The 128175-nt window shown below is 43.9% G+C and overlaps 4 protein-coding genes across 8 annotated transcripts; all 4 read left to right on the top strand.

The window, feature by feature from the left end:
• The first annotated feature begins 20812 nt into the window (after window positions 1-20812).
• MED6 (mediator complex subunit 6) lies at window positions 20813-30827 on the top strand. Its single transcript, XM_035329248.1, has 8 exons — window positions 20813-20834; window positions 23580-23739; window positions 24759-24850; window positions 27417-27499; window positions 28195-28303; window positions 28790-28905; window positions 29695-29722; window positions 30331-30827. The coding sequence occupies exons 1-8, from the start codon at window positions 20813-20815 to the stop codon at window positions 30459-30461; spliced, it is 741 nt and encodes a 246-aa protein (XP_035185139.1). The 3' UTR covers window positions 30462-30827.
• A 657-nt stretch (window positions 30828-31484) lies between these two features.
• Window positions 31485-38848, top strand: LOC118168680 (disintegrin and metalloproteinase domain-containing protein 20-like). The gene has a single exon (XM_035329242.1). It carries the CDS (start codon window positions 36170-36172, stop codon window positions 38501-38503), a length of 2334 nt encoding a protein of 777 aa, XP_035185133.1. The 5' UTR covers window positions 31485-36169; the 3' UTR covers window positions 38504-38848.
• A 1705-nt stretch (window positions 38849-40553) lies between these two features.
• SYNJ2BP (synaptojanin 2 binding protein) lies at window positions 40554-48982 on the top strand. The gene is made up of 4 exons (XM_035329250.1): window positions 40554-40710; window positions 44864-45000; window positions 46544-46639; window positions 47529-48982. The coding sequence occupies exons 1-4, from the start codon at window positions 40641-40643 to the stop codon at window positions 47667-47669; spliced, it is 444 nt and encodes a 147-aa protein (XP_035185141.1). The 5' UTR covers window positions 40554-40640; the 3' UTR covers window positions 47670-48982.
• Window positions 48983-74322: 25340 nt separating this feature from the next.
• On the top strand, window positions 74323-127090 carry LOC118168681 (deubiquitinase DESI2-like). 5 transcript variants are annotated; one of them, XM_035329243.1, is made up of 7 exons: window positions 74323-74856; window positions 87199-87321; window positions 104551-104687; window positions 107662-107734; window positions 109110-109203; window positions 110245-110386; window positions 123978-127090. In XM_035329243.1, exons 2-7 carry the CDS (start codon window positions 87267-87269, stop codon window positions 124218-124220), a joined length of 744 nt encoding a protein of 247 aa, XP_035185134.1. In that variant the 5' UTR covers window positions 74323-74856; window positions 87199-87266; the 3' UTR covers window positions 124221-127090. The 5 variants fall into 5 exon arrangements, with proteins under 5 accessions (XP_035185134.1, XP_035185137.1, XP_035185135.1 ...); XM_035329244.1 differs by lacking the exon at window positions 74323-74856 and adding an exon at window positions 79575-79656; XM_035329245.1 differs by lacking the exon at window positions 74323-74856 and adding an exon at window positions 79585-79666 and having other exon boundaries at window positions 87196-87321.
• The last annotated feature ends 1085 nt before the right edge of the window (window positions 127091-128175 follow it).

Here is a 128175-nt window from a genome sequence, read left to right as displayed (position 1 = left end):
GCGTATTGGAGAGGTTCAATGCAGTTTGGGTGCATTGGTGCACCAAGATGCTTTGTAGGTCACACCTCATGCCTAAAAGTCAATGGACAGATGAAAATACAGTGAGATTTTTTTCCTTAATAGTGTACTGGGAGGCGTCTTTTCATTAGCCACGTAACTTTCACGTGTTAAAGCTGCAGATGTGGTACGGTGTGTTCGTTCAAGTTGCCCTTCACAGCCATGAGGACATTTTAAAATGGAGACCTGAGCTTCTCTTTGACACATGCCCAGCCTGCTGTGGCTGGTGGTGCAGTGCTGGCTAAACAGCTCCGTGTAAAGGCACTCAATGCACTGGAACGGGTGTCTGGATAATTCCTCATTAGCAGGGCTAATAAGTCACGCTTTATGCCTCAGTGTTGTGAGTCCGCTGCTGCTAGGCTTCTGGGCCTCACCAAAGCTGTGGATGCTGTGGGGTACAGACATCTACTCGAATCCAAGGGCAAGAGCCTCAAGGAGAAGCAAATAGAGCTGCCATACTTGTGGTAAAAGCATAATCTTGAAAACACTTGCATGAGAGAAATAAGATATTCAGACGTGATTAAATGATTTCAAGTGTTTTGATTTTCAGGTGCCTACTAGACACATCTTTGTGAAGCCTTCCTTTCGGAAAATGGATGCTCAGCATTTTCAGGTACCTCAAGGCAAGAATAAGATAAGTCATTTACAAATCTCGCTCAAAGTACGTGTGGTCTAGAAATCAGGAAATCCTGGGAGGCAGGGAGGGGGGATGTTAGTCACGGAAGCTAGGGTGGAATTTGTGTGTGGAACCCAGAAATTCAGGAAGGAAAATTCCTGCTGGGTAATTTTTGTGTGTGTCTGCTAGACATATTGCACAATGTAAGTTTGAGTAACTGCAGAGGTTTCATCTTACTGATATTGATTCCTGTTCAGGAGAATTCACAAGGACAATGTGTGTCTAATGCTGGAACTCTGACTTTGCCAGAGGAAAGGAGAATGGTACAGACGTTTGGTTCCTCAGATTTGAGAAGCCGCAGAAGCAGAGAAATGACTGGTCTCTTGGTGGGTGTGCGGCAAAGTGGGATTGGGAGCTGATGTTGGTGCCTTCTTTCAGAGTTTGCGTGAACCCATGAACATATGCAGTCTAGAGGGCACTGAGACATGCATGACTGTTCCTTCTCTTCCTCCCTACCCATTAATCTTTAAGGAAATCTTTGAGGTTTCTTCCTTTGGTCATCAGTGGATGGCTGAAGCAAGCTGTACAAAGCTGAATCATTTCTTACATAAAAGTCTGATGGTGGTCACTGCCACTACGGGTGCGGGTGTGATTGGCAAAGCTCACAAAATGTTAATGAAATGGAGCTCTCCTCTCATTATGAGCTGTACTGGGTATCCTGAGCTGTGGCTTAGTCCCGAATGTTGCCTAAGCACCCAAACGAGTTTTCTGTCCTGTAGTTCTTCCAGAAATGTCCAAGCTCTCTTCCTGACAGATTGCTGGTGAATATGAAGAGGGATGTCATAACTGTGTAAATCCCAAAATAGACAGTGACAGAAGTGTCTGAATGATTGCTATTTGTTGTCCAACTTAGACTCTGTGTTGATACCAAACAGTGTCCCTCAGCTGAGAGCTGGATCTCTCAGCCAGATAATTTAAAGCTGCCGTAAGATTTGTGTAGGATGACTGGCAAAGGTCATTCTAGCCCATCAGCTCTTTCCTCCCAGAGAGGAGCTAAGTAATGCACTGGCTGCACTAAAATACCTGAGAAACACCGCGCTGTCAGTCAGAGGGTCACCACACAGACCGTTCTTGGGAGGGGCTGTTTTTGCTAGTTTCTATTTCAAGGGCAATGTGGTCCTCGAGGGAAAACACGAGAAGCTATCACCTTCCCCAGTCAGGCATGATTTGTGCATGAGAGATGCCTCGCATTTCATTTAATATAGGCCGTGATGTCCAGATCCCGACTTCAGCTGCCTGGATCCCATTAGACTCCCCGTACAGCCTCAGGGATGGTCAACACCCCTACTGATAATCAGCTTGCAAGTCTGACAGGGGCCTGGAAGCACCAGGAAGAGTGTCACCTAGATGCACTGCGCTGCAAAAGGAGGCATGCTTTCAGATAAAATGGAGCCGGTTCGTACTCATTAGTGGTGTGCTGTGAGACGAGGTCATGGCTCTGGTCAGTATCTGCTCCTGTGCCCGTCTTTTGTCCATCGGTGGGGTTTTTGGTAGGAGCAGAACATGCTTATCTGTCTCGTGCTGTGAGCTGGGGCGTGCCTGTCTGCCTGGATGCCCCTAGGTGCCGCGAGTGTCTGCGACTGCCTGGGTGTGCCTGTCTCTCCTCCTCCACACCGTGGAGGATTTCCTTAGCACATTCCAAAAGCGTACGCTCGCATCGCTCTATTATTATTATTATTATGCAGCAGTCACATGCTCCATAGTGATATTTTAGGCTCTCTGACTCACTAAACCGTAATTTCCAGCTCACAGCTCACCTGAAGAAAATCATCTTTGTGGGGTCCCGTTCATAGCGGGGAGATGTGTTCTTTTTAAGTGAAACTGTAAATACTGAGAAAGGAACTGGACACATAGCCATGAGATCTCCAGACCCTCCTCTAGCTGTGAAATTTTGTCTCTGGCCAACTGGATGGTTAATTTACATGCAGATGTAGGACAGATTCCTCACATTTCAGGACAGAGCTATAAAGAACCAGGAGGGCTTCTGAGGAGAGCTATGCAGGCAGGGCACCTGGGCTTTGTGGAGGCGTTACTCTAGCTGGATGTGAATTTCCCATATCATTTCTGGTGTTGGGTTACATTTTTACCAATTACAACTTTAAGGGCTTCTACGAGGGCTCGAGTCTATATACATTTGAAAACGGGTATCAGTTTGGAGGGTAGTACAGGCTGTACGGCTTCAGTCCAGCTCTCCTTGGGCATTCACTGACTTTGATGGGACTGCTGGCTGTGCAGGGGTTGTTTCATCAAGTCCTTTATGAATAGCTACAGAGGCAACCCAGAAGCTTCACCCCCTTCCAAATGGGCCAAAACCAGATTGTGCTGAAAATGGTGTGAAGCCCTTGTGCAAGGGAGAAGAGATTCCTGACTGCCTCCATTCAGCTGGAAAGAGAATTCCCAAGCTGCAGCTAGCTTCCAGCACACACAGCTGCTGCTGCTGCAGTCTGTCACCAGCTTAGTCAATCATCCATTATTTATTTCCAAATCGTATGTAAAGCTCTAGCCATAGCCTTCAGTCCATCTATGGGGAAAAGAAGAGACAGAGCTTTTGAAAGACCTGGGAAAACAAAAGCAGAGAAGCCTCTGAAATCGCTTGCTTGGGAGATTGTCACATGTAGTTACAACTAAGGAAGAGAGGAAAGGGAAATAAAATCATATGCAAGAAGAGGTTGCCACCTTCGTATGTATTCCTTTGATGTCTCCAAGTCATTTGTTGTAGTCAATTTCTTTTAGCACAAGAGGTCCTTTGTTTACAAGTGCTCATCAGATGCAAGGCACTTCACTCAGAGTGCATTTATTGTGCATGTGTTTTCTCCCACAGCCTGGGCTGTGTGGTTGGTCAGTTGATCCTGCTGGGCTGTTTGATGCCTGCTGATTGCCTGCTCGAGAACAGTTCATCAGGACGGCAGTGAATTTCCCAGCATTAGTATACAGTCAGGGAAGAATAGCGAGCAGCAATGTTTGCAGGCAAACAGGAGCGTCTCTGTGACGAGCCATTCCTTGGGCGTGTGTATGAGCCGCATCTTTGTCACAGAAATGTTTGCTGATAAAAGATATTAAGAGGTAGATGGTTAAACAGAACAGCTGCTCAGAGTGAAGATGAGCGTTCCAAATTCTGCTTTAACATACTGGATTCTTTCTGTCTTTTTCAGAAAGATGATGGCAAAGTGCTAACTAAGAGCCTTAGCTATGGAGCCTAAAGGAGCCAGGATGGGCCAAATCAAACTCTGTATCATCATTCCGAGTGTTTTGTTTTGCACTTTAATAATAAATGAGTACTCTGATTTGTAGAATTGTTCAGTTGCACGGGAAGAGAGGGGAATGTTGCTGACAAAGTTTGAGGAAGGCTTTTAATCTCTTAAAAACTGTTGTTGACAGCCCATCTGCAGGCTGCAGTTATAGTCTGCCAAGCCAGCCCCCGTGTTCTGGGAAAGCTCTTGCACTGTACTCAGACTGGACTGAAGGGTGGCGAGGTTGATTCCTCTGTTGTGTGTAAAAAGTGCAGATTTGGGGGGTAAAAAAACACACACATCTGTCTTATCAGATGGATATTGAGAATTACAGAGTAGGCGCTCCTATATCTTTCAGCTCTCATTTTTCCTTCACCTTATCTAGCAGCATCCGAGACTGTCCTAATTCTGAAGGTACATCCACGCCAGACAAAAGAGCATGGTGTGAGGCTTTTGAACTGGCAGTGACCTAGATCTGAGTTAAGAACAAAGGTTTATTGAGACCCTAAGGAAGCAGACCCTCTTTCTGATAGCTATTACTGCCCCAGGAAGACCTGCAGAACTGCTGGATGTTACACCATGGAGTACGGATGCTCGTCACCATGCATCAGCTGCTCCGCCACAACTGGCGGGGTGCCTGCGTGGGCCCTTCACGAAGGTGAAGTTGCTCACCCCTTGTTCCTGCAAGGCTGAATGACTGTGTACTGTGCAGCGTTAATGGGGAATAAGAGGCTGTTCCTGCAGGGCTGCTCTTGTCAGGCATCCTCTGACTGCCCCAGTAAATGGTGGTTCAGTGCTGGTAAAGATCACGTCACTGTAAGAGGTGGACCAGGTGGCACTTGGCATTCAACTCTGTACGGGAGTGAGGAGTGAGGCACTCCAGTGCATCACACTGAGTATGTGAGAATAACTGGAGTTTGAATGACTGAGCAACACAAAAAGCATCCTAAAATTCACTGACACCCCCTAAACCTTGACCTGCTGGCACTCAGAGGAGAGATGCCATCCAGTGACCACCAGCAGTAAAGCCGACTTTACACATCTATGTTGGGACTGTCTCCTGGCCTTTACATTGTGCTCACACCTCCGGGACGAAGCAGTGATTGCAAGTGCAGGATATGCGTGTATTTTTCATTACTTGCCTGTTACAAACATAACTAACACCAGAACCACTGGGCTTAGCGTGCAAGTCTGGCTGTAACTCTCATTCAGCTGAATTCTTCCACAGTAACATACAGGCAGGAATCAAGTGTACATCAAGCTACCCCTAAGCTTGAAAAAAGGTCCCTCTCACTTTTGTGGCTCAATCCTATCTCTGTTTATGAGATTGAAAATGAAGCGTGGGAGCAAATGGGGACGTTTGTGCTTCTAATTGCCTGCTTTGTGCGGCAGCCAGATAGTGCGAGGCACAGCTATTCAGAGCTATCTTACAGCTGAACTGCAAGAGGAAAACTGTGAGTGCTAATTTTACGGAGCAAGCAGACCTGCTGGGAAAGCGACCGCCTTTTTAATATCTGTCCCAGCAACGTGCAAAGGAGTTAAGATCTCACAACAAGCAGAGTTGTCTGGAAAGTTCCTAGTTTAGATAAGTCTTTAAAAAAACGGGGTTTACGTGAATTGTCTCACCCGTGGCCTCTGTTTTTATTGTTGTATGCCGTGGGGCGATCCTTGCTAAGGTGAAGATGCAGTAGCTAGTCACTTGGTCGTGCCTGACTGCAAGCAGAGCAGTGGCCTCCGGGAAGGCTGTTGCTGTGCTAACCGTAGCTGGCTGGACTGATGGCAACGGGAGGGGCTCCCCTGCTTCCCCGTCTGTTCTCAGAAGTCCCTGCAGGTCGGAGATGGTGATCAAACGAGCAGCCTCCAAGGAAACACAGGCTATTTCAGGAAGTGTGGCTGACGACGCAGTAAATGGTAGTCTCCCCTAAGTGAGTACTTAGCCAGTCTATCAGCAGATCAGGAGGCCCTGCAGTTCAGTTAGCTATGCTATCTTTGGGAGAGAGGTGAGATTAAGGTGTTTTATGCTCCTACCTTTAATGCACTTGTGCTGTTACCGAGTTTGAAGTGTAGGCTGCAGGGCCTGGGTCAAATTTCAGTGTAATTGCATTGCCATTTGCTTCTCCAATTGGATACAGTTAGTCTGCTTGCTTTCCTCTCTATCCTAACATGCTGAGGGTGCTGCAGTGCACAGCTAAGCAGATGGCTCACTTCAGCCTAGAGACAGATCCGTTTCTGAGCATGGAGATTCTTGCATCTAAAGAAGTGCTTGAGTGAAACCACTTGAGTGTAAGCTACAGTATAAACTGAAGGTATTTAAGGTCATTTGCCACATCACATGTATAGGTGATCTGCTAACAGGAAAGCAGCAGAGATAGGGAGATAGGCTCCAAAAAAATAAAATAAAATAAAAAAAATAAATCATTCATCATCCTGCATCAGCATCTGGGGTCTTCCTGAGGACATACAGATTTGCTAGTAACAAATTTGTGAGGTCTGGGGAGCGCAAAGCCCCAGACAGCATGGTGACAAGCTTACCATCTCTGCAGTTCACAGGTGAGGTTCTCAACTTTGTTCTTCTGTTGCAAAAAGAGTTCTGTTCCCCACCCAGGCAGCTTTCCAGGCCAGACCCCATCTCCCAGCACACTGCAGTGATGGAAGGTGGCCAGTGCAGTGTGGTATCAGTTTAATTCTGTGCACAGCAGGAGCTTAAGTGAACATTAAGTGAGGTAAGATCATTGCTTCATCTTGCAAAGAGGAGAGAAGTTCTAATGGGCCTTGGTCTATGAAAGGCTTTCAGACTCATTTAGAGGCGCCACGTGATATTGCAGATGTAAGGTCCCAGTTGTGGGCATGTAGAGATTATCACTGTCACTACTTAAGCAAAGCTCACCGAGGATTTCAGTGCAGAAAATTAGCGTTTATTTTGTGAATCCTGCAGCACGCTGCTGTTGCATTGTTATACTGATGTAAAAGGTATTTCTCCTCCCATTAGCTACTGGGCACAGTTTATATACGCAGGAATGCCCTGAGGAGAGTCTGAAGAGCAGCCTTTATGGCCCTGCTTGTCTGAGCCTGGCTGTCACAAGAACTTCTTAGCCCTGAGCAGGAATGTCCTGGCAGCTCAGGAAAGGAAGGCTTCCAGTTGTTGAGAAGATTTTGGCTGCCGTCTTGGCTTTTGCATTTTCTCTAGTGTTTTGAGATTTTTCCTTGTTGCTGCCTGCCTTGGGACTATTACCTATGATTTCCTCAGCTAATCCGTGTTTCCCAGCATCCTGATTTTCCTCTGCCTTGCCTCAGAATTCCCCAGTCCCATCCATTGCTGAATTGCTTGTTAGCTAAATTCCTGATGACAGACACTAGTCCTCTTCTTCTCAGTCCTTTCAGTGGTCCATGGATCCTCAGTTCTGCATTTTCTAGGGCACTGAAATGATCCTTGACCTGGTGGTTTGGTTCCCAGGAGTCACTCACAGGCAATATGAATGTCTTTGGTGAACGTAGGGAAACAAGTCTGTGTATGTACATGTGTATGTGTACCTACATGCACAGGAATTACGAGTCCTTAGCTAAACTGGCAGCAATAGGATTACAGTCCAAAAACTTTGGTTCCAACTATAAATGATTGCCATTATAGAGCGTCATTTTTCAGCATTACTCTCATGCAGCTCTATCCGGGCTGTTTCTAAATTAAGGAGCATAGAAAAGTCATGTAAAATGTGGGCAAACTGTAGCAAGAATCAGTTTTTCTCTGGAAAAACTATCTCGTACTTACTTTAAGAAAGTATCTTAATATTTCAGATATTAAAAGGTTAAATGGCACAAGCTTTGGAATACTGTATGATTGCTAGGGCAGTATGAAAATATTTGATCAGAATATGCCAGGTAAAACAAGGTAATTTCAATGCAATGTTTCCAAATTTCTCAAAAAAAAAAAAAAAAAAAAAAAAAAAAAAAAAAAAAGATGACCATTGTAAGATATATTCACGATCCTCTTTTCCTGCCCTGCACTTGCCTTGGAGGATAGGAGTATGAAAATCCTTAAAAATATAGCACATGCTGTCAGAGGACTATGGGAAGTTGTTGCTATGAGCATCTCAAGCTGGAAATTCCTTTGTCTTGGACTGCAGCTGTAAGCTTCCTGTCTCAAAACATCAATAACATGTTTCCTTCTTCATAATGTCACATTTTAAAACTTTAATATATACAACTTCTACTAGAAACAGAGATATAGTCCTGGTATATACTGGATGTGGAGGATGGAAGTAATTTTTTATTCCAAGCTTCCAATGTTTGTTTAAAATACTGCATGGTATCAAGGCAGACAGCCTTCCCTAGCTAGGGAAAGGAGCAAATATATTTCCAGCAGGGATTTTAAAAGCAGGAAATCAATGGTCTCAAGAGCATCAGATGCTCCAGTGAAGGAGTTGAACAGGTGCTCTGAAATCAGAGGCAGTGAGAATAGGGAAGAACAAAGATAGAGTGGAAAAAGGAAAAGAAGAAGCGAAAGGATGTCTTGGATGAGGAAATGAAAGGAAAATTCTACAATAAAAACAGTACCTGTTCACTTCAGGGAGGAGGCCATGGATGTTTGAAGATGGAGATGGTGCAACTTCTTGAAAGACAAGCTGGTGGCTGGATCCCTTGTGCAAATTCTAGTATCTAGAGCAGGGCCACAGCAGCATGGGTGCAAGGAAGCAAAGCTGAGCATGAGTGGCAGTGAAAAATCCATGTTGAGCCAGCCATAAGTGGGCAAAACGTGCAAAACCCTTTTATCTGTCATTCTACAGGTAGCATTTGGTATCTAGACAACTGTTATCTGGGGAAGCCAATTTAATCCCAAGTTAAAAAGTAAAAAAAAAAAAAAAAGGCCAGCCTTTTTTAGTAATCCTTGTGATAGGAATAGCAAGCGGAATTTCTGAGCCCTGACTCACTGTTTTCTTCAGACAAATCTGTGAAATTATGTAGAATGATTGTTTTCCAGATTGTACCAGTGGTGAATTGTCGTCAAGACTCCAAAGGCATGGATCACTGAAAATAAAAGTAAAAATAAAAATAAAAATTGGTACTATTCCCAAATAAGTAGCCAAATTTTCCAAGACGGGTACAGTGCAGAGAGGTGGTTAAGGAGAAAACCCATTTTCCAAATGGTGACAAAGAGCTTTAGGGACCAAAAGGATCTTTGATTGCCTTTTTGGAAAACCATGAATACGTGTAAGCAGAAGTACAAATACCTATTTTTCTTCTGCTGCATATGTTCTGAAGTAGCAGAATAAGAAAAGCACAGTAATAGCAGTCCTCTAGTTCCACCACATCTGATCCTGAACACATGTAGAGAATGGAGTAGCATGCAGCCTGCTTGTTCATTACTGTGGCTTGATCTGCTCCAGCTCAAGTCAATAGGACACTACTTCTACAAAAAACGGACCTGCAAAATCCTTCCTGCATACATTCAGAGGTCTGTGCGTATGACAGGGAAGGTTGTGGACATATGGGACAGACTTCCTGGGAGCCTGTCTGCAAACCTGCCAAATCTACAGCAGATAAAGGACTTTGCAGCTTTCTAGGATTTTCTCATGCCAAGGTCAGGCACAGCTTATGAGGAATTCATCTAAAATCAGACTGTAAGCCAAGAACAGGCCTGACATTAAAACGTGACCTTTTCTAGTTCTCATTATTCCCAAAATTTATATTAACCAAATATACATTGACTGAACAGAGAAAAAGTGGACACTTATCTGCTAAAATGAAAATATATATGCCAATGTAGATTATAAAATTGCTTGTAAGACCTCCTCAAAATTTGTAATGCAGAGTCTTTGGGCTGATTTGGCACTTGTCAGATCTTGGAGATCAAAAGGCAAATGATGTCACTAAAACACCCCGGACAATAAGCAATGGGTAAGCAATGGGTAAATAAGCAATGGATTCCTCATTTTTCAGCACACAACTGGAACTTTGTTTGCAAGTGGCAGTATTACTCAAGGTACTGCATTTCATATTCACAGTTATAAAAGAGAGAATACACTATTGTGGTCATCTGCTCTGATTTCCTTTGTAGCACAGGTAATATAATGTTAACTGGTAATCTGTGATTAGTTTCTTACTTTCATTTGAGCTCTGACATGTATTTATGAAGACATTGGGTCCTGACAAAATCTTCAAGGAATGGAAAGTCTTCAGGGGTTCTTGATGGCTTATTCTAGCTGCTGATTATCATCATTTTATTTTACCTACTTTGTCTTCTTTCAGCTTCTAGTCATCAGATCTTGACGTATTTTTTTCTGCTAGATTGCACAGTCAACTGCTGTAACAAAAAATCTTTTGTCTTAACAGCTATTTGTTGATTCATTGTGGTATACTTGTGGCTTCTTTTGGTTAAACTGAATAGACCAAATTACTCTTGCTGAAATCCCTTGCTGAAAACGGAGGTTTTCTAAATTACTGATCAATTCTGTAGCTCTTTTCTGAACTCCTTTTCAAACACCCTTCAAGTGCAAATACTCAAACTAAGCTCAGTTTTCACCTATGGTCTCATTATTCCCCAATTCTTCCCAACAATCCTGGCTTCAAAATCAGGTTTTACACTCACATTTTAAAACATAACTGACTTGTTCTTTGTTTCTTTTTAATTATTCTAAAATTCTGAGGATATGTTAAGTTTTTCCAAGGAAATATATCTGTTTCTTGATGACTGGCAGAGATAATGAATTTCACTGACCCAATATCAGAATTTTGGAGGACAATATTAGAATGCCCTCTGTGTGAAGGCTCTTCCTCACCTACCATCATTTTTCTGTATTTGGTCAATGAAACATTTTTTGTTTCAATGATCCTGGACAGCACTGCTTTTTGCATAGTGTTTTTGTTGTTGTTGTTGATGTTGTTGTTTTTTAAGTTAGAATTTCATAAAGGACAAACATAAGTGCCATACCAGAATATACATGTGTTAAATAAGACTGATCTCATTTCTCAGCCGATTTAGCAGCTTCTTTAAGAATCATACTAAGTTTGTCTGGAGAGATTTCTTTTGCAACAAACCAAGTTGATTGGTATTGACCATGCCTCTGTTTGTTTCTCTGATTTCATCTTCCGTCAGCTAGCCCCTGATTCCGCTGGGATCAGGGTCAATCTAACTAGTCTAGAGTCACTCTGATACTTATGTCTGTCCTTTTTAAGAACAGACAAAACAAGACTATTCTTCAATATCTAAACACTGTAGAAATTCAAAAAGATCTCAAAAGAAAAAAAAAAAAAGGAAAAAAAGGAAAAAAAATCAATAGTACTAGTGCTACTAGCTCTTAAGTCAACTCACATAATAATCTCTTTTGATAGCTTGGAGAGTAATGAAATCAGACAGGAAGAAATACAGGCTTATGCCATAAAATACCTTGTTAGGACTTGCCACTGTGACAATGAGTCGAGTTGCTATTATCAAAGGTATGAGTTGGAAACACATCCGTTTTCATTTTTGATTCTTAGACTGGTGGCATTCACTGAAATCTCAAGGATTTCCACAATTCCAGTCATTTGTGTGTGTTTTGGCTATGTGGCACCACAGCTTTAAAATGAAAAGAAAGGTCATTCCAGTGACTTCAGGGAGTTTCTGCAATATGTGGAAATATATATTAATTTAGGAGCATAGGACAGGCAGGATTGGTATGAGTAATAGCTTCAGTGTCCAGATTTCATTTAATTCTTAATCCATTGGTTTTCAATTAAGGACTGTTTGCACATGAAGACCAGCCTAGAAAAATCTCTCACTGGGCTGTTGCCTTTCTTTATGAAATTTCATAATTATTTAAGAGCATTGTAATCACAATGCTAAGCTGAGAAACACCAGTACTGAAAAATGTAGAGCCATTAGAAGAATAAGCTATGCTTAACCTTATTAGCAATATCACTCCTTCTGTATTGCGAGGCTTTGGGGATGGTGGGAATTGGGCCAGTCTGCCAGGAGTCATGGGACGTGCTGCAACTCTCTTCTGGTTGTTTACTTGCAATGCCATTTAATACTTAGTTTAGTTTATTGATTATTTTTCTTTCTGTTTAAGTGTTCTTCCTACAGTAACTCATCTACTTATCTATCTATATATATATATCTTTGGGAATGTGATCTAAGTCAGGTCACAGAGGTGCAAAATTAAAGTCCAGCCTCTTAGCAACACCCCTGTGTTTCTCAGCCAAATTATCTTCTCCACTTCTCTCCCCTGACTCCCACTTTTCCCAGCAGACCCAACCCGTCTTACATATCCCGTAGCACCACCTACTGGGATCAGGATTCCCAGAGGAATCTGGTTCAGGAGGCTGGGGATAAGGTCCACCATCAGCGTACATACGAAGCTACCTTATAAATGTATAATGTGTTTTTAGCATTTTACTAGTAAGCGATGGAATGAAGAGATGACAGGCACAAAGTACTTAGAAACTTCCCTCTAACTATTTACCGTATGCATTAAGAGTGCTTTATAGTACGATGGATGCTGAAATGAGATATTTGAGCTGCATTAAGGATATAGGAATTGATACAATCACTTAGTGTCAAGCTCACATTACAAAGCGGATCATTGTGAAACACGGTCTTCTACAGATTGAAGGTGAGCAGGCCACTTTTATATCACAGCAAATATTTTATGAAACAGTTGATTTGTGTAGACTGGATAAGCAGCAATGACTGTGTAGCTTTGTGGATATATATTTTTTTCTTTTATTTGATGGGTGATATTCTGACATGCCCTTGTACCAACGAAAACAGTGCTTATCTTCCCACCTGACTGAGTTCTCAGGGTTATAGAAATGAGCAACACAGCTCCCAGAAAGGACTAGGTTCTGGTTGTCACTGAGACAAAAGACAAACATTGGAAATCGGTATGGGAGATGATACAGTTAGTGTCTGGAAAACAAATGCCCTATGTAGTCACTTCCACTGAAGGTAGTCAGGCTTCAGAAAAGTACTCACAAAAGGGAAAGTCAACATTTCCTAGCTTGAAAAATCTGAGATCGTTGGAGTGAAAAACAAGAATTTACATAATTTAACATATTCTCTATTTTTCCTGTAGACAAACTGAAATAAATTTTAAAATATGTTGATAAATCTGACAAATAATGACCATGAAGGATAGGTAGACATGACTTTTAACAAGTAAGACTCACAGAGAGAGAGAAATGTGTGATGAATACAGCTTTCCATGTCTACTTTTGTAAATGTTCAAAGACAGAGGAGACATTTGATCTGCCATAAAAGCCACTGTGGATGAGAAAAAAAAAAAAAAAAAAACTATGAGCAATATAAAAATTCAGTCTACAGCTTCTGTATCCTTGATACTCGCCTGAGATACAGTTTGAAAAGATTGGTTAGTCTGCCAAGAACAGAGCCCAGAGTTTCATCTCAAGGCTAGTAAGTCATAAGCCACAAAATGTTTCTCTCTACTCACCCTTCCCTTTTAGGAAAGAACAGCCATATTGAGTTGCATAGGTGGATAATGCACATAGAAAAGATACTGCAGTCAACCTGGAGCTCAAGTCTGAAGGGTATTGCTCTCACCACAGCTCTGATAAGGATTTAAAAAGGGAAAAAAACTCATTTAGCTCAACCTTAAATCCAAATCCTGTTATAACATAGAATCAAAAAAGCCATTTAACACGACTGAGAGATTTGATAAAGAGGTGGAGAGCAAACAAGGATTAATTTTATATTTTGGGAATGGGTGGAGAAGACAGTATGGCTTGGTAAGGCTCATAGTGCCATTTTTCAGAGCCCAGGTTGATTATTTCAATATGTGAATGAACACTTTGCTGAAGATTTATCCTGTAACGGGGAAATCTGTCCTGGAGAAACAGCCCTATTGATGGAGGGTGCTCATTGCCCTGCTCTACTTTCTGTTCCCTCAGACAACAGTCTGCACTTCATGGCACTGAATCAAGCTATGAAGGTCAGTCATGTGCTGTATTTCTGATGGTAAATGCTAATTTTGGACAGATTTGTAGGATGTATAACATGTCTGCATTCGTCTCCTGATGTTCGTATTATTATTTATCACTGGATCATGATAGCTTTAGAGTCCCAGTGGAGCCCCACTGTGCTAAGTACTATAGAAACACATGCCCAGCTTTCTCGCTTTGGCTTCACTCCAGTAGATCAGCTCTATTTGTGTATCTCCTGCCTTGCTATCTTGGTATTTTTCTTCTTCAACAGAGAGGATATTTAAAATACTGGGGAGAAGGGAGCATGGGGGAATGATCACTTAAGATCTTTTGCTTGTTAACCTGTAAGGACCTTTGCTCTATTCTCCATTGCACTGACAGAAAAATGTGACTAGTTCTTTGCTAGATGTGCAAGTCTCGCAGCATATTCTGTAAGTTGCCACATATCTACTGACTCTAATACAATGTGCAAGGCAGGGAGCTGCTGTGGTGCTTACAGGTGAAGCTCTGGTATAAAAGCAGGTTTGTCATTTGCTTGGAGCACATGGTGAATCTCTGCAATGTGAGCTTAATTGAACTTAACTCTTTCCTATCAAAGTCTTATGCAAAACACTCACAACTGGACCACTCTTTGCTGATCTGGTCAAGATGATATCCCCAGAAGGAGGTTTCTCTTATGTGCAGGATGTACTGGAAAGTGTCCTCTGGCCAAGCTAGGTGGTTTCCATCATTATACGTTGTGAGGGCAGGGTCACACATACAGCCTCCTAAGGTGCTGTGGAGTGGCAGAGCAAGGCTAATACCTCATTCTCTGATGATGGGGAGTGCAGCACCAGTGTGCTGGTTTGACATTTTTCTGATACCCAAGGGACCAGCCTTGCTTCCATGGGAACATACTGAAGCCAAGTTGAGATTATCTGTATTTGAGAAGGAAAACCCATCATTTTTTAAACGCAGCTTATGATAGGAAGTATGTTACTCCTGCAGGAGAAGGGATGGATGCTCCTGAAAATGGAATTCCTCTTGAAACTGCAGTCCAGAACATTTGAGCTGACTTCATGAGCATCTGTAATAGTTCCAAGAGCCCACGCTGAGCACTCAGCAGTTCTCCACCACATCGAGGACCTGCTAACTTAGAGCTCAGAGGGTGATAAGGTGAGGCTGATAGCAGTGCTCTCTGCAGCACCTTCTGAATGGAAAGGACAAGGAATCCATACTTTCTCAGACACACCTGAAGTGACCAGGTGAATCCCCTCTCTGAAACCACCTTGTACAAACTAAGCAGCCAAATGCTCCCATGAACTCGTGCCCTGTCATGCCACCTGTATACTGACCTGGAACTTTTCTCTGTCCAGAGCTATATCCAGTTACCTGACAAACAAATCTTCGATGATGCAATATTACCTGACAGAGGGGAACACTTTACTGTAGTGCCTTCGTGCAGAGACCTGCAGCCCGGGAGTCAGACCTGACTGGGTGGTAGCAACCAGGTCGAGTCATCTGCTCAACCTACTGTACCAGCTTTGTTCATCCTCACAGAAAGGATGGAGGGCAAGGATCCTAATCCAACTCGGGCACTAGAAAAACAGCCTGGGATCAACATCTGGGCAACTTGTCTGTCTTCGGTATTGTGTGGTGTGAACGCACAGATGAAGGAGCAACATACCGGTCAGGACAGAAATAATGTTTTTTATCGCTACCTGCAGGGGGAAACTTGTAAAAATACTGGGAAGGAAGCACAGGTGTTAGGGTTTCCAGGCAACCAACACCAGTAAAAAATAACGTGAAAGGAGAGCGGGGAAGAAGCAATCCAATCAAAGACCTGCCCGGCCAATTAGGCGCCTGAGACAGTGATGAAGTGAGCACACTAAGATTTCATAGCAGGTGAAGAAATCTGCTTTAGGTGGACAGAAGGTGCAGAAAAAAAATTATGTGACTAAACAGACATGGTAGAGATGAAAACCATTTCACTGGAATAAAATCCTTTATTTTAATTATTATAAAACCTGGAGTTGTTCAAGCAGAGAGATTATTAGCAGTTTCATTTATATTCTGCCCCTGATGTTGCTTGTTTGCTTTTGCAGCTCTTTTGGAACAATGAAATTAAGCTTTTCTTTTTCGCTTCCTGATCTGGTCAGCCCCTCTGTGTTTTGCTTCCTCCCACCGGGCTGCAATAAGCGCTGCCACTGTGTAACCCAGGGCTCGCTGCCAAACCAGAGCCCTGTTTTTAGCAGAAAATACAGTTAACCAAGAAAGCAAATCCTGATTTTGTTCATCAGATGAGAGAGACTCTGTATTTTTCTAAAACCTTCTTTCAGATCAGCCAAATGCCTGACTAAGGGCATAAAAATCGAGGACTTCACAATCTGGCCATATTATGTTTATAAAGCACTGCAAAACATTGCTATTCAGGCTTCCTGAATGATATTCTATGTCTGTGGCTGTCTCCAAACCCGTGCATTTTTCAGGATGTGGGGCAACTTCTGGTTTGTCCATCAGTCCTGCCTGCCCCGGGAGGTGACCCCACACCTGCAGATCATGTCTGTTGCTTTCTTCTCTGTCGTAGGCTCCTGTGCTGACGATCTCAGTGCAGCACCAGAGACATGCTGACATTACAGATGTCTGCAGAAACAAGAAGGCCAGCATCCTGAGTTTCGGTCATGCTTTAATAAGAGATGGTGCGCTAGAGGACATAGCTGGTGCTTCTTTGCTTAGGATCTGATTTCCTCTCCTGCCTGCAGTTGTTGGCAGCCATGTGACATCCTGACACTAGACATTATTAATGTCTTGACAGATAGCCTTCTGGGGTTTATTATGAGATTAATTGTTTTCAAGAAGCCTTTAGGATGTTAGCAAGGTTTTATCTTTTTTTTTTTTTTTTTCCTGTGCCTTTGAACACGTGACTCTATAAAGCACTGTGAGGTGTGTTAAAACGCTGTGAGGATGCCAGCAGTAGTCCTCGTACCATCCCTCCGCTTCCCTGCTGTTTGCAGCAAAGAGCTGATAGCAGTGAGGGGGACCCAGTTTTGAAGAGGGCTCCAGCTGCACCCATCATTGCAGCCACTTCAGTTAGATCTTCCCTGTGGCATTTTTCCAGTAGGAAAAAAAAAAAAAAAAAAAAAAAAAAAAAAAAGCACACAAGCCTGGCTATTTTTTTCTACAGTCAATGCATGTGATTAGCAGTATTTATAAAAACTGTGCATAAAACAGTAGCTCAGGAAAAGGAAAAGTACAGGCAGATGCGCTGAACAAAAGGAGAAATTAACAGACTTTGAAGTCAGCAGAAGTGCCTGATTAAGGATGTAAAGAACAGATTTTGCAGTTTGCCCATGTTATGGGTTTCTAAAGCATCGTTCCACAATGCATTTTGAGGCCTGTGGGAAGCTATGCCATAAAGGACTACATGTGTAGTATCATCTAAAGATACTGTGCACATTGTCACTCTTTTCAGGGCGGAAACAAGGAAATCTCACCAGCAAAAACACTAAAGCAAAATAAGGTGAAAAACCTCAGTCACTTAAGCCTTCCCCTTCTCCCTTTAAAATTTTGTGTTTTCAGCATTTTCTTTGCATTACCCATAATTTTCTAGCATTTTTTTTTCCCCAAAACAAAGATAAAAGCATTTAAAATAATATTTTCCCATTCCTATTTACTATAAAATTGGTAGCAACTCACTCATTTCATATGTAATTCAAGCCCTGCAATTTTGCATTAGCATAGGAATTTAAATTTCCCTTGCAATTCACATGAGAGCTAGGTTTGCACAGAACAGTTAATGGGACTTGGAGCTTGTTACTATCAAACTGTGAATTCAAACATAGGCTGGCAGAATCCAAAATGCTGTGATGATCTCGCTGTTCAGCAGCCTCTGATATGTTTTGGAAACTACCCAGAGTATAATGAGAAGGATACAGAGACAGTGCTTTTTACCTGATGGCATATAGCTAGTTTGTTTTTTCTGCCACTGCGGTCTGCTAGAGAGGTGCACAGAGACAGCTTTCCTGCCATTTGCAGATGCAGTTCTCTCAGTTTAGCTCTGTTTATTTGAGACAATAAAGGGAGTCCTTGCTAGTGTCCCTGTTGTACCCATAATGTGATCGGAGCGTTCAGCACTACCGATCCTGCATCCACTGGAGATACAGCATATTGTAAATTAGGAGCAGGCTCTTTTGTTGGATGTGTTCTATGTATAGATATGCCTAGCAGAGAGGGTCACATTAGGACACGATTCCTCATTAGCTCTGATGGGAGAAGTGCATAGAAATAATTCTGCTGGGGGGAGGATGATATTAAATGACATCCAAACAGTGGGGCATGAAAGGATGCCAATTTTTATCCAACTGTTTTATGCATTTTTAAAACACACAGATAAATCCCTTGTGATTACGTCTAGATATCCATTCCTTAAGGTGCCTTTCTTTGACAGTAAAAACAGCATGCATAAATTCCTCATTTTACCTACAGCATTCATCAGATCTCCATCCGTAATCCACACCTCCTGCTAACAAAGACAGAACAGAAATACTCATTAGGAGTCCCACTTCAAAGAAGGCTGAGAGAAAAAAAAAATCCTAGACCTTTATCCTGTGGTAGAAGGTGAAAATGTTACCAGATGAACAATTCTTTCCAGCAGTGCTTCAGCTAGTCTCACCATGTAATGGAAGATTTATTGTAAGCCATCAAACACCATTATTTCCAATACAGGAGTCTTTGCTTTTCAGCCCCTCACGCATCCGAAGCCATACTTGCTCAGGAGAGGTGCAGAGTCAGCAGGAAAGATGGACAACATGAATAATTTAAGTGGAAGTCAAGTTCCCATTTGCTACTTCAGAGAAATGGTTTGCACAAAAATGTAACGAGTCAGGGCGTCACAGGCACTCCAGAAAGGTGGCTACTATTTGGCATTTATACTCTCAAGGAGGACTGGTCACACCGGGGATAGTTAAATATGCAGTTTAGAATGGCAATCTATCATAATATTGTTTGTAAACACTCTGCTGTGGATAACTTTGGAGAGAAGTGTTTGACCAAGACAGAAACTGCTAACAATTAGCAGTTATCTGAGGAATGGGGGTCTGCAGTGCGTGTGCACATGAGAATGACATGGTGGGAAAGCATGTCTACAAAATATTATCTCAGTAACAAGGACTCAGAAATGACAAAGCTGAAAAATTAAGATTAGCTTTGATTTTTAATGTAATTAAAGACGATCATGTGCTGTTAAAGACTGTATCATGTGCAGGGTTTTCATGGTTTCTTTCTGCATTCAGAGTTCAGGAGAGATGATGCTTTTCTGTTCAATATTTTGTTTTCTGCCACTGTTTAATCATGTTTATTTATGCACATTATTTTTTGCACATTAAGCAAATCCTGCTTTGAAGAGGGAATTATTAATTTCCTCGTGACACTCACCACCCCAGCATCATGTTTTTTGAGACATTAATAAATTTACTTTCACAAACCACTCTGAGTTAAGGGACCTGATATCACTCTCCCCTTTCAGAGATGCAGCTTCAAGGCACAGAGATTACAAATATCTCATTTGGGGGTTTAAAATTAGATGGATTTCAGAGAATTCGACTTCTCAGAGAACGGAGAATTATAAAACATGCAAAGTATGACAACTATAACTTTATTTGCAGTGGCTGCTCAGCACATCTATAAGTCAGTTCTCTGGTGTCTGTCTCCAACAAATGATGAATGAGATTACTGGACAACTGTAAAAGTTAGTGCTTTGTTAATATAAGGTAAGACTATATCACTGGTAAGAATAGAGTCTAGCTCTCTAAGGCAGCATTATTTTGCCTTACCCATTTATCTTGTCACTTTCTGTAATGTTCACTTAGTACTTTGACATCTTGCAACTTTGGAAATTGGTAAAACAAATGATCTGCAGGCAGCTCTCCTTCACAGAAAACAATTTCAGTATATTTGCAAGTCATACATCAACTCCAACATATTGAACAAGACAGAAATCTTGGAGGGGAGGAATGTTTGTGTGATTCAGTCCATCTCATAATGCATCTGTACAAGAGGATCAGATAAAGAGCAAATAAGCAGCCTCAGTTCTGGTTTGTCCTAAGTACTGTGTTCAGTTTTGGCCCCCTCACTACAAAAAGGACATTGAGGCCCTGGAGTGTGGGGCTATGAAGGGCTGTGAAGCTGGTGCAGGGCCTGGAGCACAGGTCCTGTGAGGAGCAGCTGAGGGACCTGGGGTTGTTTAGTCTGGAGAAGAGGAGGCTCAGGGGAGACCTCATTGCTCTCTACAGCTACCTGAAAGGAAGCTGTGGGGAGCCGGGGTCGGCCTCTTCTCACAGGTAGTGATAGGACTAGAGGGAATGGCCTCAAGTTGCACCAGAGGAGGTTCAGCTTGGAAATGAGGAGACATTTCTTCTCAGGAAGAGCAGCCAGGCATTGGGACGGGTTGCCCAGGGAGGTGGTGGCGTCACCATCCCTGGGGGTGTTCAAGGAAAGGTTGGACGTGGTGCTTAGGGACATGGTTTAGTGGGTGACACTGGTGGTAGGATGATGGTTGATTACCAGAGGAAGGTCTTTGCCAACCTTTTCTATGATTCTATGATATTCTTCCACCTGCTGAATTTCACTCTTCACCCTGTAACCGCGGTAGCCCTTAGGATGGAAACGCGAGGCACCAGAACGCAGGGCAGGAGCTATTCCAGTGCTGTCACCTCCACGACAACATCACCCCGACACCCTCAGCAGCCAACCGCGCCGGCAGCGCCGTGACAGCCCTCGGGCAGGCGCGGGCCGCGTCCCCTCCCCGGGGCAGCCTCCAGCCCCGGCACCCAGCCGGGCTGCCCGCCGCCAGCACCGCCAGCACCGCCAGCACCGCCCGGCCTGGCGGGGCGCTCCTCCCGCGGCCGCTGCCCGGCGCCGCTCTGCGCCGCTTCCGGGCCTCGCTGGGGGCGGCGCCATGGCGGCAGTGGATGTGCGAGGTGCGGCGGGGACGGGTGTCGGGGGGATCGGGGGAGCCCTTGCGGAACGGGAAGGGTTTGGGTAGGGGTTCCGGCATGGGGACACAAAGAGAGCGCTTTGGGGAGCGGGAGGTTAAAACGTAGAAGAAGGGTTTCGTCCTAGGCAAAGCGCGGGTAAGTTGCTGAGGAGCTGTGAATTCGGGGGGGAAAGGGGTGTGAGGGCAGAAAGGGAAACGGGCTTCTCTGTAAGACCGTCACGTTCACCGGCACCATCTCCGTGAGACCATGTCGGGGTCACTCCAGAAGCCTGCGCGTGGTGAAGTTTGGGGAAGGACGAGGAGCAGACATCTAGGGAAAGCTTCTGAGAGGTTAAATTTCATAATGCTGTGGAGGTTTCCTGTTGTTTTTTTTTCTTCTTCTTTTTTTCAAGATCCTACTTAATAACTGGTGCAGTCCCGTTTGCTGCTCTGACTGCAGCGTGTGGGAGCTGCAGGCGCCGTGCAGGCAGTCTGTGGCTGGAGCTCTGCAGTGAGCCGCTGGTCGCTTTGAGAACTTGCTCTCGCAGTTCATGTGTTTTAAGGTCCCTCAGAGTTGTTTATTTTATGTAAGTCAGTACCTTTAGTAGGGCCAGCAGCATACTATTCCATACCATTACCATTCCTGTCAATTTGTCAAAGCCAAGTGGTGGGCAACCCAACCAAGGCCAGTCTTGCTGGGTCTGAGAGCAGTTACGATTTTTGGCTTTGAGCAGGTGCAGTATCCGAGCCTTAGAGCCCACCGGTATATTCAGTTTTACGACACAGTGATCGGTCTGTATCTGTCACTGTGAGCTCAACGGAGATCCCCTTTGAGAGCAATCCATGCAAGCAAGAGGAATATTTGAAATGTAGTATGAGAATGTATTACGGCAAGGATGTAAGTGCTTAAGGCTTTGATTTTGTTGGGAAGGAGCCTTTGTCTTCTGGTTTTAAAGGGCATTTAGGATAATCAACGCTACCACAACTGAAGTGCTTAATAAAGGCTCTTAATGCTATGTACTGAGGTTCTTTTTGTTTATTTTTTTAATAGGAGAGAGAATGGTGTATGTGAAAAAAACATAAACATGAATGTCCCCTGCTCAATGAAGTAGTTAGTCTGGCTGGTCTGAGATTGATAAGGCAAAGTGATTTACTTGTGGTTATTAGACTGCGTTTTTTCCTGGTTTGCAGGGCAGGTAATGTTACTTTAATAGCTGCTCCTCAGAGGAGCTGTCAATAGTATAAGAGCTGGCATTTTGAACCTGATCTGGCCATTCTTGAACGTGCAGAGTTCTTGCAGAAGTAAGAATATTTCACTTGCAGAAGTAAAATATTCACGGTGGAGTGTTGAGTAGGGTGTCAGGATTGGCAGATAATAGATGAAAGTGAAGGAGTGGTTCCTGTGAGAAGGGAGTTTCCATTCGTTATTCAGTCTGTGGTGGCTTCTCATCACTTAGTTTTTGTTGTTTTTTAATTCTAAGCAATGCATGCCTTTGTTGCCTGCTTTCTCATGTCTTGTGAATTGCTTGCTGTTACCAGAATTTAAATAGCTGAATTTCAGGGTGTCTTTCAGGGTGCCTCGTGGATCTTCAGCGTTAACAGATTTGTTGACTATAGCACCAGTTGTTGACTCTGATTTCTTTGGTCTGTCTTTAACTTTGACAATTCAAGTGCTGAGGAACGTAATTCTGCTACAGTGTGATCGTAAAATTCAAGGACTTAAATTCAGATGTCCCCACATGTATAGAAATTTACCTGGCTTGTAACAATTTCCATGTTACAGAGTGTATTTCAATTATAAAGCTTGCTTTTTTATATGATTGTGAATACCTGCATAGTTATATTTCTGTAAACCCCACTGAGATACAGAGTAAGTAATTTGCCACGGCGTATTTGGCAAATTACTGTAGAATCTGTTTTTTGTGAGTGCTGGGAAACATGGGACCAAAGTTAGCATATTTTTCTCTGTTGTGTTGTTTTGTTTTTTTTTGGTTTATTATAGATTTCACCAGCATCAAACATAATCATTTTTAAACATGATGGTGTCAGATGCTGTGATATCGCAGAGATTTATTTTAGTAGCATAACATTGCAGAAATGTTAACGCCACTATTTTGTTTCATTATATAGATCTTGGTAATGTTTTACTCTTCAGTACCATGGTTTAGGGCTTGGAAACTATTTTTTCTCAGAAATAATCTGTTTTAAATGTTACCGGGCTCAGATTTAGCGTAATGTTTCTCACTGTTTTCCTCCAGTAACAGATTCTAGCTGAGTTCAGTAAATTCAGCTTATCAAAGATCTAGGTTTCATCGGTGCCTTTGTTATTCTCTCTACTCAGCAAATGCTGTGGTTCCTAAAATAAATGTATAGGATACTACTAAGTAGGTTATATGCAATGTAAGTTAACCAACTCCCACCAACGTATGCATGCACGTGTTCACAGGGATGTGCACACACCTTGCTCCCATTCTTGAGACATCAAAGGCATACCGGCAGCTAGTAGTGAAGGAGAGCAAAATGCAATAATTAAACAAGACTACGTTTCTGTTGTGTACGTAGTGTAGAACTGCAGAAGGCTAAAGGATACCAGTTATGATTTGAACTCTGAAATTAATTTTTAATTAGAACTGGCTTGTGTGGGGCTGTGTTCCACCTGCTGTAATCATCAGCTGGTGGCAATTTACTCTTGGAGATGTTTGCAGTGTTCCTGGCTGCTTTGGTACTCATTGTAGGTTTCTCTTCCCAGATAACCTCTTGGGAATTTCCTGGGTGGACAGTTCCTGGATTCCAATCCTAAACAATGGGAGTGTGTTGGACTACTTCTCGGAGCGAAGTAACCCATTCTACGACCGAACATGTAATAATGAAGTTGTCAAAATGCAGAGGATGACCTTGGACCATCTGAAGTAAGTTGCAGTTTGGAACTTAGTGTCCTTTGTCCCTCCATCCAGAGATGTTGATGGCTGAATGGAAGTGTGCTGGAAACCTCCTGTTCTGTGCTTTGTAGTCCCACCGCTTGCCAGCGAGCCCAGCTTCTTTTTTAATTAGAGTACTTAGGTGCCTTCTACTTCCTCTCATGCCATCATGCCATCTCAAGGAGTATTGGGCGTGAAGGATTCTAGCTATATCCTGAGATTCTAGTAAATCACCTTTTAGAAATTTTCTAATTAGAAAAGCTGTCTGCTTTCATTGTCCCAGCTCAATGAAAACTGGGCAATGGTAGTGTCTTTAAGCGTTTTTTCTACGGTCAATAGGGTTTATGTTAGGAGATACTTTGTGTTCATAAGTACTTTGCGATTCCATGTCCCATTGGCTCTGTGCCATAATTAGTACAGAATTCCTCCAAGGAGCTGGCTTTTTAGTACGGATAATAAAAGTATCGAGTGTTGTAAATAAACTGATCACAGATGGTTGTGTAATGGGATTGCAGCAAGTGCAAGTGAACTTTCTTTGCAGTTTCCCATCTGTTACGCTGAGCACAAGTGAGATATTTGCGAACTATTTAAAGATGTGATAAGGAGTGTGCAAGCTGAGCTAAAGGTTCATTGGTAAAGCCACTTGTGTTTGGATGTGCTTGCAGAGAGGCTTTCAAGTGAGAGACACAGATGGTCACATCAAACACTGGTCCTTCGTTTCTGTGTTTAGATGACATCTTTGTGTTAATAGATAGTGTCATCTTTCTTGCTCGTTATTTGTCTTCTAATGTGTTCAGCTCAGATGTGTCAGGTGTTGCAATTTCCTTTTTATATGCAGGTAGGTCTTAATAGCTAGCTCAGGAAATCCTGTGCCTTTATTTACTGAGCATTATCAATAAGCTTCCAAAGCATGACAGCTTTATCCCTGTACTGCCAGGCCCTTGATAGCTCTTCACATCCCACAGATTTTACTTTGAGAAAGATACTTATTCTGGTTGTTTCTATTTCAGCCAGATGGTTGGAGTGGAGTACATTCTTCTTCATGCTCAAGAGCCCATTCTCTTCATTATCCGAAAGCAGCAAAGGCAATCTCCAACACAAGGTAAGGTCACTCGCTTCTTGCCACCCTTGAGAAGGCCAGTCAGTTAATACCTTTTTATCTGTTTCTAATTTGTTTGAGCACTTTTGGCTCCTCTTTTCTGTCATTATCTTATATCTAAGTAGAAGGTTAGGAGGCTTTGTATCGGAGGTGGGGTGGAGGTATTATGTCTAGCAGGGTGACCTCTGGTGTGTTCAGAGCAGGGATTGCCATCTCGTGGTGAAATGTGAAGAGTGCACTGAGAATGGGCTACCCTGCGGTGTGTGTGTTCATACCATGTCTTATTTACATGTTTGGCTAGCCAGGATTTTTTTGTTTTATTTAAATATAAGACTAATGATATCATTAGTCTAATTAGAGCTAATCATCCGAAGTGGCTAGTATGTGTTTTCTTTTTTTAATTATTTTTTAAATTTTTGTGGGCGGAGAGCCGTGATTTCCACTGGTTAGGGAGAGAGATCATTCATTCTTCTGTTTGTGTCATTTTTTCATTCTACACTGTTTCCACCTTCAGCTGTAGTTTGGGTAGACTGCTGAGTAGGATCTTGTCAGTGGAAGATGACCATTGAAAAATGACAACGAGGTGCTCCAGATACTTGTTGTTTTGATTGTTCTTCTGATACCTGAGTATTTTTGAAATCGTTAGACCTTTCCAAGTTCTGAATTAAATACTTTTGGTTTTTCTCCCCTTTGCAGGCAGCTGGATTCAGTATTCCCTTTTAACCTTAAATTTGTTAGTTTTGCATGGGCGATTAATTAAAAAAGGAAACACATTTCAATGGTTTTTGAAATGTCTTCTCTGTTTACTCCATATACGTGTAAAATACTCTGGGTTATTTCAGAGTAAACCTTACGGAAAAGAAGAGCAGGGTTAATGCTAGTTCTTTTCTAACATTTTGTTTAGTGACTTAGACTCTGCATTTGCATTTTACTCTTGTATAGGACTTTGAGTTATCTAGCAATGCTTCTTATTAGTGTGTATCAGATAATGGCCTCTTAACGTTGTAGTTCTGTACTGAAAAAGAACGTAGTTAATTCCTCCTGGAATGGATTTTCCAGTTGTTTCTTTAATAAAGGTTTTGAATCTAGCTTTCAAAAGGTACATATGGAAACATCACGTACCCCTTACTTTCCTGTTTAGACACTTCTTAAATCGAGAGTAGATTTGTGGCTTCCACAACAGAGGTGTTTAGACTTCTGCTGTAGTACTAATGTGCATATGGTGGAACTTAACTGGGACTTCAGTAATGTTTTTTTTTTTTTTTTTCCCCATTGTGATTGTACAGTTTGTGCTAGACACCTTGTTTGAGTCACATAGTTCCCTGGCTCAAATGTTACCCATATGTTTTATCGTGGTACAAATATTATTGTATTTGAGACATGGGAAACTAAATTGTAATGAGTTCACAGCTAGTGTTGAGTAATCAGCGAGGACTAGTGCAGGTCTGTCTTAGGATTTGTCTGTGTTTAAAAAAAAAAAAAAAAAAAACTTTTTAAAAATTCTTTGAGCCAAGACTTAGCCCATTTGAAGTGGTTAAAGTTTTTTTGGAAAAAAAAATAAATAGAACCACTGATTAGGGAGAGTTGTCTGACCAGGAAAGTAGGAGGCTTGGGTACCGAGCTGTGAGGTGGTAAAGCTGCTGTTCTGTGTCTTTCACCACTTCTAAGGAAACGCTGAGAAGGACCTCCTCTTTCTTTTTAAAAGTGGGTACTCGCTGAAATATGCACCCAGTTGTCTTGATCTGTTAATTAGGGCAGGTGTCCAAGTTTCATAAAATACATGTACTGGAGGAATTGGGTCCTGTCAGTAAAAAGGTTGTGACAGAATGAGTTAAAGCAGATGGAGGGACCGCAACAGACGTGAGCACAGGCAAGAGTCTTGGGAATGGGAAGCAGGCAGCATCATGATAGCTTCTCAACTGAAGAATGCTTGGCAGAACGTTATGGAGACAATTGCGACGTGTCTCTGCACTGCAGCTCTAATGAACAAGAATTTTTGGTCCGTTAATAGAGGTTGTCCTAAGCCTGATATAGCAAATGACTGTTGTGTGTTTTTTTTTTTTTTTTTTTTTTTTTACATCTTTTTTTTTTTTTTTTGGCAGAATGCTACTAATTTAGAAAGGTATGCTGTGCACATGCTTAGCTGCCATTGGGCTTGGGAAATTTAGCTAACAACATTGCACAGGCTGTAGAAAGCTGACCCCAGAAGAATGGGATTTTTCATTGTTGCGGGTTTCTGCCAGTACCAGAGACTGATGGAACTACTTCCAGTGCAATGCTGGTGCATTACCTCTGAAAATCCCAACTCTTGCAAGATCAGTTATTTGCTTGCAATGGGAGAGGGCTTAAATCTGATGCTTTTCTCTCTGTAAAGCAGATGTTGGGGTTTTTCCCCGTAGCCCCTTTGGGAGGGTTCATATAAAGCACCTTTGCGGAAAGACTTAAAAGACGAAACTTGTTGGTGAAATTGATATTGCAATTTCAGCTGTTACTACTGAAATTCAACAAATACATGGTCTTCAGCCAGAGCTTTAAACTAATCCTGCATATCTTTTTTTTCTCCCCACAGTTATTCCATTGGCTGACTACTACATTATTGCTGGAGTGATTTATCAGGCACCTGATCTAGGGTCTGTTATTAATTCCAGAGTTGTAAGTGTTCTGTACATTTGATATATCAATTTGTATCTGCTTTTATTTTTGGTCGTTCCCTAGGCTTTTCCAATCCTTCCTTCACTGTACTACAATACCACAGTATTCTCTCCCCCTCTCCTAAATAGTATGCAGTAAGTTAAAGCAAGTGTCACTGGGTAACATGGTGTATATTCTGTATGGAAATGTAAGATCTCGGAAGAGTGCAGTGTGGTCCAGAAGGCAGGATACATTCCTTAAGGATTAAGGAATCAGAATAACTGAAGGTAGACAACTGGCAGAACATGAGGTTCAAATAATCAAAAGAAAAATTAAGTGACAAATAAATTTGAAACAGTAATTAAACATGTTGAACTTCAGATGTTCATGTGAAATTTCTCTTTAAATGAGACTTTTAAAGTTAATGCATATTTCTCTTTAAATTAAACACTCAAGTTGGTTTTAATTTCTTCTTTTGTCCTGGTAAACTGCTGTTTTTGCAAGTTTTTATCTGTAAGTTAAGAAGAAAAGACACCAACCTCAGTCGTACAAGATGCTGTTATGAGGATTACATTCTTGGTCTGAAACTAGCCGTCCCAAGTTTCTTTCTCCGAACAAAAATTACTATAGAATACTAATTTTAAAATCTATACATAAAAAAAATGTACTTTCTTCCCAAATTCTGAAGACTGCCTTGTATTGTCTTGTTCTGAAAGCTCACTGCAGTGCATGGGATTCAGTCTGCTTTTGAAGAAGCAATGTCTTACTGTCGCTATCACCCATCAAAAGGCTATTGGTGGCATTTCAAAGATCAAGAGGAACGAGGTATGATTCCTGGTTGCTCCTGTGTGCCTTGGGAGAGAGGGAGGATAATACAGGGAAGGTGAGAAGGAAGAGTTTGAGGCAGTGTGTGGTGGTGGGGTAGGGATGACATTAAGTGTCTGTTCTGAGTGAAGGGTAAGTTGGTGCTCCCCACCAGGTGGAAGGCATCTTGCTATTCTGTGCTGGTGTGGATAGACATTGAGACATGGATGGGTGATGACAATGGTGAGCTATCTGTCAAGAAAATGGACTCAACTTCAACCCACTGGGAACAAAAGTAGGCTTTCAGAAGCCAAACCATTTTATTTTGAGGTAAAAAAAAAATAATTTTGTTTTCAAAAAAAAAAAAAAAAAAAAAAAAAAGCATATGTCAAAGAGAAAAATGGAGATGAGGTTCAGAGGAGAGGTTCAGAGACTTGTCCTACAACAGAGAGTTGCTAAGAGAACAGAACTTTTAACGTAGCTTCCTCTTACATTTTGTACTTGCAGAGAAAGCTAAACCAAAAGCCAAGAAGAAAGAAGAACCAAGTTCTATTTTCCAAAGGCAACGGGTAGATGCTTTGCTTCTAGACCTAAGACAAAAGTTTCCACCCAGATTTGTTCAGGTATGACACTTCAAAGCCACGGTATTACTGTAACTTACTCTCAACTTAATGCAGTCATAAGTACTTGAACAGCTGAAACTGACAGCGGGAATCTACTTGGCTTTCTATGACAGTAATGCAAACTAGGTAATAAATTTGACAAGGAAGCCTTTGATTTGTGTGTGGGATTCCCCTCTGTAATTACAGGAGTTACCAAGACCTTGGCAAAACTGTGAGGGCAAATTGTATTGTACAAATTCCTTATCTATTCATAGAAGGTCTGTTTTTCTCAGCTATCACATTTTGCTGCTGCTTCCACTTTCCTGCTTTGTGAGCTGAATCAAACCACCACAGCTATTGTGTTTTAGTTACTCCATTGTTCTGGATGCCCATTAATCAGCATGGAAATTCTCAGCATTCTGTGAGGCTGATGTGATTACGTCTGGTAATCTCTAATAGCCCTTTGTTCTATCAAGTCTTCTGGTTGGGAGCAATGAAAATGATTTTTACTACAAATTGGAAAACTGTTTGCTCTTCAGATATTGGGAAGGATGGACTAACTGAGCATACTTTGATTTAGTTCTTTTCAGCTGTCAGGAGAAATGATGTTAAAAAATGAATATTGATGTTTAAAAAAATAATTTGATTTTGTTTAAAGTGTATTTAGCGATGTGTTCAACAGCCCTCCCTTCTACCCTCAACTCCTGTGTAACAGGACATTGCTTGGTGTGTCCTTAAGTGAATACTAGGAAGGGTCAAGAACTATGGCTTTGATTCCACTGATCTGTTGTTTTTTTTCTTCCTCCACAGCAAAAGCCTGGAGAAAAACCTATCCCAGGTAAACTTCTAATATTACCACAAGATTATAAAAAGGCTATATGTAGCAGTTACTTTCAGTTGCTCTATTAGCTCCTCACCATTTCTACTGAGGTGCTTAGGGATTCTGGCATTGCCCTGCTGTGCAAAGTACTAGGTAAGAGCAGAGCTCTCTGCAACAGCCCAAGTGAAATTGAAGAAATGAGTATTCTGCTCCCTGTCTTGAAAATGGCTTGCCCTCGTCATCTGTACAAACTGTATTGCCTACCAGTCCAAAGGCAGGAAATGGTCTTTGAAAGCAGCAGGTAGGGAAAGGGTAAAAGAGGGAAGGAATAGTTTGGTCAGTCTGGCATCCTAGGGATTTTAGCAAAGTGCTACAAACTTAGGAAAGCATGTGAAGGCTTTTAGGTGATCTTAAGCAACCTCAAGACAGGAAAAGCATGAACTAGATCTCTTCAATCTATTCCACTTTTTAAAATCTTTATAGGTATGAGTTTAGTCCATGGTTGTTCTTAAGCCTTTGTAATTAATTTTGTCGCTCTGAAATCAACAATATTTTATAAATACTCTGAAGAATATTTTAGGAATGGGAATTGGAGGTTTAACACTGTTTTGCTGTTACTTCTTAAGTGGATCAAATCAAGAAGGAACCAGAACCAGCCCCTGAAGCTGTCAAGCAAGAGGAAAAAGAGACTGTAAAGAATGCTCAGCAGAGTGCTAGCGCTAAAGGACCACCTGAAAAACGGATGAGACTCCAGTGAAGGGAGAAGTTGTTACACGTCTGGATTAGTAGCTGGAAAACAGCAGATTCCTGCTTCCCTTTCTTCATATTTAAGCTCTTCAACTAAGACTGCCAATTCAGGGATTGAAGTCCCTGTAACAGCTTTTTCTGTAGAAGCCTGTCACAAAAATGTTAATGGCAGGATGTGACTTGCCTCAAAGAAGGTGTTTCCAGTTTTTGTCTTATTTTGAACGTTGACTCCTGGGAATGGGTCTTACAGGGATGTATTTTGTGGTCTCCTGAAAGCTACAAATTCCTTCATCCCTTGTGTCTTGGTTTCCTGTGTAAAAAGAAAAACTTTTATTAAAAAATCTGAATTCTCAGCAAATAAAATCTTGGCTGCTACAATGCCTTTCTTAAATACTTTGTTAGTAGCAAATATGCCATATGTGCTGGCATTATTTTTTTTTCCTGGATATCAGAATATATCATGCTATTTTGAGGAAGGCAAGTTCAACTAAAAGATTCAGGCTGTTTGCTATAAATTCCTGTGCCTTTAGTGTGCTTGGGATAAATATCAGAAATTTGATAGCTGGAGACTCAAGTCAGTGTTATTAGATACCAAATTGCTCTGAGCCTCTGATACATTCTTGGGCTCTTCTTTTACTTGAAGGCTTAGCTAGTGTTTTATAATAAAACCTAGACTTCTGAGGCAGACTTATGAGGGCATAAAACAGCATATATTGTCTTGTGGTTGCAAGCTCAGAGCGAGACTGTTTACATTTCTCCTTTTTACCACACTGTCACTCAAATATCAATTACATACCTCTTCATCTGTGCTTCTAGCACCTTCTTGCTGCATCTTACCACCTTGATTAGTCATCTGCCTTTTAGACCTGAGGAGGTAGGGCAGTGGAGGAGAAGGATTGCTAACAGTAACACACTTTGCTACTTAGGCATGCTGCTTACCGAAATCATTTTTTTGGCTTGCAGAATAAAAAAAAAAAATAATAATAATAATAATAAAAAAAAGAAGCCATTCATTGCAAAGAAATTACTGTTTTTTTTTGTTGTTTTTTGTTTTTTTTTGTCAAAGTAGCGGAGCAATCTTTGTTTTCTTTTCCCAAATCTGCTTTCTTGCAGTAAAAGACAAAAAGGGCTGTACATAACATATAGAATGTACATAGGAAGGAAGACTAAGATATGCTTAGATTGTTGCCTCAAATTTATTTTGAGGTCAGGAGAGAGACTTTATTTCTGTGTCAGTAACTAATGAAGAGTTCTGACTGGATAGCTATTGAATGATGGAAAGACCCACGTAATTTTTGTCCTGTAATCCACAGCTGTAACAGTAAAGAGAAACAAGCTCATAGGTGTTCACTGTTGGTGCAGGTATTAGACCTAGAACTGATACATCAGCATACTTAAGTGTGTATTAGCTTAATTTTGTATCACATGTGTGAAGTTTGAACAGCTATTGCTTGAAACATTGATGGAAGTAGATAATAAGGTAGTGTGAACTATTAAATCAATATAGATACAGAGAACAGTTATTCTGGAATGCTCAGAACAAGATGGAACTAATTGTTTAGGCTTGAATAATTACCAGGCAGCATGAATACACTAAGAAAAGGGTGTTGCTTCTTTCTTGTATTAAAGAAATTACCTGAAAGGAAGGAGCTCAAGAAGTGCCAAAACCAACACCTTGTCTACCCACATGGTGAAAAGGGGACATCTCCAGAAATGAGGCATGAGTGGTGAGGAAATTCAAGAGTCCCTACTGAGTTTTTGGTATTACTCCAGAAAATGAATTCTGCCAAAGTACAGGGTTTTGAAGAAGAGCAATAATATGAGTAGAAGAAAAAGTTCTTCTATGAAATCTCTGGTAAGACCAAGACTTCAGTTTCTTAGGAAAGAAAATACAAATATTGAGTCTTTATAAAATTAAATGAGTGCTGTGAAGCAAGTAGGAAAGTCGAGAGACCTTGTTCTGTCTTGTATTACAGGTATACAGGGACAAACTAATGAAGCTGAAAGGGATTACATTTAAAATGAACCATACTTCATGCTCAGTTCATGATTATTTAGAGATGAGGGTGAAACTTGAGGGGGCAGTCTGTCCTCATGTTTGCCTCCTGTAACAGTGTTTTTACTTTCTGCAGATGGCCAGGTATTGGCCAGTGTCAGATGGAGGGCATTAAGGAGGATGGACTTCTGGTCTGATCCAGTCTGAGTTAGTGCCAAGCTATTGAGAGAGTAGAAAATGGCTTCCATGCATGACAAAGTGAATTAGAATGTGATAAGCCTCTTTGAGAGGAATGATCTCCTTGAGAAACAAATGAAAATCAAGAACTGTAAAAAGCACAAATTATAATATAAAGCAATGGGGAGCATTATCAATGAATGTGTTGATTTCTTAGCTGTCTTTCAGTGCTGAAGGCTTACTGTATTTGGTAGTGAGGAATTGAAATCTTTTCTGATCTTGTTATTTTCTGATCTTGTTATATATTCTCAAGCAATTTTATCAGTTATATGAGCTTTGATATTAACTTGCTCAAGTGACATTATATCAGTTATTACTGCTGAACTCCAAGTAATTTACTGTCAAAAAGCTGTTAAACTGTTACCATCTAGTCAGTTACATTTCTCAGTGTATGAGATTCTAAGTTTTTTTTCTCTCTGATGTTTTTACAGTGTCTCTTGGTTGGAGCCTGAGCACTGAAGTCTAAAGTCCTTCAGAGGACAGTCAGTATTTGTAAGGCTTAGAGATGAAAGGGAAATAAGGAAGCAGTTCCAAAATATGTGCTGTGTGTCTCTTTCTTTTGCATAAAGGAGGTACTTGGTTGTACAATGGATCTATCATTTTTCTCTACTTTTAGGTTTCATCGGGTGGTTGCAGGAACTAAAAATGACCTAAAAATCTAATACATTCTCCTGAGAGCCTGAAGGTACATATTAATGTCTGCATACGTACCTGTATGAACAGATAGGCATACAAATGCATGTATACATATACACACACATTTGCAAAAATCTGGCCACATTATAGGAAGAGAAGGAGTCTTGCTATCTCAGTTCATTATGTAAAGCTAATGGTATCTGAAATGTGACAAATACTGTACTTTCTGCTCTTCACGAAGTAGAGTGTGACCAGGTAATGCATTTTGCTCATTCATTCCTCTTTGCCACCCTGCCTCCACACTTCGTATTTTGGTAACCTTTCGATAGTCAAAAAAGTTACCTGTCATTTGGACAGTCTGTACGTGTTGTTTGCCAAAGGTAGCTGTAGCTGGAGTAAGTTTAGAAGGATACAGGCAGTGGGAAGGACAAGACAAAGGGGTAGATATTAGCTTTATTTTGAGATTGGGTGTTCCCTGTGAAGAAAATGAAGATATTTTATGCAAATAGGTTGTGACTTCACTGAGCAGACAGATGGCTTCTGAACAAAAGCTGATGTGACGTATTTCTTTTTTTTTTTTTTTCCCAGTATTTTTAATGGTGATAATCAGGCATTCGAGACAGTTTTTCTTGGAGAAAGTGGTGAATTTTTGATCAAGTGTTATTTTGGTCCTGTATTCATGCACAGAACAAACCAGTGGTTACTTGATGAGTGTTCTTCTGCAGCCTAATGTGGCTCATGGATGGGAGAATGGTGGGGACAGGGTATGATGTAGTACTATTGACCTCAACAATCAGAAGGTTTCATTTCTTGCTGCCAGGACAGTGGATTTCAATGTGTGGTCTGCAAGACTGCTGGGGGTCTGTACCCTGTTCCTAAAGAACCAACAGCAGGTGAGAAAAGTAAACCTCTTGCTGACATTGTTTCATAGTAGCTTGCACCTCCACTGAAACTTTTAGGGGACTACAAGATGAAAAAAAAAGAAAACTGCAGAATACTGAGAAAGCCAGTTACACCTTCTCAGCAAATGTTTCTGCTCTTAGAGAAGGTATGGATTGATGCAGTCTTTCTTCCACGCTCTCTACTATAAGGTCAGTCACTTTTTTTTTCTTCCAACCTGTTCATTGTCATATAATGGGAATCTTTTTTTACCCTCCTATTTACTGTTCACTTAATAGGAGTACAGAAGTGCAAGGTTCTGCTAATCTGAATGCAAATGGCATCGCTTTTTATGTGCTCTTGATGTCAAAGGGCTTGCTTTAGATGCTCAGCACTGTGTCAAGCTGTTGACTTGTTCCTGCACCCAAAATAACTTGCTTATGAGTTCAACAGTTGAACCCAGATACTTTCAAGTCCTAACTGTGTAGTTATGTGTATATTAAAAGAGAAAAAATGTAGTAAGTACCTTCTGGGGGTAGGATGTACATCTAGCAAGTTGAGAGACTGATTTAATAGGGGCTGTCCTGTAATTTAAGGAATGGTCACACAGCAGAAGTATGAATTTAAAAATAGCACTGCACGCAGATTATGTAATAGGATTTTCCGTTACAGCTACTGTAGTCTGAATTACATTTATTTCAAGAGGCATAAAGTGACATAGTTCACAGCCCTGGAATGCAAAACCAGTGTGAAAAGTAGCGGACAATTATTCAACAGCTAACTGCACCTAAAAGACTTCACAGAAAATAATTTCTATAGTTTTAGATGTAACTCTAAGAAGAAAATTAATCTAAGGTTAACTTAGGCCATGAGTTTGTTTGCTTTTAGGTAAAGCAGTAATAAACAATTCCAAACAATGTACAATTACGGTTATCTATGGCTATCTAGAAAGATTCTGATAGAAGCAGACATCCTCCCATTTTCATTCCTGTAATCTAGTGTTTTATTACTGGGTGTGCACTACCAATGCTGGCCACACTCAAAATGAATATACGGAAATGTGTCTGGTGCTGAAAAGAAAGTGTGAAGAGTTCCTAAAAGATAACAGCTGTTTGTATGTTGAATCCCAGCACTACAGGTCAAAAAGCGTGCATAGCTGTGCTGTACTTAACCTGCCTTACCACAGTCCAGGTTGCTGTCTTAGGGCTGTATCTTGAGGGAGCAGTTCCCTAACATGGAGATGGCAGCCAGGTGGTAGATGTACATGAAGGCAGCCTCTTCCCTGTGTTCAACAAGCCAAAACATTTGAAAAGGCCGTGATGTAAGAAAACCACAGTTGCACTGGTGCTGTTTGTAATTGAGCATATTGCTATATGTACATAGCAACTGGTAGGCTTTATGGGTTTATACCTGGAGCTATGAGTTTGCTTCTCTGCTATGGAACCTAGTGGAATCAGATTCATCCCTTTTTCTGTTTTTCATGTGTGTGTGGATAGGTGTGGCACTAGCTATACACAGGCTATGAAAAGGCACCGAGGAGTGTTATGTCCTGCTATCCAGCATTTCTTTACTTTTCCATTTGAGGCCCTAAGCTCTTTTTACACTCTGAGTCGAAATTGACTGTTCCTGATCTTCACTCACAAATGATCTTTTAATAAAAAAGTGAACAAAGCCAAAGCCAACCTTTGAGCAATTTCAGCATATTTTTTCCCCTTGTGGTCTAACCAAATGATTTATTTGCTCTCTGCAGACATAAATGACTAGGAGTGTGAAACTCAGCTGGGGCTTCTCCTTGTGCAGAGCTCTTACACCTGCACAGGAGAAATACCCATCCATTTGAAAATGAGGATTATAAAAAGCTGGGAGCGTGCCTGTGTTGGACTAATTCTATTTATTCCTCCACAAGAGCCTACATACGTGCTGGCAGAGCAGGGGCTGGCTGTCTCGAGGCACACTGACAGCCCTCTGAGATGTACCCCGAGTGCTGGGGCGCCATTTCCCGATGCGGGAGGCGAGGGAGGCCGCCATGCCGCTGCTCTGCCTCAGTTCTTCACAGGGGGAGGGCAGGTGCTGAGGGGCAGTTGGGGACTTGGGGGTGGCTCCATTCCAGGCTCAGACCCCTCACAAAGTGGAGCATGGGACAGTGCAAGGCAGTGGCCATGGGGGCGCTACTGGTGCTGCTGCTGCTGGGCCTGGTGGGGTGCCCCACTGCCCAGGAGGACGAGCCCGGGACGCTGCACATCACCGGCATGTGGGTGACGGTGCCGCGGCAGTTGAGCCCCCGTACCGACACCAACCCCCTGACCATCTCCTACTGGCTGGAGGTGGACGGGCGGCCGCGGATCCTCCGCCTGCGGCCCAGGAGGGGCCTGGTTTCCCGGCCCTTCACCTTGGTCACGTATGGCGAGGATGGGGCGCGCTGGGAGGAGCACCCCTTCGTGCAGGATGACTGCTTCTACCAGGGCGAGGTGCAGGGAAGCCCCGGCTCCCTGGTGGCCCTCGGCACCTGTGGCAGGGGCCTCCGTGGAGTGCTGTGGGTGGAAGGTGGCACCTATGAGATTGAGCCCATCCCTGACGATCCGGCCTTTCGGCACGTCCTCTACCGCATGGAGGCGGCTGACAACCCCATGGTCCCCACGTGTGGGCTGACCCCAGAGGAACTGCAGCACCAAAAGTCTTTGCTGCCCTGGCTCCATGCCCCCTTGGTGGAAGAGGAGTACATGCTGAAGGAATGGTGGACACACATCAGGTATGCGAAGATAGTGGTGGTCGTGGACAATGTGCGGTTTGTGAGGTCGGGCAGGAATGAATCCGAAGTCTTGAGGCAAGTGATAGAAGTCATCAATATCGGTGACTCTCTGTATGAACAGCTTTCCGTTCAACTGTTCCTTGTGGGACTGGAGATCTGGACCAAGAGTAATTTTATAAACATTACTAACTCTGTAAACAAGGCACTTGGAGACTTCAACAAATGGCGAAAATCAGACCTGTATCCACGGATGCGCCACGATACCGCTCACTTATTTGCATATCAGAGCTTTGGAAAAAGCCTGGGGTTGGCATTTCTGGCGTCCATGTGTGATAGCCAGTGGTCAGCAGCAGTTGATTCCTTCACCAACAGGAAGTTGTCCTCATTTATTATCACGTTTGTACATGAGCTGGGCCATAATCTTGGGATGCGCCATGACGAACCGTTCTGCAAATGCAGGCGGAAGAAATGCATTATGTATGAAACCGAAGTCGACACTGATGCATTCAGTGACTGCAGTTACAAAAACTACTTTGACTTTCTTGGGAGTGGTGCTAGCTGCCTGCGTCAGCCACCGGCACCTGGCAGCTACTACACCTTGAAGCGTGAATACTGTGGGAATAAGATAGTAGAAAGTGGAGAGCAATGTGACTGTGGTTCACGGTCAAACTGCAGAAAGGATCCTTGCTGTCACCCTAACTGTACATTTACCGCAGGTTCAGTTTGTGCTTCTGGAAAATGTTGCAAGGGCTGTCAGGTCCGTCCAGCAGGAACACTGTGCAGAGCAAGTACTGGCATCTGTGACCTGCCAGAGTACTGCAACGGGACTTCCCCGTGGTGCCAGCCAGACTTGTACGTACAGGATGGAACCCCTTGCAAAGATAATTCCTATTGCTATCGAGGAAAATGTTCTTCCCACAGTGAACAATGCAAGCATCTCTTTGGCAAACAAGCCAGGGTTGCTCCTTTAGATTGTTTCAGAGTGAATACTCTAGGTGACCGGTTTGGAAATTGCGGTATTCGTAACAATGTTCATTTTATAAAATGCAGCACTGAGAATATGTTGTGTGGTAGGATACAGTGTGAAAACATAGCCAGGTTGCCTTTTTTGCAGAACCACATAACGGTAGTCCAAACCCCTGCTGATGGCAAAAAGTGCTGGGGCCTTGACTACCACATAGGGATGGCTACAGCTGACCTAGGGGCTGTGGAAGATGGCACGCCATGTGGTAGTGACATGCTTTGTATCAAAAGGACATGTACCAACATGTCCGTGCTGAACTACGACTGTAACATAACAAAGTGCCATAACAGAGGAGTGTGTAACAATCTTAAGAACTGTCACTGCAGGTATGGATGGGCTCCTCCAGATTGTGAGTGGGAAGGATTTGGAGGTAGCATTGACAGTGGACCTGCTCCATCCGAGGAGATTTTTCAGAGAGCAAAAATAGGAGTAACAGTATTTAGCTTTCTTTTTCTCTTTGTCATTGGAGTTGCCCTTACCATATATTATAAACAGGAAATAGTGGAATGGCTTAGGAGGGAAAAGGCCTGATTCTATGGAAGAAGATAGTAGTTCTTCCAAAGCTGTAGCTGTGGCTGCTCCTGGGAAAATCTCCAATTGCCCTTGAGCAGAGACAGCCAATAACTCATCAAAGTAATTCAACATGTTCTGAATAGTTATAATCTAATATAATTTTATTAAACACAGAGTAAATGTTATCTTTGTTTATTTTAAGTTAATAAATGCTGGCAGTAAGGTATGCTAGTTTTTTGATATGCACCTTGAGCTCTCAAAGTAGTTAGGCAAACAGTAGGTATACCTTTTATGCTTCATATCAACTGTTTACAAATGTAAACTTTTAAAAACAGGTGTAAATAAACGGTTTGCTCTACTTTACTCCTTCATCTGATGCTTTCTTCAATTCAGGGAGAGGTGTTTGTGAACATCTTGCTTCTATCAGTAATAGCCAAAGAGAAAAAAAAAAAAAAAATGCTCTTGCAGTCTCTTCACTGAAGATGCATCTGAAACACGCCGGAAGGCTAGAAATGGATATTCTGGTGAGATGCAGGTATATACCTGGCATAAAACCTTCCAGCTGTTTCCAGGGAGGAACCTTTCAGGAGGAAGGTAGGGAGTGGGTTCTTCATTTTGTGAGACAGTAGAGAAGTATTATCCAAATCACGCCAGTAAATGTTACACTTCTGAACCATCAGATACATGTCAAAAATACAGTGACACCAAACCTGACATTTCACAGGAAAAAGTCTGTTTTTTCTGGACACTTCACAGTACCTAGCCTGCAGGTTCATCTAAGAAGTGCTGTGTATTTTATTGTGAAAAAATAAAAAAAAGCTGTCTGTAAGACTGCGCAAGTTAACTGAATTTCTAAAATACTTGGAACTATTCTGCAAGCCCCCCACACCCAGAATTCCTGCAATATTTGATAGATATCTAACTGGCTCAGGAGCTTTCTCTTGCTTTACTATGTGATTGCTTTGTAAGCAGTTTCTGAATGTCATAGCTCTACAGCATGCTACACAGAAGCATATTTTCCGTTTTTTAACAAGATACAAATTAACAAGATACAAAAATTGACAAATTTATGAACAAGCATGGAAAAAGGATCTGAAAATACCAATCGATGATATTATTATTATGTATATAATAGCAATGTCTAGATTTTTCTACCAGATCAGCATAAAGAGGAATATGTAGTCCAGATTTACAGTGAGAATTTTATTCTAAAGAACGGGCATTTTTGCACTAAGGGCTATAATGCACTTGTCTGCTACCAGAATGATTATATGTCTTTGGAAAGCAAAACCCATATATTTAGCAAATGTTCTGTAAAGGCAGGATAAGTAATGCAGCACTCTCAACATTTGGGAAGCATGATGTGGTGACTCTACAGAGGACAATGGAAAACTCTTGCAGGCTCCCAGGTATGACACATGCTTTTTGAATATGCATTTTTCTACACATTTTTAAACAATTGTGTTTCTCATCCAAAAAGGCCTGGTTACGTTATGGTTGGATATGAAATACAAAGATGTGATTCAGAGCTTGTCATGGACCTCTGTCTAAAGCAAAGGGGTCCTTAAATTGTTACCTATATTTGCCTGGTGACCTGAGGTAATGCATTGTTTGTCCAGAATGCCACATCTTGGTACAACATGGATGGTTTGGGGAAGATGAAGAAAACAGTCCCTGCATTTATGCCAAGAGGTGAGATAACTCCTCTTTGACTAACCCACAACAGCCCTTACAATCAGACACGTTTCAATTTCTATTTTATTTATTTATCTATTTATTTTTAGTTTAGTTTTGTTTTCCCAGAGAACTAACGAGCATAACTCGGGGACAAGAAGCAAGGTGGATGTGACAAACGAGGGGCTGGGGGTGAGGCGAAAGAAGTAACGCAAGCGCTGCGGGCTGGCTGTGCGCTACTCGGAGCCCCGGTTGACTCTTAATTTCACTTTTTGAATCCAAAAGCATCAGTGGCAGTGGTCTGGGGGTGCCAGCCCGGCGCCGTGCCGCTGCTGACTTCCAGCACAGCTCCAAGGGTGCGCTCGAGCGCTTTTCCCTGGCGGAAAAACTACAACTCCCAGCGCTCCGCGGCGCGGCCCCGCGGCGGCCGAGGAAACGAAAGCGGCCGCCCCGGGAGCCGACTTCACCTTGGGGCTGCAGCATGAACGGCAGCGTGGCGGCCGGCGGCGGCCTTACCGAGGAGGTGATCAGGCTCACCCGGAGACCCTCGGGTACGGCCGGGGCGGCGGCCGCCCCTCGCCGGGCCCCGGCTCCTCCCGGGCCGGGGCAGCCGCGCCGAGGCCTGCGCTGCCCGGCGGGGAGCAGGGAGCGGGCGGGCAAGGGAGCGGGGGCAGCGGCGAGGTGGGGACCCGGCCCCGGGTTATGCTTTTGTCGCCGGGAGGTGGCGAGGAAGCCCCGGCGTGCCCGGAGTCCGGGACCCGTCTCCCGAGTGCCGCCGGCGGGCGGGTGGGCGATGCTTCGGCTGCTGGCGCTGCCGTGGCGAGTGCTCCCCTCTGGGGAGAGGCTGCGGGCTGTGTATGCGAGAGAGAACTCCGCCAGACTTTTGTCTTCTGCCGTAGCAGCGCTCTGAGGTGCCAGCTGCTGGCGGTCTCCCTCCGGGAAGCGGCTCAGAGCGGGTTTTCGGGAAGCCCGGAGCTCTTGCTGCCGTCTCCTGCCTCGCTCCTGTAGCTTTGGAGTGAAGCGGCAGGTGTGCCGCGCTCCGGTGTTGTTGGACACCCAAAACTGGGGGCATTTCTGCAAGTTTCAGTCAGTGACAGTACCCGTAGGGGCAGCTTTGCACTAGATGCTCAGTGAGGAGTTGGAGGGGATTTCGGGTGTCAAATGGAAGCGGTGCTGACTGAAGGGAAGGGGAGCAGGGACATCTGCGGGGCGTTTTTTTGGCTTTGTTTTCTCCCGTCACAGCAACATCCACTCTGATGGCAGCGACCAGGCCTTCAGACCCAAGTTGGCTGAGGTTCTTCTGTAGGATTTGTGCTGTGATAACGATGGCACTGTCAGAGTTGCAGCAAGTTGGCAACACACACACAGATCTGAAGGAAATTCCTGGATTTGAAGAGCTGCAAGGTCTGGGGAAGTTTTGAAGCCAGAGCTGTGCTTTGATGTGTGAGGCCTTCTCTTTAATTAAAACAGAGGCGGATGAGACCAGCCCTCCCCTCTGCACAGGTGCTGCGCGTGGCCGCGGGCCGGCTTTGCCTCCCTGTGCCTTGCTGGGAGCTCCGTGGCTGTGAGCCACATCCCCTGGCTGTTCCTGGGGAGGCCGTGCAGATGACACAGTTATGGCAGGTTCCCCCTGCCCTCATCCTCCTCTTCTGCCTCCGTGAGCGTGTGGTTGGCCAGCCTAGGTGGTGGTTTTGTATGTGCAGATGGCTAGGCTAGTGTCGCGGGCCTTCAGCAAGCGGAGTCTGGCCGCCTGCTTTGGGCAAGGTGCGACGCTGCGTTTCGCTGCTGCTTCTGATCTCTGGGCAGCGATTCACAGGGTCAGTCCTGGCCCTGACGCCAGGTGAGCCTGCAGACCATCGCGGGCAGGCACCTCTGCCTCGTGGCCGCAGGAATCCTACACAGCCACGTTGCAAGCCTCAGCTGATGAAGCCGTGCTTGTCGGCAGAAATGATTCGTAAAATGAAGCCCGTTCTGGCTCCAGGCTCTTTCTATATGTTTGGGAACACCTCGACCTGAAATCTTGAGGGGGAGGTAGGAGGCGTTGAAGGGCAGAGCTGGGAGGTCTTCACCATGGCTACTGGAATTTAAAGCTGATTCCTGAGAGCAGCATGTGTCCGGCCATTAAGATGGGCTGGCTGTTTTCTGCTGATAGGTTTCCAGCTACAGCAGTTGATCTGAAGGTCCTACAGCCCTTATGATCTGTAATGACTTATTGCTAAATTATTATTCATTTCTTTTGAAGGAACAAACTGCCCTTCCCTGTAAACCTGTGTGCAATCCCAACTCTAATGTGAGTTGTGGCTGCACAACTTTCTAAAAAAGGATGATGCCAAACACCTCCAGCAGACGTTTTCTGAGGGGGTGATTGTATTTAACTAGCAAAACTGCTTATGTAAGTCTCTTGTCTTTCTCAAATTGCCTTCTAATTTATTAGGTTGAAATTAGGCAGAAAAATGTGGTTGTACAAAATGTGGCTGTACAAAAAACTAAATAACCTTGTAGATTCAATTTGAGGTTTGTATTATTCAGGATCTCTTTTGCTAATTCTGTAAATCCTGATTTTTTTTTTTTTTTGAATGTTCTTAGAGGGACTTTTTGCATTTCAGGTGGGTAAAGGAGCAGTATTTGGGGGCCAAAAGCTAGGCCCAGGCATGCTTTCACAACTCTCTCCTTGCACTTCTGTCCCCTGTGGACGAGGGACTTAGTGTCCTGGGCTCTCTTCCCTTTCCTCTCTTTCTCCTGGTTATGCTCTGTCCCTTACTGAGGCTGCATGAGCTGGAGGGAGGAGAATAGCAGAAGAGTTGAAGGAATGATGGGGAAGATATTTTTAGCCAGACTGGAAGCTTAAGTGCTGGAAAGGAAAGACAGGGTGAAAAAGCCCAGCGGCAAGTCCTGCAGGTACTTAACTCGGTCTAGTGTGAGCTCCTGCTTCACGGGGCTTCTGCTGCTGGTAACTTTAGGTTATTTTTTTAATAATGGGTGAAGACTTGCAAAGTGTATACTTTTTCATCTTATGTATACACACACATATAAAAACTGAGAGACAGTCAACGTACTCTGAAACTTGGATTCCTTCTTTCTGGCTTTGTAATAAATATTGATTAAAACTAATTTTCTGTAGTATTGCTTCCCCTGGGGGTTTATGGCAAATCATTTTTAGGTTTGTGGGTGTTTTGATTTTTTTTAATTCCTATCAAAGGTGGGTTATTGTGCACAGGTGTTCCTTGGAATAGGTATGAGTCCAGCTGAAAAGTCAGCGTTTCTTCAGTCTGCTGCTCCTCCCATCTTCTTCCTCATTAGTCTGAAGCTGCCAGGAATGGGAGGGAAGAGAGGAGGAGAGGAGAGGAAAAAAAAAAAAATAAGTCAGGTGTGGCAAGATTGCTGTTAATATTTCTCCACTTCCCAGCTGTAGATGCACACTTGAAATACCATGACTCATCTCCTATATCCTTTGGTCCCCAGTAATAATTAAAAATGCTGCTTCCCAGCAGGCACAAGGTGTTTATACTCTTTCATTTGCAGCTCTGCTTCCCAGAGTTTCTAGTCCCAACTTTGTGAGAGAGAGAGGAAAAATAAATCAGCCTGGCTGACAATAGGTTTTGTGTGACTGGTTTATGTCATTTTTTTCCCTCTCTCTCTTTACTTTATTTATGTGCCTGATTTTTTTTTCTTGACTTTTCTTTCTTTTTTTCACGGCCAGCCTCTTCTTGAGGAATCTTTCCCATCCCATATTACTGACAGAAGCTTAGCGCCGTGTGCAGTGCACAACGTGCTCTTGTAACCCGGGGTTTTCCAGAGTTTGCATTCAGATTGTTCTTCTGGATTTTGATGGAACCACAAATATTAATCTTTAACTGTGCTTTAATCCAGCTGCTGGTTCCAGCTAGAGGTCTGTAATCAAGGGTTACTTTAAAGAACAATACAAAACATAACAAAAATGTGGACATCAGTTCTGTTTAATGCATATGTATTTCTTTTTGTTTTGCATGAAACTTTGCAGGAACTTTGTCTTTATTTTCTGTCGTGTTTTGAATTCCTGAAAGAGAACAAAGTGCAAAAAATCTGAACTAGCTGTGTCCGACTGATCTTACTTTACTCTTGGAGGCAAAGGTTGCCAGTTCCAGCTCCTCAAGGGTAGACACGGAGCCTTTGGAGCACCAGGTGGCCCTGAGCTGGCGGAGCAGCTCCTCTTGCCTGTTTCCTCACCTCTAGATGGGGTCTAATGCTCCTTGCCTTTCCTAGCTGTGATTCCCAGCTCATGAAACTCGTGAGGCACAATTCCTTTTTTCTCAAAGGTAATGGTTTACCGTAGCCTCCTGTGAAATGCAGAGTGCTTTCGTTTACTTTCATCCTGTGCTGAAGAGGCGTATTCCTGCTGTGGGTTGCGTTGGCATCTTAGAAATGATGGCATGCTTCTTAGTACTTCCCAGCACTCACCTGAAAACAGCTCCCAGAAGCTTTATGGAGTGAAGCATCTGCCCCCTCAGGCACTCAGGGTCTCTTCTCTGCTTTGAAGACCTGTTCGCTGAGAAATTTTAGTTTTTAGGCAGTGATGGTTGGGAAGGGTGGTGCAGATTTGTGTGCTGTGACCTTCAGCATGGTGGAGCAAACAGAAGGGCATGGGAGGGTGCAGTCCCCAACAGCAGCAAGAATGTTTGAAGCTCTGAGCATTTTCTCATCAGCTTTCTCTTTGGCTTACCTTAGGGCTTGGCTTCAACATTGTTGGTGGGACAGATCAGCAGTACGTTTCCAATGACAGCAGCATCTATGTCAGCCGGATCAAAAAGGATGGGGCAGCTTACCTTGATGGCCGATTACAAGAAGGAGATAAAATTTTAGCGGTAAGCCCTTTCTTCTGTCACCCCCTGTGATCTTGAAGTGCTGTGTTCAGTGCTGTGGTATGAGATGCAGGTTTGCCATCAGAGTGCACAGAGAAGGATGTGACGAATGCAATTACTTGATGCTGAGCTATGGAGGAGCTCTCCTGGGAATTTGGGGAGAGCTTTGAGCACTAGGGAGATGAGTGCCTCTACTCATGGGCCCATCTCTTCTGCCTTCTCGATTTGTTCTCAGAAGGGCTTTTTGGTGCAGCACTTGCATTCCTCCGTGACTTGCCTCTCTGAGGTTTTTGAATTCATCAGGCCTTCTCTTGCTCACAGTGGATTGTCATTTACCCACATGTAAATGCAGGAATTGATCTTCCACCTCCATGCTTCCCTTTTTTTGACTGGTAGTCAGTGATTACTGATCCTTTTGCTCAGGAGGATTTTTAGGCCATACCACTTCTGGTCCATAAAACTCTTCATTGCAACTCATCAGGAATAATACAGACTGCTTCTCCTTTTAGAAAAAGTGTTCTAAAGTGGCTGAGATTCAGTTCCCCTGGTTCTTCAGACGTTTGACAATCATACAAGACAAGATGCTTTAACAAGTGATGAGTGAAGAAGTAGCCTCTCCATACGTGCTACTTTAATATTCTTTAATTTTGTTTTATACTTGCTTATTATGTTCCACATGTAATCTTTTTAGCCTCTATAAATAAATCGAGTGCCTTATACTATCTAAAGCCTATTACTGGCTAAAATTATATTAAATTCAACTGCCGAATATTATACTATCTTTTCTTGACAGTTTAATATTTACATACATGTGTTCAGGAAGTCTGAGTGTCACAAGACAGGAGGAACTGGATGTGATCTCAGGGGATACAATTAGAGGTAATGGTGATGAAACAGTAAGAAAAATTAGGTTGAGTATCATTAGTTAGTGAATAAAATCAAGGAGGCTGTAAAACCTTCTGCCATGAGAAATTATTATTTGAAATGAAGAAAAATTCTAGCACTTCAAAGTGAATGCAAATATGTGTGTAAGTCTTTTTTTAACATCAATATGCTTTTAAATTTATGTTTACAACACTCTTTCAAAGAGAAAGAAGATTTCAAAGGTACGCCAATAGAGGATACAGTGTGGGAAATATACTCATTTAACTGTAGTAATAATTTTGCCATAGCTGCTCCTTTATTTTCATTAGCCGTCACACCTTTGATTTGTTTCCAGCAAGGCATCAACATAAAAAGCTGCTGTTGACACAACTGTCTTCTTACAGTCTGTTTTTGCTCCTAGGTAGTGTTTTTTTTTCCGATACCTCTGTTTTTTGATTTGAAGTTTCTCTTGTTAGCTCTCAACATAAAAACTCAGCAATATCCATATCCATCCATTCCTGTTATAGATAACTGTGGTGTCATGCCCCAAGGCAGACTTTTATTAAAGAGATTCTTATTTCCTATTCTTCTTTCCTATTCTATATTAGCCTGCATCAATGAAAATTTGCTTTTGCCCTTCAGCAACTGGTTCTCCTTTTCCTTTTTTTTTTTTTTTTGCTAGATCAATGGCAGAGACTTGAAGGATTTGCGGCACATGGATGCTGTGGAACTGTTCAGAAATGCAGGCTATGATGTGTCTCTGAAAATTCAGCGCAGGGTACGTTTAACCTGTTTCTTAGCTTATTCCTGGCTCCGTTTAGACTGGTTTCTGTGATTAATAGCTCTCTATTTTATGAGGCGGAAAAAATACAATGTCCAGGTGCTCAGTGTAAATTGTGCATGTAAAGAATTTGAACAATGGCCTCTTCTAGTTGATGACGGCTGTGTCTGTACCTTGTATTACTTGGTTATAAGAGTACCAGTGAATTGGTGAGGTTGGAGGAGTCCCTGGGTCTTTGTTTTGTTGGAGTGTGGTGTGTTTTCTCACGGATCTCCTCTCTCAGAGGCAGAGGTTTGTCTGCGAAGGCAAAATCTCAGGTTCTCTAGTTTTCTTTCAGATGCCAAAATTGTACTAGAGTCAAAACTCCCGTTGTGTCAGAGGTCATCACTCCTGTTAGTGCTGAGATGTGTATGTAGCCCAGCAAAAAGGAACGTTAGCTGCTGCATCTTGAGTATCTTGGCACTGTTTTGTATACAGAAAGAGAGGAATCCTTAATCCCCTGTTGTCAGTTCAACATCCCTGGCTAGCATTGCTGTTGACGAAGGAAATGCTTATCAGCCTGGAACATGCTGGTTGAGACAGGTGGGCTGAGGAGTAATTAATAAAATTAATAAATTAATAAAATTCTGGACCCTTAGACAGGGCAGGTGAGAAAAACAGGGAATTACTGACGTCCTTTCCTGGTAAAAACAGCAGGAAAGGGTGCCTGGCAGTGACTAGGTGCCCTATAGTGAAGCTCCATCCATGCAAAGCTGATCTGCCCCTCCCGTGGGTGAGTGCTCAGGGAGCTGGGGCAACCGTCTTGCATGTCCTTACAGAACCTGGTCCTGACACAGCCGGGGCTGCAGTGGGCTCTCTGACGCAAATACTTTTTTCTTCCTTGTAGTTGCAGCCACAAAATGGCCCCGTGGGTCATCGAGGTGATGGAGACTCAGGTGGGCTTCCTCTAGCAGCCGTTCTGGTGCCAGGCCTGGCGCTCGCTGCGGCAGCACTCTGGATCTTGCTGAGGTATCGACAGCGGATGTGAAGAGTTCACACTTTGGATATCACTGCGTATTTTACACAGCTATGATGTAATTTAAAGATAGAGAATTAACGATCTTATCACAGACTGATGCCAAAAAGGATCATTGTCTATCATAAAGCTGCTGCTGGTGTTCTTTATATACTGATTTTGTTGCAGGGTGGATGGAAGCAGAGACGAACAGGGAAAGGGAGATGGCTGTGTTCACGTATAGAGGGGATTGGTGTTTTTTGAGAAATTTTTAGCCATCCCCCTCTTTTTTGCACCATGAACTTTCAAACACGCTCATCTATTCCATGTTTTAAGATGTGACTCTTTATAAAGAGGTTAGGGGGGTGGGTCGGGTGGTTTTAAATCACAAACCTTTACTAAAGGCTTTGCCTTGTTCCCACTGAATTTTTCTTGAAAGTAATGAACCCTACCTAAACCACGAATAAAGAGAAGCAATGAAGAGGGTATATTATTTTTCTTTGTTGATTTTTTTTTTCGGTTGTACTAAATAAATGCCTTAAGAACAATGTATAAAATCTAATCTGTGGTTTCACAGGTAAAATCATCACTGTAGCTGCTGATTTAACACTAATATGCAGTATTGGTGAGGTGTCCTACCAGTTCTAGAAAGGTAGAAGATAGCCTGCTGCTAGAAAAAGACTCTGATTGTCAGAATGGCTGCTCATTCTTGAGTAAGAGTTATAAGAGGATGATTTCCACAAAATGCCAGCGTAGCAGAGAGAAATGGGCAGACAACTGAATCACAAGGATAAGTAATGGCAAGAGATTTGGTCACGCTGAAGCTGCAGAAGAGTCTTTAAAGTAGTAATGAAGCACTAGCCCTTCCATCCATCAAGCTGGGTGAAGTCTGCATTTCCAGGTAAAAGGTCTCTGTTATGGGTTGTTTTTTGTGGGGGAAATACTTTAGAAAGTCTTCTGTAGCTAACGTGCTTTCTACAGACAGAAAATCTTACAATGATTAAAAGAGGGAAAGCTGAGAGCAGTCTGGGATTGTCCTGGCTATTGCTTGTTTGTGAAGACTGATGTGATGTTCAGGAGATAGGCTGGCAGGCATCAAGGCAGGGTAGGGTTTAGAGAATGCAGGGGCTGAAGGGGCAGATCCTTACTCTGGAAAGCTTGTTGCTGAATTTATGTGCAGGGCCTCATCTCCTCACTGTGATTCGAATGGCTTCAGATACCCCAGCTGACCCAAACTCTGTGGGGTAAGACCTGTTTCTCTTGTCTCCAAGAAAGAATGTATTTTTTGTTGTTTTTGTAAAAGAAAAGCACAATGCATGGTCTGGTCTGTAAGATGCCAAAAAAAATCACAAATGCAATATACATATTCAAAGAAAAACTGGTGTCTCGGTGCTTTACTTTTCTCCATTCTTTGTTATTTTAGCAGGACGTGGTTGATGCATTTGAAGTTGTTGTGTGTGCTCAGGGCTGTACTCCTGCTGTCCACAGGAGATAGACATGTTAGGCTGTTACGCATGGTGTTCCTAAATCACCACAGAGTTTCAGAGCACTCAGGCCACCTGAAATCTTGCTTTGGCTTATCAGCTGCTCTAGCATAAAGAGGCAAGAAAACAGGAGGAACTTCAGGGACAGACCTGAGGTTCGGTGATCGTATTTTGGCATTGGATGGCCTGGGCCGATGTGTGCAGTGACTTGCTTTGGCCTGCAAACCAGCCATGTCTGATTGCGTAAGGGTGGCTGTTCAGGCTGAATTTTGCAGGTGCAGCATGAAGCAGCTCACTTGGCTGTGGCCTGCTCTGAACCTTTGGCTGTGGTGTCCATGTAGAGCACGCACCTGTAGTAAGGTGGATGACTACAGCTTGATGCTGCTGTGTTACGGCCATCAGAATAAAGATGCAGCAAGAAAAGGTCTGTCTGGGACAAATCTTCTCTCGTTAGCACTTGATTGAGTCTAGGTTCTCTGCAAGAGTGGAGTGTGTGGAACAGGCTAGGGAGGATGAGGAATTATAGAAAGGGGTAGTTATTTTTACTCCTTTCCCATTGAAGCAAGCAGGTAAAACACTTTCAGCTTTGGGATTTTGATACTGTTTAGGCATGATTGCCCTCTGTTTTGCAGGCAGTTTGTCAAATGATGGGGGGAGGATTATATCCAATGCCCAGGCATTTCATTTGGCTTACTGAGCAGGAAAAGGCCTTTCTGGTGCATGCTATTCCTTTGGATTTCTTTTTCACGGTTATTTGAATAACTTTAATACCATGGCATTAACTTGGTGACTTTTCAGGAAATCAGCATAAGAACTATTATGCAGAATTTAAACCAACCAGTGTAACCCTCAGGAGGTTACAACCCCAAGCACTCCTGTGAGCTGTGGGTTGCTTTTCTTTCTCTTAGCAGCTGGGCTGAGTCACCTAAACCTCCTCTGTTTTCCAAAGTCATCTCTTCCACTCAGTTTCTGTAGCGTTGAGTTGTATCTTTAGCCTGAACGCTGTATATGAATTTTCTGTCATTATCAAAAAAGTGAATTAAAAAAAAAAAAAGGTAATGAGGACAGTGTGTACATGTAAATATTTAGAGAGAATTTTAGCTTTTGTTACAATGTAATCCTGGGGGTTTGGGGAAAAAAAAAAGCTGAAATCTTGAACACAAGCATAAAAGCATCCTAACTGTATAATTTCTAAGTTTTCTTTCAAGAACTCATTTGCCATTAGTGCTTACAACAGCTGAAACTCCTAAATCTCCATTTCCCTCTTTCTCATCCATTCCCTCAACTTACTGTGAACTTACTGACCTGCTGAGGCTTGCATTTTCATATCCACTGTTTAAAGACAAATCCATCCAACTTGACTTCCTGTATGTTCCCAGCATTTCTGTCTCAGCAAGTTTCCTGAACTGTACGTGCTAGGAACGTGTGTTTGATTTAGGTGTAACAGTGAGAAGGAGCAGCCAGACGTGATTTGAAGATAGGGAGATGCACAACTTCTGGCACTTTTTAATTAAAATAAACTAAAGGGAAGTGTGTGGGAGGGAAAGGAGCCTTACTTTCAGTATGCCTTTAGGTTCCAGCAACTGGTTTGTTAGGTTGGTCTGTGCTAGATTAAAGAGGCCTCTAACAACCGATAGGTTCTCCCTGTGAGGGGATCTGTGTGTTGTAATTGCCTGACCTCTCACATAGTATTTTTAAGAAGTGAGCCAAGTGAGCTCTTTAAGATTCTCAGTATAAGATATTTTCTCTCTTGGAGTAGTTGTGGCTTTCTGCACCCTTCCCAGAGCAAGTAACTTAGTAGTGGAACTGTGTCCCACAGGCTGTGGTCTCGAGGGAACATTTACATGGAGAAATTCAGGAGGACCCGAACTGTACCCTTGTCCTCGGGGCTTTCCCCAGGACTAGCTTTAGGCAGATGGGTGCTGTACCCATGCTGCCTTCATAGTATGCTTCCCCTTAGGAGCTCTGTTCTGTCACCCCGCATGCAGCTGGGGGAGCCTCCCTGCCTTTCAAAACTTCCTTGAAGACGGACCCATGAGTGTGTGCACTGGTTTAAATGAAGAGCAATTCTGTGTGGGCTTGAAACTTGGCTTCCCTTCTCAAATTCGAGAGCTTTTGTCCTTGCTGCTGCAATTGTAACTGATTGTAGTGAACTTCACTGTAGAGAGAGCTGTGTCTATTGTACCTGGCTGCTAAACCAACTTTCCTAGGCCAGTGCTCTTATTAAAGGAGACTAAATTTCCTAAGTATGCAGGATAATTATTCAAGTTGCCTCGTGGTGATTGGTGATCTTTCACGAAGCTTTTGTGCTCGTGTTTGTTTGCCAAGTAAAACCTCTGTCGATGGGTGCAGTTTCTGCTTTCTCACTCAAGGTGCAGGTCCTCCAGCTGAGCTTCCCTTTGGTAAAGTTCTCTTCCTTCTCGTCCCTCTCCTCCACCTCTCAGCAGCCTAACATTTGTGCCTGTCTTGCATCTTTTGCCATGACACAAAAGCAATTGTCTTAGAAAAATTGCTGCTTTCACTTTGTGTCAGCAAATACTGATACTTGTTAATTCAGCGATGTCCCTTTAGGTGGGTAGAAGCTCTGTCAGATGCACTAGCAGATTTTGACTTGTGCTCTGAACTGTCAGACTTGCTGCTTCTCGCTCCTTTTCTTTTCTCTCCCTTTTGGAAATGGCTGGTGGCACTTAGCTGTGTGACAGCCCTCGTTCTAACTGGTGTGTCAGGTGTTGGAGGACGGATCCCCAGAACGCCAGGCATGAGCGGGCTTTCGTCTGATGTAGCTGAGGCTGTACAGCGAGAGCGGTGACAGGCAGTGAGCACCTCGGGACCGAGCCCTGGGCTTCCGTGGATGCTACAAGTTCCTGCAGAGTATCAGTATTTTAAGCAGGGTGCTCCACTCTCTACAGCAATAATGGCGGGATTCCAGTTTTGGGAATGTCATTGAGGACCTGTGGTGATGCCATGACAACACCATCTCTTGGAAAAGCGTTTGGGAGAGGCTTTGAGCAGACTGAGAAAAGAAGGGCTGAAGAAAACCTGCTTATTCTTATTCATAGTGAGTGTGGGAGGGAAGTGTTCTCTTAAAGAAAAGGAGATGGGATTTAAAAGAAGTGACAGCTGAACCTGGTCCAAGAGGACTCCTTGGGGTGGGGGAAGCTGGGGACCAGTCAGGGCTGTTGGATTTAAACAGTGTTTTCTGGGAGTGGAGAAGTGGCAGTGTAAGCTATAAGCCATGCAGCTTTTTCATCTTCGACACAGCTGCTTGCTTCACCTACTTTAATTCTAACTAGTAAGAAGCACTTGATGAACCACTAGAAGTACTCTGGGTGTTAATAACACCAATGCAATAGACTGGACGCTCTGTCTCTTTGAATCACTTAAAATTTAGAGTTGATAGATGGTTTTCAAGGCATATTGTTGACATTAATTGAAGGACATTGAGCTGTTAAATTGGAAATAGTCTAAATTAGGTGGTGCTGGGGTTGTTTCACATTATTAGTGTAGGAGTAAACTTCTTATTTTGTGTTTTTAATCTTTTTTTTTTTTTTTTTTTTTTTTTTAAATTTAGAATGATTGAGATACTGGCAATCTGGTGTTAAATGTTGTTAGTATGAGGATTCCCAGGTGGAACTGGAGACTGTACGAAGAAATCACTCAGTTATAAAGGTAAAATATTTGTGTCTTACTTAAGTACCCAGACTGTATAGAAGTCCAAATGCAACACCATGAAATAGTGGGTTCACAGTTACCCAGATGGGTCTTTTGCATCTATTGCTTCTCAGCGTGCTTTAATAAAGGTCAAAATCACTGAAATGATGAAACATGGAAGGAGAAGGGATAAGAGTTGTAGCATTTAGGGCTTCTTTCACGTCTCCCTTTTTTCTTAATACAGCAAGTGTGATACAGAGTTTGGGAATATTTTTCAAAGATTTAATTACAAAAGGTGAGTAGTAATCCATGATTACATGGATATTTTTCTCCTCCTACTGTGTAAATAATAGACTTCAGAAAGGTTTCTGCTTCATGCAGCTCTGCTTGTGCTCTGCCCCAGACTGCTGTACACTGATACACAAAAAGCACGCTGGTCACACACGAATGGCAAAGATAATCCCGTGGGCTGCAAAGTGCTCTTATGCAAAGGAAGTATTCACCTCTTCCTGGCTCTGTCGGGGCAGCATGGGCAGGGAGCAGAAATCAGTAGAAAGTAAGGCCAGAAAGGGCACAGAAGTCTCGCAGAAAGAAGCAGGGAGGGCATCGGCATGACCTGGGGCTTCTGAGGCCCAGCCGAGCTGTCCCCTACCACGTGGCTGAATGACAGCAGAAGTGCCACAAAAAGCCGGTTTGTCTGCCAGCCCAGTGCTTGCAGAGCACAGCTCTGCAAACAAACTTCAGTCTTGAGCCCTTGTTTTTCTAGTTTGATGTTTTCTTTTTCCCGAGCAGCGATACCAGCTTTGCCAGTTAGTTGTAAAATACTGAGGAAGTGGTGCACAGACAGTTTCAAGGAATCTGATCAATCTGTTAACTTTCTTCTAGTTGTAATTAAAAGGGAGTGTTTGAATCTCTGCTGAAATTATACAGTGCGGTGGAGTATGGGCTCTGCTGCATTTCACTCAGAGGTTGACACAGGTCTTCAGACATTCTTGCATGAACGTTTAGACGTGCTGGGATGAGGAAGAAAAAGCTTTCCCATTCAACATTCAAGTTCTGCCTGCTTGACAAGCCTTAATTAATCTCTCCTTGAAGTGCTAGTATGTCCCATTTTGGCTACTGAATTTGTTTGTGGTGTGTAAATACTTCTAAAAATCCCAAACAGAGGATGTAAAAGCACTGATCGACTGAATGAGAGAGCACACGGTTCTGAAGCAAACACAACGAGCACAGGGACTTCTGTGGCTGTGGTAAAAAAAAAAAAAAAAAAAAAAAAAAAAAAAAAAGTCAAAATGCTCCTTTCGGGGACACCACTTTTCTTTGGTACTGCTCTCTCTCTAAGTGCTATTTTCAATGCAGGCATCAGAACAGGTATTCACGTTGCTCAAGGTGAACGCTGCAGTATGGAGATGTGGCCTGGATGTAAAAGGCACCAATGAAAAATGATCAGCTGGAGAGGGAGAGAGGCATCCAACCCGAGGGCTCACTACTGCTAAGGGACCAGGTTTGGGCCACCTTGTTGCACGGTTTGCCTGTGGCTGGGTCAATGCCTTATAACTAGCTGTGCTGCTTCTTTGAGAAGCAGATCCTGCTTTCCCAACATGCAGGTTTATGTTTTGCATAAAGTCAATGTGCCCTTGATTTTGAAGTGGTTAAAGTTAAAGGGATTTGCTCTCAGCTGCTTGAACTGACTGAAATTGGTTCTGACGTTAGTGATATTTAGCATTTTAGAGGTGAGATTGTACACTGCCCTTTAATAGGGGCAGCCATTTCTGATGCAGAGCTTAACAACAGGGGATGCTTCATCAAAAGAAAAGCGTCATTAGGTCTCTGTTCCTGCCATGCTTCTGCTGGGAGTGGGGGGAGCTGGAAGGAGGAGGGTGGCAGAGAGTTGTCTCTCTTGCTTGTCAAACGCAGATCTATTTTAGGGCACCAAAGTGGAAACTGTTCTCTAAAACTTTGCTATGGCCTTCTAGTGTGTTTTCAGTGCCTAAAATACATTGCTTTTTTGCTGGGCCTTCAAGCTAAACAGATGCCACATTTCTCTGCCTTATTCTCAAAGTTTTCTGCCTGTCATCAGCTCCTCCATACACTGGGGAGACACAAGAACTTTTTCAAGCCTGAATTGGAAACTTGAGGCCAAATACAGGCTGATGCATTTTCTCTGAGTTTAGCTTTATTGTGTTAACCAGGTAGACAACTTGAGGCAGAAAAGTGGTTTTCCCCTGTGGAGGAGAGATCTCTATTTGCCCTTGCTGCAAGGCAGAGGGGTAATTGTCACCTATGGGACCAGGGTGGGTTAGCAGGGGGAATGTCCTAGTGTGCCCCAAAGCTGTCACCTTGAGAGTCTGATTCAGAGAGGGATTTGAATTGCTTGAATCACCATTTAAGGTTACTCTGTACTTCTCCCTTATGGATTAAAACTCAGGTGTTTGAAACAGAAACCTTGCTTTGCAAAACCACCAGTAATGGCATATTTCTGTCATTCAACATTGTCCTGCTGAATTACTTCATATGTAAAGTATTTGTTTGATTTAGCCCACAGAGTTTTCATGAGGGCACTGGATAGACCTTCATCTGAATCTATTAATTAGAAGCATGTAGTAGAGTAGGGCTGAAAAACTGATGTAATGCTGTGTACCAGCAGCAGTTACCCGTCTATACAATCCCTGCCTGCCTGTTAAGATATGTAATTACTGAGTGTTAGCAATTCATTAGCCATTCTCATTTCATTGCTTCCCAAGATGGCAGTATCGAATCGTTGCAGTGTTCCTGGTTATGACCAGTGGCTAATCTAAATACATTTGATAGGTTGTGTTTTTTGTTTGTTTGTTTGTTAATTGAAATGTAGAAGAGTTAGAAAAATATTCCTTCAAGTTGGGAAGCATGAATGCTAGGACTGTGGAGCAAGGAAGAACGAGGGATTAATGCAAATGAGATGTTGCAGATGGTGAAAGAGATGAGTCAGACTCAGATGTGCTAATAGCTGTTATTGATGAAGGAACTCCTCAAGCAGTTGTTAGTATGGTTTAGACTTATCATTTAGGGGCCTGTGTGTTTATCCCCAGACTTGAACAACACAGACTGTTCAACAGCTTGGGGCTCAGAGCTGCTTGTTAACAGCTGCTTGTACACAGGACTGTGGAGAGGGTCTCCAGCAAGACATTCTCGGCCAGAATCCGTGACTGGCTGCATTGTTTTCCCCTGGCTAAGAGTATACATGTTGATTGCTGAAATAGCCTAAAAGAGCAGGAAGAGGATAGAAGGATGGAGAGCTTTAATATGTTACCAGCATATCTTCAGCTTTGCAAACTGGCATAATGGGCTGGTTATACATTCATAGCAGGAGGAAACTCCACCTAGCAGTGAAGTAATCTGTATTGAATAGAGGGGAAGTTCTTCCTGCCTTTCACTTCTTTCATTGTCTAAGCTGCAGTTCACCTCTTTTTAGAAGAGGCTGCATTGATTGTGCTTCTGTCAGGACGATAATGAACTTTGTCATTGGAGGGACAAGCTCAGACTAGGGAACGAGGTCCAAATGTCATACAAATTCAAATAAACATGGCCAGACCAAGTGTTTGCTCACAGTGGAGACTTTGAAAAGCTTATCTAAGTGGACAATGCCACAGCTGTCTAAGCAATAATTCATAGACACCAGCTATATTCTGTGTCTCTGGTCTTTATTCGACTCCTTGCTCTTTTTTGACTTCCAGAGTTTCTGTTGAAGCCCTGCCCTGATACTGAATGGAAGGGACCTGCACAGAGATAACTTTGCCTCCGGTCAGCTGTTGCAAAAGGTACATCAGATGCTTATGGGAGCTCAGGGAAAGGCACAACTGTCATACAGAAGTCCACATAAATCTGGTGACAATAGCACCCCTTAAATACTGACTCCTCAGAAGAGTCATCAGTGTCAAGTATATTTAGGTGCTCTTTTGCCCATTGGTAGCGCAGGCTATAAGAACCTACCCTGAAGATCTAGAGCTTTTGATGTCTTCTGAAGACAAGACAAACAACCTTAGTTGCCCCTTTCATGAAACTCTGCTTTTATAACCTTAGAGGAATAAATTTTTGTCTGGAATGGAAACAAAACTTAGCTAGTAGAAAAGCTGCAGAAGGAATATACACAGCTTTGCAAATGGCCCTTGATTATAACCCTTGCTATTATCAACACAAAGCTTTTTTGTGCATTCTGAAAGTTAATGGGGAAGTTTATTCAGACCTCTTGGATATTTGAACAACAATTTCCTAACAGGGAGACCTAGCGGTTGATCTAGCTGAGTGATACTTTCTGCTAGACTAGAGGCTTAACAGAAGGGAAAATTAAGCCATTAACTAGAAAACCTGCTAAGTGATTTTTTTATTTTGAGCTCGCATGCAGTAACAGCTGAGTGTATTTTTAAGTCCCAATTATCACTTCTTGCTGTGCTTTTCTTTACTGAATTGCAACTCAACTGGTTGCTTAATAAAGAAAAGAACTGAATTACTGAGCTGCGGGAATTCATCTTGCAGCGAGGTACATCAGCAGAGAATTTATTTTTCTACTAAGGGGTGAATTTCTGTCTTGAACCCTAAATATTACTTCTATTACTGCCAAAACAAATGTGGTAGTTGAGGCATTTCTTGGGTAAAATCTTCTTGTTATAAAGTGCTATTAAAAAGCCTATGTGAGAAGAGTCAGCAATCATCTAAGTAGAGTGTATATCATGCAAGTAAGGAGGGGTAGAATTGCTGCTGCTCTGGGTTGCTGTAGAGATCTTTTCAGTCCCAAGCCGATTCTGGTTCCAGTCTGTCTGGGACCAGCATTGGCAATTTCAGATGGACTCCACAGGAGGTGTTGAGGAGATGGTCTTCTTTATAAAAGTCTAGAGTCATCGCTTTATGGTCTGAAACATCAACGTGCCTCTGGAAATCCTTCTCCTAAATACTGATGTTATTAGTACTGTCATAACCATGTTTATATACAAATACAAGTGTGGCAAATTTTGTAGGGAAATGTTAGTATCTTTTTATTTGGTTGGCTAATGGAGTTGAGAACAGACAGGTGGGTCTGCAGAGAGTTAGCATGCCGAGCTGCTGACTGCTTTCTACCATCTGTATCCATTAGTCAAATAAAAGGTATCACTTTCCTGTATAAAATCTGCTTTTCTGTTGGAATACTGATATCGTATCACTTGCTTTCTCCACCAGATGACTAGCATGTGTTTTAAACACAATACATCCGAGTACTGGAATTTGATGTATCCTGCTGCTGACCTTTCCTTACTGAGGGGAATTATTTGTTAATTGCTATTTTCCTGCTCTCAATCATAGGTCAGAATGGTCAAGTTTTAATTCTTAAAGCTTAAACAATAATTATCACTTAACCATGAGGAGCCTTCTAAAAATAGAAGCTGGTCACTAGTTCTCTGCTGTTTACTGTTTTGTTTGATGCAATCAAGGAATTGTAATAGGTTGTTTTTTTCTTTGCACTGTAATCCTGAAGCGGTGTCTTTGGAGTTCTGCTTTCCAGTAGCTATTCAACTGATTTATTAAGAAGGTGAGTAAGGTCTAACTTGCTCAGATTACTATCTGAGCCTTTTAAAATTAGGTAAAACAAACTTGTTTTCTAGTTCCTGAAAGAGAAGCTGGTCTTAATAAGGCTGCAATGTTTTTCCTGTGTATCTCATCACCTGGAAGTTCAACATCCAGGCCTCATCCTTTGATGCTTGCAGTCCAACCCCTTTTGGGTTGTTTATGTGGAAAAATTAGGAATCTTTGATGTTACCTTCCAATTCACAAAAATACTTGGTTCTTTTCTGCTACAGCAAGCAGTGTCTGTGTTCTCTCCTTGTGTGTTTCAAAGAGATCTCACCCCTAGAGGTCCCTTGGCGAGTTGTTCCCTGAGCCATGTCTCTGCTTGTTCTGTGAGGTTTTCTTCTCCTACTGTGTACTGGTTCCTGACTCCTCTCTCATTCTCCTGCAACTGTGTACATTCAGCCCTCTAACAAAAGCAATGTACGCCTTACTCCCTTTTTTAAAGTCCCTGAAATGCCTTGAATAGTAAGTCCTAGATTTTCTACTTATGTATTATGTTGATTGTGATAGGCTCTTACCTTTGCTATCAAGCTTCATGTCAACTAAACTTCTGATGAGCTTCGATGCATGGAGCTGTCTTCAGGTGCTGACGTGCCTGGAAACGTGTTACTGAATGTAAAAGTTGTTCCAAAGTGAGACTTCTGGCCTGCCTTATGTAGGTGAGCTCTGCTAGAGAATCTTTGTTGTTTCACTCCACCATGGACTTCACTTGTAACTGTTTTTTTGGTGAATCTCACAAGCTCTGAAATTGTATAGCAGTCAAAGCCAACTCTTCAGAGATAGCAACTCGTGAAAGGATGCAGGAATTAGTGATCTAATAACGTTTTAGTGAAGAAAGGGGAAGAGCTCCCCAAATTACATGTAATGCTTTGCCCTTGTGGACAATTTAATAAAGCAATCGCAACCCTATAGTGTTGGGGAAATAATACGTGCATCCTTCAGAGGTAGTTATTTGTTATTTCTTACAGAGCCAAGTAATTAGGGTTGTTCTAACAGTACCTTTCAATTTCCAGGTTGTTCCACTCCTATGTCTTGTTCAGAGTTGGAGATCACTTAAGAAAACTGGCAGATAAAAGTTTTTATCGACAAAATGCCCTCTCCTTTCCTTGTCGTTATCTTTCCCTCATTCAAAATCAACAGTTATGGCAACAGGGAGGTTGGAGGCAAATAAGCAGCAGGCAGTCTTCCTAACGGGCAGTAACACAGGCTGGAGTCTCTCCTGAATTGTGTGGCACAGTGGTAGAATTACGGTAGAATTGCTGGCAGTGGCACAGAGTGCATGTGGGCTCGCAGGGTAGCTGGATTTAATGAGGTGAGATATTGCTCTTGCTAAACCTTCTACCAGAGCTGAACAATGTGATGCATACAAATGCAGAAAACATGGTCTACGGTTTTAAAATGGCTTTCCTTTTTATTTATTAATTTTATTTCCAGAACAAAATGAAGTTTTGTTGGACTGTCAGTCTGCAGACTCTGTGTATGATGTACCCATATTATGCTTCAGTGCATTCTTTCTTCGTCTACTTAGAGTTTTCTTAGCCCAGACTGTTCCCAGTTATAGGACAAAAAAGTATTTACAATCAATATGCCAATAAGGTGAGAATATTTGGTAACTATTACCTTTATGCAGCCCCAGATTTAGATTATACAGAAAGGTTTTACAAGGTCTAATGGGCCAAATTCATTTTTTGTGTGATTGAAAGGCACTGAAAGGTTGAATATGTCCTTAGTATCTTTGCATGAAGGTGAAAACTCCTGATTTCAGATCTCAGTCCTACTCTTTCTCCTGAACTTTAAAGATGTTTTGATTGGAATTTCAATCCAAACTCCGTTGCTTGGCTTCAACCACCTACTGGTTTGAAATTAATACCGACTTGAAACACCCTCCGCGCTTCGGGGAAGTTCAAATTTGAATTTCAAGGATGGGGAGGATCAGGAAGAATGGAGAAGGGGAGCCAGCAGGGTTCCCTAATTACCACCAATGTTTTAATTAAGTGGAACAGAACTGCATGAATTTGATAATCTGAGTTCCTCATTAGAGTATTTCTGTCTACAAGGAGATACCTGTACTGGAAGAGGATCCTTCTCAGAGCATCACAGTTGTATGAGAGCCATTTTATCCTGTCACTTTTAATGAAAGTTAAACCAGGAGTGATAGAATTTGAAGTCTGTCACTTCTGGCTGACAACTACTACATCTCCATTTTCATGCATACAGCTCTGTATGTATAAGTTTACCCTGCAAGGGTACAGCTTAAATATAAGGGCTTCTGCATGCCTGTACTGTGTGTGGGCAACCTGCAAAACCCATTTGTCTGAGAACTATTCAAAAGTCAATGTTTAAGTATGCAAGATACAACAGTGTGTGTCCATGTCTATGTTTGGTGACAGACTTTGGATTTAATGCAAGAATACCTTCTGGGCCAAAGCTATAAACACGATTACTGTAAGCAGGCATGGGTAAGGCCAGCTCAGCACGTGTCAAATTATGTGGTGGTATGTGTCAGCAAAACACCTCTTCTATGGTCGGTCACAACCTGTAGCACTGTTCTTGGCACTGAGGCATCCCAGAATACTGCAGCTGCTGCTGTCTGCACTATGTTCAGGGCTTCGCTTTGGCCCCTGCTAGATTCTGCTCCTGGCATCCCTTATCTCTAAAGCCTGTTCTGCTCCATGTGTCTTTTGCATCTGCTCTTGCTTCCTGAAGTCAGCAGGGCTTCTGTCTGTAGTTTCAATGTATTAGGAGAGTGACATTGCTCCTAAAAAGCTAAGCAAAGAGTGAGAACTCTGAGCAGGAAAACACTTTTAAAGTGTGATTTGTTTTATGGCAAGGTGCTTTAGAGCTGAATGTAAAATTAAAAATATATATATATCCTAAAAGAAACTTTTCAACTACGAAAGGCAAAACAAACTTGGCACATTAAATAATGTGTTAATAAGCACCTATGAAATGGATGGTGTTTTCAATCTGATATGACATTTATTTTTCAGTCCTGTGGAGACAGCTGATGAATCATACATGGTTATGGCAGTTGTGAATCGTAAGTCTCCTTATGACTGAAGGTAAATGTCAAAGATACCATGTGTTAGAACAGGATATTTTGCTTGGCAGGTATGGCTTATTCAGGAAATAGGCTTCTGTTTTATACGTATACACTGTACATTGCTCAATTGAGTGTATCAGTTCCTTGAGTGTATCAGTTCCTTGAGCACCATCCTGCAGCTGTGTCGTGTGGTTGAATACCTCCTCCTCATTTAGGTAAACAGCTTTTTCTTTGGTACTGGAGAATTGAGAGGGTATGGTCAGTAAATCCTTTCTCTGTCTCTCTTGTAGTAAGCAATAAGCAGAACACATCTGTCACCTATGCAGATCGGAGGCACAGCGTGAGCTGGGTTAGAACTGAGTTGCCAGAAGGCAAAACCTTTGTGGCTGTGTCCTCTGTTCTTGCTGACTGCGACTTCCTACCTGAGTGGGAGTGAGTTTGTCCTGTCAGGGCTCAAAGCTCCAGCCTGGCCTTTCTCCAGCAAACAGCAGAGGTTTCAGCATTCAGGCTGAGCAAAGCTTTTATCCCCTGACCTTCCAGGGCTTTTCTGAGAGAGGTGAAAACTTTCCTAGAGGACCTGGCTCTGATACTGTTTCCTGGAGAGTTTTCACATCTCTTAGTCTCTTTTAGCCTCTCACTGCTACCAACACAGAGCTTATTCCTGGGATAAATCCAACAGCCATGATGCTGATATTTGAGAGAAGAGCAGAGATAAATGGTGTCCAATCTTATCTGGGGCAGGGACAGTTACAGCCTGCAAGCTCAAAAGCGAATGCTGTTCATGCCAGGTAGCGGCCATGTGAATGTTGGCCAATCAAAGGGCAAATGGGAAGAAGATGAAAAACAGCATCACCTCTATCAAGCTTTCAGCATTTCTAGATGAACACACTCCAGATAATATACTATATGCACCAGAAACAGGGCACAGAATTGTTCCTGCTGAGCCTCTGCTTCTCCCTTCACCTGAGCTACTAGTGTAACTCAATAAGAGTGTGGACATACCAGATGGACTGCCATAATGCAAAGACCCGTGTAACTCTGCTCTCTGAGTCTGGATGAAAGAAAAAGTATGCTTTGGGCCAGGCACCGTGGAAGGATGGGGTTGGTGTGAATGAGCCTGAATGTACTGGTTTAGTTGTAGCATGGCCTCAGCAAGTCAGGCACTGGGTAGGGTATGACCCTTGTTGAGTGCATCTAGAGGTTAGGTTACCAAAGTATTTTGTCTGTTCCAGTAAAACACATATCAAGGAAAAGTGGAGTTTCAAGATGTGGCAGGTGTCTGCAGAAAGATGTGTCCCTAGTAGTCCTTAGTGGATGGAGGTGGATCTGCTGTGGATTCATTAGTTCCCCTGGGAATCACTGATCCCTTCCTCCGTTGTAAGCCCAGGGGAAACGATCTGTTCTTTGGCCAGCGGTGAGTAATGCAGCAAGTAGAAGGGGCGATGGGGATGCAGCCCAAATTAAAATTCAATTGGAATGGAAGGTGGGGTTATTCCTGTGCTGGAGCACAGCACACCCTAGAAGCCCTCATATGTGAAAGTCTCCTTATTGCCAGCAAGGAGTTTCATAGATTAAAAATTCAGGTGTTCTGATTGTTCTGAATTGTTATAGGTGTATGTGGGTAGATACACCTGAACTGATGCAAAGGATATTGTTGGCTGTCTCTCGACAGCTGAGATCAGGATATATTTCAGGGCTGAATGAGTTTGATTGAGGGGCAGAGGCAGGAGATACCACTAAGCAGATTTTAAGAAATTTCCTTTAAACCAACATTTCTTCAGAATCTGGCATCTGAATCCCTCTTCTCATATCACATACAAGAGATATGATTAGCAGAGAGATTTCTAAAGCAATATAGTTCAAGATAATGGAAAACACCTGACCTGTATCTGATTCCATTTGGGATCTCAGTAACAGCTGCAAACAAGGCCAAGCTGAATTCCATCAGCATAGCAAGATCTCAAGAGCCCCTTTGGAGTATGCCTGGAATACAAAATGCAGCTAACGCCCTTGCATTTATTAGCATGTCAGCTCTCCGAGTGAGAGAGATAGGGTGCGTATGTGTGGACTTGGTAGAGAAAGGTGGAGTTATGCTGCTTAAATTTGTAAGGATAAATTTGCTGAGGCCTTGCTGCTTGATGAGGCTGGGATGCTTTTAAGCTGGGAAAGGGGAAAGGTTGAGTGCCTGCTGGGGTTCCATTTTGCAAGCAGTTCCTTTCTTTATGACAGGACTTGTTCTGCTGCAATGTGTTTTTAGTAGAAGCTGTTTTTTTTTTTCATTCAAAAGGCTGTTTTCTTTCTTAAGGAAACATTGATTTCCCCCTCTGTCTCAGTGGGATTTACCAAAAGAAGCAAATTCCCTTCTTCTCCATTCTCCTTGGAGAGACTTCTGGGGTATGGAGTAGGGGGATTTTAGCACAGTGAGAAGAAAAATAATGCACTGAACTCCCATCAAGAATTGATTTTTTTTATATGTCTGTGAGTCTGTTTGTACATATGATGATATACACCCCTCTATACTTAATATTACATATATGTATATATATATTTTTCAATTTCATTACACTTCCCTTTTCAGGATGAACTCTAGTGATCCTGGTTCCTTTAGGGATAGTCAAAATCTGTGCCTGTGACTTCACCCTTCATTTGGCTTCAGGCTTTACGTTGGAACCAATGTATCATGTAGCCCTTCTCTCCCTAATTTTTGAAGCGTTGGACCTATAACCTCTGCATCCTAGTGTGCTAAAAATTGGTGATATCCTGCATCTCAGAGGAGCCTCCAAGCACTACAAATAGTCATTCCAGAGCAGACTGGGAAGGCCTGAAGAATTCAAGCCGTGTGCTTCTCCTTTGTTATTCTCCACCTACCTAGTTCAGCCCAGCACACCTTCTCACTCCATCTTTTCTTTCTTTTTTTTTTTTTTTTTTTTTCTTTTGCCTGTCTATGTAGGCTGTACCCTTGGCTTAGTTGTTCTATAGGCTTTCATTGTGAGGAGCGTGCCTTTGTGTCACGGCAGAGCCTTGCATGGATGAGCTCAGCTGGTTTGGTGCCGGGAAGAAGTGTCTCTGCTTTCTCATCCAGCTAGCAACATTTCCCCTTGGTGTAAATACATTAATTGCAGGTTCCATTGTTTCCCACTTACAGAGGTGTGTCCCAGGCGCTAGCTGGCTGACGCGTCTGCAAGCCAAGGCTTTTTGCGAGTAGTGCTCAGGCGGCATAGCTATCATCTGTCACCTTGGCACATTTCAGAAAAAAAAAAAAAGAAAGAAAAATGTTTGTGCTGGTCTGTTACTGCCTGCCTATTTCATCTGTCTTATTTAATGGTGAGCCATAAATGATACAGGACTTACCATTTAGGTCTTGGTATCCCATAAGGTTTTATTTTCATGAAAATACAGGTGGTGTTGCTGCAGTGCTATAACTACACTTCTAGATGTTGCAGAGGAAAGCTAGAAGCAGATTTCCACTGATACTTTGACATGTTTTAGTTTCTAGATCAGTAAGGACTGCCCATTCAACTCAGTTGGTTTACAACCCAATCGATTTATCTTCCAGTCATTTATTTTATCACATCTAAAAATAAAAAGAAATTTTGCCAGCAACCAGATCATTTCCCTGCCCGTCATCAAATGATAGGTGTGACATGCTATAAGAATCACAGGGTTATCCTACTGGAGCAGATGAAAGAGCAGATGATTGCATCATTTTAGTACCCAGCTTCTTTAGACAAGATCTACTGCAGACTGAAGGGTCGTACCCTCATACCATTGTAAAGCATGTCATAATCTTAGATTCAACACATGACAACTAAAATATAAATCATAAAAAATGGATGAAAAATTGCACTGTACTAGTAGCCATGTCAGATTTGAGAAGCTGGAGGATTTGGTTATCTCAGTCTTGTTGTCTTTCCAAATGCTCTCTTGTACTTACCCTGCCTCGGTCAGAATAAGGGTTATATTGCTTTTCAATGAGGAGTCATTTTCTAAGTAAAGATCATGTGGTAGCTTTAATTCTAGAAAGTCCTGTCCTTCAAAGTCACACCTTTACCATAATTCAGAGCTGGAGATCCTTCCTTGCAGTTATGTTATACATGAGAGTTTTTGTCGTAGAAGGTGACTGTGATTACTGCTGTGCAAAGATACAAGTAAGGGCAAAGCAGACACCATGTATTCTTCTGAGACACATAGAAAGATAAATGAAACCTCTTTGAGAGAGACAATAACTGGAGACAGTAGGGGTGAGCACCAGGCCGTATACAAGACCTCATGTATGTTGTTGTGGGCCAGCAGGACTGTGCGTACGTAACTTACTGATACCATCATTTTTTCCTAATAGGAACAGAGCTCGCTAGTATTGGAGTCCTATCTGCTCAGGCAGAGTGAGCAACAGTAAGAAGAAAGATGCTATTTTGTATATTTATCTATTTATTTTATTTTGTTTCAGGGCTTTTACCAGAAACAAGTTGATATCGCCGTCTTGGTTAGGTTATGGCTGTAGGTGTGGATGTGTGTGCTTTGGTGTTCATGGCTCCTACAGTAAGGAACAGGCAGAACAGGCAAACTGTGATATACGTGCAAAGCAACACTGCCATTTTTATGTACTTACTCCATTACTTCTAGCAAAGGTATGAGGATGATCAGTAATTCAAAAAAAGTGGGCTCCTATCGGCTATTAGTTCCAGGCCTGACCTTGCAAAATTATATGCTTAGGCTTGTTGCCTGGAGTTTTTCAGTGACTGAGGGCTGGAGAAATCTATGCTAGCCACAGATCCAGATGCTAAGAACACCAAATTCACTTAATTAGTTCCTATAATAATAAGCTAGTCCATTAGCCTGCACTGCCACCTAGCCTCCTCATCCTTTGGAGAGCAGAAAGTATAGCGTGACTATTTAGAGAAAGATAACTAGGAAAACGTTCCTGTAATGATCCCTTTTCTCCTTTGTTTAAAGATATAATTTCATCTAATCAGAAGATTTTCGTCAGCATTCTGAAAACTGTTGCCCCAGTATTAGCCCGTGGGGGGAAAGAGCAGGGAGAAATGGAGATGGTTTTCTTCAAAATGCTAGTTCCTTGCTCAGTGCAAGTATTACTCATAATTTTGTAAGGTCTGAGCTTGGTGAGGAAGCAGCCAAGCTGGTGCATGACTATTTAATATTTTAACAGTCTGATTCATCTCAAAGTGATTCAGAGACTATTGATAGTCGTCCTGTCAGGAGCTGCCATCTCTGTGGGGAGGTTGGAGTGCTTAGTGACACACCAGTTGTGCTTTGTGGTGTTTCACAGCATTCATGAGCTAAGGATATGGGGGAAAATGAAGGTGGCAAATGCAGCTCTGCTGGGACGCTGATATTAGCATTTCTATTACCAGAAGAAGTCATGTAGCTTCTGACTCCCGCTGAGGGGAAAAACGACCCTAGGAAAGGGGAACCAAGGCTCTGCTGCTGAACCAGGGCCACTGCTGTCCCCTTCCTTCTTCTCCAATTCTTCACTGGGTGGGAGGAAGTCAGGGTACTTGTGTGTGGAGAGTAGCTACCACAAGATAACCATTTGGCTGTGTTTAGTGGGGAGCTGTGCCCCTGGAACTGGAGAAGACTGAGCCATTAGCAAGGATGGAGGATGGGAACAGCAGCTCAAAATCAGGTTGGATGCAGGAGGTTAGTGAAAGGTAAGAAACGTGTCCTTACAGCCATGAACTCCATCAACTTTGCAAGAGGCCTCTGTGCCTCTCCCAGCCTCTCTATCCTACCAGACAGCTGAACCTCTTCCATCACCGTTGCTAGACAGAACTGTTTTTTCCCCACCATTTGGGTGGCTGCGTTCACATATTTTCACTTGCTATTCAGATGTTCATCAGACTTCCATGTTACAGGACTGTTAGTAGGTGATGGGAAAAACGTATTCAAATAATCTATTTCTGACCAATACAATTCCAGGACATCTGTGATAGCTTCAGCTTTCCTAAATAACAAATGTGTTTAATCTGAAGCTTTGGTTATCTGTAGCTCTGTGGGAACAAACACACAGCCTTTTGCTTTGGCACCGTTAACCTCCATTTAGAGTTGAAGGAGATTAACACATCCGTCCTTTGTGAAAGACTGAAAATGGTGACTGGAGCTGGGGCAGCACTCATGATGTAAACAGAAACAGGCAGAAAGTGGAAAATGTGCACCGGCACAGTGTGCCTGTGTGCCATGGGCTCTTTCCATTACTTTGCTCTTGCCAAGTAAGACCTCAAACTGAGCTCAATGAATATGGGTGGGATGGGACACTATTACTGGTGTTCTTTGATACAGATTTCAGCATACATTGTAGCAGTATTCAAAAACATTAGTAGCAAGATAACTTCAGGTGTACCACATCAGGCTTCTTCAGATTTGTGTGTGTGAGGAGCAAGAAACAAATTTACTTAGTTCCTTCTCCAAGTCCTGCTAGATTGTCCTCTAACAGCAAATCTTCTTTCAGTGTTTGATGCTCTTATTAAATGTGAACAATTTTGTCTGAGAAGGTACTGCAGTGGTTTTTGGCTTGACTAAACAGGATCAGCTGAGTAGTGCACACATGCGTAATGGTTAGCCATGATCTGTTTGTTCATATAGATAATGTGCAACAGCTTGTTAGAATGCTCAGGATATGTCTTACAGAGTATATGGGGTTAAACAAAACCCATCGCTAAGCCTCATAGATCAGTAAAATGTCATACACGTTAAGAAACTCTGTGAATGAACTTAAGGGTCTAGCAATGAGGCTATATACTCTTCTCTTGCTCTGACGGAATGAGTTGCCCACTCCCCATATCTAACTGAACAAGGGACAAGGTGCTCCTTTGGTGATGGAGACGTAGCATCTCTGCTTAGGCTTACATCTATATCTCATTCTTTAAAACTAGCAGAGGATTTCAAGTGGTAGGGGTTAAAACTGGGAAAAAAATGAGGTGATTAAAGCTGGCATGGAGGTACCTATAGGTGGTGCTGGTGAGTAGAGCTTAGCAGTCTTAAACGTATCAGATGGCACTCCTAGATGCACTCCCAATTCCTTAGATGTGGGTTCTGGTGTGTAATTCTGAAAGCTAGAAGGTTGCTTGTGGTGTTTGGGTGCTTTGGTATCTCCACAGAATTCCAGCATGCTATTGTGTCAGCTGGATAATCATCCAACATGAGGCTATGGAAGTAAAATAAGAAAAGGGAATTAAGTATTAGTATTCTGAATAATAACCCACAAAACAACAACAAAACAAGCACAACCCAAGCAATAACAACAACAAAGCCCACAGCAACCGACAATAATTTGTAAAGAAATTAATGCAATCCAAATAAAGGCACTGGAGCAGATATAGTTACCAACCACTGTTACCAAGCTGTGAGGTTAGCTTATAAGTTGCATTTTATCCTACTTTGCATATAAAATAATAATAAAAAAAATAATTGGAGAAGTTACAAATTAGGACTAGTTTTGATATGCCTTTCAGTTTTGTTGTAATTTTTTTTTTCACTTTCTTTATGTTCGGGTTCTGGAAGGACTGCAAAAAGAGGCTTAGGTATAGAAAAAGGAATACCTAAATTCTACGAATAAATTGTGATGCTTATATGCATCTTTTTAATCAATACCCTGTACCGCTACCTTTGGTAGCTTTTCTAGGATGACCAGCTGCAGCTATGATGCAGTTGCAGAATATGATACTCAGTCAGACAGAAAAAGAGACCTAATACCTGGGTATTTAATGCCTGGACACTAATCAATAGGCTGTCTGAAGGTGCTGGAACAACTTTACTTAACGGCTAGTGAAAAGTCTTAAGAGCAGCTGCCCAAGCATCCCCAGAAGGGTGCAAGGTGCCTACCCTAACTCCATCATCTGAAGTTTTGGGTGCTATTCTCATTGGAGTGAGCTTTAAATCTGCAGGAGCAAGAGCGCCCATATTTCCTGCTCTCTGTAATCTGTCTGACTGGTGATATAGAAAAATACAGGAAAAGTAGGCAGTGTCCCCAGCAGTGTGTCTTTGAAGGAGCTTATCCTTTTCTTCTGAATTCTGTGTTCAGCTGGCAACATGCGGTAGGAGGGATCAGAGCACGTCAGGCAGACCTCAGGTCAGTTCTCTTTGGTCCTGACTGTATGTACTGCAGATCTGTCTATCTGAATTCTGGTCACTTTGATTCCCTGTACCTCTGTGATGTGGGGTTGATGGTGTATCTTTTTTCTTGCGATTTACCTGTGCCATCTCTTTAAACTGCCACCTTTCCCTGGGTAGGTGCAGTGTCTTCCTGTGTGTTCACATAGTTTCCAATAATCTGGGACCCTTCTGCCCCCCCCCCCCCCAGCTTCTAAACGTTATGCAAATAAATGATCTGAAGATGTGGTTGGTGAAAAACTCTGAAACGGAACCTGTTTAGCTCCTTAGGCATATTACCCAAGTTACTGTTACTGATATTCCTCTTCACTGCATGCACTGGCTGCTCTTGAACCATTACTTAGTGCCATGAATTTGCATTAATAATATTCAAAACTACTTGCCAAATCTTTAATATCAGAATGAATTATGTTCAGCATTTCCTTCCCAGTTTCTGGGTTAAGTCTCTGTGTATATTGATTTGTCTATCAGCTGACAGCATTGCTTTATGTAAACAGAAGTGATAGAGTCCAAACTGCCAGGGACCTGAGGCAGGAGTAGGCCCTGAAGACCCTGCCTCTCTTCCCCTGGGGCCTCCCCCAACCACGTCCATGGCCCAGAAGCCCCATTTCAGCCCAGCCCAGAGCCATCAGCCTCTGCCCCAGCAATCCCTGCCCCTGTAGCTCAGGGGGAGGCTGTAACTCAGCTCCCTGTCCCTTCAGCAGAAGCCAGCCTTCAGCCCTGACAAACAACCTAATATTCAGAAGTTGAGAAGTGTAGCTGCAATGAGATAGGAGACAAAATACAAAATCAAGAGTGGCTCAATGAGGAATTGAATGCAAATATTAACTTTGCTTCCTCCAGCTACTAATACACACCTAGCTTTCAGCTATGGATCCCCACAGGCTTGGATAATTCCTTTAAATCCTTGACTTGACAGCTTATCCTGCCCTTTGTGGTGCAATCTGAAGTTAGTTATTTCACATACTGCTTTACAGAGGGCAAAGCACGGGCCCTTTGCCATGGCTGGAATCCTGTGCTCATTTCCTCTCTCTGTTTTTTCCTCATATCCCATATTCAACAGCCAGACCAAAATCAGTCAGCTCTGTCTTATATGCAAGTGTTTTGGGTGGAAGTGAGATAAAACTCTTTCAATCAAAATGTCTCCTGTGGCACTCCTGGAACAAGGCTACCCACCCAGGAGGTGATTTATTGTAGACAGAGGAAGGGCAATGCAACTCTCTTTACATTCTAGAATATCCTCTACCATCCTTAGGGACTTGATAAAAACTATCTCCAGTTTGTAAAAAGGCCTTTTTATACCTCCTTTAAAAAGGATGGTCTTGGCTAATGTACTCAGAATGGGATAATAATGACAACTTGACGTGGGCAAAAGCACTATATACAGTCCAAAATGACAAGTTGTCGAAAAGGATGATGGACAGCCAGGGGTGGCATACCTGATGTGGAGATAAGACCATTATGTGTCTTGAAGTTTAAACTCAGCAGCCCAGCTGCGAAATGTGCCTGAAAGCCCCATTGTCTACTGGGTTGCTACGGAGCCTTTGAAATTAAGGAAAAGCATTAATTTGAACAAGAAATTCTGATTAGCAGTGCAAGTAGACAGGTACGACCATCATCTCTAACACATCCATGAGTGCTCTCTTGCACTGCAGTTCTTTTTGTTCTTGTCCCCAGTGGAATGTCGTAGCACTATTTTCAGAGCCCAGCAGTGCCACTTTTGTCACTGGGAACCTGGAGGAGGTGGCTGAGGTGTTCCCAGCTACAGCTTTGGTTGTTGTGCCATGCTGCACCTGATTCTTGGTTTTCTGTTTCATGTTGTTTGGTGGCATCATTGTCTGCTTGTAACCCTTTTACTGCACCTCTTCCTTAATCTAAGAACACATGTAAGACCACGTTGATTTACAGACAGTGATCCTTGAGGGTGCATGCCCTTCTATGTCATGAATACTAAGTATGGAAGGCCAAAGTTCAACACAGATGAATCCTTTCTAAGGGGGTCCAGGGATGTGGAGAATCTCAGAAAATCAGACCTTGCAGCAGGCTGTTTAAATGTGAATGACGTGTTGTCTAGCCTTAGGCATATGTATGGGAAAATGCTTGGTTTTGCTGTTTCCTAAAATTAGCTCTAAAGGTTAAAAGAATTCAAAACAGATCCCAAAGCTAGTTGCAGCTGCTGTAATAAGTAGTAAGAATTTCCCTTTTCCTCTGTATTTACAAGTCATTTAAATGTTAATGCTTTTTAATGCTTTGATTATGGTGCCTATTAGCAGTGGGGCTATCTGCAGCATTGTACTCATGCATCTGAAATAGAACAGTTCTGCTTCTTGAGTGGTATCAGCCCGAGCTGTTGGTGAAACACTTTAACATAGCCCAAAGCAAGCCTTGTAAAGAGTCTATATGGCTGCTGAACAGGTTATATGAACGTTGGGACATTTGTATTCAGACGGATCCTTTCTGTCGGGAGTGAATAGAATGGGGTGAAAAAAGGAATTTGCAAAGGATCACCCAAAAGGTGAGGCTGTGTCACTATGTGGAACAGCTTCTTTCCATAAGCATATGAGGGAGCCTAGAGCAACTACATTCATAATGGAGCTCTCGCAGTTACATTTCAAGTTAGGTGGAGTGAATCCTGGTCTTTGTGTGCAAGTGACATTTACTGTATTTCCTACAGCAAAAGTCCTTTAAATAACAAATGTACATTTAGACTGGCTTTGATCTCCTAAAGCAAGGTGAATTTTAAGACAAGATTTTAGCTTTAATTTTGTTTATTCTTATATTTCTAAGTTTAAAAGTAGGATTTTGGTCATACTCTTTCCTTGGGTGATTATTTTAGAAATGTTTTTAGGACAAAACATCTAAGCTTGTGACTGTCACTTTTCTGAACTACTAAATATTTATAGATGTCTGTTGCTGGAATGTGGGCCTGGTTTAAGTCTCTTCATTTATTTTAGAGAACTTTGGGCACAGCAGACATGGGAATTAATTCAGCAAGTAAGCATGTGGACAAGTGTGGGAAGAGCTTTTGTGCTGCTCTTCTCTTCCAATTACATCAGTTGGTCTAATATAAGCTATTCCCTCTCCTTTCCCTTTCTTGTGTTCTTAAAACATCACCACCATCAGAGCAGCAGAGATACCCCAAAAGTAACAATCTCGGGATATCTTTCACAGCTAGCAGCAGCCCTGTGGGATTCAGTAGGAGGTTTGTTTTGCAAGTTTGGGCACAAATGATGGTGCTTAGCTCCTTGCGGAGGAAGCCTTTCATTGCTTAGCAGTCTTTGAATGTTGCTGAGGGTTTAACCTGTCCTCTGGGCAGTGTCTGGATCTGCGGTGTCAGGGAGGAGGAGGCACCCTTTCCTACCAGTACGGACTGTTCCTGCAGGCCTCAGACTGCTGCAGCCAGCTGGTTAAAGGCACCCAACAGGGTAGCTGGGTTTGTTGGCTTGGAGGGCTGGGGGTGCCTGGAGTTGCCTAACCCACCCACGGGATAACTACTACCCCAAGTGAAATTGCAGTGCTGGAGCCCCTGCCATGCTGCATGCCCAAGACGTGGCTTTCCGCTTTGAAAATGGAAGTGCGTGCAGTTAGGGCAAGGCCAGGTCTCCTTTGGCACCGGCTGGGGGAAAAGTTTCCTGGTAGGCAGCTAGCAAGGCAGGACGTGGACGCGCTCCTTCCCTGCCGCCCGCCTGCACTACACGTCCCCCTGCATGCTGCGGAACGAGTCGCTGGCGAGGCTGCAGCCCTGTGCTCTGTCCTCCTGCCCTGCCGAAGGGAGCTGAGCGCTTCTCCCGGCCGGGATGGGTGCCCTGCGGCCGGGGACAGCGCCGGGAAGGGCTGGGGCATGCTGGGCTTTGCTGATGTAACGGGCTCCCTGCGATTTTCATTCAGAGCTGGTTGGCTGAGAGCTGGCGGAGAGCCTCAGATACGCCTCCAGCTCAGATGAGGTCATCCCTGATATTTATTTATTTATATAGAGAGATTTTTTTTGGGCTGCTCCACAAAGTCTGCGGTGTCTGAACATTTAAGGTCACTGTGGTAATTTGCACGGCACCTCCAGCCCCTGCGTACAGGAGCCCCCCTCTCCTCACGGCTGCGCCCCTTCCCGGCACCATCGCAGCCCCTGCTCTCCCTTTAAAGAGAGAGGAGGAGCGAAGGGAAGATGAAATTACCGCAGTGGATTTTATAATTGACTCTCGCATCCAGGTCAGAGGGGAGCTTTTGCTGGCAAGCCACTGCAGAGCCGCCCGGCCGTAAGACGAGCTCAAAGTAGCTCCAGGACAGAAGAAACTCCGGCCCCCGCCGACAGAAGTGCAACTCCGCGCCCTGCCCAGCGGCTTCGGCCCTTCCCCGCCCTCCCCCGTGCCGAGATGCAGCCAGCCACCGCCAGAGGACGGGGTAGGGCCCCCCGCCCGTCAGCCAGCAGGAGCTGCCCGGCCCGGGACGAGCCTGTCCCGAAATAAGAGCGGAGAGCCTACGGCTGGGGGCACCGCGGCCCACCCGGAGCCCTCCTCCCTCCGGCCCCGCCGAGAGCCGCCCGCCGCCTCGGGCGCAGCCGCCAGGTCAACCCGCCGGGCCAGGGGCGCGATGGCCCTCGCAGCACCCCGGCTCTGTCCCGGGGGCGGCCAACCCCTTCCTCTCCTCCTTCCCACCGCCGAGCCCCGCGCCGGAGCCCCCCTGGCAAAGCCTCTTCGCCGCGTCCTGCCGGGGGCCGAGAGCCCCCCTCCCCGGAGCGCCTGAGCCCCGGCCCTCGGATCGGGGATCCCAGCGGATCGGGGATCCCGGCCCTGCTCCGTGGCCGGCGTTCCTGCAGCCCTCAGCACGCCGATCTGCCCAGAAGGACGCCGAGAGCTCATCTCCACCCCCCCCCTACTCCCGCTGCTACCCCCGGAGCCAGAGGAGGGCTGTCCCTGGGGCCGGAGGCTGTTCTCTGTGCATTGGGATTATCAGACCCGGACGGTGCCTGGCTGCGGCCGTGCATGAACCTACAGACCCCCGGGAGGCTCGCCTCCCGGGTTAGAGTTAGAAAGAAACCCGTCACTCTGTGGAGGGGTGAAACAAACCCTGTACAACCAGCAACACCAGCCCAAGCCTTCCTGCCTTCTTGCAACCAACTTCACCCCACACCCCCCAGCCGTGAGATTTCCCTCTTTTCCTCCTCCCTCCGCTCTCCTTCCCTCGGAGGCTGCAGGATGAGGCTCTTCCTTCTGCCTGCCTCAGGGTAAAAGCGTACCCTGGGGGCGGCACCACACATCTGGCAGGGACTTGAAAGGTTTTAATCCAGCCTCCGCTGCAATCAACAATGGCCAATGAACCGGTGATCCTGAATGTCTATGATATGGTGAGTACCAAACAGTTTGGGCTATGGGGAGCAGAGGGATTGGGAGGGAGCTTGTGCTTGGAGGCAGGCATTGCACGAAGAGGAGCCAAGCACAGATCCCCAGAGAGGGTGATGTCCACCCTCCTCCAGCAGTCTCCTCATCTAAATATGTCATGTTCTGTTCTGGCTGTCAGACATGACGCTGACCACTGGTTTTGTTTGTTTGTTTGTTTTTTTCTTTGAAATGTTTAGCACGTTGTGGCAGATTACAGGTAAAACTGTGCAGGATTTTCTGCAGGATTTTTCAGGAGCAGCAGTGGGTGAGGGGAGGACTTTTTAATTTCCAGTGTCCCAGTTAAGAAAGAAGATGTGATCACCTCTCTCTAGGAGCCAGTCATCATTTAATTTTAAGTGATGAAGCACTGCCAGGCTGTGAGGAAGGGGTCAGGATATCATCCAGGGATGAGAAACATCTGTAGAATTGTATTAAGGATGTGGTTTCTAGGCTAATAATTTGGATCAGTCCCTCATATACATGAGACAGTAGTTAATCATTGTCTCTGAAGGTTAATTGGAACAGCAGGAATAAAAAGCAGTCTGAACTGATGAAGTTTCAGCACAGGGAGGAGCATACGGACATGCTGCTTGGAAATGTTTCTTGGAAGTTCATAACAAAGCAAGTTGCTTCCCTTGCCCTCCTTCTGCAAGGGACAATGTCAGTGGAAGCTCCCTGGGCTAACAAATTAGATTATCTCTGAATCCCATCCGTGGCACAAGCCCCCAGAAAGAAGAAGGCTTGGCACAACCTGTTTGCTCTTTTGCCCTGCACAAGTTTAGGATAGATGTGTTAAACTGAGGAACGTTTTGATGGCAATGTACATCCTCTCCTGCATTTATGAGCTAGTGGTTAAAAAAAAAAAAAAAAGTTTTCAATTTTTCCAAAGAATTGAGTGAACTTTACTGGGGAAAATATAAGTTTATGTGGCCCATGTCCTGACTGGCTCTATACATCCAGATCCGTACTTTTAAGATTATGGCATACTTTTGGCATACTTTTGTTTTTTGTCATCAAAGGGTGACAACTTTCAATAGGAAGGCCGCAGAGTAATGTAGGTTTCTCTGTTGGGAAAATCCAATGAATAGCCACCAAAGAGTGGGCTCTGGTAAATGCCAAACCTCATCACAAAGATAAAGTGATCTTTTGTTGGCTGAAAAAGGTGGATTATTTCCTGAGGGAAGAGGGGGTGGTAAGGACTCCTCAGGTAGGACTGTCTCTGTATTGAAGGACAGTCTGGAAAGCACAAGAATAGCTTGAAGCTGCCTCTTCCAGAGCTAGTACTGGCAAAGTTGACCAAGTTGGTGCAAACTCCTTCCCTAGACTTTGGTCTTGAGTGTTTAATGGTCAGTTGTTTGGCAGCCTGAACTGTGGGCTTCCCCAAGCTGTTCTTCAAGCCATAGGTCTGGTAACCCAAGCAACTGGTGGCTAGATCGTGGTAACAAGAGGCTGACGTTGCACACATACACACAAGAGTTCCTAGCTAATAATGTGAAGAAGGTAAAGGACTTGTGTTGCCTTTTGTTATATGCACCGTCTTCCTCGCATTTTTTCACTTTGTTCTGCTGCAGGCTGTGGTCTGAACTTTCCTCTCAGTCACTGTTGAGCTGTCTCAAATCAGTTAATATTTTGGTACTGAGCTGAAGAGATCTGAATACTGGACAGATCTGGTCTTTGCCTTCTTTTTAAGGTCATTGACACCAAAGATGAAGTTCAAACGTAGCTGCGGAGAATGGACTTGCTGTTCATGGTCACTGTGTGCTGAGATGGACACCCAGACACAGTGAACTGAATCGAGGTCATCAGTGTAATTCAGACTGAGTAATTTTTGCATCCCAGCAAGCCATGCAAACCTTCCTGTGTCAGTGCTAACTCCATGGGTTAACCGCAAGTTAATGCTCTGTACATAGAAACCATTCTATTTTCATATAGCATCTGTTTGACTACCACTGAGTCACCTCTAGTTCAAATCCTACATTATGATTATTGAGGCTACATGCTTTCCCATTGCTGCTATGATTTTAACACCACGGAGTTTGGAATGCAGCCATGCAAAATCTGCACTTTGTTACACTGTGGTGGGGAATTGCGGGGGAACTGGGAAATGAGCACATTTGCTTGAATGACTGTTGGAAAACTAGTCTCAAAGAAAAAAAAAAAAAGACAGCTGGGGATAACAATTAACTGGATGTAAAGCTCTGCTTTCCTGACAAGGAACATGACCCCTGTATGGCATCTGGAAGCACTTACACTGCAGGAAAGCTTACCCTTAGGGCAGAAGTTCAATTATGGGCTTTGTGCAGCTATGAAATACCCATTCTGTGTAGTCTTGTGTATTCAAAGATTATAGCCATTTATCCTTTTACCCATTGGATATGTACCACGCTTCTTTTAGAGGAAAAAAAACACAGCAACTTATGCTTAATGAGGTGTTTAGCACAAATAGCTAAAGCAGGTAGATCTATTTATTAGACTTATTTTCTTCAGCGTAAAGAATTGAGCAAATATCACTTGTATTCCAAGTGTTCAGAATATCTTCATCAAAAGCAATTTCCCTAACTCTCAGCATGCAGAGTGATTATATCCTGTTTTGTCTGTTGCTAAAGAGCTTCTACACACCAGTACACGCTTGCAAAAAAGACAGAGAGGGAGAACTTTGCTGCTCAACAAGGATATTTTAAAGAGTATGCAGGATGCTGAAGTCTGATGCAAGCTGTAAATGTGAATACAGAATAACAACGTGGATCAGGGGCTTGATTGTGGATGAATCTCTCCCAGTCTGAATCCATCTCTTGCATGGACTTAACCTAAGCCAACAGCTGTTTGGAGACCTGCAGGAAATAACTCTCTGTAAAATCTGGGACAGAGTTTGCTCCGATTAGTCAGTTATCACTTTACCTTTGGAAAGATAAGTCAATTTCCCTTTCATAACTTGCTGATCCCTTCCCTCCAAACCCCCTTAATAAGCTATTCATCATGGATGAGATCTTAGATCACAGGGTTGATTTTCTTCAGCCAGGATCTCATTCTGTTTCCTTACTGCTTTAATTCTTTCTGTCTTACTTTAGAATAGGTAACTACATCATTGTAACATTAATAAATGTCACTTCCTGAAATCTGACATAAGAGTGACTGCAAATATTGCCTAGTTTTAAATCTTTAACAAGCTAGCTAAACGCATTCAACTAAAAATAGTCACTTTGGCAGAGATTCAAGCTGGGGGCTCCCATCATGTTTTCAGCTTATTGCAAAGCACATTCATGCTATTAAGTTAAAAGAAAAGATATTTGCATCATTGCTGTCCCTTTTTATTGTAGGTATAGTTGTCCTGAATTTCCACTGTCTTCGCAGCTGAAAACATACAAAGCTGATCTGCTGGTATTTTTGCTTGTACTTTATGCTGGTGAAAACGAGCTCCTGAGATGATCCTTCTCCCACCTTTATCCCATGGATTCCACTGACATTGCTAATCATCCTCTCTGGAGTGATGGGAGGTAGATAACATTCAGGTCACTGTAGGCACGCTAGCGAACTTTAGAGAGGTAGCAAAAAATGTAATTCTTTATAATGGCCTTCCCAAACTCTTTTAGTTCTTTGTATCCTTTATGTCATTTGCCCTCTAAAGGGCTGATGGGCCATGGCTGATAGCAAAGGGTGGCCTTGCAGATGACAGGTTGGAGTCTCTCTTGCTTCACTGATGAGTGGGTGACAGTGTTGTTTTGATTTCTGCATCATACCACCGAGTGGGTCGGCCAAGTAGCCCTGACAGCAGAATAAATACCATACAGTTCCTGTCCCCACTAAGTGATAAAGGCCTCTGTTTTGTGTTTGTGGTATTACTGCTTGCAGCCTGTGCTGAAGAAGGGGTGGCATTTTGGCCAGGGGATGTAAAAGTATGGTCATGTGTGTTGCTTCTAGGAGTTCCAGGAAACCTGAATCTCACTCCTGATTTTTATCAGTGTGGTGGAACTGAGCATCCTGGGAGGCTGCATCGGCACAGAAGGAGGCATTTCTGGGGAGAGGAGGTGGTAGTACACAGTCACTGGGGGGGAAACCTCTACCTGTCACCAAAGTGGTGGACAAGTGTTGTGGAAGTGCAGTGCAGCACTCTTGTTTTAAGTACTTGTGTGTTCATATTTGCGGGCCCAAACTTTCATTAATCAGCCCCAGAGATCACAAGTGTCCGTCTTCACTACTGAGGTACTCTCCAAAGATCCTTGCATTTTGGAAGCTGTCACTTAATTCGTTAGGAGTTGATGAGCCCAGAGGGGTAAATTACCTTGAGTTCACTGTGACCACAGGGAGGGCTTCTGGCACCAGCCAGAGGGGCTGAGCAAACCCTGTGGGGTGGCAAAGCAGCTCCCTCTTTCTCTGCAAACATCTCTGGCAAACGAGCTGTGGCTCTGGACAGTGACAGCATAGTTGACCTTCGCTGTCCTTTCTCTGGTGGAGATACCACAATGTCTCAGCAGGGCCCAGTATGCTGTAACGAGTCCGTCCTTCTCCCTGGGAGAGGAGAAGTAGTTTCAGCTGGGCCACCAGGAAACACGGCCTGTGCTCCTCGTAGCCAGGCAGCAGAAGCTCATCACAGCCTGTGAGTGGCTCAGGTGGGGAGAAAAGCTTTGAAGAGGTTGTTTCTTTCTGACTTTATAAATGCCTTCTGTGGGGAGCTGGGCTCAGGGAATGAGGCCTGGCAGTGGGATGTTGCCTCAAGGAGGGGGAGTTGCATGGAACAGTCTGGCTTTCTTCACAGTCCCAGAAGGGAGGTAGGATTCTCAGACGAGCACGTTGTGGTGGGGAAACCTGCCTGTGGTATTCTGCAGCAGGCACTGGGATAGGGTGAGGGTTGGGTGTTGTTTATTTTATGTGCTCTAGGATTTTATGTGCTCTAGGAAGAGGCTTGTGAGAGAGTCCCTGAGTAGAGAGGACAGGCCAGTGATCTGTGAGGAAAAATCTAAAGCTAGAGGCTGTGTGGCCACAGTATAAACACACAATGCTTTAGTGCTTTAAGCTAATTTTTCTGTCACAGAATAGTATTATGGAGGTAGGAGCTCCTTTTCTTCCTGCTATTTTTGGCATTATGCTTGAACGTTCATTGCTTGCATCTGATTTGGAGATGGTGACCTGTATACAGGATTGAAAACCAGTGCAACCTTACCATTCTAGCATCCCTTTCTGTCTTCCTATGCAGGTGGAACAGGCAGAGTGAGTCTCCAGACCACTATAATTATGTGTTTTGAGACTGAAGGAATTAGAGCTTCTTTGTTCCTCTAGCTTCAGTACCGAAGGAGTCTTTGAATCTGCCTTAGAAGCAGCAGCAGGATTGCAAGCAGAACACTTCATTCTCTGGAGCAAATGTTTTAAGCACTGACTAAATCATGGAACATTTTATTACCTCTCTGTTTGGAGGGAAGAGTGAGTCTAGTTACTCAGAAAAATGTCAACATGTTTGTGATTACTGCAAGTAGAGGTCTCGGATGCTCTCACTTCACTTAGAAGGGAGAGGCGAGAAATCCTGTTGCAGGTGGTGGTCCCCCTTCTGCACTACTCAGGAGTTGTTTGTGAGCTGCTATGTATAGAGAAATACTGCATCACCTGACTGCCTTTGGTATTCCAGGAAGCCAAATGGAAAGCAGAAGGACCCTTTCATCAACTAGCTTGATAGCTACGGAGTTTCCTGCTGTGATGAGCTGAAGTGATTCTTTACGTCGATACAGCAACTTGTGGTCTTGAAAGGTGGAGTGATGGAGAGTCAGTGGGATCTCTTCTTTTTCTTTCCTCTTTCATATGTTGGCCAAACAATACATTTAACAAATGGAGAACAAAATGCAAAATATTGCTTTTAGGAGATTTTTAATTAAATTCTGGCATCTCCTAATATATTTTTTAAAAAATAGTTGTTCTGAAACAAAATCCCCACTTCTTAAAACACATTAAATGAAATGTTTTGACTCTTCCTAAAAATGTTTGCCAATCATCTCTGGCCAAAGCTATTTGCCAAATCTGAATCACTTCATTTCTCAAAAACACACTGTTCACTGAAGTTTGCTGTATTCTTCGAAAAGCTTGGTAGGTGTATGATATCCTTATTTGTTCTGTGACCACTCTCAAAGCTTGTTAGAATTTCATGAATAAGCCCTGGCTGAGGAAGATCTCTGGTGGCTTATCTTCTTCACAGGCTTCTTATGGGATGAGATTAAAGGTAGATCCTTAAATTGCTGAGTGACAAGGGGAGGATTATGGTCTTGGGATTTTACTTTGTCACTGACTCCATTTACATAGAACCTTACTCTGCTGCCTTCAGACCACATCCTGTACAGCATGCTGTGTAACAAAACAGACTGGTGAGATAGCACTTGCCTGGTGTCTCGTAGTGGGTTTCCCCACAGTGCTGTGACATGTCCTACATAAGTGCTGAACTGCTTCTCCTTCTTTGAGCAATTGAACTTGCTGCTAGTCACAGGCGGTAGTGGGAAGGGAGGATTGGTAGATATCAAATGCTTGTTTTCTTTGTCTTCATGGAGCTTTTAATTGGTTGCCTGTTGGCTTCTTGGTGAGATTGTTAAACTATGCTCATGCTGCATAGGTCTTGGAGGCACAGTTAAGTCAGGTGAAAAAAAGGTCCCACTGCAAAATCTGTGATGGTAATATACTATTGTTATATGTTATGTAGTATTACATGTTATTATGGATCCAGAGAAATCTCTGAGGAAAACTCTTGGTTAGAAGCCAGAGAGACTGAGTAGACCACTACTGCAAATGAGGGGAAGTAGGACAGTAGAGAAAGTTGCTCTCCTGGGATGTCAGCACAGTCCTTAGCCCAAGGTATGAGAGGACTATCCTCTGCTTCACTTCTCTTGGATGCAACATCTCCCAGTGCAAGCGTTTATGTCTTTAAAAATAAATAGGGTGTTATGGCAAAACTGCAAGCAGTACATCCAAGTTTTCAAATAAATCAAAGCTAGGCTTTGCTTCTGCTTTTCTTCTCCGAGTCTGCATCAATTCAATTGTAGTGACATCAGGCTGACCGCAGGCGGACCAGTCAGAGCAGGGTTGCTGCCTTGCTCTGCCTGAACGTAGGAGCGAAGGGAAGAGGAAAGCAGGTCAGTGATGCAGAGCACTGTGGCGTAGCCAGTGCCTGAGTCAAGCCTGTGGGAAAATGATGAAATGAAACAAGACATCCCTTCTTTCTTGTATCTTTGGAGAGAGGAAATCAATTGGAGGAAGAAGAGATAAAGCAGCTAATACACTGAGCTGCAGCTGAGTCCATTAGTTCAAGAAGCAGCAATTGGGATATGGCATCTGATCTAACCCAATTAAGAAGCTACAGAGTAAGTGGCATGGCCTGGGTTAATAAGCCCAGCGATGAAATGTGCCCATTTATGCATAATAAATGTTTTTTTGTTGTCTTAGCAACAGCCTGGAGATGCATTAATCCATCAGGAACAGTCTGGTTTGATGTTGTCAGGGTGACAAGCCGGCTACCTGTCCGCATTGCTGCTCATCTTCTCCAGCACCGCAGTTCTCTAGCTGACTACTCTAAGCTTGAGCATGAGATGTTTTATGATCTCCGTCTCTTGACTGTACACAGAGCGCTGCTCTCTCCAGCTGCAGTGTTCACCCCATCAGCAGCTCGTTGAACCGGTGCTCTGCTGCCCTGTGGGATGACTTGAACTGGCTCAACTGGAGCACTGCGGGAGTTCTTACTTCTGCGAGTGCCACATGTGCTAGGAAAGCTGCTCCACAATGTGCTCTCCTTCACATCGGCATTGGCAAATACTTGAAACCTTGATGAGTGAGGAGAACTAAGAAAAGGCTAACGCAGTGCAATAAATGCATGAGCTCTGCTTCTGGAGCAAAGCCTCACAGGTCCCTTGTTAGCCCAACTCCCACAGCAGTGCTCGAGTCGGCTCCTGCAGGTGCTAACCTGACTTAGTGCCTCTAAAGGAGCAAGGCAGCCTAAATTCCTGGAGAGGCAGAAGTTGGCTTGTTTATAGGCAGGGTTGCAGATATACATCCAGGTTCTCAAAGCAAGGTCAGTTCTAACTTTACAGAAAACTTCTGTTGCTCCTGGGACTTGTCCTTTAACCTCATCTACAGGCAAAATCACAACCCACTGACCTCTCTGAGCAGCTCTGAGAGAAGTGGCGGTTTACTCTTGAAGCTGTGTGGAAGCTGACTTCCAGGGAATTTTCTCTGGTGCTTTTTGGAGCTTCCCCCAACACCAAGGCAGGCTCCTTGTACAATGTGACACTTCTGGCAGCAAGGTTTAGCCTATGGCTCAGTAGGCTGTCAAGGTTCCTAAAGTTACTCGGATTTTATTTTTTCAAATCAGTCTTAGTACTGATAGAAGTTGATCGGTTGACAATACTGAAGACTGGTCACTCTCTTAACCAAAAAGATCCACACTGGCTGTAGCAAAGCAGAACCTTTTGGCATTTTGTACTTCATCCCTGGTTTATAGGTTTGAGCTGCACTGGTGCCATGGCTCAGCTGGCCATCAAGCCTCCTAGCGAGGCAGCCCATGGGGACCACTTCTACATGCAGGGGGGCTTCTGCTGTGGAGAGCTGAGCACCAGTGATGGAAACAAAGCCACCAAGTTGGAACAACTGTCAGATCCGTTTCTGAGCGTGGTGGTAGGCAGGTATACGCTTGTGCATTGGTGAGATGGACTGAATTTAAACGAGCGTCCTAGGACTGCAGGCTACTTTAGTGACCTGGGTTGCCCTTATTCTGTGTTTCAGCCTCTGTTGTTCCTGTCATTATGCCAAGATGACGTAGCTGAAGCTGGGGATCAATATGCTAAATCTATATTTCTGCTGGGGAAGAAGAGAAACAAAATTCACAAGTGTGGTGGATCTTTCTCTTGCAAACTGACTCAAATTCCTTTGGGTTAAAAAAATTTCGATGCTGTTCTGGGTGAACACTGAATGTTCTTGTGTGAAAGGTCTAGAGGAGTGAAAACATATTCCGTTACTTCAGAGCTTTATCTAATAAGCACATGAATCAGTGAGATTTCTCATCTCAGAGCAAAATATGAGGCCATGTCCTAAGAGTGGAAAATTGTCTTAATTGGTAACTTAGTTTTTCAGCTTTGAATATTAAGGTGTCTGGAAAAGCAATGAGAAGGGTAAGAGAAATGCTGTGGTTTACAATTGATCTTTGATAGACAGGGATGCTTATCTACATAAACAAGTGCCAGGTGCTAGAAATGCTGAAAGCATTTCAGCCTGTTTAGTAAGTGCCTTCATCATGTGGGTCAACACACAGGTCAGCGGCTGTGTGACTGCTCATGGATGCACGTCTCTGGGAGATGGAGGACCTGGCACAGTGGAAGCTCTGTTGATAACATGGTTTGCTGAACCTTCAGCCCTGGATCTGTTACTCTGCTTTACCTATAGCCTTACTTAAATCAACAAGGAACTGCAGCCCTTTGCTCTTCTCTTCAATATCTTCTACTAGTGATTTATACTGGATATTGATGTAAGGAAAAAAGCTTTCCTAGTTGATGATTAGGCTCCTCGTGTACCCTGAGGCAGCAACATTGCCTTCTAGAGTGAGCTATAGGCCTTGCCATTGGTTAGCTTTCCCTAGGTGCGTGATGAGAGAAATCAGCTTGAGTTCTTCTAGACATCTCTTCTTGGCTTGCCTGTGTGTCTTGCTCCATTTGGGGCAGGTGACTTGATAACTGCCCTATATTTGTCATCTTCCTCCAACTCTGGATTAGCCTGCTGAATGCGAGATGTGGCAGAAAGAGAGGATCAAGAGGTTAAGCATGGAACTAGTCTGGGAGGTTGTTCCCCCTTATTAACGTGCACTCTTGGGTGGTATGTAGGACAGGAGCCTCAGCACGCTCCTGAGAAGAGGTTGTAGGTGTTTCCAGGCAGGGCTGAGATGCTTTCTTAGCAAAGCCCTTTAGCTGGAAAATGAAGGGCTCCATTCAGCTGCCTGAGCACAGACATCGGGGCCATTTTAGGATATCCATCTGATGTCTGGCTTCCTCTCAGTAAAGGTCCGGGTCTCCTTCCTCATAGATCCTGTTTCATAGCTATCAACCTTTCTGAGAAGTCTGGAGTATCTTGTGGTTTTGCAGATGGCATGACATGCCCAGAGGTTCTGACACGAGCGCTGTTTATGTGCTATAGGAGGATCAGTGGTATTTCTGCGTTTGACTTCTACCACCCAGAGTGCTGATTCATCGAGAGTGACAGAGACCTGGTTAAAATCCCCGAGGGACTCAAACAACTGCCCCTTCATGCAAGTCTGCCATAGAGGCAGACAGCAGGATGCTCTGGATCTGGTTGTTATGGGCCTTTTATGTCAAAACATTTAATTTTTGTTTGGAAACATCCACTTGCCTACTAAGAGAATATTTCAGTGGCTCCTGGCTGTTCAGGAGGGTGTCCAGGCTGGAACCAGGCTGTAGTGTTATTCACAGTTGTTCTCTGGCCCACTGAATGTGTATTTTATAAAAGGAGGAGTCTTCACTTTATGTAGAAGGAAACTGCTTTACTGTGAAGTACTGAGAAGGCCTGACTCCATATAAGCTATGAGAGCGTGGCCAGGCTGCCTCCCTCTGAAGGAGGTGGAGAGCCAAATCCCCTCTTGCAGACTGAGGAGGCTAGAAAGTTGGTCTGTCCTCTCCCGGACAAGTGTCTGGACTCCTCATTGTCAGGTACAAGCAGAAAGGCGTTACTCTTCCTGGTAAATAGAAACCTACCTTGCTCTTCTCTCCTCCTGGTGCTTTGCTTCCATTCAGGGCATTTTTAGACGGATGTCAGGCTTCATTTGCCCTGAGAAGGATCTCTTCTGCCCTTTCCTCCTTAGTTGTCTACAAAACCTGAGAAGTCAATTACTTGTGCAGCCTTTCTTCTGAGTCTGTCTCAGCACTAAGAGTGCCCAGGCTAATGCATCGTATGAAAGCACCCCTGTGACGAAGGCTCTGTGGGAAGGTGGGAAGGCAATACTGGATGTTTCCAAGCCTGCAGAGGCCAGAGCTGGAAGTACATATCCCAAGCTGAAATCCACCCACTGGCTTTGGCTGATCTGTCTCCAGTTCTAACATCATTGTTCTTGATTGCAGTGTCATTTGCTATGCCCTTGTTCACTCTAATTTTTATGGCTGCTCATTATCCAAGGCAGCTGGCTATCTTCTCCTTGGCAGATCTCTGGAACGTGGAGCCGACCTATTCTGCTGCTGGAGCACTGAGCCTTTTGTGCTTCCTGCTGTGAGGATATTGGGGACAAATGCTTTGACAAATGGGTTTTACTGAACTAAACCAGAACAGAGTAATTCCAGTGTAAGCCAAGCAGAAACAGAACAGAAAGGCAAAATGAATGGGTCCACTTCAAGCTCAGGTCTTCATGGGGCCAGAAGGGAAGAACTATGGAACTTACCATTTTTGTATAGGTCTCATAAGCATAAGAGCTGTGGCTTGTCAAGAGCAAAAGGCTCTGTGAAGATAAACAAATGCAAACCACGTGGATCCATGCAAATTTTGCTTGTTTTTACTGTCTGGGCCAAATCCTGGCTCTTCCCTTGGGCAGAGTGCTGCTGGCAGGAGACACTGCATCACGGTACCGGAGGCATGGCAAAGCCAGGCCAAGCAGGCAGGATGCTCCTGGGGGGAAGGGAGGACAGAAAGACATCTGTCCCAGCACCTCGTTAATTGGACTGGGGACATGTCCTTCTGGCCTTGCAGCACTGCTGGGTGTCCTCTTCTGTCCCTTGTATTCAAGTGGAGCTCATGGGAGGGAGCACTTCTTCTGGGAATTGAATCAGGAGGCAAGAGAAAAGGGGGCTGGAGAGGACGATGCTCCTTATGCTTCTTTCCCTCCCAGCATTTCTTCTTCAGCCCCACATAGCCAACCAGGACTCGAACTTTTTCAGCATCCTTTACAACTCCCCCTATTTCCGAGAGGAAGGCAAGGAGGCAGGAAGCAGGCTAGAATAAAATTGACCTCTTCCAAACCCTTCCCTGCAGTGAAGTTACACTAGGAGGCTAGCATGTCTATCTGTGTCTTTTTAAGTGCTGTTTGTTATATGGCATGTTATTGAAATGCTCCAAGGATTCCCTTTGTAATGTGTAATTACCGTGAGATATGCAGCTCAGTTCCTGTTGCAGCTGTTGTTTTGGATAATCTTGATACAGTTAAAGCAGTTGCTGGATCAAACACATTTATGCAGATAGAAATTTTTAAAGTTGTTGTAAAGAACAATTTAATAGTCTCTAACACATCAGGTGCTTAAAAATCCTGTACTTGGTGCATCTGAACTGAACTTGAATTCTGCTTCTCACACCCACAGGACTTTGAAGCATGTTTCCAGCTGTCTGTTACCTCTCCTGAGGTCTCAGAGGTGTCTCATTAAAGCTGATGTTAAAGCCTATTAAATACATGAATGCAGCTTCTAAGGATGCATCTCATTTAGGTGAGTTGTCACCAGAAATTGGCAGGGATCGTTGCTGCTCTGATCCCCCAGCGACTAGGGTAGTGAGAGCTACCTTGAGAAGCGCAGGATAATACCTTCTTATGTGTTGGGAGACAAAAGGAAAAGCATCTGGATAAGGCTGCTAGCATCCTAGGGGCACACCAACCTTGTCACCTTCTCGCCTTGCTGGCTCCCCTCCCTCCTCCTGCAAAGTGCAGCCTCAGCTCACCGAGCCTGCAGATGGGAGGCATCTGTCCTTGAGCTCTGTGTCTCCAGCCAGTTAATTATTAATCATCACAATATCCCTTATGTCAAGCTTCTGAACTGCCTGTGAAGCATGGAGAACTGTTTTATCAGTTGAGTCAGAAAGGTTTTGGTGCCCTGTCACTCATTTTTTGTGAAGCTGTTGTTTTCTCAAAGACCGTAAGCACTTGGAAGTGGACAAAGCCACCCAGAAGCGATGGCCGTCTCAGCTGAGCCGACACCAGATGTCATGCGTGTGACCTAACCTGTGCCCTTTACTGCCCCTGAGATACAGCTGGGGCTCAGGTTCTCTGGGTCCTCCAGGTTCTCCCATCCTTCTGTCCAAGGATGTCTTCATGTAGAATGAAAGAAATGATGGTGGGCCTCGCAGGAAGCTTTTTTTTCTCTCAGCAAATTGGTGATGGATTGTCACTAATTAGCATAGACAGGGTTGAGTTCACTCATCTTTCATTCTCCCTTAAGATAGCGTGATAGTAGGAGACCAACTCGTATTTATGTGTAATAATAGATGGGGAGAGATGTTTTTTCCTCCTTTCAGTTCAAACACAACATCATGTTCAATGACACCACAATGTTTTTGTGAAAAGTACAAGTGCTTTGAACATGTGGGAATCAAAAGCTCTAAATAGATTGTGTAATGCTGCCAATGAAGCATGTCCTTGGACCCTCGCCGAGAACAACCAAACCTTCATTTTGAGTAAAGCACTGGATTTTGAGAAACACCAAAACCGTAGTCCTGGTTCCCCCTCGGTCATAGTTTTAGCAAAGCACTTAAATCTTTTTGCCTGGGGTTGTCTCACCTGTACAAGGTGCTGTCGTTGGGGTGGGTGGAGAGGCTTGTGGGATGCTGGAGGGGTTACAGCCCTAAGCACTGCTGGTGTCTGAGGTGTAACTGCTTGGGCTGGGCTGAAGGAAGGGGAAGACAGCAGCAGGGTGCCTGGGGGAGCAGCTCTATATCCTGCAGGCGATACCTGCCTCACCTTGCCTGGGTGGGCAAGCTCCCTGTTGTAGCCCCGCTGCTGCTGCCTCGGTGGCTGTCCCTGGGCTTTGTGTGGCTGGGGAGGTCTCCTCGCTCCCTTCCCCCTGCCTGGGGACGTTCTTTAAGCAATCAGCCCGTGCACCTGCTCCTGGCCTTTGCTTTTACTGCCCTTTGACCGCGTGTGGCAGATGAGCTATTTAGAGGCAGCTGCTATTTCTGTCATTAGCACCCAGACTTCCTAGGAGAAAACTACTGGCTTTGTGACAGCTGAAATCTGATTCAGAGGGAGCATTTCACTTTAGCATGTACAAAAGCAATGGGAGAGTGAGGTAAGGGGGAGGGAAAGGCAGCGCAGAGTTTGCTATTCGTTTAATCCCGACAGGAAAGCCCCAGCAACCCAAGATGACGGTGTACAAATTACAGATGTGCATGCTGCAGCACAGGGGGTGTTGTTTGAGGGACTGAGGGCGCAGAAGCGGTGGGTAAGAAAATAATGCAGTGCGAGGGGGCCGTGTGCCCTGCATCTTGCCAAGATACATTAGCTCCCAGCGAACAGCGCTCTGCTCCGGAGGCTGCTGCAGATACTTGCCAGCTTAAAGCGAATTTGAATATCTCTGTGTTGTGCTGCTGCGGCAGGCACGGTAACAGAAGGGGAACAGAACGGTACTCGAGAGATCTGCTTAGCCTTTTCAACCCCAGCACGTGATCCTTGCTCAGTCTTCTCTAGTGTACTTCCCAGCACTTCCCCGGAGAAGGAAAAAGCTGTTATTCTCATCCTCCAGCTGAGGAGCTGGCATGCGGAGAGACTGGCTCGCCTCGTTCTTAGGTGTCTTGTCGCTGTGCCGTCTCTTGGGTTTTCATTCGGAGTTATGTTTGTGAGACTGTTCTTCCTCTTGCCCAGCTGTGGCTGCTGAAAGCACTCCAATTTTTTATTTTTTTGTCAGGACTGTGACGGATGTCTCTAAGCAAAGCATTTTATCGAGGCTTTCCAGTTTACCTGTACTCTCCTTTGATGGAGTTCAAATAATTTCCAGCAGTGGAGGGACTGTGGGTCAGAAGCACTCTTCCCATGCTCATTCTTCTTGAAATGAAAGCTCTCTGTTGCTATTATGATTTCCAATTTGAAAGACAACTCCTAGGATTTCATGTCATACCGTGACACCAACAGGATCAGAGATGGTTCTTCCCAAACCAATTATCTTCCAGAACAGCTCTGGTAATATAATTCAAGGGGCTTTCTGAAAAAGATGTCACTTAATAAGCAGGGGTAGATGAGCTGGAGCTAGAAGAATTAATGCCCTGCTTGTTTCCTGTTCCTCTGTACAAGCCTCGGACTGCAGGGAAACAGTCTTGGTTCTGCCCCAAGGCTAGGCAACAGGATTTGCTTGTGTGTCCATCTACCCAAATTCATCCTCTGCTTTAGAAGTGCTAAAAAATAAATTGGGCCAGCCTGAAGGCATGATGCTGGCCAGTTTGTACAGATCATCGCTTAGCTTGATGGCTACTAGATTTGAACGTTGTCTTATGTTTTCTCTGAGACTTGTCAAAACAGAACGCTGCCTAGGACTCGAGGGGGTTGGAAGAGTTATGTTACGCACTGGGGTTACTGGAGGGGATGTGGGTAGACCCTGCGTGCACGCACATGCTCTGGGGACAGCTTGACAGGCTGCAGGCTTTTGGAAAGAACTCGTTCAGCAAAGGAGGGGAGAAAGCATCTGTCAGTAAATAGATGGATAAAGATGCTCTGTGCTGCTCTTAAGAAGCACCAATCATCTTTATAACTTTGACAGGTGGCAACGGGGCAGGGAGGGGAGGAAGAGATTGAGAGAACTGTGTGGGTGGTGGAGGAATTAATCCTAATGAATTGGAAGAGCAAATCCACAGTGGGCAGAAAGCTTTGGATTTCTGCCCTGCTGGATATGGGTAAACACAAGAGAATCCCTTTTGCACGCAAGAGCTAATTGGGCAATTACCGTGTAATCTCAAAACCTTTGCTTAAACTGTATCCTGACTATCAAAGAGTGAGACAGATTCTCTTCACGTGGTTCATAAGGCTTGCCCAGAGTCTTTCAGATAGGAGTTTGAAACAGGTCTCCTCTTTATCTTTCTCTTCTGGGAAATAAAACTCCTGCTCCTTCTTAAAATCAGTGTTATGATGGGAGAACAGGTTTCAGGGAAGCTTGCATCCTTTTAATGTTTTCACTGCTCTTCACACAGAAGAGAGCACATGAATGTAAGAATGGCCAAACTGGCTCTGGCTGCGGGTCCCTCTAGTCCAATATTATTGTTCTTCCCTCGGTGTCTGCCTGTGGCCACTGCTGGAGACGGAGCAGGGCAAGCCTATGACACTTGTAACACTTCCCCAGCTTCCAAATGCTTCCAGCTCAGGGGCCTCTCAGAGTTTGTAATCCCCAATGGCTCATCTTCCTTTCAGTTCTCTGTAGCAGATGCACTGCCATCCTTTGCTCAGAACTTGGTGGGTCTGCTACTTATTTGTGAAAAGCCTTCACTCTCCCCTGCCCTGAAATGATTCTACTGGCTTCCTTTGATGCATCTTGTATCTGACAGTGAATAATTAATTTCTATCTACATTTTTTGTGCCACCTGCAGAACTAAAGCATATCCCTCTGTCTCATGATCAGTTAAACCATTAAAGACTTTTTCTGAAGAATGTAATCAAAAACATTTTAGAAATTAAAGTTAGCTATGTCAGTAAGATTACTGCTTTTTCCACGTTCACTGACTTTTTCCAAAGAATACCAAGAGGTGGATATCATGGGACCTACCCTTACAAAAGTCATGTTGACCCTTATCCAGAAGATCACGAACTATCAGTTAATGTTGTTCTTTATTATAGCTTCTGTTGGTTATATCAGTCCAGATGTCCAGCTTGCAGACTTGTAATTCCCTGTTTCTCAGATGGATCTTGTTTTTAAAGATTGGCAGTATAGTTGCTACCTTCAGGTGTTTGGGTCCAAAAGACATTTTACATGAGAGGTTGCCCAAAATAATTACTAATGCAACTATTCTGTTCTTGTGGCTCCTCTGAAACTCGTGTGTGTGTTGTTCTGGCCCTGGGATTCTTCACACTGATTCTGTCCGTTCTGTCATAAACTCATCCACGTCAACTTTAAACAGAGCCTCTTATGACTTCCTCACTCTTCCTACTCCTTCTACAAAAATAAAAGTGGGAGGTTCAGGCATGGGACTCTCAACAGTTTTCCCTTGGTGGAAACAAGAAGGCTCTGCTGCAAAGATTTTATTTAGTTTCTCTGTAATAAACATGTCAGGTCTGAGTTCTCGTTTTACAGCTTTGCTATCACTTGGCCCTACAGACTTTCCTTTTCTGGCATGTTGAAGGAAGGATTGATGGAATAGCTAGCTGTTACTGGAGAGGCTATTCTTACCTTTTTCAGGTCTGTCTAGAACTGTTAAGTGACAATGCCTTTATCTCTTGTTGAAAGCCCACACTCAGAGACAATTTGGATGAGGAGTGATTCTTAAGCAAGCTCTGTTGGTTATTTTGATGTTTTCTCACCCCTTATTTTGTGGATTTGTGCTGTCTAAATCTTTTATGTGATTGCACTTGACCTAAAACCTGAGCGCTACAATGGCGAGCGATTCCACGTTCCACAGAGTGCATGTGGATGCTCCCAAAAGCTTGGGTGGTGTTGGGACTTGAAAGCTCACTGCTGACCCCTGTTTGCTTCAGCCATCTTCCAAAGGCTCACTTATGGCGTGAAGCGTGGTGTTCTCCATCAGATCTCTCTGAGCGTAGTTGGTATTCTTTCTCTTGGTGAGTGTTTGTCTTTAGAGCTGGCACCAGTGCAGTGATTCAGCCCTGGGCTGATCTCGCTCGCATCCTTTGTCTATTGCCGCCTGATCAGACATGAAGAAGAGCCCATGGCTTGCTAGGACTGAGATGGAAGGGAAAGCAAAGAAGATGCTCGCAAACACAACTGCCCAAACCCCACTGGTGTTGAAGTGAGGTAACAATCATAGCTATAAGGCTGCCAAAAATAGAAATGCTGCTGATGTCGCTTTCTTCCAAAGAGGGGAAGATGATGCATTGATGGCTGATGTGTGTATATATATATACCCAGCACTGTTTTCATGCTTGGTTACCCAGAAGCTGCTGCTGCTGGAGGGTAGGAAACCAAGCTGTGTACTTGTTCTCATGGCTCACAGTGTACAAACATACCAATGCATCTCTGAGGATGAAGTAAGCTGGGAGACAGTTAAGAAAACTGCTTCTTTTGTAGTTTCCGTGCTGATGGAGGCTGACCTTTTTGCAGGCTAAGTATTGACACAGCACAAGCATTTCCAGGGATTCACAGCACTCCTGTGCAAGTGGCCACGTTGCGGGGAAGGTATGGTTAGGAGAAAATTGTTCCCGTAAGGCGACTTCCCAGGGACAAACATATAGTGCTGCTCCTTTGGTGCAATACTGGGCCTCATTCTGGGCTTATTACTAAAATGTATGTGAAAAGAGGCTGATTGTGAGCCTAGCCATGGCTGGCTTTGAACACACTCCTAGGCATATTTTCTTACCACCAGCAGAGCCCCTCATAAAAACCAGAGTTAAAATGTTGAAGTTCTCTAATTCTTCGCTGTATAGGTGCAGACTGTATGTATGTTTGCACATGTGATGCATGAGCAAATACGTACTGTTTCTTGTGCAAGTTTTATCTGTGTTCTCACGTGGAATGAGTTAACTCTCCTGCTTACAGCATGCTGGTATCTGCCTTCTCCTGCTGTTAAGGAACCATAGCGACTGTGAGACCCAGCCATGAACTGGAATTCCGGTGTATTTCATGAAGACACTGTAGAAATCAGAACAAGTGAGAGTTCTGGCTCCAAAGAGATTGCAAGCTCCTTGTCAAGTAGATCTGGCTACATGCATGCAAACGGGGACTGGTTTTTAACCCCATCTGGCTACCATAAACACTAGCAAGAAGAGAGCTCTCAGATGTAAACATTCCTGTAGTCATAGTGTCCAGTCAGTTAAAACTTTATTCCCACTGTGAAGTTTTCTACTGATTTTTTTTTTTTTTTTGGTCTCTTTCACTGAGCAATATTTTGAGGTGTTAAAGGGAAGCACAGTAGAAGGAATTGTATAAATGGTACCACACTCAAACTTTCATTTGCTCTAAGAAGTGTACCTTAAGATGAAATACAGCAGCTGGGCTCCTGATCTTATTTGTTTGATGAATCTGTTTACCTCTTGCATACATCCATCTAACTCAGGAGAAGGCATATATATGGAGTGGGAACCGAATGGTCTCAGATCTATCCATTCATCACTTTCATGACTCTCATTCCTGGAGTGTCCAGATACTTCCCTGTAATATAGAATAAATATCTTTATTTTCTCTTGGTCTGCAGGATAATTAGCTTAACTTATAGATTTATGGCCACTTGCAGTCCCCAGCTTGCATGAGTGAACTTAAAGAAAAGCAAAGTGGAAGAAATGAGACCCACATCTGTCATACAAACTCCTTCATCTCTTGTGGGAGGGAGCCATGCCTGCAGCTAGGTGAGGTCCAGTTGCATGGAGTTCTGCTCTTGTTCTCCTGCCTTACTGTCTGAACATGGCATAGAGCCAGTGGACCCCTTTAGAAAGAGTGCAGTGTTTTTTCAGGTCTCTGTCTCTCTGGGCAGCATTTTTGGGTGAACGTGGAACTTGACTTATGAGTTTAGTGTCCTATTATTAAGAGCATGGGCTCTTATTTTTGGCACTAATCAAAATGGGAGTGTGCTTGGAGTGTTCTTCCTCACTCCTAGAAATGAGTTAGCTTGCTTTTGAGAAAAGTGTTTATTATTATTATTATTATTATTTTATTTTTTGCAACACTTCTCTGGGCATCTAGAAGGTTCCTGAAAGGACAAAACCATAGGGATAATTTCATCTGAGAGCAGATGTCTTTGATGCTAGAGGATGTTGTGTGCTAGATGAGGCATTTATGGTGTTTACCTCTTTCTCCTATGTTAGCCTGGCCACAGTTCAGATTAGCTGTCTACCCTGCATGCAGGAGAATTTTCTGGCAGGCCTCTCGGGGATCTGGCAGATGGTACCATTTGCATGCTGTGGTACAGATACACAACCATTTCCCTTTTAACTAAAATAAATAGGAGCCAAGATGCAGTTGCAGTATTTAATGGACTTTTATAGAGACAAAAAAAAAAGTTGGGGGTAGGGGATATTCTTGGTGAAACCTATCATATATGGCAAATTATTTTCCTTGATCTTCCTGAAGTATTTCCTTATTGCACACTTCCCCTTCAGTCCCTGATCTCCTGGGTATGTGGCAGACATGGAGATTCAATACGGTGCATGTCCATGAAGAAGCCAGCTTGCTGAATCCCTGAGGTCATTTCAGGCCTGGTTCTAGGCACATGCAATACACAGGGGACTAGCACAGAAACTGTGTTTTGGCACAAGTCTAAAATGATTACTGCGCCCAGCAGATGGGATTTACTTAGGGCAGCCTGAATGATATCCCAACACTGGTCTCATGCATGCTGTGCTAGTTTTGGGGTGGAGGGAGAGGGTAGGTTGAATGTTTTTCCAGTGAAGCGGCACATGTGGTATGGTTGTGCCTGTCCCTGCGCATGGGGGCGCGTGGCTCTTGTGAGAAGCGAGCACAGAGCTTGTCCCATTGAAGGGCTACACAAATACCCACCCTGTAATCTGGAAATTTTCACCCTTATTTTCACCCCAAACAGTGTCTCCATATTACTAAGTGCTGATGACTTGCTGCCAGGCTCTGCTGCTAACCGTAATCTCAGTCTTTCGGTAATGGATGGCCACTAAATGACACCAGATCTGCATGTCCAATGCTGCTTGTTAAATAAAGACAGTGGGAATGGAATCCTTGGAAGAAAAATAACTCCCCCGTGGCCCCCAAACAAACACGAGTACGGCGTGTTGCACTGGAATCATTAAGGTACTCCCACAGCTTTCCAAATTTTTCCTGGCCATCACAGCATGTTGCACATGTTAATCATTCCATTGCATCCTCCTGTGGGGGATAAAGTACCCTCAAAGCTGTTTGTCAGCATCCAGTAGCTGAATGTCACCAACTAAAAATGATCACTCAGACTTCCAGCACTATTAGTGGTTAGGACTGTTTTCAGCCATTTTAAACAGTGCTAAAATTAGCCAGTGTGGAAGCCCTTTGATCATGGGTTATAAAGGACTTTATCTGAACTTTCCTGATCACAGTTTTTCTATCAGTTTTGTGCTTTGAAGATAATTCTTCCAAAAACCCGTTTGGCATTGGGCTGGGTTCCAGGGCAACCCACTTTTTTTAGACAGTTCGCTTCTCGAGGAACTGTTTCTTGCTCTACTCCTTTAGTGTCTTCAGAGCAGCAAAAACTGGCCTTTTGAGGGAAGGTGTGTTTGAATTCCCATGGCGCAGCAGCATTTCATCATTGCTGTAGTTAAGTTCCTTGGCTTCTGCTTTATCCCTTAAACTGTAGTATGGAAACATCACTGCAATGATGTAATATCAGTAATTGTGCTGGAACAGCAGCGTGTGTGTGTATGACTGGCAAAAATGCACCAATATCCCTTTTTCTTTTAGGAAAACATTATGCAGAGAGACAAGGCGCAGTGTGAGACTGGCACTGTTTTTGAAGAGTTATCCAGGACAGGACAAAGCTCTGTAGGAAAAAAAGGACAAGGCACAAGCTGAGGGAATCTGTGCTTCCTAGCATTTTCCTAAGCTAAGCTGGTTAGAAACACTGCCAACTAGGCATGGCCCCTGGAAGCTCTCCAGGAAAAATCTCAGCTCACGTTGTGAAAGGGTTTCCCCCATCCATGCTGGAGAACAGATTCCCTTCTCAGAAGCTCCTAGATAAATATTGATTTTTGCAATAGTGAACTAATGTCAATGGCACCCAGCCAATTTCTATCGCAGGCACAGCAAGGTATTTTGAGCACGTGCCACTAAAGCCAGCATGAATATAGCTTCCTTAGGTGCAAACAGCCCCCACCCCACTCTGTTTTTCCTGACACTGCTGCTGTTGGCTCCCAGGACAGGTACAAATGTCCTTGGCAAGTGAGTGAGGAGACAGAGAATGAGGATTTACAGGTCTATATGACGTGTAAGCACTGGACTTGATTTTTGGCCTTACACGGGACTTGCACAGAGAGGAGATCTAGAGAGTTTTATTTTTTTTCTCTCTCCACATGATTACAGTATTGCCTGTAGAAATCCAGATTTGCTGGTGGGTAGGCTTAACTCCTGGTTGTGAGGTGTTACTGCTGCCATTAGTGGTCTGCATCCACGGACTTCCAGCAGCAAACAATCAGTGCTGGAAAGGAGAGCTGGGGTCCTTTTCTCCGTTGGAATCGTCTGAGTGTGGAGCCCATCTGTTTGAGCTGCAGTGGAGCGGGAGAGTCCGTTCAGGTTGCTGATGCTGTTGGCGTTAGCCACTTCAGGGTAAATAGGAATTTGAAGAATTTGAAGGGTCAGTTTTGAATTTGAACGTGGTGCCGTCCTGATGAAATTTTAGTTTTGACCTGGTCCAAAGTAAGTCTGTTTTATGCCCATAGCAAAGCAGGGAAAGTGAACCTCACGTGTCCTTGTCTCCTGTGCATACAGTCCATCACTGGTTTGTCTATGGATGTTTGAATGCACTTCCCTCTCTGATTTTAAGCCAAGTTATTTTTCCTATTTTCTTTTGGGCAATAAATTTTATCTGTTAAAGTTTTTGTGCGTTTTTTTTTTTTTTTCTGAAGATGACACTGTTTGTATAACGAATTTGTCTCCCAGTCCTGCAGATTCCTTTGAAGTTGTCTGCTGTCTCCCTTGGGTCTCTGCACAAGGGGTTGAAAACAGTATTCTATTGTGGTCTGTACTAATGGGATGGTACAAAAGGGCTTCTTACTCCACTGCCTGTGATGTTCTTGGTCCTTTGGTGACATCAAAAGAGACTTCTTGTCCCTTTGTGATGGCTGTACCTACTAGGACTTTGTTACCTGAACCTTCTCCAAGTGGTTATCCATGCAGGAACTTGGCAGAAGTCAAAGTTGTTTTAACTAGTTTCTTATTCTTTCTTAGTGTGAAGAGAGTAGATGTCCCCACCTTGTATATCTAGGAGACTCTTGTCTTTGGTTAAAATATTAATAAATTGACTTGTAATGCAGAAATGAGTGTTGTCATTAAGAAATTTGACTGCTAAGGCTAGAACTCCTTCAGAGATGGCTAAAGCTGAAAAAACATTACAGCTGAAACTTTTTAGAATTTATAGAGTGTATAACTCAATAGTTGCTTTCACCACCATGCCTGTGAACAATCTTTGGCCTCTGGTTTCCAGAGCAGCAGTTCCTGGGTGTTCTTCCCCTCTAGTGTTATGTCACAGAGGCACTTTTTTTTTTTTTTTTTCTCTGAGGGGATAGACAAACATCCAGATGATGATAAACCTTCACATTGCTTCTTTGATTCCTGGGCTGCTTTTTCTTTCTCTCTTTCCCTTGTGCTCCACACATCCATATTCTTGTTCCCCTCACCTCCCTTCTTTTTTAATCCTTTCATGTCTACAAGTATTTCTCAATCTGAGTCAGGCTTACTACCTAATGCCTTCCACTAGGTAGTTTTTTGCCTCACCACTGTTATACCTCAATGCAGTGTGTCTTCAGAGGGCACTTAAGGAAATGTTCCTGCCAAAACAAAGTTGAAAGCGACCTGTGTGCTGCTGATCTAAATTATCAAGGTCATATCTTTGACAACAGGGGCTTTACTACTAGTCTGTTGCATCCCATCTCTACAGAATGGTTGCAGCTTGGCATTTTGGTGATGATTCTTCATTGTCTACGACATCTGACTAACTAGATATGGTCTGGAGAAAAGGCAGATCGATCTTGGCAGGTGAGCAAGGCTGATGTGAAATGAGGATGAGTATGTTGGTATGGATCAGCTGGGAAGTCTAAGTAACTCGTCAGAAGACAACTGAAAGAAACACCATTCAGGAAGAAGGGCAGACTCTCCAGTCCCCCCAGCAATGGATCCCTGCCACGTGTTAACGAGATGAGCAGACTTTTTTCTTCGTAGGTATTAATTTATCTCCCAAAGACTCTGGCTGAATTGGATCCTGCTGAACTTGATTCCTGAACTAGTTATGAATGGAGAGAGCGTAGTGGAGGATCAGCAGTACTTTGTAGTTTGAAAGACATTAATGTTTTTTGATGTTTTCATTAGAAACTTGAGATCCCTAAAAATCTGCCTTACTTGATCAGACGTGGGCTGTTCGTGTGGCAGAGCTAGCAAAAAAGTTATTTGTATTTCTGCCAGGCAGGTGCATCGTGACAGAGCAAGCCAGAGCAGAAGAATCAGTGTTGTATTAAGGCTTTGTTACTATCAGGGAGAGATTCAGGTACCTGAGCCGGGCAGGAGCCTCTGGTCAGAGAGTCTTAACTGCCTGTTTATGTGGTGGCATGGATCTCTCTCAATTTCTCGTGCTGGAGCTGTTTACTTGCACATGCATCACTTTGATGGAGAAGCTATAGTTAGTGATTAGGGTGTTCATCTTGGATGTGACAGGCTGAAGTTTAAATTCCTGCTACAAATCTGCCAGAGCAGAGAGATGAACTGTGCTTTTCAGCACTTTGGGGCCAAGCTACAGCTGTCAGGCAATTAGCTATTCTGTGGAGGGCTTGGGGTACGTGTCTCCTACAGCCTGATTCTCTGAACAAAGGTAGGTATTTTGGTCTAGGCAAGCTTAGTATGTAGACTGGAGTGCACATTTTCAGAATTGGGCGGTCTTTGAGGATGCATCCAGTCTTGAGGAAAGCTCTTGGGTGGAAAGGTGAAGCACAGACCATGTTGAGACCATATTGCTTGGCCCTCGCTTGCTTGGTAGTTCCAGAGTCCAAGTGTCTGCACTGTGCTTCAGATATCTCCTTGTAAACTGAACTGTAGGGTATTTATCTCCCAGTGGTTCAGAAGTGGTGCACAAGTCATTTGAATGTTCTTTGGTAGGAAACATGTTCCCTGACATGCTCCAAAGACTAGAGCCGAGGGCTTACAATGCACGTAGGTGTGCAGGGTCAAAATGTGCTCAACTGAGACTGTTCACAGCCTCCTGGATGTTAGCAGTAGAAAACACATCAGACCGTTCAATACTCTATCATGTACAGGCACACCAAAGCTTTCCTGATGTAGCTTTCAGTCATATAAATGTTTCATTGTGCTTTCTCACTGCCAAAGAACTTCTAAATGCTTAGCCTAAGTCTCTCTTCTTTTCAAACTGTTACTCCTACTTGAAGCCTTTTGTACCGTTCTTCAGAAGTCTTCTCCCATAATTCATCAGCCCTTCAAATGTTTGCAAATTTGTCATCTGTAGTCATTGCTTTGCTAAGCTCTTTTGAATTAATTCTCTTGTAATTCAGTCTCACAATTTCCGTGATCATTTTGCTGCTGTTCTTTCTGAATACCTCTCAATTTGTCATTGCGAATGCATCTAAGGCAAGGGTATTGGCACTTCCCTAAGTTCCTAACACACCTAAGTTTCCCAGCTGCGTTTTCTACATTTTTGCTCCTTGTAACCTGACTTTCCTTTGTCCAAGTGGAAAATGATTATCTGTGTGAAGCACGCAGTAACTAATTCAGTCCTGCAGCACAAGGATAATTCTACATGTCTGGTATTTTACAGGAGAGTTCAGTTCCCTTTGAGCTGTACATGAGGTTTGCACACAGAGCAAATGAGATGCATCCCAAAAGCAGGATTGCCGTGCATAGTAGCTTTGTCAGGAAAATGGACCTACTCCCAGCCATACAGACCGTATCACTTGAAGCAGGATAAAAAACCCTTACTAACACTCAATGGCATATTGGAAAAAAATATTAAGGCTAGCCTGGGAGATGAAACAGTTCAGTGTAATCCTGCAAATGGACACTTTTTTTTTTTTCCCGGGCTCCATATACTTGAGGTTATGATTGTAGACGGAAGTTGTCAAAACGAAGGACATACAGCATGAGGAATGGTGTGCAAGAGCTGGTTGGGTGAACGTTTGTTCTTCTCAGCAGGAGCCAACTATATTTAGTGCAGAATATGCTACCTTCTAATAGCAGGTTACAGATGTGAATGGTTTCAGGCAAAAGATAGGCAGGGCTCAGCTTCCTCCCTGGCATGGCTGCAGGATAACGCCTGCCATCAGTGTGGTAGGGTAGAGAGCGGACTGGTGGCGGAGAAAGTAGATGGTTGTAAGAGGCTTCAAGTGGTGTCACGTTGAGCCGGGACTATGCCTGTAGGAGGAGGTGGTAAATGGCAACACTGAAGGTATCCCATTCTCACAGCTAAAATCTTTTTCATAATTTAAAATGTAAAATAGTCAGAGCCCAGCCCAAAGTTAACTGCTGGAATGCATACTGTTTCCTTTTTGCAGCATGATTAATGTTGTTCCTCTGTCCTGCTGTTCTTCCAGTGAAATTACATTACATCACAACGCTGAAGCATAAGTAGATTTCCAACTCTCCCTCAGCAGCAGCAGTAGTTTTTAATCCACATGTGGTGTTTAGAAGCCACAGAAATAAGCTCTTTGTTTCATGATTGCTAAGATTTTAGCGTTGGCTCATGCGTCAGGCAATTCAGAAGTATATAATAACGTCTGAAAAAATACTGCAACTTCCAAAGAAATTCTTCCTGAGGAGACAGCTAAGGAGTGCATTTAAGTAACTGGAGAGGAAAAGCTCCTTTGCAGAGCAGAGCCTTGCTAAAAAGCAGAAGAGCTGCTGAGACACATGGCTCTCAAGGCCTATGGAGGCCTGGCCTTCCTCTCAAGGGTGCAGTTTGGTGTGACGCTGGCCTCTCTGATGTGTTGGGTTGCTTTGTCTCTGAGCTTAGTGTTTGTGGGGTTGTGTGAAGGAATACACTTAGCAGTATAAGCTGTAACACTTAGCAGAATAAGCTGTAAATTCAGGCTGTCATTGCCCAGGAAGTTCCCAGTTTGAGGTGTATTGATGTGAATGATGGGGAACTGCCCTAGGCAGCAGCTGAGAAGGGCTGGTCTGCGAGGTTAAAGCTCCTTCTATCCAAAATGCAGTGGAGCAGAGTCAGCTGCACACACGGATGCTTTGTCTTTTTCTTCTTTCTGTAATGTGACTACTCCTTGGATGTCTCTTCTCCAGCCAGTTCTTCTGAAATGTCCAAGTCTGAAGTGAGGTTCCTGAGTCCTACCTTGTATGACTGCTCATCTCAGTGACATGGAGCTCTCTGGCTTTATCGAAGCTGCAGGCATCTCAGCACTTGGTTGCTCTCCTGTAGGAAACCCTGTGGAAGCTTTGATCAGTTCTGCCGGTAGGGTTGTTCATGAAGATGCTAGTGACCACTCTGGGAACTTTTCCTTGAGACTTGCCAGCTATTGCCTTTTGCAACTGGAGACTGATCCTGTGGGTTTGGCTTGTAAGCAGTTCTCTGCTTACTGCAGTATTGCGTTTCTTCAGCATTATCTGGGATTTGAGCGAAAGCATAGCTGAGGAAAACAGGAACTTTTGGCTAATTGGATTTGGAGTGGCCTGATGGGCTGCCAGACCCTGGCCCATGAAGCAGAGGTCTTGCAGACTGATGCTTTTTGCCAGCAGCAAAAGAGCCTGGCATAGAAAGCGATCCTCCAGCTGGGAAGAGTCATGTTCTGCGTGTGCTGTAGGTGAACACCTATCCAGACAGCTTGTCCCAGGTATGAAGTACCAAAGACAGGTCTTTGTCATCACTCCTCCTCTCAATATACTGTTAGGCTTCTTATTTTTTTTTTATTAGTTGCTGTTCTGCCTGAATGCATTTAAATCCTTTCACGCTTTATCTGTATTCACAGTATATTAGGAAAATAGCATTTTAAACTTGGTTAATTTACAGTCCTTGGAACTCTGGAGAACTGAGCGTAGAAGAGACGCAGGTCACACTGAAATGAGCTTGGGTCTCATCCAATTGCTAAAGAAAACTTACTAACGGCAGCCGTGCTGTATAATTTGATGTCACTCCACGTGATAGTGATTTGTTATTACTAGAGCTCTAGGCCAGGAGTGAACAGCAGAAGGATCGAGCCACATTGGCAGAACTGTGCACACGCTTAGGGCTGTGGGACATGAGTGAATGCTGCTGCAATATGACTGAAGCCCCTTGGCAAAGATCTATCGGAAGCCTGCTGTCCTGCATGCCTATAGTGAGATAATGCTTCCTTCACCACTACAAGCATTACTCAGGGAATAGTCTGTGAGCTGTTTCGGGCTCTTTCCTTCCACCTATATGGGCCCAAGATCCTGGTTCAGAAAATTGTATTGGAGAAAGTGAAACTTTTCTGAAGTTGCTGAACATTTTCTACCTGACTGTATAGGGCTGAGATTTCACTAATGGGTTTCCTGAAGTGATTTCTAGCTTCACCTCTGTTTTTTCTACTCTCATATTTCACATCTGGATCAACAAATCTCAGAAAATAATGCCAGATACTACTTTGATGCTTCCTGACTGGTCTCTTGCATCAATCTGATGTTGCATTTAGTACTGACTTTTGGGTTGAGCTTTAACGTTGCAGAGGATTTCTCTGGTGTTTGAGATACGACCGATCAGCTCACACTGCTCTGCAAGTTTTTGTGGAGTTGCCTAGGTAAGTTAACAGTAAAGGCCAAGACAAAGCCTTAAGGAAAAAACACTTTGCATGAAGTTTGCATAGTGTATCAAAGGCAGAGCAGTGACGGAATGAATGCTCCTTGTCAGTCTCACTAACTCCTTCAGGGAGCAGCTGGAGCCCTGAGTGTCCTCCCTTGGGATCTGTCAAGCCAAGGGTCTCTTCTGCAGTGAGCCAGCTCCCCCATCCTGTGGACAGGAGATGTCACTTCTGCAAGGGAGAACTCGGTGTGATGGTATGTGACTTGGCTCTCAAAAAGGAGAGGATTAAAATCAAGCCCAGGGTTAGGGCAGATAGTTTGTAATAGGGCTTATGTTGTCAGGAGTGCTTCATGTTCTGAAGACTATCAGCATGAGGGGATCTGACCATTTCCTTCAGACTCTTGACACTCTCTATACCCACCAGTAGTGTCAGAATAATATCTGTAGCTCTGGTCCCCCATTACTATTCTCTTTCTCCTAGAAGCAAAGGTTTGCCAGCTGCTTCACAGGGAAAGGAAGCAATCCTACTGCATTATGTGCAGATGGAGGAGGAGATTTGGTTATTTACTGCTTCATAATATACAAGTATCGCACTGTCTGCTCCTCTGTCCCAGACCTTCCAGAAGCATATCAATATAATGAAGCTTTTTAGTTTATTTTCTTCAAATTTGGGATATGGTTCACTGTCCCAGTAAGATTTTCACTTCTGAGTATGAAAGATGAATAAATAAATAAAGTGAATAACACAACTGACTCAGAGTATCCCCCAGGATCTAAACTCTCACTGGGCACTTTGATCTCTGAACCAAGTGAACTGTGAAATCAGAGATGGCTTGAATAATAACCAGAAAACTTCAAATTCTACTGCTTCAGGGACTTGCATGAAAAGCTCTTAACTGATATACTGTTGCAAAATGAGAAGATCTTCCTCTCTGGGTTTGAATTTTGAGTCTGGGGCTACCTCTGGCTTTTGTGAAGTCTGGCTAGCCTTCCTCCTTGCCTCTCTTCACTTCTGAGCTGTTCTCTGTCTTGGCTGAAGGTGGAAATAAGACAGATTGCTCCAAGTCCTTTCTGCAGGGTTTATGACACAATTTTGCAGGCAGCATGCAATGCAGCTATGAATCACAAGTCCCTTTAAGATACTGCTGAATTCAATTCCATAGCTCTTTCAGCTGGCTCAGAACAGGCTGTAGGTTTTTTTTTTTTTTTTTTTTTTTTTTTTAAATCTAAGATATAGCCAATTTACTCAAGAGATGAGTATTTGCTGACTGTTGCTGCTGTTCTTATGCTCAGAACTGCAAAGCCCTTGGAAAACGAGGCCAGCTTGTGCATGTGTATACAAACCTGGCTTCAAATCTGGCTTGGATTCTCTCTTCCAGCTCAGCAAGTGACTGACATGTTCGCTTCAGCACAGCTTCCTCCTGAGACAGCCCGTGGGCTGTGCCAAAGTGCCGTGAAGCGTTTGCGTGTTCGGTCACACACCAGCGGCAGATTCTGCAGCACCCTGGAGATGGGGGTGAGATGAGGACAGCAGCAGCCGTGATTCAGAGCTGCTTTGCGTTTTGGTCTTGTGAACAGTTCACTGCAAACAAAAGTCCTCGGTATTATCTAAGATGCAAATCAGATCCCACTTCACTAACGCCCCTGTGTTGTCAAGGTTATTTGAAAGGAAGCACTAAACCCGTACAGCATCTGTTGAGGTAAATTCAGGTGTGGCTGAGGTTGTTACCTTAGGTCCATAACAGTTTGTTAAAGGGATTCATACTGAAGAATGCAGCGTATAAATACGGAGGAGTCCATGTGATGCTTGTAGTCCTGCAGCGCCTGGTGTCAGTCAGAGAAATGCTGCTGTCATTTCGCCCCTGGGCAGAGGGCGGTTCTGGGGCTGTGGCTCTGCTGGGAACAGGAGCAGTGCCTGCAGGTGGGGGACAGGGAACTTTGTGGTCCGACAGCCCTCTGCACACGAGGCGGTCATGTTTAGTGCATTATTTGTCCTGTTTGTCTGCTTATTTGTTGTTTGGATGCCACAGAAGAAGGAAGAGCTATAGCTGAAAGTGGCTTTCAGTTCCCATTTCACGTTTGAAGTACAAAGCCCGCTGCTGATCATCCCCTGCAGGTAGCCCTGACTTTGATAACTGGCAAGAATGATTCCAACTTAAATAATTCTTGCTGTTAGTTACTCCTCTGAGCAAAGCAGCTGGTGTGACCTGGGCACGTTGGGCTGCTGTGAGGCAGCAGCTTGGCCTGAGGGACGAAGGCAACCTCCTTACTTTGCCCTCTGGGAGCAGTTACAGTGGGGCTCTCTGGAAACCAGTGCTTCTCCGAAGCTTACTGAGGCCATCTGAGGAGCTAACCCGTGAGACCTGAGAGGAACTGAAGAGAGACAAGAACAAACTGATCTGAGGGCTCTGTGCCCATGTGAGATGGGCTTTGGTCTTCTCAGACGTGGCTGGTGTCGTGTGGGCTTCTCCGTGCAGCCTCCGCCTCTGTGTCGTCTTCCCCAGCCAGAGCAGGGATGTCTGCTGCGGAGGACAGGCCAACAGAGGTCTGTGGAGAAGGGCAGCAGAAAGCAAGGGGGCATTTGTGTGATTCTGGGTGATTTATCCCTAAATACCAGCTGTGGTCCTCAAAAAGAGGGTTCGCTGCTAGTGCCCCATCTCAGCTGGCGGAGGTTGAGAGCTACTTGATCCAGCTCCAGTCCAGTGCTCTGATGTATCCAAAACCCCAAGCGTTTGTATAATTCACTGAAGAGAGAAGTGGAGGTGACATGAGGGTTGAAGAGAGCAATGGGCAGGGGTCCAGCTTGGGTCAGGAGGTTTGCTGGTGTCCTGCAGTAACGCATCATTTATGATAACTTTGATACCGAAAAACAAGGAGCATTACAGGGTATTCTGGAGGGAAAGGAAACTGCTGTGCTGCCAGAAGCAGGCATTCTGGGGGACACAGTTCAAGGTATCAATACTGACCAACCCCATGTCAAGTCAGGCTTGGGCTTGCACTTTTCATGCCAAAACTACTGTGCTTTTCCAGAGTTGCAGTGGTCATGCAGAAAGCATCTCCTGGTGATTTGCAGAGCTACTGCACTCAATGCGGTCATCAAAAACACATAAGCAAGCAGAGTGAGGAGAGTAGATGGAGTGTGCCAGACCTCTGCTTGCCTAGAGCAGAGGGAGCCATGCTCGTACCGTGGCAGCTCAGTGTCGCCAGGCACCAGGGCTGCTGCAGCCTATTCTGGCTCCACCAGAAGCTGTTGCCAGAGCTGTAAGGGAATTTTAGCTTAACAAGCCTGTCGTGTTGTAGTACAGGGATAAGCGAATGACATTCACTTCCTTGCAGTGCTTGATTACAATAGGAATTGGGTTGCTCAGAGTTACTAGAGATGCGTTTTCACTGCCATAAGCAAACTGTAAATCTACCAGGCACTGGCAGTTTCCACTCATTTCTGTGGCAATGCAGTTCTGCAGCTAACCTAATAAACACTTGTGCAGAGCAGGGCTCGTTATCTCCAGTGCAGCACTGCCTGGCATGGCCGTATGGCTTCCCACTCCGGAATTAGCTTAGCTGGGGTTTGCTTGGATGTCTGCACTGTCCTTCACGGTATGGTGGAAACAGGCCCTGAGCAGTGCTGGTGGAGGAGTGGTGCATGCGTGCTGCAGTATTCCTCTGCTCTATATTCAGTGGGGAGGAGATGGACTCCAGAGCAACAAAGTCATTTAACAGCTCCTTTTGAAAATTCGTCTCACATTTGGGTGAAGCTGTGGTCATCTGGGACGTAATTTTGGAGCAGCAGACCTTTGTCTCTTCTGAAAACAGTGCTTGTGATAATGTAAGGTGCCTCTGAGCAAAATGTTGACTAGTGTGCTCAGAGCTTCTTTGCTTCTTTGCTCAGAGATCTTTTTTTTTTTTTTTTTTAATGTCATATAGATAACTACTAAATGGTGCTTCTCTGACTTAAAGGAGGAATAGATTTGTCTCCAAGATCTCATTGCCTAAATAAACATGCCTGAAACTAACCGATTAAAAATTAGATGTTGGGAGGTGTTGTAAAACAGTGTGCAGAAAATATTTGGGAATGCTCTAACTCAAGATCTTCAATATCTTGAAAATAAGACAGGTAAATTGGAATGAGGGGGAAATTGTTTCTTTATTTAAGGGAAAAGAGATAAATAATCACATCCTATGGAAGCTGGGCTTATGCAGGTTCAGGTCTAGTTGTATCTTAATATAGGAAAATGCCTTACATGGAAAGGATTAGATGAGCATATTTTTGGAGATGTAATCTCAGCCAGCTGTAGAAACACAGTGCCCACTTCTGTTGTTCTATAAGGAGCCTCAATTTGTCTCAAGAAAACTTCAAAATTATCATTGTCCTTAAGAGAAGCTGCCTTGAGGAAGGGAGATAGGGGTATATGCACCAGGGCAAGATTTTTTTTTTTTTTTTTTTTCTCCCTGCTAATGCTCCCAAGTGTGCCTTTTTTTTCTTTCTGTAGTACTGGATAAATGAATACACCTCCACCTTGGGGATTGGTGTCTTCCACTCTGGCATCGAGATCTACGGCAGAGGTATGAAGTATTTCCTTTTCATTACTTGTAGAACAGAGAGAAAATTGCATGGCTAGTCTGATACAGAAAATAATCCCAAACGTATAGTTTTTGGCAAGGAGTGAGAAACTCAGCCAGCTTTATTTTGGAGTCCATTGTGGAGTCCAGCTGGAACTTGTGCAGTTCTGTCATGAATAAAGTAGCTCTTTGTACCTTCAACATGTAATTGCTGCCTCTGTAGCTCATGCAGGTGTGTACCAGGCTGACAGATTGGTAGGGAGGACCAAACAACATTGGAAAGACCTGCAACAAAGCAGGAGGAGAGTCCGGGGAGGGGGAAGAGAGATGCGGATCAGTGGCTGCCTTAAAACCTGCATAAGGATGTTTGTGCTAATTCCATGCCAGAATAAACCAGCCTTGCAGTAATTCTTTATGAATATCTGTGCTTTAGCAGTCTTAGAATTTGCATCTCCAGATCTTGGAAGCTTTTATTTAAAACAGCAGAATTAAAAGAAAAATAATAAAAAAAAGTCTTGCAAGGCTTTTTGAAATGGTCTGGATGGGGTTGAAGCTGATTACAGCACCCAAGGGATGCAGTCAAGGTACCTAGAAAAACAGCTGTAGCACAGCGAAGCCAAAGGACAGAACAGCATCGCAGACTTTTTGTTTCCCTCTTCAGCCAGTGTTAATAGGAATGACTGGGGTTACCTCACTCATGGTATTTTTAGCTAGTGCCAAGCAGCAGATAAAAATCCCTGGGGTGCTGTGTTCTGTCTTGAGCACGGCAGCTTTCACAGACCGTGCAAGGTGGCCTGTATAACATGGAGGGGCCTCTAGGCACAGCCCACGTGCTAAGGCAGCAGAGTGTAATCAGCTCAGCTTTTTTTTTTTTCCTTTTTTTTTCTTTTTTTTTTCTTTTTTTTTCCTACAAAGAATTCCCCGTAGCTGCCTGCTGTGCTGCCCTCTAGAAGAAGAGGACTGATTTCTCCCTACTCTAGAAAAGATTTATTCTAGCTCCGTGCCACCTCCGACAGCCTCTCCCAGTATTTCCGGGTGCCTCCACCACAGAACTTCCCACTGGCCTGTATAGGCACAGAGACAGACCTGGAGAGCTTTCCTGGTGTTGAGGAGTAGATTAGCAGCACTAACTGCTAATTAGCTGTGCAACCACTAGTATTAGCATCGGTGGAGCCTGCTCTGGAGCTGAGGCTGGGAGAGTATCCTCAGACTGATAAGTACCTGGACAGAGAAACTGGCTTTCGGAGTCTGGCTGAGGCTGACTTTAGCAATAGCCCAGCCCCTGGTGCTGATGCTGAGCCATGCAGACAGCTGCCATAGACTTTTTCCTGACACAGCGTTCATTTGATTACTCACAGTCTGTTTCTTTCCTTGTCAGAGTTTGCCTATGGAGGGCATCCCTACCCTTTCAGTGGGATTTTCGAGATCACACCTGGCAGTGCGGTAGAGCTTGGCGAGACCTTTAAATTCAAGTAAGGGCCCTTTTCTACATCTTCCCTGCTCCCCCTACAATGACAGCTACTAGAGGGAGAGGGGAAGTCCTCTGCTCTGGGTCCCCCTCTCCCTCTCATTAGCACCATCACTGCCTCCTTTAACATGATCCTGGTTCAAAGGCAGCCCTGCAGGGGTTTTGAAGGCAGATTAAAGGGTGTACAGCAGACAGGGAGCAGTGCTGAACTGTGTTTGGCAGAGTTTAATTGTATACAAATGCCTTACAAATAAATGTACTTCTCTCTTCCAATTTTTGTTGCCTCCTGTGCTCCTGGTTTCATCTGTCAGCAAGAATGGGAGTAACTGTGTTATGCAGAGCCAGTGCAGAGGGGAACAGAAAGGTTTTCTTTTCATGAGCATCGCCTATTTATGGATATTGCATGGAGGATGACAAGTCATCTCCTGGGTTTATTGCTACACTATCGCAAAGGACAGGCCAGCTGTTAGAGGAAACTGAGAGGATACTTCATTAAGGTGCTGTTCAAGGTGTTCAGGCTTTGGGGCTGTGGTTCGAGGAACTGCCCACGGCAGATGGGACTTGACCTTCGCAGATTGCCAGTTTACACTGAGGGATGCTGGGGACCTCTAGAAGAATGAACACTATTGAGTGCATACTGGGAGAAACAATTTGTTTATGCATAAAAGTATGTCTGCTTCTTCCTGGCCCACACTGTGGAAACCCTGTCCATCAAGGGAAAATCATCTCCTCTGTGCTACTGAAAGCTTCTGCTGAGGTGCTGTGGGCAGAGTGGGAAGCAAGCAGACACGTAGACTGAGACTTCCTTGGTGTGAGCAGGAGGCTCTCAGGACTGGTCCTGTGCTGTAACCAGCTTTGCAGATAAACCTGAGAATATTAGTATGCCATTTTGTTAGTAAGGGTCTCTCTTATAGCCCCAGATATTCAAGACTGTGTCTTACACCTGGCCTTCTTGCCATTGCTTTTTCTTTTCTTTTCCCTGGGTACGTATCACTCTCTATACTGTAGCTTTCCATGTTTTGTGTTGTGTTTTGTTCTTAACTAGAGAATCCATTGCCTTGGGCACCACAGACTTCACAGAAGAAGATGTGGATAAAATCATGGAAGAACTGGGCAAGGAGTACAAAGGCAATGCATACCATCTGATGCACAAGAACTGTAATCACTTCTCTGCTGCTCTGGCTGAGGTGGGCACAACTATTTCCTATATATATATATATTTTTCTGCTTCAGATCTGTAGTAGCCCTTACAGAAGGGGATCTAAGATCAGCATAGCCTGCCACTTCAGAGTCAGTAGTCAGCTCTCCTGTCTCTGCCCTTAATATTTTTGAAAACCAGTTGCTGTTCAAAATGATGGGTTTAGGAGATGGAGATGCATCAGGTTTGTCACCAGTTTGGTCTAAACTGTGGGTAAAATTTGGACTGCCTGCACTGTGGCTCACTGAATAGGCTGCTGAGCAGGAACTGGAAAGACAAACCTGGCTTGCATGCAGATGTGCATCATTTTAATAGCAAGAACATAAGCAACCTTATATGATGTGAAAAGGAACGAAAGAGGCTTCTCAGTGTTCTGCTAACAAAATGTTGCAGTGTTCAGGAAGTGAGTGTTCCTTATTTGATGTGCACCATCTAAAACTCATTTTACAAAAAAGTATTGATTTTTCTCATAGCTGTCTTTGGTGCTTACATATTTCCATGTTCCCAAAAATGCTGTGAATTTTAACAGAGCTGATATTTCTCTTCAGAAATAATTGAAGCACAGAGAAATGCAAATTTACCCTATTTCCTAACTCGAGATACTTGATTATTTAATTTTTAAATTGACAAATATATCATTTTGGGGGAAAGGTGCCTTCCATCCTATCCCCAGCTGAGATGTTTAAAGTGTTATTTCCATTAAGGTATGTATATTCAGCACTTATGTAAATCTGTATTTGGGATCTTGACCCAGTGCCAGAAAAGAAATGAAAAGAAGGAAATGCAAGTGACCTTCCATTTAACAAAACAAAGTCAATCAAACAAAACCACCACCAACAAAGAAACAATGCCCCTGTTTCTGTGTCTGTCATAGGCATTTTATGGCAAATGCAAGAATAGAATCTCCTCCACGTGGAGGAAGACAGCTTAAATTCTGTTAAGACAAAACCTGTTTGAGCTGAAAGCAATGGAAGTTTCTATTCTCATTTCCCAACATCTGAATACTTGCTTAACTTTACAGCCTTGGTGCTTTCTTTTGTTGCTGTAGTTGCCATTAAAAACAAACAAAAGCCAAACACTGTCCCTGTCCCACCCCCCAGATTAGACTGTTCTGATCCCTGCCATGTAGAGCTGTAAGGTACAGCCTCCTGCTCTTAAAAACGAGCAGAATGCATTGACACATGATGCGGGGCTCTCAAGGTATGTGTCACCATAGAGGGTAGAAAAAAGAACTGAGATTTGTGCTCTGAGACCAATTCTGAGACTAATCTCCTTAGTGTTTGTATTATCCTTTCCATCAGACTCTTCATCTGTGACCCAGCAATAATAATAATTAGCATCTATTTATGCACAGCCATGTTATGTAGTAGCTAAAAACAGAAAATGGAGAAAAGTATTCAAAGACTAAAAAGAAAGGCTGGTAGAAGCTTTGTTTGGCAGAATAAATCTGCCTTGGAGCATGAGCAGTGTGGTGACTTCAGGTTGTTCTGAGCCTCCTGACTACTGCCAGGCAAGTCACATCCCTGTGTTGTGCCTGACTGCCCCCTCTTGTACGCTGGCTGGATGATTTCTTTCATTTGAAAAGTGCTTTGAAATCTCTTTGTAAAAGCTCTTATCCACTAAGGTTAATTAGCTGCCTTGTGGCTTGTATTGCTCTGTATCAGCAAGCCCTATTAGAGCTGGAACTCGAGAGAGCCGTGTGGTGATGTGTGGGTTCAGGTGTTCTCACAAATGTGTCTGGCAAGCCTCGAGAGGTGGCTGTACGGCCGTGTGCTTGAGGGCTGTGCTTGACCTTCCTAACTTCCTTACTTGGCTGTGGACTTGCTAATTAGGATCCATGCAGGACACCTGTAGGGCAGGTTCCTCATCCTCACATGGACTGCTTGAAGTCACAGGAGTAGGCCTTTGCTTTCAAAGTTTCTGTCTTCTTGTCCTTTAATAGTATTTTTTCAGCAAATAGAACATATATCTAAAATCTTTCATCTACTTCTGCCTACGATCAGTTTTTCTGTTAAATTCATGTTTAATATAACGATGCTTCAGGTCTCACCATGGTAACTGGCAATTGTTGTCTTCAACAGTTACAAAACTTGCTGTCTAAGCAGGCAAAGCAGACTATGTTAATGGTTAGGGGGATGTCCAGACCTATGTCATGAACATTTGGCCGTGCATCTTGAAAAATCCCTGGATGGCAGCAGGTCCAGCACAGGCAGATAGGCTCTACTCAACCACTGGGCATGCCTTTTTCTTGATACTTACCTGTGGAAAAAACTCATTTAGCTCTGCTGTTATATGCCACTGTGGTGCTACAGTTCCACACATCCTTTCTGGGCCTTCTGATTTTCCTGCCCACACTTGCTTGTGAGTTACAAGGGGCTTTGTTACTCCCTTGCTGGTACTTACTTAGCTCTGACTGCAAAGCGTGTTTGGACTCGCTCTTAGACTTAGATCTCTTCCCCACTTTGCCAGTTCCCCATGGCCTTCTAATGTGCAGTGACTGGATCAAAGATGGATGGATCTATTAACAAAGCAACTCCCGTGGAAAGAAAACTGAGAGTGCCATGGTTTCAGCAGCAGAAGTTTGGACTTCAATTTCTACGATGCTGTTTCATGGAGAAAGCTTTCTCAGAGTGTGATTCAGTGAACATGCTGTGTGATCAGGAATCTTTTCCTGTGCTTTTTCTGAGAAATATTTCCTCATCAGGGAACTTCAGAATGTGTAAGAAGTGAAGAACTACCCCGGGCTGTAAATCTCTGCCCAGTAAGTGCTGCACACCATCTTCACTACAGTTTTGAAGGAAGTTCTGCTGTAACACAATGCAGAATTTCCTGGTGGTTAGTCGTCAGAGAGAAATTAGATGCACTCCCTGTGTATGTACCTGGCTTCAATTTAAGGTAGTTGATACACACACCACTTAATACCCCTTGGCGGTCTCCCTTTACCCTCACAATCTGTCAGTGTGGGAAGGTGAGGGAGCTTGATCTAATTAGTGAAAATCTAGTTAGTGTTGTTTCAGCCACTCTGACTGCTGCTACATGGTCCCGTGGTGCCCATTTTTATAAAACCACTTAAGCAAATTGCTTGTGGGTTAAAATGAAGAGGTTCATCAAACTGGAATTAGCACCTTGCCTACAAGGAGCTTGTTCATTTCATGTTGCTTATGTTGACAGTCACCAAAATCGAGCAGTATCAGTACCATGCTCTCTGAAGAAACTGTCCAGGATGATGGGCATTCCTTTTAGGGGACTTGTACCTATGATTTCTGCAAAGAAAAATCAGTTAGGCCACCAGCAGCCAAGCCCAAGCTTTCCATGCTGTTCTGAGCTTTGTTCTGAGTTTCATGCCTTGCTGCGTGTCAGTACTCCAGGCGCTTCAGGGAGGTGATGCAGCAGGCACACAGCAGGGATTTTAGCATTCTGATACTATTATGTGTGTGGAGAGAGCACAGTTAGGACCACATAAATACTGGGTGAAGTCCTTCTGTTTGATCATCTGTTGTTAAGTCACTGTGTTCCTAACAATCCCAGCAATACGTACAAATGGCCCTTCAAGGAACAGCAAAATATTTACATTCTTTATGAGTTGCCCTGGCTGATGAAAGAGGCTATTTAAACTCCCAGATGGAAAAATATTGGCTATTAAACATTAGGAAAAAAAAAAAAAAAGCCTTTTAAACATAAAAAGAGAGGCTAAAATAATTAGTCCTTTCCATAATGTGATTTGTTGAGTTTCCTGGTTTTCAGAACAGGGACAGAAGTTACAAATTCCTGTAAAGCAGATGTAAAGGGAAAGGAATATAGTTGTGCTTTCAGAAGAAAGCCAAACTCAAAGTAATTCCTGGTCTGGAAGGAAGGACCCGCAGGCTTGAGGTCGCAACCATGCCATTGCTTTTCAAGAGCACTTGTTACTGCAGCAGCAGGAAGCAAGGAAGTTTGCTGTGAATAGTGTGTTTGGGGAGCTAAGAAAGAGGTGCAATTATACTGTCACCAAGCCTGTTCTTTGGGCATAGATAAAGGTAGATGCACGCAGATACTGGGAACTGTGCAACTGCTGTCACTGCAGAGCATGGCTCTTGATTACTCTGTAACTCTTAAATACAATCTGGACTTGTGGAAGGTAGATGCTAGGTAAGGCAAAAGCATACTTGGCACAACTTGTACCCCCAAACACACGTGGAGGTGCAAGGTTGACTGTCGGGTTCAAATGGGAGCAAGCAAGAATGAGCCCTGTTCACGTGTCAGCATATGGTGAGTGTACGGTGCCCAAGGACATCTTCAGAGAACACAGCCATACCTGGAGGATCACAAGGAGGATGAACGTTTTCTCCTTCCAGGTTCTTCTCCAGTCTGGTGATATTCCTCAGTACTGAGTATAAGGACACTGTCACTGCGACTTAAAGACTCAGAGGAAGCTTCTGCTGCTTAGCCCATTCACAAACAGAAGATGACTCATTTAACTTCCCACCAGCAATTTTCCATGCTTCTGAAGTTTCCTATCTTAGATAAGCTATGGAGCCCTGTTCCTACCAGAGTGACGACAGTTGCTACAGCATGCCTCAGAAAAGGGCGAACCACCATGGGAAGGGAGAAAAACACCTTTGAATCAGTACCAGAACTGGAAGATAAGTGGAATGACTCAAGGAAACCACTCCTTCTCCCTTCACCAATGTGATTACTGCCAAGCAACTGAAATGCTTGCTATTTAAATAAATTGTTTAGCACCTTGCTATAGGACACATGGCATGCAATTATCAAAGAAGTGAGTCTTCTGTGAGCACCAGGGAAGATAACCTCTTTTATTCCAATTGCCGGCTGTAGAACAATGATAAAGTCAGTAGGTCTTATGGGCTCTTTTGGGAAGATATGAAGTTGATGCTCATCATAATTAGGAAATTAATTGAGAGGTACAGATTTGATTTACCTTAAAGATTGTTGATGTTGGAACTTTACATGAAGGTAGCAGAGACAGAAAATCTTACTCTTTTATCATATCTTCTCTTCCCATTCTTGAAAGGGAAATGATTTCTTTCTGACTTGTATGTGTCAGAGAATCATAAACTTGGGATAGGTCACTTGGATTTGAGGGATTACAAACTCTCGAGGAAAACAGATATCTCCTCCAGCTTTCTTTTGTACTCATGGATCCTTCTCACCCCTTTATTCCTTTAAATATCAAAGGATCTGTTTCCTTGTTGATCAACACTTCTTCATCCAAAGGATTGGATCCAGAGGACTGTGCTCAGAGTTTCCACCTGGGGAAAATAGCTAACTTTCCCAGAAAACATCCTAACAGAGCTAATTGTCAAAGCTGAGCTAGTTTTTTTGGAGTAAACTGAGTCACCAAAAGCAGAGCCTTTTAGACAGATCTGACAGTTTATTAAAACTTTTCATAGGAAAACTTTTGTGGGTTCAAACAGAACTTCTAGCTGGTGAGACACTCATTGTTAAGTAACCACAAGCTTCCTGGATAAAGAGAAGCTCGCTGGGGTGTGGGAGAGCAAGTTAGACCAAAGATTTATTTACCTTCTATTCTGCATTCCAGCAAAAAACTCTCCTGAATATCAGCTGCAAGATGTTCTGGAGAAGGGTATCCCTCATCCTCTCCTGTGGGAACTGTCCTACTTTAATTATTTACATGAACAAGGAAATAACACATTCCAGGAGAAAAAGAGTGGCCGAAATCAGAATTATTGTGCTTGTGGTTTTAGAAGCTAATTTTGGAGTGGTAGGATTTGTAGGCATTTCTAGAGAGAAAGATGTCTGGGGGAACTGGAGGTGGTGTTCTTTAGCTGAAGTGGCCTTGGGAAATAGTCCTGGGGACTAATGAAGTGAGCTTGGCCTACTTGTCTACAACCCGAGTGTGGAAGAGAATCTCCTGAGCATCTCAGGTTGCTTAGGTCAGCCTTGGAAAATTGTTTAGCATCCTAGGTGAGCCTGGCCCTTACTGGATGGGGATTCTGGCCACAGTCAAATGCTTTGTAGCCAGAGTCAACAATTGTGGTTGGAGCCTTGGTAGAAAGGAGTCATCTTTCTTTACTTCCCCACTTGCCATGGGGCTGTGCTTGAAGTGGCATGAGATGGTAGCCAACACACCTTCTTTTCTCCATGGCTGGTTACTTGTCCTTTCTCAGCCAAGGCAAACCTGGCAGCATATAACAGACTTGCACCAGAATCTTGCTTTCCTTAAAGTAGTTTGACTTTCAGCAAATTTGCTGAGAAAGGCAGGTTTGCTGAGTCAAGGACCAAACGAGGGCAGCTTTTTAACTGCAATGAATAATTCAGCCCTAAAGCTTTCCAGGTCCATCCCCAGACACACGTGAGCTCTTGTAATGTTATTAAAAACTAGGAAGCTTTCCTTAGCCTGAAAGCTCAGAGAGAAGGGATTAAACATCAGAGAAGGGAACTTCAGGAGGCATTTGTGTCACAGTTGAAAGCAACAGAAGCTTTTATAAACCAGCTTTCAGCAGATCCTGAGGAGCGAAGTGATACTCATGTTTTCCTTAGTCAACAGTTGCTTTTCAGTTGCCTCTGTTATGAGGAGGAGATGGGTGTTTTGTTGCACAGAAGTGTATGTGCTAGTCTGTTATTGGCAGGGGACAGAGCACTCCAAACAGGCAGGAAAGAGGGACAGAAATGAACAAACAAATCAACTGAAAAGCAACCATGGGCTATGAAAGAAGATAGGAAACCTTTGTTTCCTGGCACCTGAGCCAGTCTTCACCAAAGCTGATGGAAAGACATCCTTCATTCAAGTAGCCTTTGAATGTCGCTAGCTCTTTGGGGAACAGGCTGTCTTGCTTTTCTGTTTCTTAAATACCATTTACATCTAGAAGCAGCTTATTAATAAAGACATCCTGCACCCATAAATTATCCTCATGGTTTCAGATGGATGTCATTTTTCTCTCAGTTCTGCCTGTATATATGCACAACTGTATACTGTTAGTAAACTGCTAAATGGTATCACAGATAGAGCTTCTCTGTAGCGGCAAAATGAGATTTCTAAGCGTGGTTTGTGGATTAGTTGAAATTTGTGAAGTATCTGGGGAGTCCTTGGAATGAAGGGTAGTATAAAAGTATACATTTCTTTTTCCATCATTAACCTTTCTAGCCTTGCTACCCTGAAAGGGTATTCTAGCCCAACAAAAAGGGTTAATGGAATAAATCCTACATGCGTCTTCCAGGTCTCTCAGTCCATCCTCTTTCCTCTATCTACCTACTTGTGCAGGGGAATAGCATGAAGTGGCAAATAGTTGGAAAAAGAAATCAACCCCCCAGAATAACATGTTCTTAGCACATCATTCCAATTTTTTGAAAATGGTCTGGTTTTGCCACATGTGCCTCTGCAGTTATTTCAGGTTTTCCCTCTTTTTTTTTGGTAGATCGATCATTTTAGATTAGATGTGAAGATATTTTAAGAGTGGAGGGAAAAAAAAACACCACCAACAAAACAAAAACAAAACCAACATTTTAACCTTCCTGGGCCTGTTGTAAACATGGGGGCTTTGCACCATCTATTTTGCTTTATTTGCCTTTTTTTTTTTTTTTTTTTTTCTTCAGTTTTCTTTCCAAACCAAGTGCCCTGTGGCCTACCTTGTTATAAATAAGCATAGCAGCTTGGAGCCAATTTAGTTCATACTCTCTGGGGAGTTCTTCTCTAGACACACCATCGTGAACCCTTTGAGTCTGTGCGTGCACAAATGCTGAGGACATGCCTCCTTTACACAAATGAAAATGGCAAGGAAAAAACCTGTCCTTTTCACCAATGCCTGTTGAGAAATGAAAAGTGTCAGAAGTGCAAATGAACTAAGTGTGTTGATAGGCTCTCAAGACTGGAAGCTTTTGCCTAGCAGTCCTGCCAGACAAAGTCTTTCCCTGTTCCCATGGGTTCCTGTATTCTCGCTTCTCATTGTCTCTCCATCCTCAGTAACCTGCTGCTCACTGATGTTAGGAAACAAGGCTTCAGACTGAGACTGAAACACAGGATTTTCTTGATTAGCATTCAGGAAAAAAGGATGCTGCTCATGCTCATCACTCCGTGAATGGGGGTTGGCCTGGTCATGTTCAGGACAGCCATAACGTGTGTGTTTAGACATATCTATATATCGGTGTGCTATACTGTAACATATGGATGATCATACTGGGTAACAGCTGTTCTCAGCCACTGGTCTTGAAGCAGCACCTGCTAGGAAAAGAGAGTTCCTTTCCATGCCATCATGATAACAGAAATGAATCACAGTTGTTTGCAGTATTTTAAATATCAGTTACAAGCCCAGACTTAATTACACTCAGCACTGCTGAAATGGTCATCTGTTCAGAGGCTGCTTGCTGCCTACCTTGTCATCCTGCTGGCTGTACTTAGAAGTGCTGGTTACGAGCACTTTTGTGCCCAGAGGCATTTGACCATGCTGCGGTGTTGGTACATAGCAAATCAGTGATGCCTCTTGTAATTCTGCCCTGAATGTGGTCCGTTAGATGTCACGTAATCATAGGGCAGAGCTTGAGGTATGTTCCCTGCTGAGACACACAGATTTCCTCAGCTCTGTGAGCACTGGGCAAAGGTGTCCTCCTGCATTGGGTTTATGGTTTATTCCATATGTCTCCAAGTACTGATTTGATTACATTGCCATGTTTCTCTTTTTACACATGCTTCTGGCTGCCCTAGTGCAGCCTGCGAGCTTTGCCTGGGCAGGTGTGCTGGTTTGTATCTAATGACCTTATTCTGAAATTCAGATCAGCATCATCTATACGGTGTTGTCTAGACCTCATAGGAGCAAACACTGGAAAGATTCCCCTTGGACTCTGAACGCTTTGCTCCTGAAGTGCTGTGGGATGTGTGTTGGACTCCTGAGGCAGCAGTAAGCCTCTTTGCATTCTCTGAGATGTGCCAAGGGAACGCTGCACAGCAGCTCAGTGGATACGTGCCCTGTGTGGCCACCGCCTCATTCTAAGCAGGGCTGCTGAGGGGAAGTAGCCGTGGGTGGCTGAGCAGATGTTCAGTGCTGAACTCTCAGAGCCTCAGCACCATGACAAGAACTGAAGTAATTAGCACACATTGCTCGAGGAATGTAATGTTGCCTCTGCACAGCTTGATTTTCATGGACCAGAGGATTACACGGTGCCTCTGGAAGGGCTCGCTTAAAAAACATATACCTAAGTGTGTTGACCTAGACTTCTGTGCATGGCCTGAATTGCCCCAGTTTGCACCATCCAGCACAGCACTGAACTTACTGCATTTGAGCGTTTTCTTTTAAGATCCACAACTAGTCAGCCCTTCACCCTCTTTTGGAAGGGGCTCAGTCCATTAAGCTACCTCAGATTATGTCTAGTATATTTTAATAGTGTTCACAGAACACGGCACATACTTGCTCCCTGTCTCAAAAGAGAAGAAAGAGGAGGATAACAGCAGGCTGACTGCATTATTCTCTGTAAGGCAGAAGACTCAGTTTCTTCCGTAGCTGGATGGCATACAAACCCACGTTTCCCAGCTGCTAGGCTGCTCTCCTGCTCAAGGTAACGCTTTACACAGAACTGTAAGGTCTTGCTGAGAAATAAATCCTAGCTCTTAGGGCACTTAAGGGAGGGAAGAGTCATGAGTTGCAGCCCTTATACCCAGGGCTGTTTATATGTTTTAACCAGGGTCTGTTTACCGCCAAATGGCATGGCTAAAGATGCTCAGAGGCTCTTTTTACATCCTAAACGAGCTGCTTCTTGATGAGCTGAAATCCCGGTGTGGATTTGACAGCTGTGCAGAAATAGCACCCGAACTGCAGGGTCCCGTTTTTCTGTCACATTTGGCTTCAGCCACGGATCTCTGAACTGCTGCTTCCGTTTGACCCAGCTGCATCTGCAGAGTCCCTGCAGCTCCTGTGCAGTCCCCAGGAGCAGCTGCAGCTGTGGGGGCCCTGGCTGCCTGTCACAAGGTGCCGCTCAGTGGAAGCTGCGGGTACGTGCATCCTGCGCAGGGGCTTCTGCCTGAAGTGGGGACTGGTCTCAGCCAGCAAGCAGAAGCTGCACCCGCTGTCCCAGGGGCTGGATTTCTGTTCGTGGCAGTGGCTGGCTGTCCCTGGGGGGTGGGTGGAATATCTCCTGCCTTTGGGCACCTCACAGAGCAGGAAGGATGAGGAAGAGCAATGCTCAGCAATGATAGCCGGACAATATTCACAGGAGGTCTGCAGAGCTTAGGGAAACCCTGAATGGGTTGGAAACCCTGTACTCCTCAAGGTGGCCTATCCCAAGCCCTTTTATGCCTCAGATAAGCTACAACCCCTGAGCTACCTTGCATCTCACATAGGCTTAGCTCTTCTGTGGCCCTGGCTGTTTCTTTAAAGTTTCTTCTCCAATCAGCTGCATACCAAGAGGCTCAGGTGTCAAACTCAGGCTCTGCTGCAGCTGTGGTAGGTTTTCTGGTCACTGGGTATTTCCAAAAGGGATGGTAGCAGGACAATTTGATAGCATGGCCAGGACCAGTGATTTCTGACCCATAGCAGTTTATCTGCTAAGTTTGACAGGACAGCTACGTGACCCATCATATGGAAGTTTACCCCTCTCAAAAAGAGAAAAACCAACTTGGTTGTCAGGCAAGAAGAAACTCTAAAATGCCAAATTCCTAAGAACCTTTTAAAAAAAAATAATTCTTCTTGTGGAAACAGTGGATGGTAAAAGGGTTCTGTAAGTTTATTAAGTTTATTGTTCCAGTGTGTGGTTTTCAGTTGAGAATTGCCTTAAAGAGCTGCAGTAAGTTTTCTGTGGACTCATAAGCAGTTGGAAAACACCCACTTCATCTTGCTTATCTTGTTTTATTTAAGTTTGGTTGGCTCAGTCCCATCACAGTCAGGCTTACTTGATGCCTCTCCATGAGACAAGTACTGCTGGATGATCTAGCATGACACACACTCTATGGCAAGGAGCTGAAAACAGAGAAGGTTACAGTGTTAGTGGAATTCCCTGCAGTTGCCCTTTTGCTCCTGTTGAGCATTGTGTTTTGCTGTGGAATAGTAACGAGGCTTTGCTGACAAGAGACAAGGGCAAACACGACTGAGGAAAGGGAAACCACTTTGACTCTATCATTATCCTTAGGCTTCACAAACAGCCCTTTGCTGATCGATGTCATGATGCCCACACATCTCTCAGTTCTTTTTATGGCTCCTTCTGGCCTCACTGATTCATTCTGGGTGAAGAAGCTCCCATAAACAAACAGCAAACATTTCAGCATCGCTTCCACATTTGGAAGTGCTATTTCATTTGCTAGGGAATCTGCTTTGGAAAGAAAGACCCATTTTAAAGCTGTATTTCCACTTCAAGCAGTCTTACCTTGTTCTGTTTTATTGTTTCTGCTAATTTTCTGAAGAATCATACTCTGTTTTTGTTTTCCTATTAATATCTGGGGGGGGGAAATCTTTAGTAAGACCTATGGTTGCTTGAGAACTAAATTCACATGTATGCATGCATCACAAGGAGCCTGAACTGAGTCACTTTGTACAATATGTTGCCTGAGTTCCTGGGCAGGAAGAAAGAGAAATGCTACAAAATCTAGAGGCAAATCTGCTGCATTTGTTGGTTTTGGCTCAAGTTCAGTGTTCGAGTAGAAGATATTGAATACAGTTTTAAAAATTCAGCAGTATTCTTATGAAAATGATCAGAGGCGTCTGATGAGAAAATCAAATAGATCAGCAAATTTTCTATGAATGAGTCTTCAGTGCAGGTAGAGAGCGCCTGTGCTTATTGATTCAGGCAGTAGTTCTAGCAATGGAAACCAGGAATCCGGATGGGGATAAAGAATTGCTACAGAAGGAACAGATTAAAAATATCAAAAATACAGATTCATATGGCTGTGCCTGAGGTTAAGTAAAATGCAGCACCATTAAGAACTGAATTAGAAGTCCTTGATTACCCTTGTAATTTACAGGGTATTGAGTAAAGAACAGGAGTCTGTACCTGAAAATAATTTAAGAAGCCAAATGGTTCTGCTTGTTCTCCGATGCCTACTGATAACGTCTTCAGTTTCACACATTGATTTTTAAACAATGCATGTCAAAATAAAGTTAGTTCCATAGTCAAATTAGCATGGTCACAGGTTTGCTGCCTTCTCCACACCTTATTGGAAATTCCACGCTGTTGGAGTAAGCTAATTTCCTTCAACTCAAGGTGACCGCCGGAGTGGAGCTTAGATTGTTCTGGCCAGGCCAAAGTACACTTGAAGGACCAGCTGGCCATCAGTCCTGAGAACTGTCCAGCAGTATGGCCTGTCCTCTTTGCAACTGCTCCAGTGCTGCTCCCTGAAAAATCCCTTGAAACCTCTAAGCAAGGTTCCTGCATTTCCACTGTCAATACCAGACATCTCGCCAAATAAGCTTGAGTGGATTAGAGACAAACAACCTCTTAGTTTTTGCGGTAATTGGTATTAAATTAAGTGTAGTTTTAGACCGGAAGATGGTGGGAGAAAAATGAAAGGAGCTTAGTATTGGGAGAAGGTGCAGCATGGACAGCCCTGGAACCACTAATCCACATAAAGTACGGAACAAGGTCTGTGGGGTGGCATTTCCTCAAAATCTGTCTTGGAGACAGTGCTGGGTGGGAGGGAGAATTCAGGTAGTATGACCTGCCACAGACCTCAGGCTCTAGCATGCTGGTGTAGGACTGCACAGGTGGTGTATTTACCAAGGACAGATCCTTGAGGCTGGTAATTTCTAGGTGCCTCTTCTGTGTCTGCTTTGGGAAATGGTAAAACGCAAAGGGAAATTTTCCTTATGTGGCCTAAGCCAGACAGAGATACTAAAATCTGGCACCTGTATGTGTGTGTGGTCAAATGCTGCAGAAGGAAGGGTCTGCAGTATGCAGCAAGGTGTTCCATTGTGCTGAATATGGTATGACTTAGGAAAAGTGTCTGTGCTAGCAGAGTGTAACCCAAGTTGAGGCCAGCAGCATGTACGATGAAACACAGACCCAGTGAGAAGCTAGTATTTTTACATTTGTTGCGCTCTTCCTCGCGTTTAGGAAATGCTACACAAGGAGAAATTAAAGGGTAACGTGACAGTAGGAAAAGGACCCTTAGGTATTGTAACTTGACTGACCCGGTGTGTTGACACAAGGAAGAAAAGTGAGCAGGAAGAGCAGCTCTCAGGCATCTCCAGAGATCTGCCTAGTCGGACTCAGCTTCTCAATTCCTAGAGTCTGCCCAGCAACAGCTTAAATCTTTTTCCAAATTTTTTGAACAATTTTAAAAAATGAGTGTCATTGTCTTGACTGAGGGCCACCAGCAGGCCTGTCCTTTAACCCATGGACTGCCTGGAGAACAGGCTGGCTGAAGATGTTGAGGGCCATGAGCTGTTTTCCCCAGTCACTGCTCAGATGCTGATACGGGCTATGGCTGGCAGGGCTGTGTGTGCTGAGAAGTCACTGTGTGCTGTCGTTTGCAATTAGAGCTGGTTTTGGCTGTAGAGGATGCTCCCTGCATTCCAACAGGTCTCTTCAGAGCAATGGGGAGCACACCAGCTGAGGTGATGGTGCAGATGGAGGTGACGCTACCACCACAAATGTGTTTGGGCACTATTAACCACGTTCTTGTTTGATTTGCTCCCCAGATCCTGTGCGGGAAGGAGATCCCCCGCTGGGTGAACCGCCTGGCCTACTTCAGCTCCTGCATCCCCTTCCTCCAGAGCTGCCTCCCCAAGGAGTGGCTGACCCCGGCAGCCCTGCAGAGCCACATCAGCCTCGGGCTCCACAAGGAGGAGCAGGGGGACACAACGGATGAGGAGTCCCCCTCCACCTCCGCTGCCCCCTCAGCCTCAGGCACCTCGCGAACCTGTAGACATACCCGGGTCTAAGCTGTGCCCAGTATGCTCTCTAATAACGTTCTCCTCTCTTGTACTATTTCTTCCTTGCTCACCCTTTCACACACCTTGTTTCTCTCTTTTCTTCACCTGACAACGCAGGGGAAGGAAGACCCCTGCTACCAAGGAGGAGAAGCTTCAGACCCTTTTCAAAGGGCTGCCACGACAGTTGCTTGCCAAAACGATTGTGGACTCCAACACTGAGCTGAGAGGTGTGGCAACTAAGCTGGATTCTCTTCCTGGGATCCTCATGCTCCTCGATCCATGGAGAACTGCTGGCTCTCTCAGGCATGAGAGCACGCGTAGGGGCAGGGGGGCACCATACTGTGACGTTCCTCCTCTGGAGCAGTTTTATCTTTTTATCTCTTCCCCCACCCACTTGAGCCCAGCAGCCTCCACTCTATTTTGGCTGGGGTTGCCATTCCAAATGGCAAATTTCCTGCCCACGCCCAGTGAAAGAGGCAGAGCCAGAACTCAACCTCATCTCTTAGACCAGCAACAAGCTCCACTCAGCCCCATCCCTTTTGTAATTATCAGGTTTCTAACTCACGTGAAGGACAAATGAAAGGTGCTGCTGTTCTACAAACACCAGTTTTCAGTACTCAAGTTTAAGAGCTTGAATGACAGTCCTGCTCTTGAAAATAATAACAAAGAGAACCTAGAAAATGAATGTGTTACTGTGGCTGTTCTTCGGGGTCAGAAAAAAAGAGGATGGGGCTAGTGCTTAAAGGCAGCTGCTAAGTAGGTGCAGAGATGACTGTTGACCATATTGGTGCTTTTTGGCACAGACCCCTCTCAGTTCCCCTATTTCTAGGCAGTGTTCCTGGTTTCCTCTTTTCCCTTTCCCCAGGCTGGCGAATCTGTCTCCTAGCTGATGGTTGCTGGCTGTCTTTGGGGGAAATGGCTTTCTGGAGCAGTAAGGTGAGGAGAAAGAATCTGCTGGGAAGATCAGTACTTCCTTCAGCTTGTTCAGCGCTCACGAGTCCTAAAAGGTATCTCCCGAGCCACCCTTCCCCAGCCTATTTTAGAGCCAATCAAGAAGGTAACAAATAAGTGGTGAACCCAAAGAATGTCAACATGTTTCCTTCTCCTCCCTTTCTGGAGGTGGAGGGGGAAACCAAGGGCCACATCGGGAAAGCATGGATGACCCTTCCCATGCATGGGCCACCATGGTGCCTTCTGTTGTGTGCACTATTTCAATGGCATGAAAAATGGGCTGAGCTGGTTCACTGGTCTCCAGGCTGGCTCTTGACAAAAATCTGGTCTTTGGATGTTTTTCTGCTCATTTTGGTGGTGGACAAGAAAACTGAGGAGAAAAGGACACATACGCCAACTCTACCACTCAGTTACCTCACTAGGAATTCTATTCAGATGATGTGGGAGAGCATCAAAGGGGAAATCCAGACCCCACTTTCTCCCTTCTAGCTCCTCTTGGCCACACAAAGGAGGATGAAAAAGGCACAGGCCCAGTGTTGAAAGAAGGTTTCTGTTTTAGAAATGCTGTTCTCAACAGCTGCTACCAAGTCAGGACTTCCTCCCTCCACCCAAAAAACCTACAAGTGCTTAAGATGGGTTGTCTCCTTTCATTGGCTGCTGTAAGACCAAGTGTGTGCTAAGTCCAACTATATGTTTCTTTAGCTCAGGTATACAGAAGCGTGTGCTTTCATGGCTGGCTATGCTGTACATCGTGTCTGCACAGGCAGTGCTTAATGGTTTGTTACACGTGCACACTCTGCGTGAAGAGAGGCTTTGGCGAGATGTATCGTATGGAAATACAACACACAGGATGGTCTCACTCCACTGCTTCCTGGAGTGATGCATTTGTGTTTGGGCAACAAACCTTTTACAACACACCTCTCATTTTTATCCTCTGAACAAATTGCTGCAAGTTCTGTACTGAACTAAAGTCATGCTCCTTTACTAACCTTGGCTACTCACAGCCAATACTGCATTATGAGCAATTCTGCAGCTCCTGGTATCCAATCCAGCACCAATCTTGATTACCCTGGCTCGTCCAGGGACGTTTAATAAGATTTCTATCCTGTTCTCCATCCTGCTGCCCAGAAACATTACACAATGTACTGCTGTGTACTCCCCTCCCCTGCAGTCATGGTCACTGTAGCCTAAACCAGCAGCGCAAGCTCCATTTGTCTGAAGTTCCTAGGGTGCCTGCCAATAGCTGGCAGCACAGTACATGAAGTGAATTTTTAAATCACTTTTTAAAGTCCTTCTCTGGAGGAAAGTGAGAAAAGGCTTTCCCAGAGCTTCCATGCAGGCCAAGGAAACTGCAGTCAGAAACGCCTCGTTCCTGACGTGGCAAAAGCCAGCCAGCCAGCCCTTGGGTTTCCATTCAGCACCTGAGCTCCATGTAAAACCTCACGCACACACCTAGGAGAGAACTATGGCTCCAGCAGCACGTTTCATGAGGAAAACCCTCTCACGGTGTTTCACAAAGTAAAATGTTTAACTGGCTGTATTGTAACACAGACAAAGCTGCACTCAACCTTCTTGGGGGGGACGTGACTATGTGCTTGAAGTATTGGGAGTAACACTTGGGAAGAGCTGTCAGTGTCATAAAAAACTGATGTTTGTTTTTGTTTTTTACCTACTTTTATGTTTGTCAGTCTGTTTATGGCAGTTGGGGTCATAACAAGGAGGCATGAAACCTCTGTCATAAGTCAAAACCAGAATATATTCCAGTCTTCAAAAAGGTTTCTCCCCACCCCTCTCTGTTCAAGGTGATTGACCAACAACGTCAAGAACAAAGGGACACTGTGGAAATAAAATATATATTGGTGATAGCTTTATCTCTGTAATTTAACAGCATTTTAGATTATTAAAAATGAAAACATTTTTAAGTCTAATTTACTGCTCATCTCTAGCACAGCTTGTTTGGTTTAAGCATTTGTCTTATCCTTCTTAACACAGAATTATTGCTATTATTATGTAATGATACAACATTTGCATTTAGTTTCATATTTACTTTCTCTGACTGTTTTAGATTATAACACCATGGAAAAATTTTAGATACCAGCAATTATCAGTGAAAACTAAGAGCAGCTTATGAGTCTTGACAAGAGCACCCAATGGCACCAGCACAGACTCTTAACCTGTCTTCTTACTGCCAGGACTCTTTGTGCCCTTTTAGAAGCTGGAATGGGAGGGCACCAACGCTGCACATGGGCATCAGCAGCTGAGGGTTACTTCTCTAGCAGAGAACTAATAGTCCTCAGGTGAGACAGTAATAATGAAAGTAAGGTTAGCATAATGCTGTATTACAATTACAAGACAAACTATTAGAATTACAAGACAAACTGTTTTTTATGGAAAGTTACAGTGAGAGGAATGAGGTAAGAACCACTCTTCTCAGCACATCTGCATCTACAATAGCAATTCTCTTAATTTTGTTCCCAGTGCTTGTAGGAGTGCTCTGTGATGACTTGATCCCAGTCTCAGCGCAGCCCAGAGATGAACACAGGCCTGTTCTTTTGCTCTCTTCACTCCCGGACAGAAGTCAGCATTTCTGGAATTCAGGTGTTTGAGGGGATGGTGGAACACATTAAATTGCTGCCAGGAATGAATGACTGCTGGTTCTAAACCTCAGTAGATGACCCATTAATGCTGCTGTAGCCAGCTTTGTTTTGATCGTATTTAAAAGTTTCTGGGAGTGCAACACGATTGGGATAAGGGATAACAGTGGAGGAAAACTGGCAGTATGATCATGGTAGTTTTATCTCCTTGGGAAACAAAATGAAAGACACAGCTAACAGGCAGACCCTGAGGACTGCCTAATCAATGAGATTTGATGGAAAGTTCAAAATCACAGAAGAAAGCCCTCAGGAAAGAAGATGTGTATTCACCTACAAAACCTATTGGGGCTTGCACATTTACCTTAACAGCGTTGAGCTGACTTGTCTTTTGTTGTAAGTATAGGTTCAGCTGCCTGTGT

This window comes from Oxyura jamaicensis, chromosome 5 (genome assembly GCF_011077185.1).
Source record: "Oxyura jamaicensis isolate SHBP4307 breed ruddy duck chromosome 5, BPBGC_Ojam_1.0, whole genome shotgun sequence".
Taxonomy (NCBI): Eukaryota; Metazoa; Chordata; class Aves; order Anseriformes; family Anatidae; genus Oxyura; species Oxyura jamaicensis.
Note: the sequence above shows the minus strand (reverse complement) of the source record. Positions and strands in the feature narration are given on the sequence as shown.

Bases quoted from the DNA above. Each gene is read 5' to 3' on its own strand.
- MED6 (XM_035329248.1), top strand. From the start codon at position 20,813: ATGGCGGCAGTGGATGTGCGAG. The intron at 23,740-24,758 runs GTAAGTTGCAGT...TTTCTATTTCAG, and splicing joins ATGACCTTGGACCATCTGAA to CCAGATGGTTGGAGTGGAGT. The intron at 28,304-28,789 runs GTATGATTCCTG...TTGTACTTGCAG, and splicing joins CAAAGATCAAGAGGAACGAG to AGAAAGCTAAACCAAAAGCC.
- LOC118168680 (XM_035329242.1), top strand. From the start codon at position 36,170: ATGTACCCCGAGTGCTGGGGCGCCATTTCCCGATGCGGGAGGCGAGGG.
- SYNJ2BP (XM_035329250.1), top strand. From the start codon at position 40,641: ATGAACGGCAGCGTGGCGGCCGGCGGCGGCCTTACCGAGGAGGTGATC. The intron at 40,711-44,863 runs GTACGGCCGGGG...GGCTTACCTTAG, and splicing joins GCTCACCCGGAGACCCTCGG to GGCTTGGCTTCAACATTGTT. The intron at 45,001-46,543 runs GTAAGCCCTTTC...TTTTTTTGCTAG, and splicing joins AAGGAGATAAAATTTTAGCG to ATCAATGGCAGAGACTTGAA.
- LOC118168681 (XM_035329243.1), top strand. From the start codon at position 87,267: ATGTTAAAGCCTATTAAATACATGAATGCAGCTTCTAAGGATGCATCT. The intron at 87,322-104,550 runs GTGAGTTGTCAC...TCTCTCTTCCAG, and splicing joins TAAGGATGCATCTCATTTAG to CTCAGCAAGTGACTGACATG. The intron at 109,204-110,244 runs GTAAGGGCCCTT...GTTCTTAACTAG, and splicing joins GGCGAGACCTTTAAATTCAA to AGAATCCATTGCCTTGGGCA.